A 134910-nucleotide genomic window follows, 5' to 3' on the forward strand; every position below is an offset into this window, starting at 1 on the left:
TATATTATATGTAAATACCCCAAAAACATGGTTGAATACTGATATAACTTCCACAGTCCAAACAGTCTAACACAACAACAAAGTCTGTAAGTGAGCAGATTATGATGTGGCTCTGTTTACAGAAATTTGTTCACAATTTGGTGTTAATTATAGCAAATGCACATTTCAATTTATTTGTTCATGAATTGACTTGAATGTAACCGTAACAACCACACCGCACACGTACACTTCACATATAGACTACTATTAGCAGGATGGCAAATTTCTGAAACACACTAATCCATTTATATTCATCCATGTGTAAATTCTGTCTGATTTCATGCACAGTGAAGCCGGCTGTCTGGACTATCCAATGACAGCAGTGTCTGATCCACTTAGGATTTAAGGGTTTACATGTGAGGCTTCCCTTATGCCCGATAATCCCCACATTACAGGTGTCACTTTTTCCTTTAATTTGTCACCCGTGTGTCATTAAATGACTATATTTCACATTTTAGGTTGGTTTGACAACAAGATGATATCAAGATGAAGATATCAGGCCTTAAAATCGTGAGTTTTCCATTTGTATATAGTATAGTAGATGTTATGGAGCAGGTGAGAGCAGGGAGGAAGGGGTAAGTGCAGCCTAGGTAGAGACAATATCTTACATATGGACGTCCAAACAATCAGGAACTTCCCATAGGACGTTGATATATAGAGAAATACACAAAGGGTTTCTTCCAAATGAGTCAGGTAAACTTGTAACAGTGACCACATATAAAAAAACGAATCTTTGAGAGGTTCAATTCAATCTCAACATAATTCAAGTGGAGAAAAACAAAAATGGTTACACTAACATGACATGTTTGTGCTTGTGAGGACTCATCATTTGAAGTGTATCGCAAAATAAGACCGTGTCAGAAATGGGAAGAACCCCATAAATCAGGGTTTCCACCCCCAGTGTCCTTGACTACCAGTGTGCATTAGGTGGGTTTAAGAAATAAAGTGCAGGATAGTTCTAGAAATAATTCTCATGTTCTATACTTTTTTTTTCAAATGTATATGGATCAATCTCATTGTTGAAAATCATTCAACAAAGAAATCAATAAACACTTAACGAGTACATTCCTGTAGCATGAGCAAAACTTAACTGTACCAACACCTGTAATCACGCGTTCGTATGGTGCATTCAGATACAAAGCAAAGCAAACCACAGTCATATTAGGAAAGATCACACGAAACAAACACCAGAAAAGAACTGCATTTATCAGAGATATAAACGTTTCCAGAGCTCCTCTAGCTTTTCCTACATTCATACAGATGATAGAAAACCTGTCTGATTGTGCCTTCTACAACACAGCAATCATAGGTTAGACAGAAGATGAAGGATGTGGGGGTCTGATCCCTGGTTACTGGAACTGGTTTTGAGTACATGGAACAGCTGTACCAGCAGGCCATGGAAGAAGCCTTTCGGTTGGCCTGGCAAACTGTCAGGGGAAAGGAGTTTCCGTCCACACTGTATGTAATGGGGATGCTGACCTCAACAGACGACAGTTGAACTAACACATCAAAGAATATCCTCAATCCCATTGACATGGCTTCTTGTAGTATAAGAGGACTGGGAGTAAGGTCACTGAGGTAGTTTGTCAAGGCTCAGGCTCTGTTGTGGTGCTGTCATAGCTGACACACCTCTGCAACATTGTGTTGCAGTCAGAGACAGCGCCTCTGGACTGGGAGACTGGGGTGGTGGTGATTGGGGGCGATCGTGGCTCAAGAGTTCGGCGTTCGTCTTGTAATCGGAAGGTTGCCGGTTCGAGCCCCGGCTCCGACAGTCTCGGTCGTTGTGTCCTTGGGCAAGACACTTCACCCGTTGCCTACTGGTGGTGGTCAGAGGGCCCGGTGGCGCCAGTGTCCGGCAGCCTCGCCTCTGTCAGTGCGCCCCAGGGTGGCTGTGGCTACAATGTAGCTGCCATCACCAGTGTGTGAATGGGTGGATGACAGGTTGTGTAAAGCGCTTTGGGGTCCTTAGGACCAAGTAAAGCGCTATACAAATACAGATCATTTACCATTCCCCTCTTCAAGGACTGGGTCCACAAACTGTGGCCCAACTTTAGGATGCTCATGCTTCTCAGCCTCAGCCTGGGTACTTCGTCTGCCTGTTAGTGGAACTTTAGATTCACGAGGTGGTTTTCATCCTGATCATGGATCAGCTCTTTATTTCCTCAAGGATGTTTGAGGATGCATGGGAGTTCCCAAACAGTCTACATGAGTTCTGGGGACTTGAAGAAGTGTGTTCTGTTGGAGGTGCTTTGGGACTATATGGTATCAGGCCCATTGCTGTGGCCTAACCAGTACAACCATTACCAGAGCCCAGTTCACATTGTTGGCAATAAGTCAGACTCGTTCTTTGTGACTGTTGAACAAAGGGACTGCTGTCGTTTGTCACGATTTCGTCCATAATTTCCACGGACGAAATTTCTACGTGCAGCCAAGAGGAGGTCTGGTGTGGTGGTCACAGGATGTTGAGATTCTCCAACTCACACCGGAGTGGTTCACAACCACGTGTGATGAAACTGGGATAAGAAATGGTGTTTCAAAATTCAAGACCGTGGTCCTCAGACTGAAAAGGGCTCTCTGGGTTGGGAACGAGTTACTACCCCTGGTAGAGCAGTTACAGATCTTGGGGTCTTGTTCATGATTTAGGGGGGAGTGGATCGACAGGCTCGAGAAGCATCTACAGTGATGCAGATGCTGTACTGGTCTGTCATGGTAAGGGTAAAGCTGAGTGTAAAAGCAAAGCTGTTAAATTATTAAGTCACAAGCTCTGTGACCTCATGTCCGTAAGAATGAGGTCACAGATACAACATAGAAAGGGAGCCTAGGCTCAGCCTTGGAGGTTGAGTGAGGAAAAAGCAGGAACAGAGCCACTGCTCCTCCACACTAAAAAGAATCAATTGAGATGATTAAGGCATCTGACCAGGATGCTCAAGATGTTCAGTGCATGTCCCATTGGAAGGAGGCCCTGGGAAGATCCACGACACTCTGGAGAAATTACATTTCTTGGAAACACCTTGGTGTCTCACCCTAACCGGTCGCAGCAGATGGCCCTGCCCCTCCCTGAGCCTGATTCTGCTGGAGGTTTCTTCCTGTTAAAAGGGAGTTTTTCCTTCCCACTGTTGCCAAAGCGCTTGCTCATAGGGGGTCATATGATTGTTGGGGATTAGTATAAAGTGCACTGACTTGAATCTTGTTGTGATTTGAGGATGTATGAATAAAATTGAACTGGTCTGGGCAGAGATGGGCAGAAAATGGATGGATCAGACCTTTTTTACATAACAGACTCTACATGGATACCCTACTACTGGAGCACCTACACAGTAAACCTACAGGAGCCATGGAAACACATGCCACAGTTTTTGTGCTTACATTAATGTACTGAGTAAGCAAATCAGTGACTTTACACTTTTACACACTGTATGCCTTAGCACTGTAACGGCACATTAGTGGCTGACCTGCTCTGGCTGCTAAAAGCTTCCACTTAATAATAATAATAATAATAATAATAACACTCCTTAAAATTGATTATAAAATACATGTAGGAAGGAGGGAAGAAATTGCACTAGCCGACTCGCTGCAGCAGTAGCATCCTATTACAGTGCCATGCAAAAATTCAGTGCCTCCTTATAATGACCCATTCTTTCATAAATGGTTGTAAAGACAGACTGCATGGCTCGGTGCTTTATTTCATACACCCCTGGAAATGGGGCTGAAAACACCTGAATTCTAAGATTAGGAGATGTGGCCAAATTCTTGGTCCACATAACTGTAGATTCAGTCTGAATAATCTGTATGAAACGAATAGAATCACTGAGTGCCATGAAAGTGCAAACCACAGACTCCTGAAGAGGACACAAACCACAGACTCCTGAAGAGGACACAAACCACAGACTCCTGGCTAACTTGTAAATTCCTCTTGAAAACAGATGTCTTGGTTCTCAGTGTCTAATGAAGCCATGCTGGTGCATTAAAGTACCAATACTAAGCCAGCACGGCAGAATCTGACGTCCTGGGACGAGAACACGTTGGTTTTACAGTGTATCTGATTGCAGATTTCTAAAACCCAGCCTCCAGTGATTCATATTTACTTAAAACAAGCTAAGCGCTCTTAACTGCATTAGTGTAAACAAAGAACTCATATGATAATATGACTTAAAATATAACTCGGTGATCCCCTCCCCTGACACAACGTCACAAAGTCAAAATGAAAGGACAAAAACAGATGTCGGCCTACGTTTCTCCAGCTTTGTTTGTTGTGGTGTGTAGATGTATAAGGCTGGTCCAGTCACTGGATGTTTCTGGCCGTTCACAGTGTCCTGCTACGTGACTGTCCCTGGTCAGATGGTCAGAGGTAGAAGCCGGTGGCTGGTGTGTCCGGAAGTGTAGGCAACGACTCAGGGCTGGGTACCTGGATAGTAGGAGGCACAGATCCATTCCTGTTAGGCAGGGCACAACCTCCTGGGTAAGTGCTGTTTAGCACGCAGCCATTTTCCATCTGCAAAGGACATAAAATATCATTAACATTAAACAGGATTGCCATTTGGCTCATAGTGGGTGTTTGTATAAGACAAAGATTATTATTCATCATCTTAAAATAATCTTAAAAGCAGAAACACAAACAAATAAATAAGGCAAAAGTCCCTACAACCTTCTTCTTTAATTCAATTCAATTTTATTGAGCAAGCACTTTGGCAACAGTGGGAAGGAAAAACTTCCTCATAACAGGAAGAAACCTCCAACAGAACCAGGCTCAGGGAGGGGCTGTGGCCCTCCCTGAGCCATTGCAGTCCGTTCCTACTGTCTCATCTGTCACACTACATTCACGTTTCTACTCTGTGGCTTTCTTGAGAGCTTGAAAAAGAAGGCAACTGCACTTATTTTATGTTTGTGAAGACATTTCAGCTCTCATCTGATGGACTTCTTCAGATATAAAAACAAATGGTGGAGAGTCCCAGCTGTCGAATTCCTAGTGGTAGTCCCCTCTTTGGAGGTGGACCCTCTTTGGAGGTGGCCCCGAGAGGAGGTGGCCCTTATGGGAGGTGGCCCCGAGAGGAGGTGGCCCCGAAAGGAGGTGGCCCTGAGAGGAGGTGGCCCCGAGAGGAGGTGGCCCTTATGGGAGGTGGCCCTGAGAGGAGGTGGCCCCGAGAGCAGGTGGCCCTTATGGGAGGTGGCCCTTATGGGAGGTGGCCCCGAGAGCAGGTGGCCCTGAGAGGAGGTGGCCCTTATGGGAGGTGGCCCTGAGAGGAGGTGGCCCTGAGAGGAGGTGGCCCTTATGGGAGGTGGCCCCGAGAGCAGGTGGCCCTGAGAGGAGGTGGCCCTTATGGGAGGTGGCCCTGAGAGGAGGTGGCCCCGAGAGCAGGTGGCCCCGAGAGGAAGTGGCCCTGAGAGGAGGTGGCCCTGAGAGGAGGTGGCCCTGAGAGCAGGTGGCCCTGAGAGGAGGTGGCCCCGAGAGGAGGTGGCCCTTATGGGAGGTGGCCCCGAGAGCAGGTGGCCCTGAGAGCAGGTGGCCCTGAGAGCAGGTGGCCCTGAGAGCAGGTGGCCCTGAGAGCAGGTGGCCCTGAGAGGAGGTGGCCCCGAGAGCAGGTGGCCCTGAGAGCAGGTGGCCCTGAGAGCAGGTGGCCCTGAGAGGAGGTGGCCCCGAGAGCAGGTGGCCCTGAGAGCAGGTGGCCCTGAGAGCAGGTGGCCCTGAGAGGAGGTGGCCCCGAGAGGAGGTGGCCCTTATGGGAGGTGGCCCTGAGAGCAGGTGGCCCTGAGAGGAGGTGGCCCTGAGAGCAGGTGGCCCTTATGGGAGGTGGCCCTGAGAGGAGGTGGCCCCGAGAGGAGGTGGCCCCGAGGGGAGGTGGCCCTGAGAGCAGGTGGCCCTGAGAGGAGGTGGCCCTTATGGGAGGTGGCCCTGAGAGGAGGTGGCCCCGAGAGGAGGTGGCCCCGAGGGGAGGTGGCCCTGAGGGGAGGTGGCCCTGAGAGGAGGTGGCCCTTATGGGAGGTGGCCCCGAGAGGAGGTGGCCCTGAGGGGAGGTGGCCCTGAGGGGAGGTGGCCCTTATGGGAGGTGGCCCTGAGAGGAGGTGGCCCCGAGGGGAGGTGGCCCTTATGGGAGGTGGCCCTGAGAGGAGGTGGCCCCGAGAGCAGGTGGCCCCGAGAGGAAGTGGCCCTGAGAGGAGGTGGCCCTGAGAGGAGGTGGCCCTGAGAGCAGGTGGCCCTGAGAGGAGGTGGCCCCGAGAGGAGGTGGCCCTTATGGGAGGTGGCCCCGAGAGCAGGTGGCCCTGAGAGCAGGTGGCCCTGAGAGCAGGTGGCCCTGAGAGCAGGTGGCCCTGAGAGCAGGTGGCCCCGAGAGCAGGTGGCCCTGAGAGCAGGTGGCCCTGAGAGCAGGTGGCCCTGAGAGGAGGTGGCCCCGAGAGCAGGTGGCCCTGAGAGCAGGTGGCCCTGAGAGCAGGTGGCCCTGAGAGGAGGTGGCCCCGAGAGGAGGTGGCCCTTATGGGAGGTGGCCCTGAGAGCAGGTGGCCCTGAGAGGAGGTGGCCCTGAGAGCAGGTGGCCCTTATGGGAGGTGGCCCTGAGAGGAGGTGGCCCCGAGAGGAGGTGGCCCCGAGGGGAGGTGGCCCTGAGAGCAGGTGGCCCTGAGAGGAGGTGGCCCTTATGGGAGGTGGCCCTGAGAGGAGGTGGCCCCGAGAGGAGGTGGCCCCGAGGGGAGGTGGCCCTGAGGGGAGGTGGCCCTGAGAGGAGGTGGCCCTTATGGGAGGTGGCCCCGAGAGGAGGTGGCCCTGAGGGGAGGTGGCCCTGAGGGGAGGTGGCCCTTATGGGAGGTGGCCCTGAGAGGAGGTGGCCCCGAGGGGAGGTGGCCCTTATGGGAGGTGGCCCTGAGAGGAGGTGGCCCCGAGGGGAGGTGGCCCTTATGGGAGGTGGCCCTGAGAGGAGGTGGCCCCGAGAGGAGGTGGCCCCGAGAGGAGGTGGCCCTTATGGGAGGTGGCCCTGAGAGGAGGTGGCCCTGAGGGGAGGTGGCCCTTATGGGAGGTGGCCCTGAGAGGAGGTGGCCCTGAGAGGAGGTGGGCCTTATGGGAGGTGGCCCTGAGAGGAGGTGGCCCTGAGGGGAGGTGGCCCTGAGAGGAGGTGGCCCTGAGGGGAGGTGGCCCTGAGAGGAGGTGGCCCCGAGAGGAGGTGGCCCTGAGAGGAGGTGGTCCTGATAGTGGCTGACCCAACATTGATCATGTGAGCCAAGGCGCCTGGACGTGATCTTTAGAGTATTTGATGGTCGTGCCTGGTTGCTCACAGTGAATGGAGATGGAGTCCCTCTACATAAGAGTCAGTACATTTACCATTTACTCTACTCCCCTCTAAACCATCTGTGTCCTCAGTCCATATTGTGGACCCTGGCATCCTAGAAAGAGGGCCCATTGTTCTTTAATGGCATCTGCACAGACGTGTACATCTATGCTGCTGAGGTGGCTCTTCTATAATGTGCCAAGTTTCCGTGGAGCAGCTGTTTGGTTTCTCCTATGCAGAGGTCCATGCGCTGCTCCCAGCACTGCACAGCATACACTATGCTGCTTAGGCTGTGTTTGAGTTTTGTGCTTGGGATGAACTACTCCATCCAAAGTTCCTCTGCCTTTTTGTTCCTGTCTTTTTCAACACCTTGGCTCATGTGATGACACACCTGATCAACAACCCTCAGAACCACCGTCACAACCTCAGTAAATACCTCAGATAAATAACTGGGACTCTCCACCAGCTGTTTTTATAACTGAAGAAGCTTCTTGGATGAGACCTGAAATGTCTCGGTAGTTTTCCTTTTCTTCCTCGTCTTTTTGTCATTGCCGCTGTTTCCAAACATAGGTCATAGCAGGTCTTACTACCATCTTGTAAACCTACCCTAGCTTCTCCTAAGACTGTATATTGTCTCAGTCTCCTCTTTGTCAGAGTGTTAGTCCACGTCCCGTTTCTCGCTCCTCGTGAGTGGAAAGTTTGCATTTGTTTTTAGTTTTGTATTTTGCTTTATGCTGGTACGTATCCGCTCAGTAAAGCGCTGCCTTTAGATAAACCTCCTCCTGCCTCTGTGTCCTCGTCACACACACTATGACAGTCAGGGCTACTCGTCTCAAGCCAAAACTATCATGTGTGACTTATTTTAACATATTTGATTTATTTTAAATATTTTTTCATCTTACATTGAGTAAACTGCAATGACATTTCAATCCTTGCACATTTATGAACGACAATAAAAAGTCTGCTTGTGATTTTCTTCATTCACCAGTTGCTTAAAATACTCGTTCCCTTTTCCCCACTCAGCCATTTCTATGCTGTAGACAAAAACACTGCCACCTATCCTTTCACATTGCTTGTTCACTTTTGCACCATAGCTACCCAACACCACCTCAGTGGTTTTCACCCACATGTGCAGTGACGCTTGCTTCAGTCACTCCTGTCTCTCATTCTCCCCTACCATCCCGAGGCTGTCTCAACTACTTCCTGAATTCTGAGTGACATTTTTTACTATAATATGAAATTCCATCCATCCATCAGCTTCCACTTATCCTTTTCAGGGGCGCTGGAGCCTATCCCAGCTGTCATAGGGCGAGAGGCGGGGTCCACCCTGGACAGGTCGCCAGTCTGTTGCAGGGCCAACACACAGAGACAGACAACCACTCGCACTCACGTTCACTCCTGCATTCACACCTATGGGCAACTTAGATTGATCAATTAACCCTTTAAGACCTACCATAGAACCAAGTCCGCCAGAGCTTATATTATATGTTTACATGCTGTGGAGCCATTTTTGGGAGCATTTCAAGTTGCTATACATCAATACAACCATTACAGCCTACATTTTAATAATATGTCTGCATTAAGTGCATAGTAATTACTAAAATTGCAAAAAAGTGCAATAAACTACAAAAAAATTGAAAATTGTTTTTGTTTTTTAACATATATTTCTAGTTAGAGAAATTTAAGAGGCTTATCCCTCAAAACTGTAAATACAAAAAAGTTGCACAAAATAGTTTCCCACCACAGGAAATTTATTTTGAGTGTCTTCATAGTTTTATTTTTGAAATACACCAATTTTTATATACTGCAGGAAAAACGAAAATAAATATTATAGTGCAAATTTGCAAAAAAGCAGCATATGCATCAAAATAAACTATTTCCAGCAGTGCAATATGAGTCCTAAGCATCCCAGAAACCACACAGAAAGTCAGAAAGTCAAACATAACTTTTAAAAACACCAGTATAGGCTCATGAGGCCCTGATGGTAAAAAACTACATTTCCGCGAAAAGGACGTCACTTCCGGTTTCGGGCAGGTCATGGCGGACATGCGATAGTTCACGCTGACGTGTAATCCAATGTAGGAAGTGTTACAAACAGCTGATCGGATCAGCAAAGCGTGTTTCTGGAATATTATGTTTGTGTTGCTGCAAGTGCTTTTTATGCAGTTTTTGCAAAGCTATATGTGGAAGGAAACTGTGACCGAGGACAAGCTGATGGCATAAGATGTAAGTACAACTCCTCCGGTTTCATATGCAAAAACAATTATTCCGCTAGCTCACGTGGTTGCACAAACTGGTCCACAAACTGCATGTCTTTGGACGGTGGGAGGAAGCCGGAGTACCCGCAGGGAACCCACGCAAACACGGGGAGAACATGCAAACTCCACACAGAAGGACCCCGGCCTGATGGTGGAGTTGTACTCAGGACCTTCTTGCTGTGCAGCAACAGTGCTAACCACTGTTAGGTTTATATTGTTGATTGTCATTTATGCTTAGCAATATTTACTCATATATAGAGTTTTATAATTGATTGCATAATGACAGGAGGTCTGATCCTTAGCAGTCTGCGAGGCTCGCGGAGCACTCTGGCATAAACACACACACACATCTTAAAGTCGTGAGAGTGGTCGTATCTTCTCTTACTGATTTATACTACAGGAGGACGCCTACTCTTATCTGTTTGAGACCAGACAGACCCATCGACCACCGTTCCTTCTCTTTTAATCAAATTACTGAGTAACTGATGCACCTTCATGTCTAAATACATAGAATACAGATAAAAGATGATTTCCTAAATAACAGATTTAAATGCAAAAGCTACTAAAAAGTTAAAACCTGGGACACAGTCTGTTTGCCCGGCTCAGGAAGGAACCTCCGAGCTGTGCAGGTAGTAATGATTTCAATGACAATGTGCCACTCATCAGCAACCTCACCTTGCTGTGACTGGGGTCATCGAGGATCTCAGAGGTCACCAAGCCAAAGTGGTCGAGCTGGCAGCAGGGCTTACCCACTCTTAGAATCTGCTCCAGGGAGCTAGTGCAGGGAGGGCCCTGCGACAGACTGGAGATGACCTCGAACAAGGGGCCCGGGATCTGCTCTGGGTGGCTTTTGTGGTTCATTCCACAAAAAGATGCAACTGTGCTCTCAGCGCCCCGCTGCTCTGCACTTCTCTCAAGCAAACCACCTCCACTGACTGTGTAATCCACACTGTCCATAGTGGGCTTGTTATAATCACTGCAAGACTCCAGGGAGGTGTTTGTAAGAGCGTTTTGGCTGTTGTCAATGCAGAAACTGCTGCCCAGGCTTTCGCTGAAGCTGTAGTCCTGCCACGGCATCTTTTCTGCTGAATGCTCCGGGCTCGACGGTCCGTCAAGGTTTGCTGCCGTCTGTTTGGCGTGGCACTGTAGTGAGAGCTGCTTCTGGGTCCTTGGTTGCTGCTCCTGCTGAAGGTAGTGTTGGTGAAGCTTGCTATTCAAGTCTGAGGCCTTGTCATCGAAAGCAGTCTGCTGTGTGGTCAGTTGCTCCAACTCGATCTCTGCTGGGACTAGAATGTCTTGGGCTGTCCATTGTCCATTGGCAATAGACTGGTTTTGCCCCAGCAGCTCTCCATTTACTATCCTGTGGGGGAAATGGTCGCTCTGCTGGCCCCAGTTAGGTGGTACTTTAGTGGTTCGCATGTTGAGATGCTGTTGCATCTGCTGGGATAGCTGGACAATGGGAGTGCGCTCCATTATTGGAGGCTTGGAGGGACAAAACTGCATTTGCACACTTGTATCAAGATTATTTTCTGATGACACTGGTGTGGAGGTTGCTGCGGTAGTGCTAGGAGGTCCTCCATGTGCGGTGGAATCAGTCCTTCCTTCTATCGAGTCGTAGATGTAAGAGAGAATCTCATCATTTGTCAGCAGATCATCCAAAGTGGGCACGTGCTCAGGGTCCATCTCAACTCTGATCATACGCTCATCCAGCAGCAGCAACTCCAGGTCCTCAGCACTCAGGCCCAGCCCTTCCAGAGCTCCGAACAGCTCGCTGTTTGAGTAACTCCTCTCTTCTGCATCCACCCCTTGGCCCTCCAAAGACAGCGAGTCCAAAGTAGCCAGCAGCGGGTCAAAGCTGGTACCTGGTTCTGTGATACCTGGACCTACGACACTATTAGCAGGTTCATCCCAGCTTCTGTGCAGGTTGGAGGGTTCGCTTTCAGAGAAACTAACATGCTCTGCAAAGAAGCTGCTGTGAAATGACAGCTTGGGCTCCACAGCTGGCTGGCAAACATACACCGACTCATCCTGACTCATGAGAGCCCCAAGAAGGGAGCCCGGGTCCAGACCATCCGTCAGCAGCTTATCAGTCCGATTCTTCTTTGACTTGCTAAAGTTTTTTACACTGCTGCCGTCTCTAAAGCCTGCGATGGGATGATTGGACTGATAGAGCAGGGCTTCTCCTGTAGCATACGTAAAGGGTAGATGCATCGAGCGCTTACGCAAATGTTCTCCTCCTTCTTCATCCCTATAAACACAGAAGACATCGTTGTCAGGACGTATGGCACTGAAGGGAAGGAGGATGGATGTCTTAATGGTTTGATTCAGTGTATTACTCGAGATAAATGACCTAAGGTACTTACAAAAGAGGCCTCTGGGTGGCGATGATGTAATCTGGTTTCCCATTCTTATACACCAGCCGGGCATTGGCCTGGACCCACTTCCACTGGTTTTCCTTAGTCAGCAGTCTGAACACAGTCAGGCCACTCTCTCCAGTCTTCATCACTTTAAACATTGAACACAAACAACTGTTACTCAGCGATAACCTCTGTCCACTATGACAGTCTAAATCTACATAACACTTTGAAGTTTTGCACACTAGCATTAATTAATGCCATTAACCCTTTAAGACCTACCATAGAACCAAGTCTGCCAGAGCTTATATTATATGTTTACATGCTGTGGAGCCATTTTTGGGAGCATTTCAAGTTGCTATACATCAATACAACCATTACAGCCTACATTTTAATAATATGTCTGCATTAAGTGCATAGTAATTACATAAATTGCAAAAAAGTGCAATAAACTACAAAAAAATTGAAAATCGTTTTTGTGTTTTTTAACATATATTTCTAGTTAGAGAAATTTAAGAGGCTTATCCCTCAAAACTGTAAATACAAAAAAGTTGCACAAAATAGTTTCCCACCACAGGAAATTTATTTTGAGTGTCTTCATAGTTTTATTTTTGAAATACACCAATTTTTATATACTGCAGGGAAAACAAAAATAAATATTATGATGCAAATTTGCAAAAAAGCAGCATATGCATCAAAATAAACTATTTCCAGCAGTGCAATATGAGTCCTAAGCATCCCAGAAACCACACAGAAAGTCATAAAGTCAAACATAACTTTTAAAAACACCAGTATAGGCTCATGAGGCCCTGATGGTAAAAAACTACATTTCCGCGAAAATGACGTCACTTCCGGTTTCGGGCAGGTCATGGCGGACATGCAAAAGTTCGTGCTGACGTGTAATCCAACGTAGGAAGTGTTACAAACAGCTGATCGGATCAGCAAAGCGTGTTTCTGGAATATTATGTTTTTGTTGCTGCAAGTGCTTTTTATGCAGTTTTTGCAAAGTTATATGTGGAAGGAAACTGTGACCGAGGACAAGCTGATGGCATAAGATGTAAGAATAACTCCTCCAGTTTCATATGCAAAAAAAATTATTGCGCTAGCTTACGTGGTTGCAGAGCTACAAGGATTTAAAAATAGTTACGCGAAACAGAGCGTGCTGCTCCGACCGGTTTTAAAGGGTTAAAGGTATTTATTTTAAATGTTTCCATCGAAAGTTGTCACAAACTATCCACAGCATCTGTCCTGCCAGGCTGGACAGGGTGGCAGTGGACTGACAGTGGACTCATTTCACCTTTACTAGTGGGTTATGGTCAAAGACCGTTAATCATGGTCAGGCTTCGTCACTTCTGTCCACTGAAATGCACGTGGTGGTGCTGCTCTCATCTCTGATGCTTTGCCCTGTCCTCTCTTCAGGCAGCTCTGCAGCTTTGCTCAATCTGTTTACTAATCCCACAGGATTACTTACAAAAGCTGTCTGAACTCTTTGACCAGACCAAACGTCCTGAGCGCAGGATTTCCTACATGTACTCAGGTTGTTCATTAGCAAAAACCTTTTGGGTGTGAATGTTGAGCCACCTGCTTTGCTTTAGTGTTTTTCACAGCCTGCTGAGTCAAGAGCTGTGTTTCAATCAAGTCTAAAATCCTGGACTCTTAAACGCACCTTAGAACACACATGCATCAACACTACATATGAGCGGGAGGAGGGAGGTTTGGAGTCTTCTCACACCCCCATTCTCTACTGCCTGCTGGAGCAGGGGGGGGGGGGATGGGGCTAGGAGGAGGAGTTGGCCGTCCGACTGGGGTCTGGAGTGTAGGGCCTCCCTGCTGCTGCGGAGTCGGGGCGGTCTGCTTCTCTCCACCCAGGGAAAAGGGTAACACCACCTGGGTCTGGATGCAGTTTCCCCCTCCAGGGACAAGGGTACCTAGACCCGGTTCTTAGAGTACGCTTGGGGAGTGTGATTGTGTGTACAGCGTCTCTCTATGTCTGTCTCCACGTTGGGTGAGTGTGGAGTTGCATATGAGAGCATGAGGGTGGGAATGGATGTTTGTATCTGTGTGTGTCTGTTTGTATCTGTGTCTATATGTCAGGTTGGGTATCAGACGCCACCTCTCTGGGGACATCTCAGGCCCTCTAAGGTATGGAGGCCTATCTCCCCCCACCACTCCCCCTGCCAGTGGCAGACGCCCTCAGACATCGGTGCGTTGGTGGTTCTTTGTGTCCGGGGGTGGGCGTCCAGGTACACACCGGCTCACTCCTTGGTGGCTGCTTGTCGGGGCCTGGAGCCTGGGGCTCGCTCGGGCCACTTCGGGGGTGGGGTGCCCTCGGCCTCTCGGCCTGGGGCTCGGTCACTCTGGCACAGCTGGCTGCCGGCGGAGCTCACGGGCACGTCTGTTGGTCTTCCTTGGTCTCTTGTGTTCTGAGGGCCTCTGGATGTCTGGAGTTTTGATCTCCTCCATACCTGCTTCATGCCCTGGAGGACGGGGCTGTGGCCCCCCCACACCCTCTAACAGATCATTACATGAAGGAACCTTTTAAAAACAAGCGCGTCCATGCTCACAGGTGTACACTCGGGTGCTCACACACACAAACTACACCCTTTTTGGCTCCTACCTCAAAGCACACTGTGCTGTCGATCTTACGTGCTGCACAATAATGTTTAATATTTAGTATTTTCTGTTATATTCACATAGATCATCGTGATGTTGTTGTTTATTATATTGCTCTTTTTTTTGCTTGTTTTCTCTTTTTTCTTTCTCAACAGGTGATCCAGGTGATTGATGGATGTATATTTGTCTGTTTGTTTTGTTGGTTTTTGTTTTTCTGCCCTTTATCACCGTCCCTCTTCCCCGCTGTTTTTCTTTCCCTCTTTCTTTTCCCCAGTCACGTCTGTCCCGTGTTTAGCAAGTGAAAATAAAATAAAATAAAATAAAATAAAATAAAATAAAATAAAAGGTGAATCTAATAGACCAATACGTCAAGGCTGGGATGGTCAATTTGGTAAAGTAAATCTGTTGGGCATCTTTCCTCGCCTTTAGACAATAATTCTGATGCAAAAGAGCCAAACAAATAAAATAAATAAATATAATAAATAAAACAAATAAAATAAATAAAATAAAATAAAAAATCCTGGACTCTACCCTGTTCTCTATATAGTTTAACAATGACATAACTTCACTTCTCTGTACAAACTCAATAATCCTACCAACATTAATGACACTCTAGCTTCTGTTACTAATTGGATCTCTCTAACTTTGCTCCAGCCCAACCTTGCCTGAGATCTGTGAGATTAGCTTTTCTGCTAAGGAGATCATTCCCAGCATTGGGCTGCCGTAATGAATTCTGGGATTGCTTTTCACCAGCACGTTAAATTTGAGTCATTCAGTCTTTTACTTTAATTCATAAATATTGCAAACTATATTAAAAGTCATTGTCCTTCTAGTGCACAACATTTTCATAATTGGTCTAGTTCAACTCTTCACGTTTATTACTCAGTGCTTCCAAAGTAACTGGCAGGGACCAGACTGCTAATAAGAACGATTCATGTTGTTCTTGAGCTGCTTCTCTAGACTCCAGGTCGACTCAGAAACCACTTAAAAATGAGAGGTTTCATTTGAATTGTAAATATAGCATCACATGGCTGCTCTGTGTGTGCATCACAGCTGCTGAGAGCTTTTTTAGCTGCTGGCTTTTATGATTTCCTTCTAGAGAGAACAAAGCTACACAACACGTGTGCAGCTTGGCTTTGCAAGTTACTGGTAGGGTTGCTATATTTCACAGTTTAGTACATTATTCATTTAGTGACATCTGATAATATTTTAGAATTTAGTTAAAAATTAAGTTATTTATTTATTTTTTAGCATTTATTATTTTATGACAGTGCAGTGGAGCAGACAGCGGAGGAGGGGTAGAGGGGAAAACATGCAGTATATGGATCGCCTGCTCAGCCCACTGTGGTGTGCTGCTGACCTGATCCTAGAATAATTTTATGAAGTCAGACTTTGGATCTGTATTCAAGCAGATCATCGATGCCCGGCTGCGAGAAATTGTCACAGTAACGCCCAACCAGTGTGGCTTCATCAAAGGATGCGGCACAATAGAAGCACCGGGAGAAGACCAAGACCATCCATATGGCCTTCCTCAACCTGGAAAAGGCTTTTGACCGAGTCCCTCATGACCTGATCTGGCACGCTCTGTGATCACACGGGGTCCCCGAGGCCTACGTCGACTGGATCAAGCTCGTGTACAGAAACATGACCAGCACAGTCAGAAGCCCAGTGGGAACATCGCCACCTTTCAGCATCACCGTGGGCGTGCACCAAGGCTCCGCGCTGTCCCCGCTTCTCTTCATCCTCTGCATGGACACCGTGACCGCTGACCTCCAAGCACCCCGCCCTGGGACACTCCTCTATGCTGACGATGTCTTCCTCGCAGATGAATCCCGAATGGAGCCGCAACGGCAAACGCAGCAATGGAAGACACGCCTGAGTGAGTACGGGCTGAGGTTGAACACCAAGAAGACTAAGTACTTAGAAGCCGACCCCCAAACCGACGGCACCATCAGCATCGATGGAGAAGACCTGGCAAAAGTATCTCACTTCAGGTACCTCAGATCGATGATCAGCAATGACGGCAACATCCTGCCAGACGTGCGAGCCAGGATTAATGCGGCCTGGATGAAGTGGTGCCAAGTCACTGGTGTCCTGTGCGACCGACGAATGTCCGACCGCCTCAAGTCAAAGATCTACAAGAGCATAGTGCGCCCTGTGGCCCTTTATGGATCATCATATTTGATGGTGCCTGGGCCTGAAACTATGGGACCATGTCATGAACACCAACTTCTGAAAACAGCTTGACATCGTGCCGATCATGGAGAAGATGCAAGGAGCGCGACTGCGATGGTATGTGCACATGGTCAGAAGTGACAAAAACCTGGTGGCAAGAACAGCACTGCGACTCCGCCCCCAGGGCCGGCAACCAAGGGGCAGACCAATAAGGCGATGGATAGACCGAATCAAAGACGACGTGAAGAGGATCACACCAACAAATCAGAAGAACGCCTCGCAGAGGATGGAAATGAGGGCTTTTCAGGCACTGCACAGGGCACAAGTGGTCAGCCCCATCTTTGAATGAACTAGACTGTTTTGGTCGACAGGTTTTTGGTTACTTACTTCGGACATGGTTCTCTGCACAGTACAACATATCTGCGGCGTGGATGAACTGATAGCCAGAGCCCCTCACCCGCAGCTCAGCCTCCGTGTACCCCAGCACGATCTTCCCCCTGTACAAAAAACGACCAGAATTACCTCGGGCAGCTGTTTACAGTTCATTCCACATGTCACTGTAAAGAAAGCAAAAACAGAAAACTACAGTATTATATTTTAGTCACCCTGTGAAACTTCTACCAGTGTGATGTTGTTTTAGTTTTCTCCATTTTTCTAAAGAATAAAACACCTCCCACCCATCTGACACACCCACGGATCTCATGAAGGAGGATACAAATGGTCAAAACACGTACAACACAACTTAACTTAAGCACAACCCGTCTGTGGTCTGTCAGCTAGATTTCTTTGTCTCACTTTGAAACGCCAAAATCGTTCAACAGAAAATGAGCGATGTCACCTGAAATCTAACATCCAATGAAAATGCTCCACTTTAGCATGTGGCTAACACAAATCTCAAACCTCCTAACACAAACAAACAAACAAACCTCCTAAAACAAACAAACAAACAAACCTCCTAACACAAACAAACAAACAAACCTCCTAAAACAAACAAACAAACCTCCTAACACAAACACACAAACAAACAAACCTCCTAAAACAAACAAACAAACCTCCTAACACAAACAAACAAACCTCCTAAAACAAACAAACAAACAAACCTCCTAAAACAAACAAACAAACAAACAAACAAACAAACAAACAAACAAACAAACCTCCTAACACAAACAAACAAACAAACAAACCTCCTAAAACAAACAAACAAACAAACCTCCTAAAACAAACAAACAAACAAACAAACCTCCTAAAACAAACAAAACAAACAAACCTCCTAAAACAAACAAACAAACAAACCTCCTAAAACAAACAAACAAACAAACAAACAAACCTCCTAAAACAAACAAACAAACAAAAAAACCTCCTAACACAAACAAACAAACAAACAAACCTCCTAAAACAAACAAACAAACCTCCTAAAACAAACAAACAAACAAACAAACCTCCTAAAACAAACAAACAAACAAAAAAACCTCCTAACACAAACAAACAAACAAACAAACCTCCTAAAACAAACAAACAAACCTCCTAAAACAAACAAACAAACCTCCTAAAACAAACCTCCTAACACAAACAAACAAACAAACAAACCTCCTAAAACAAACAAACAAACAAACAAACAAACAAACCTCCTAAAACAAACAAACAAACAAACAAACAAACAAACAAACAAACAAACAAACAAACCTCCTAACACAAACAAACAAACAAACAAACAAACAAACAAACAAACCTCCTAACACAAACAAACAAACAAACCTCCTAACACAAACAAACAAACAAACCTCCTAACACAAACAAACAAACCTCCTAACACAAACAAACAAACCTCCTAACACAAACAAACAAACAAACAAACAAACCTCCTAACACAAACAAACAAACAAACAAACAACAGACGTGAGGCGTCTCAGTCGAATACAAAGCACTGAAATGTATTTTTACTTTGCGTCACAGGCCATGGGGGTGAAGTCCAGCTTGTGTTTGGTTCTAAAGATCATGTTCTTGGTTCTGATCTCTAGAATGGACGGAGGCTGAAGAGGAGTCGCAATAGCGAAAAATGCAAGCAGCGGCGCAGCTTTCCCTCCATTTTCTTGCCACTGGTTCTGCCCGTGCAAGAACTTGAGCCTTCCCTGGATATTCAAAGCCTGGAAGCAAAAGAACCAGTTATCCTTCTGGTAATGTATGTGACTTTGTATTTGTATTAGTAGATGTACTATTTTTATAACCTGTGAGTACTACCAGTAACTGTAAAGATCTTTGAGGGAAAACCTCAGTGAAGGTGGGAGCTAGCGGGCATGGGAACATGGAAACAGGTAGCAGACGACTCTGATAAAAGTTTGGATCCTTTTCTGGAAAAATGAAGCTCAGAAAACTGATCACCTATCAGTTTGAATATTAGTGATCCAGACTGTGAGTAGAAAGTGCTTTGAGGGTTCAGTTAGCGCTGAAAAGTACCTGTTCATGTCTTTAACCCACCAGGTTTATAAGAATACACAGATCCTACGATAGCTGTCTACGTGCAGAGAACGGGGGCGTCAAGTCCAGCGTGTTGAGCGTGTTGATGCGTTAGCTCTGGTAAAAACAGAAAATGTCACGTACCAGGAAACCAGAAGAGTTGTCCAAGAGGCAGCGAAAGCGACACACAAAGCTCCTCTCCAGGAAGGACGAGTTCTCCGGGGGCAGTTGCTCCGGGTTGTAGCAGACCACAGATGAGCTACTGTCAAATTCCATCTCTATAAAAACCACAAAGAAAACTGTGGGCAGAGCCATACTTCCATGTGTCGGTGTGTTTGTAATGCAGTGATTCTTAAGGTCTGAATGGGCATTAGATATGGATTTTCAACCGGGTCCCTTGGGCAAAGAGATTTTTAAAATGACAGTAGGTACTCTGGATGATGAGATACTCAAGGTGTTGGCAACTTTGTACTGGAGAACGTCCGCTCATCTTCTCAGAAACCTCCCTAAGATACCTGTTCATTCAACAGGTTCATTTAAATCTTCCTCCAGCTTTGCTTTTTCCTGCCTCAACTTTTTGAGGCATCAAATTCAACATGAGTTGTTATAATGTAGCAAACTGTCCTGGTTTAAAGATTTGACATTTTCAGAAATGTGTTCCTGAGATTTGCAAATGATTTAAAGAAGAGAGCAAACGGTTTCTCCGTCCGTCGGTTGTGTCAGGGCCACAGGTCTTAAACAGAGTGCTAACACATAACACATAAGCATTTTAAAACCCAAACACACTTCACCTCATAGGCCACAGTGAAGATCACAGGGTCATGTGATCTGAGGCTGTTCTCACAGCTTAAACCATCTGATACTGACATCCAGATGTTCATGGTTGTGTTCATGTGGACAGCAGTGGAAGGTCAAAAACAAGACTTTCATATTTGAGTCTTTAAGAAGTTCACCAATAATATTCAGTTAGATGATGGCAAAGATAATTGTAACAGACACAATGCTGTTGAAATAACTCTCACAGCTGCAAAGGTAAGTTAAAACTTTACCAAGCAAACTGGGAAAGGCCTTTGAGGGCAGAGGGCTCTGTAGTAAAGGAGTGTGTGTGCTGAACTGTCATACAGGAATAACAACACGTGTGGGGCGAGATCACCTTTGGGGGATGTTGGATCAGGAGGATTCAAAGCCCAGTCCAGGTTTCTTCTGAGCTCCTGCTGGTCCTCCGTGTGGACCAGTTCATACACACTCTGGTGCATGACATCAGTCTGAGAGAGAAAACGAGACCTTTTTAAGCTTTTTTCAAACGTAACCTGATTATAATTCTTTATTTATTGACGTGCAACAGTGTTGGTGTGTAAAGACTGCAGGTTGTGTGAGTTTGACTAAGTGATCTGAATGTGAATCTATGCTGCTGCTGTTGTAAACATCTGTTGTGCCTCGTCATAGTAGTTACATGGAGACTAGCATCTTCACTGAGTAACACACTTAATGCTAACAGTAAACTAAAAGCACACATTAGGTGATGGAATGGTTTTAACTTTAGTCTAAGAGAAGTTAAAGTATAAAACAAACTTACTTACACTCTGTGTGCGGTCGACACAGCACTTCTTTTATTTTTTGCAAATATTTTTATTGAAAAAGGAAAACAACACAGTACTTGCAGTTACCGAAATACAATTGACCTTTCTTCATTTTCCCCTCAACACAACAGTAGCAGAAGTACATTTAGACAGGCAATACCTTTAGACTAGTAAAATAAGAAATAAAGGGTTGCCCCAAGAACAGTTGACATAATACCAAAATATCCAGTCCAGAAAGCTTCCAGCTCAGGACACAGAAAAAACATGTGGCTAAGGTGACAAGGAGAGCCGTGGCATTTATCACATTTTTTTTCCACTTCTGGATACAATTCAGAAAGTCTAGACTGTGTATGACCTTAAATTGAATAAGTCCAAGACGAGCGCAGGAGGTGGAAGATCGTACCCTCGCTATAGCCTGTTCCCAAGACTCCTCATGTATTTGAATTCCTAGTTCTCCTTCCCATGTACACTTGAGTGGTTACTAAAAGACGGGATAGTATCATAGAGTTTCGAAACGGTTCCTCTGTGATGAGGAATAAATGATAACGTAGTTTCCCACTGCTATTCTGGAGGTAAAGAGGGGAAATTTGGGAAAAACCTGGCAACAAAATGTCGAATTTGAAAATAGCGAAACAAATGGGTGATAGGGAGATTATAACGAGAAGACAAGTTGGCAAAACTATCGAAAACACCATCCACATATAAATGTTTGAACTGTTTTATACTCTTGTCACACCACACTGGGAATGTCGAGTCCAAGAGTGAAGGGGGAAACAAATGGCTGTCGCTTAGAGGAGCCGAGGAAGACGGCATTACAAAATTAAAGTGCCGTCTAAACTGAAACCAGATCTTGAGTGTGTTAAGAACCACCTGATTATCAGTGTACAGAGAGGGTTTTATGGGTAAAGAGCAAAGGTGGTAAAGAAGAGCCCTTACATGATGATAGCTCAAATTTACACCACGAAGAACCAGAAGATTTTAGCCAGTAGCAAAGTTTATGGATGTGAGCGCCCAGTAGTGAGCTAGAAAATGAGGTAATGCAAGTCCTCCACTAAATCTGCATGTCTGCAGTGAAGTTTTAGAAACCCTGGGCGGCTTCCCTCCCCAAATGAAAGAACCAATAATCTTGTCCAGTGAAACAAAAAAATGTTTTGGCAAAAATAAGGGAATCGACTGAAATAAAAATTTTGGTAAGATGTTCATTTTAACATTAATCTTACTGATTAAAGAAAGGGGGAGATTACCCGGTCTTTGAATATCAGATCGTTGATATAAGAGGAAACAAATTAGCTGATTTAAGGCCAGATAGAGAGCGAGTCACGTTAATCCCAAAGTACTTAAACCCAGATGGACTGAGACGAAAGGGTAGATCGGACTGTTGAAGTTGACGTGCTGCCGTATTAACAGGAAAACACTCACTTTTCCCTAAATTTAATTTATAACCTGAAAACGAGCTGAAGTTCTCCAGAATACTTAAAATAGCAGGGATGGAGCATGCAGGGTCAGTCATATATAATAACAAGTCATCTGCATACAATGATACTTTATGTGCAATTCCATTACGGATGATTCCCCTGAATACAGAAGATCTCAATGTAATGGACAGAGGCTCGATGGCAATGGCAAAGAGTAAGGGTGACAAAGGGCAACCTTGACGACAACCACGACCCAGCGCAAAATAATCAGAGTAAACATCATCAGTATGAACACTGGCTTTAGGGGACGAATAAAGAAGCCGAATCCAGGAAATAAATTTATTGCCAAAACCAAATTTCTCTAAAACTGCAAACAAGTACTCCCACTCCACCCTATAGAAAGCCTTTTCAGCATGTAAAGAAATCACGAGTTCAGGACGTTCAGACAGATGCTTTGAGTAAATAACATTAAAGAGTGTACGGGTATTAAAAAACAATTGCCGTTCCTTTATGAAGCCATTCTGCTCTTCAGATATAATTCGAGGAAGCACATCCTCAAGGCGAGATGCAATTACTTTAGCCAATACCTTTGCATCGGCATTAAGCAGAGATAATGGCCTGCAGGAACCACAGGAGGTTGGGTCCTTGTCATTTTTGAGAAGGAGCGCTATGGTTGCTTGTGTGAAAGTAGGTGGTAATGAACCCGTTTCCAAGGATTCGTTAAACACAGACAAAAGCAATGGAGCCAATTTACCAATAAATGTTTTATAAAATTCAATTGGAAACCCATCCGGGGCTTTATTAGACTGCATAACTGTGATAGCTTTTAATACTTCTTCAACAGATAATGGGGAGTCCAATCGCCCCGCATCATTAGCACCAATAACAGGGTTTGAAAGATTATGAAGACATTCATTTGTTTTAGCTTTATCCGTGGGAAATTCAGACTTGTACAACAAAGAGTAAAATGTTTTAAAGGTAGAATTAATTTCCAAGGGATCTGTAGTGATATTGTCATAAGAGTTTTTAATACTGGGTATCACACGTGAGGAGGCCTGACGTCGTAGCTGATGTGCCAACAAGCGACTAGCCTTGTCACCATATTCGTAATATGAGCCACGACTGCGTAGTAATAAGTGCTCAGCCTCTTTGGTTGACATAAGATCAAATTCTGCTTGCAAATCAAGGCGCTGCTTCAGTAATTCTGGAGAAGGGTTCAGTGTATAACTTAGATCTTTAAGCCTGGCATTAATCTTTTTATTAGCATGGACAGAGTAAGAAATAATTTGACCTCTCAGGTAGCATTTAAGAGTCTCCCATAGCAGAGAATATGAAACTGAATCATCCTGATTGAAGGACAAGTACTCCTCAAGAGAGCTTGAAATAAATTCAGAGTTAAACCTCCAAAGTGGAGGACTACGTTTATGGGTAGAAAGCTGAACATCCAATAGCAGAGGAGAATGGTCAGATAGTTGGAAGAATTAACACACGAATTAAGAGTTCTGTCGATGAAAAAATAATCAATCCTGGAATAAGACTGATGGACCTGGGACAAAAATGAAAGTTTCTCCATGGATCAACAAGATCATTCTGTTTCATAAAATCTGAGAATGTTTTAGACAGATGATGGAGTCAAATTACGAGGACTAGATCAATCCAAGGTTGGATCAAAAACACAATTCAGGTCTCCACCGAGGATCAGCAAATGAGTGTTCAGAAAGGGGATGTTACTCAGCAATCTATTAGCGAATTCAGCACCATCAAAATTCAGGGCACATACATTTACCAACAAAACCTTTTTCTGCATTAGGGTACCAGCAACAATGATGTATCTACCGTTCCTATCAGCGATATATTATTAATGAAAACGGCCACTCCTCTAGCCTTCGAATTAAAATTTGGGTGAAAGACCTGACCCACCCAAGGGCAATATAATCTATAATGATCCTTAATGCGAAGATTAGTCTCCTGTAAAAATGCTATGTCAGAATTTAGACGTTTCAAGTGAGTAAAAACCTCTCTGAACAGGGCTACCCATACCTCTGATATTCCAACTAATGAAGCTAAGAGGCATGCCTGACCCAGCAATGCTGGGGTCTATATTGCCATGAACCATTCATAAAAAGGGAGAAGAAAAAAAACAAACCAAAATGCCAGTGGCCATGAAGCCCCCCCAACCCTGAACACAAATACACCCCCAAGTCTCCACAGAACAGAACAAAGGAGACAGCAGTGAACCCCAAAGTAGCAAAAATGATTCACCAAAGTGACTGGACTAACTGGAGCTCGAATAAAAATAAAAGCGAGAGAGAAAACCCTCTCGCCAACTTCTCTACTGTGTAACAATAAACATGTTTGTTTTGTTTTGAGAAAAAAAAAAACAAGCAAAAAAACCCGAACAAACAAAAAAGATCTCACAGTGCAAAATATGATTTCCTCAGATGGAGAACTTTCCAACAAAACACAGAAAGTGCATAAAAGAAATTAAACAAAAACAACCAAAAAAACAAAAAACAAAAAAACACAAAAAAACAACAAACAACAAAAAAAACAAAAAAAAACAAAAAACAAAAAACAAAAACAACAAAAAAACAAAAAACAAAAACAAAAAACAACGCAGTCCTGTGGAAATCAAAGCAGCGAGCTTGGAGAAGATTGTGCTGGACTGATCCGAAGTTCAAGAGTATATCAGATGATTCAGTTTCAATAAATAACAATGAAAATAAGAGGAACCAGCACACCAACAGTACAATAACGAGCACAACCTAAGACAACAATGCACAGGTGGCGTTAAACCTAACGAGAGCGTGAACCCTCAGCAGCATTACAGCATCAAACTGAGGCTCACCCAGAGATCAAAGTTCTGACATCATCACTGGCCTCCTCTGCTGAAACAAAGTCCTTCTCGACACCCTTATATGTGATGCGGAGTCGCGCTGGATGAAGCAGGCCATACCGAACACCTTCAATGCCACGGAGTTGCTGCCTGACCGAGCCCCTGCCACCCTGGCGGTGTAGTCAGGGAAGACTGGTCCGGTCTCCAACTTTAATCTGTCGGCGTTCTCTAGCACGTCGTAAAACATCATCACAGTCAGTGTGGTAATGAAACCTGCGTACAATGGCTCGTGGACGGTCGCCGGGCTTAGGTGCGGGCTGGAGGGTCCTCTGCGAACGATCCAAAAGCTCCTTCCCCAGATCAAATGCTTCTTTTAGCAAGGAGGCTACGGCATCTCAGCTATATCATCAGAGCAGACAGGAAGTGCGTGCTCCATCTCCTCGACCGTACCTTTTAGCTCGGACATGGTAGCGTCATTGGCAGCTTTATCGATCGCCAGCTGCGTCTTCACTGCCTGCAGGTCGAACTTAATGGTAGACAAAGCATCACCCAGAGTGTCCTGAAGTTCCCTTTTAAAGATGTCGGCGATATCTTTCCTCAGCAAAGCAGCAACTCGACCTCGAGAGCTTCAATATCAGGATTAGCTTGGTACGAGGGGGAGACAACGGCTGACTCGAGGGTGTGGTCGCGGTTTGCAAACTAGGCCTCAGTTGTGTTTGAATAGTACTGCGGGTTTTAACATTTTTCGCTGCCATTTTACGCCGGCCCGAGTAAAACTTCTCAACAAAACAATCCACAAACCGGGAGCTCCCAGACTCGCGTCCTACTCCATCAAAGCTCAACGGGAAGTCCCACAGCACTTCTTTTAAACAGAGTTCCTTCTTTTCTATAATATAGATCCCTGATTATACGCCACAGATGCATTTTTATTACATTTTATTGTCACAGAAGTTCTACTATTAGATACAATAATGGTGCAAGCTCCACCCGTACATAGTGCTTCAAAGCTCTGTGCGAGCGGTGGTGCAGAGACGTGCTGTGCACTGCAGGACGCTGTTGTGGCCGCTGGTTTCTACTAAAGGCCAAGCTATAAATAGGTCTTTCTGCAGCTGTCTGAGCCTGTGACCCTAGCATGCAGGGACTATACTAACGGATCGACGCAGACCCCCGTGTTGCTCCCGCCAGTTGTTGCACGCAAGCAATGCATTTATCAGCTGATGAAGCAGAGCCTCTAACACCTGTAAAATTACTACTTTTGTATTTCAATACAATATAAAATATCGAACCCAGGACCTACTTAATGCCACCACGTCACACTGACAGAACCTGTCACCTCCCTAAATGCTGAGCTACTCTGGCTTCTGGTTCTCAGTAGTGAGGAATAACAATTAATGGATGTAATTAGAGTGAAAAACAGACGGATACCTGATGGAAGCCCAGATAGTCCTGAATGGTGTGAGAGGAGTAGAAGATGGTCCCACTGGCAGTGATAACCAGGATGAATCCATTGAGAGCCTGTTAAAGCAGATGCACAGACACGGTTCATCACTTTCATCCGTGTGCTGAGGCTGCAGGATCTGACTGTCATCAGCCAACAGAATCATAATGATGTGGCTTTAATCAGAGGATATACATCGATGAACAACAGGTACAACAATATGTTCTTTTCCCTTTTCGTTCATTTCCATCTAACAGCATTTTTGTCAGATGGTGGGAGGTGGAATAAACGTGGATCTGAGGTTGTGGTTTGGGCCCCCCCAAACCACAACCTTCAGTGTCCTGATGATGTGTCCTAGATACTGCTTTTCTACTCGAGCAGTACTTTATACAACATGCCTCATTCTCCCACTCACACAAGAACTTTTTCTACCACAGTCGTTCAGATTTAACGTTCATGTTCGCCTCTCTGCATCAGTACTGTGATGTTCAGTCACACACACACACTCCTGGAGGAGTGACTGTTGCGTGTCCTCTCTGATAGCACAGCGCTGATGCACTCCCATGATCTGCTTCCTTCAGGGAGCATGAACAGCCAGTGAAACTGGGCGACACAAACAGTTCAGTGTCTGAACTCTTTCTGAATCATCCAAAATCAAACCAGTCAGCACCTCATGGTATCATTAACCTCCGAGCTGTTTACTTCAGGCATCATCTTGGTTTCCAGACTAAAAGCAGTCAGCCTGTGTCCTGTGTTGTCTGAGCTGTTGTGTGAACCTTCACTGTGTTCATTATTAACATTACCTAAAAGGAAAAGTAGCACAATTACTAAATTCTGCCATATTTCCTCCATTCTCTCAGTTTGAATAATTGATTGGCTCCTCTATAATTCACAACCATCTGATGTGAAGAACAGCAAAGGACGAGGCTTCATACAAGAACTCCTTTTATGAAGCCTCTTCCTGTGGAGACAAACCATCACTGTTCATCTCCTCGCTTATTCTGAGGATCAGGAGCATGAGGAGCAGCCGCCTCCTGACTCATCTACAAACCTTTCATTTCTCGCTTTGAACAGTTTGGGGAAACGTACAGTTATCATGTGAAAGAAGTCTAAACATGTTGGAGAAAGGAGCCTTTTTCCTCAGCTCTCCTGGAATGCCAGTGTGATGCATATTGGAAGGAAGTGGACCGGAAAATCAAAGACTGCAGCCGATCCCGAAAAGCTCCTCGGTCACACGCGCAGCACAGACGGCACAAAGCTGTTATTTTTCTGTTAGAAGTCAAATTGGATTTTTGATCAATCATTTCTACCTGAAATTCCAGAAAATATCCCGTAACAGCATTTCTATCAGATTATCCTATCACACTCTCCAGGTCACCTAATTTGTGTTTGATTAGAGCTGAAGTCTGATATTTACAGTACATTTGTACAAACTGGTCCATAAAGAGGATGAACCAAACCAGTAACCTGGTGGATGTGAGTCCTGGGAACGCTCCAGTCTACCCTACAGGCATTTACAGCGCGTTCTCACTCTCGAGGCGTTCCTGAGGAGCGAGTTCTTATGCTGCGCGCTGGGTTATGGATGAAATCCAAATATAAATACTGACTTGATGAAGACTTGAGCAGTAATGTCGTTGAAGTAGCTCCAACAGACACGGAGCCTCCTGCTGTTCGTGGCTATGAGAGTGACACTAACGCTGCTTTCACACATGACCTGCCGTGTTGAACCTTTTCTACTAATTCCAGTGACAAAAGTGCAAATTAAGGCTCCTTTACTGCAGTTGAGCAGCTCAGGTGATGTTTAATTGCACCGGTGTGAACCGATGTGAGGATAGCAGTGAATCCTCCCTCACACACTTTGATTTTGTCATAAAGAGGTCATTTTTTTACGCATGTCTGCCACACAAACATTCATCGGGTGAAGGCCTCCAGCTCGCACTGGAACGGTTCGCAGCCGAGTGTGAAGCAGCGGGAATGAGGATCAGCACCTCCAAATCTGAGGCCATGTTTCTCAGCCGGAAAAGGGTGGAGTGCCCACTCCGGGTCGGGGATGAGTTCCTGCCCCAAGTGGAGGAGTTCAAGTATCTCGGGGTCTTGTTTGCGAGTGATGGGAGAAGGGAGCCGGAGATCGACAGACGGATTAGGGCTGCAGCAATGCAGACGCTGCACCGGTCCGTCGTGGTGAAGAGGGAGCTGAGTGTAAAAGCGAAGCTCTCAATTTACCGGTCGATCTACATCCCTACCCTCACCTATGGCCACGAGCTGTGGGTAGTGACCGAAAGAACGAGATCGCGGATACAAGCGGCAGAAATGAGCTTCCTCCGAAGGGTGGCTGGCCTCTCCCTTAGAGATAGGGTGAGAAGTTCGGCCATCCGGGAGGGGCTCAGAGTAGAGCCGCTGCTGCTCCACATCGAAAGGAGCCAGCTGAGGTGGTTCGGGCATCTGACAAGGATACCTCCTGGGCGCCTCCTGGGTGAGGTGTTCCGGGCATGTCCCACCAGGAGGAGGCCCCGGGGAAGACCCAGGACACGCTGGAGAGATTATATCTCTCTGCTGGCCTGGGAACGCCTTGGTGTTCCCCCGGATAAGCTGGAGGAGGTGGCTGGGGAGAGGGAGGTCTGGGCCTCTTTGCTTAGGCTGCTGCCCCCGCGACCCGGCCCCGGATAAAGCGGATGAAGATGGATGATGGATGGTTTTAAAAATTCAGATATTTTTAAGTATAAAGAAGCTAAATCGTATTATTCATGCACAGATGGAGTCAAACACATTTGAACAACACTGAGACTTTTGTCAGACGTGGAACTACAGCAGCAGAACCTTTGGTTAGAAGAGCGACGCAGCAGTTTTAATGCAGTCACGTGAACAGAGTAAAATGTCAAAGTCTCATCACTGAGTCCCCGAGTCTGCATGATGCTCCCAGCTGGGAATCCCTGGAACTGAATCCTAACAGCAAACTAACACTAAACACAACATGTTTGACTAATTAATAAATTATAACTATAGACAAAGGCGTCACAGTTTTGTTGTACATGGTCAGTGATGATAAAGGGCTGCTCTGTTGTAGTCATGGTGCTTTTGGTGGTTCATAACTGACCTGCAGCAGAAGCTCACCCTCGGGGATCTTGGTATTTGTTCCTCCTGTTTTACTGTGACCATCCTTCGCTCCATTTCGATTGTTAAGGGACACTGCAGAGAGAAACACACATGCTTCAGTCTTGTGATGTTTGCACAGCACTGCTGTTATTTTCTCTACATTAAAAGCAGGAAACACACTAAAAAAAGCACTTCATGCTGTTTCTATGCAATAAGCAGTTTCCTCAGGTTCAGAGCTTTTGAGCTAAAATAGACTGTTTTTACTTTAAAACAGAAGAAAGACAAAAGATCCTTCTCATCATTGTGCAGGTGAAGCCAAAGGCAACACGTCACATCCCAACACGTTCTCATCCCAACACGTTCACATCCCAACACGTCACATCCCAACACGTTCTCATCCCAACACGTTCTCATCCCAACACGTCACATCCAAACACGTCACATCCCAACACGTTCTCATCCCAACACGTTCACATCCCAACACGTTCACATCCCAACACGTCACATCCCAACACGTCACATCCCAACACGTTCTCATCCCAACACGTTCACATCCCAACACGTCACATCCCAACACGTTCTCATCCCAACACGTCTCATCCCAACACGTTCTCATCCCAACACGTCACATCCCAACACGTCCTCATCCCAACACGTCACATCCCAACACGTTCACATCCCAACACGTCACATCCCAACACGTTCTCATCCCAACACGTTCACATCCCAACACGTCACATCCCAACACGTCCTCATCCCAACACGTTCACATCCCAACACGTCACATCCCAACACGTCCTCATCCCAACACGTTCACATCCCAACACGTCACATCCCAACACGTTCACATCCCAACACGTCACATCCCAACACGTTCTCATCCCAACACGTTCTCATCCCAACACGTTCTCATCCCAACACGTTCTCATCCCAACACGTTCACATCCCAACACGTCCTCATCCCAACACGTTCACATCCCAACACGTCCTCATCCCAACACGTCACATCCCAACACGTTCACATCCCAACACGTCACATCCCAACACGTCACATCCCAACACGTTCTCATCCCAACACGTCACATCCCAACACGTTCTCATCCCAACACGTTCTCATCCCAACACGTTCACATCCCAACACGTCCTCATCCCAACACGTTCTCATCCCAACACGTTCACATCCCAACACGTCCTCATCCCAACACGTTCACATCCCAACACGTCCTCATCCCAACACGTCACATCCCAACACGTTCACATCCCAACACGTCACATCCCAACACGTCACATCCCAACACGTTCTCATCCCAACACGTCACATCCCAACACGTTCTCATCCCAACACGTCACATCCCAACACGTTCTCATCCCAACACGTCTCATCCCAACACGTTCTCATCCCAACACGTTCTCATCCCAACACGTCACATCCCAACACGTCACATCCCAACACGTTCTCATCCCAACACGTCACATCCCAACACGTCACATCCCAACACGTTCTCATCCCAACACGTTCTCATCCCAACACGTCACATCCCAACACGTTCTCATCCCAACACGTCTCATCCCAACACGTCTCATCCCAACACGTCCTCATCCCAACACGTTCTCATCCCAACACGTTCTCATCCCAACACGTCACATCCCAACACGTTCTCATCCCAACACGTCACATCCCAACACGTTCTCATCCCAACACGTTCTCATCCCAACACGTCACATCCCAACACGTCACATCCCAACACGTCACATCCCAACACGTTCTCATCCCAACACGTTCTCATCCCAACAGGTCACATCCCAACACGTCACATCCCAACACGTCACATCCCAACACGTCCTCATCCCAACACGTCACATCCCAACACGTCACATCCCAACACGTCACATCCCAACACGTCCTCATCCCAACACGTCACATCCCAACACGTCACATCCCAACACGTCCTCATCCCAACACGTCCACATCCCAACACGTCACATCCCAACACGTCACATCCCAACACGTTCACATCCCAACACGTCACATCCCAACACGTCACATCCCAACACGTCACATCCCAACACGTCACATCCCAACACGTTCTCATCCCAACACGTTCTCATCCCAACACGTCACATCCCAACACGTTCTCATCCCAACACGTCACATCCCAACACGTCTCATCCCAACACGTTCACATCCCAACACGTCACATCCCAACACGTCACATCCCAACACGTTCTCATCCCAACACGTTCACATCCCAACACGTCACATCCCAACACGTCACATCCCAACACGTCACATCCCAACACGTCACATCCCAACACGTTCACATCCCAACACGTCACATCCCAACACGTTCTCATCCCAACACGTTCTCATCCCAACACGTCACATCCCAACACGTCACATCCCAACACGTCACATCCCAACACGTTCTCATCCCAACACGTTCTCATCCCAACACGTCACATCCCAACACGTCTCATCCCAACACGTTCACATCCCAACACGTCACATCCCAACACGTTCTCATCCCAACACGTCACATCCCAACACGTTCTCATCCCAACACGTTCTCATCCCAACACGTTCACATCCCAACACGTCACATCCCAACACGTTCTCATCCCAACACGTCACATCCCAACACGTTCTCATCCCAACACGTCACATCCCAACACGTTCTCATCCCAACACGTTCTCATCCCAACACGTTCTCATCCCAACACGTCACATCCCAACACGTCACATCCCGACGCTGTGAGAAATCGTCCGTTAGGCACTCGGAGGCACGAGAGCCATTTGGAATGAATCTAAACATGTAAATGTGTTTTATGTTCTGATCATGAAACTCTGGAAAACACTATTTCCTACGGTTGAGGTTAAGGTGAGGGCTGGAGTTCATGCTGGAGCGTGTTACCGCCACAAGCTGAATTCTGAGAATCCAAAGCACATCATCAGGACACTGAAGGGTACCTTTCGTGTTAATATGAGACACACACGACAAATCATCAGTATTACGCTGGGAATGAGAATGCTAAGCTTCATCATATTTTCTTTGGCTTAGGAAGAAGTTGGTGTGGAAGAATATTTGCCGATGCTTCGTCCCCTGCTTTGTGTTTTTTTGCGTTTGTCCATTATGCCAGCAGCGTCTAAGCATCCTTTTTTTCTTTTTTCATACCACACCCCCTCCCTGCAATGGCTCTGCGCGCCCCCTAGGGGGTGTGCCCCCCACTTTGGGAACCCCTGGCTTAGTGGGAAGTTGAAGGTTGTCAGGACAACTACAGCTTTTCACCACCTTTCTCTCTTTTCTTATGAACCTACAATATATTTATTAGAAACATACATTTGATCAAGTCCACCACTTTATAAACCTCACCTGTTTTCAAATAAGCAATTTATCTACAACCTTTCACTCCCATTAACCTGCCGCTGTGACCAGTTTTCACCCTACAGATGCAGCTACACTCGACTCCTTCACAGACGCCCTTCTTCAGAGCACACCTGGTTACCTGACGCTTCAATTTGGCTACTTGAACGTGGGAAGCTGTGGGAACATCACCAGGACTTGCTGCTTGAAGTTCACATGAAATAACTTTGGAGCGTTAAACTTTGATGTACTTTATTTCACAAAGAAATTATTAATGTGGGAGTGTTTTGGATAGAAAGGAGCACTGTATGAGCACTGCTGCTGCTAAACTACTGTGGTGGAAGCAGTGTGCTTGATCCCATCAGTGGGCCCCATGTCAGCACTGGCCAAATGTATCTGGCCCAGTAACTGATAGATTAAACCTGACAAACAAGCACTGACCCTGAAAATCAGGCACTCCCTCATACTTGGCGCTCTCTCTGCCGGCTCTGCAGGCAGTTTTTATTGTAATGTGTTGGTGTACAAAACGCAGACGGGAAGCTGCAAACGAAAGGTTCGTGAGCGTTTGCACATATGACAGCGCCTTGAGCTGGTCTCACTCTTCTTAAACTCTACATTTTCTTTTTTAATTAATTAAAAAAAGACTCAAACCAAAATAAAAATAGAAACAGGAGGAACAAGGAATGAGTCTGTCAGAGTCTACCCAAGACAAAGAAAACACATTTGAGTTTAATAATTTTCTAATCCAGTTATTAAAATTAGATGAAGTGCACATTACATACAGGAGGTGCAACTATGTGGATGTGCTGTGGTTGTACATTCTACTGTGTGAGCGCCCTGGTTGTGGAAAACTAATGTGAAACGTCTTGATGACTTACTGCTGTAAGAAACGGATACAAAAATGACTCTGAGGTTGGATACACATTTGTAACAGTTTCAGTGCCGACAGTGACAGCAGACAAGCTCGCAGCTGAACCGTAGATGGCCCTTTATGAAGAATTTCAAGAGGTCAGTATAGCTGACCCCTTCTAACAACGCTGACCCCTCACCCAGCTGGTGTGCGTGTTAGCATTAGCTGATAAACTGATGGAAGACGAGAAGCTGGAGAAATACCAACGGCTCAGGGAAGAGCTCGAGAAAATGTGGGGGTGAAGGTGACGGTGGTCGCAGTGGTAATGCAACATCTGGACATAACCCGCAGCTGTTTGACGCCCCTGCACCTCCTGAAGCTCCATTGTTCCACTGAATTAAAAAGCCCCCCAGACCATTATGGTGCCCCTCCACTGTGGTGGGATCTGCTTGTCATTCCAGTGATGTTGGAAACCATCAGGACCATCAAGGTTACATTTATTCTCATCAGAGAATAAAACTTTCTTCTGCCTTTCAATTTCTCATGTTTGGCGCTCTCCTGCAAAGTTCAAACGGTCATATCTGTGTCGTTCAAGGAGACGCGGCCTTTGAAGACGCTTTTTGTTTTTGAAGCCCTTCAGTCTCAGATGCCTCCTGATGGTTATGGGGCTGCAGTTGGCACCGGTAATGGCCTTAATTTGGGTCGAGGTTGTCCAGTGTCTCGACAGACAGCCGATTGGATCCTCTGGCTCAGTGCCGGTGAAATATTTGGTCTTGCCCAAGGATATTTGGCATGCAGACTGGGGGAGTCAGGAATCGAACCACCTACCACCAGGTAACAGTGGTTCCAGTGGTAATCAGAGCACTAGATGCGGTGACTCCCAAGCTAGGCGAGTGGCTCCAGCAGATCCCGGGAACAACATCGGAGATCTCTGTCCAGAAAAGCCCAGTCCTAGCAACAGCTAAGATACTGCAGGACCCTCAAGCTCCCAGGCCTCTGGTAGAGGACCCGAGCTTGAAGGATAAACCGCCCACAGGGGCGAGGGGGGAATTATTTTTTTATATAATAAATAAAAATCTACACAGTTGAAATTGATTGAATGAACTCCCAGCCGTCACTACATGACGCCTGCTGAAAGGCCCTGTCACAGCTTTTACACAAGCTAATCCATAAACATCAGACAGGTTTCCACTGGACTTGTTTACATGACCCACTAACCGGCCACAGCTCAGCAGTTTGGCTGCTGACAAAAACCAGTAAAAACTCTTCTCTATTCCTGCTTCGCTTCACTGGCTTCTCGTGAAATTTTTACCTGATTTAAATGTTTTCATGAATCACACATAAAGCCCAAATCCTTCTTACATCGCTCATGTTCTGAGCTTCCAGCTTCTCTAGTTATCCTGACGACTCCACTGCTTCACTTCAAATCCACCTTTTTGAGTTTGCAGCACCAAACCTTTGAAACGACATCCCTGCAGCTGTCGTTCAGCTATAATTGACAATAACACGCACTTTATAAAGTGCTACACAAATAAGTTTATAAGTTATCATAACAATAAAGTTCCCATGAGTTTGACATTTTAAACAATGCACAATTTTCTGCTCTGATATTAATCTGTAAGGTCAGTTAACCTTCATAAATGAGCATTAATACAATAATTACAATACAGTAATTACAATACAACCACACCTCTGTGCTTCTCTGTGCAAACAACCAAACCATCCTTTGCTTTGCATCGACAGCCGTCCTGGCATTAGCGGGGCTGGGGGATGGGCTTAAGCCAAGTAGGAGAAGGAGAGAGGATGAGGCTGGCAGAGGGAGGAAGAGCTGTCATTAAGGGCCGGCCCACTGCTGATCCCACAGCTCTACCTTTCATCTGTGGTCAGAGAGATGACCTACAGGAAGGAGGGGGAAGCAGTGCGCAGTGAAACAGGCATCATGACCTGTCACAAGACTTTGGGAATGGTCACACAGCTTACATAACAAATCCCGGAGCAGCAGTTCTGGGCTACGAACTGCAGATATTTGCAGCTGTGTGTGTTTTTCTCCTCACAGTTCATTTTAATACAATATCAGAGGAATCCACAGGAAGACCCTGAATGTCTTTGGCCTTATCATCACGACAAGTTTCATGTTTTGCTCTCTTTATGAACATTATTCATATTTGTTCATTTACAAATATAATCCACTAAAATTAAATAGCGTGTTCCCAGAGCCGCAGCTTATCTGACCAACAAATACCCAGCTATGGATACAATAACAGGATTATTAATGTTAATAATGACAATAATCATGTCTGTGGTTCACTACAGGTCCAAACATGGATGAGATGACTCAGCAACACTGGAGTGAAATCAGGTTGGCTTCCTGTCTTTAAAAAACTGCTTTCCAGGACACTGGGTCAGCTAAAGGGGACAGGAAGAGGAAGAAGGACAGAGCGCCCGGCTGCAGGCACAGACGTTTCTAAGAAACCCAGAGGCGTCTTTATTGGCTCAGTTCTGTCATCTACAATCTTATCAAGCTTTTGTTTGTTGTAAACACAGCAGCAGTTGCCTCCAAGGGGATATCTTCACTATGGTAGCACAGCTGATCTAACAATGTATCCAAAAAACAAAACGATAAATGAATAAAACAGCTGCTGTGGTCACACTTACTGTGCTGTACTATATGTAGAGCAGGGCTAAATGTGTGCTCTAGCCATTTGAGGATATTAGTTGTAGAATTTACATTCAATTCAATTTTATTTATATAGCGCCAAATCACAACAAAAGTCGCCTCAAGGCGCTTCATAGATACAGAGAAAAACCCAACAATCATATGACCCCCTATGAGCAGCACTTTGGTGACAGTGGGAAGGAAAAACTCCCTTTTAACAGGAAGAAACCTCCAGCAGAACCAGGCTCAGGGAGGGGCGGGGCCATCTGCTGTGATTGGTTGGGGAGAGAGAAGGAAGACAGGATAAAAGACATGACATCATTTTCCACATCCTGGAATTAGCTTGGAGCTCGACTAACAGTGACTCCTGGCATACATGTGATTTATTTGAAAGTGTTTGAAGCTTGTGAAACGTTTATGCTTCTTCTTTTCTATATCACAGAAACCTAAAAAATCAAAATAAAAAGTGAACTTTTTTGAAAAACTTCCAGTCACGTTTTTGACTGTAACACTAAAAGGCATGTCACGCATTTTAGTAAAGCTGACATCCGTCATGAACAACCCACATCACCCACTGCATGAGTCTGTGAGTGGGCTGAGCAGCTCCTTTAGTCAGAGACTGAAACACGCTCGCTGCAGGAAGGAGGTCCTCAATCATGATGTCATGACTCACTGGACACTGTGAACATCCACGGTCACCACTTCATGCATAATGCTTCCATGTGTACGGACATGTGCAGGTATATATGTATACAGTGTTGGGAAGGTTACTTTTAAAATGTATTCCATTACAGATTACATGCCCCAAAATGTATTCTGTAACGTATTCCGTTACGTTACTCAATGAGAGTAACGTATTCTGAATACTTTGGATTACTTAATATATTATCATGCTGTTTACAACTACATGAATGTACTATTGCTGTGATTTATTACTGTTACTGAAGGTCCGCGGCTCCGAACCGTAGTAAAGGGACCTCTGGCTAATACGGTGGGTTCTGTGTCGGCTCGTAGCTGAAAACTAGCTTTACTTTGTTGTCTGGGTCAACTTTGCTAGCAGAGACAGAGAGAGGCGTTGAAAGGCTGCTCCAACTGAACTTATTGTTTCAGAGGAAAACACGAACACGGTGTACAGTCGAGTCTTAATAGCTTACTTACAGCTGGGCTCGTCAGGCACTCTTCTTGGCTGCAGTGGTTATTATTATATTTACATGCTTCCAGCTCCCGTTTCTGCTCGATGACAGCTCGTACTTTTCCTTTTTCTCCCTCCCTCGCTCACAGACACATAACGGGTATGGCAGTCCATTCTCCCTGCAGCACGGACTACACTGCCCATGATGCTACATTCTTTAGAGCTATACCTGTAGCATTCTGCCTGTTAGCTTAGCACAACAACAACAACAGGCGCTCTCTCACCCAGGAAACACGCAGAGAGAGAGAGCGTCACCCTGTAACCATGGCAACCATAACGCTGCCGCCTGGAACAACAGAACGTAGCTGTCAAACAAAACCCAAACAGTCCTGACCCGCCACAATATGAAACAGGGAAGTACCGCCGTGTAATCCATTTATTTCAACAAAGTAACTGTATTCTAAATACCACCTTTTTAAACGGTAACTGTAACGGAATACAGTTACTCATATTTTGTACTTTAAATACGTAACGGCGGTACATGTATTCCGTTACTCCCCAACACTGGATATAGTGTGTTATCTTACTTTTTTTCATTGGTTGTACTTTTTGGATTTCCTTCCTCTGTACCTGAGCTGAGGTGACGCAAAAATTTCCCTGTCGTGGGATCAATAAAGTCTTATTTCATCTTATCACTTCGTCTACGCTGCACGTCATCTGTGGCAGGACTGCTAGAAACACGTGATCTGAACTTTTTCAAACATTAGCTCAGACTAACGGCTGAACCTGCAGCTCAGGTGGTCGAGCAGGTCGTCTGCTGACTCAGCATCTCTAACAGTGCTTGGATCCAAAGCCAGACAGCAGCTGTGAATGTGTATGGGGGCGGGGGGATCCACGTGTTTGCAGCGTTAACTCACCTCTCCTCAGACTGAATGAGCCCATTGTAGCTGCTGACAATAACAAAGATGGCAGCTGGCTCGGATAATGCCGTCAGCCAGATTAAACGGGCTCTGTCGGAGCTTTGTTCAGCTCCTGTGATGCATTCAATGCCCGCTCTCAGGAGATTTTTAAAGACACCTTATTGATGTTAAAAAAAAAATACTTAATGAAGTCATCGCTCTCTTAGTGTTTAAGAGTTCCTCTTAACATCCAAGCAGAGTGCTGAAGCAGTGGCAGCATTCCCAGAGTGCTGCTAGCTCCATGCTGTCCAGGTCATCCAGCCTCGGAAGCTTCTGACAAGTGAATTGTAATTATAATACAGCAAATTACAGCTGACTGCAGAGGCAGCCTGGAGCACTGGAGCTGCTTCCTTTATGTAAGAGCCCTGAGCTTGTTAATTACTTAGAGACTGTCCAGGAAGTAGGCTAATGCAGTTAGACAGGAGGTTTTGTCTATAGGCTACACTTTGACCTAATGCTACGGCAATCCACGATCAATAATTCACTGTGACAGCTTGAGATACCAAATGCTTCTGTATGTTACTAAATGTAGCTCCTGAACATAATTAAGGAAATATGTAAGAAAAGCACTTTGCTTTCTTTTCCTAGCGTGCAGCCACGTGGCAAAACTAAGCAAAGCATTTGTGCAAACATTTTAAACATCTCTAATCTGTAACCTGTGTGTCTCTACCAAACAGCCATTTCAGAACGACGCTGCCTTAAACAAACACTGCTCTGCCTCCATTTCATAAATTCTTCAAACTCCAGGGTTTCTCTCAATTATTCATGTTTTGGGAGCCACTGCATTGCAGCATTCGCCTCGAAAGATCGCCACCTAAAATAACAACGTCTTCATTCTGAACGCCATGCAACACATACCAAACACAGTTCTTAATCCCCATATATGTGAAGTCACACAGACACGGGTCTCAATGAAATATTGAGAGCCTGTCGCTGTGATGAAGTCATCAGAAGAAGGCAGTGGGTTCTTGTCCATGTGGTGCTCTGAGATGATCTGCGAGCTGTTGGGCAACACCAAAAGAGTAGCTTGACTGTTGTGACACAATCATCGTGGCTGAAAATAACGGAGGACATTTAAAAACAGCTGCTGCTTTCTGTTCACAGTAACAACACGTAAAAACAAATTCCAGTTTGTTTCTATCTGGTCTTTAAGTCTGACGTCATTAGCCGTTTTCAGGTCCAAACTCCGCTTCAGGTCCCAAAGTCAAACGAACACGGCGACATCACTGAGAGTCACAAACTGTCTAAATTCTTTCATCGGTAATAAAATGATCAGCGTTGCTGCTTTACCAGGTGTAACAATGAAGTTTAACATCCAGGCATCCATGAAAATAGGATTTATTACATAAGATGAAGTTAGCAGGAAGTTAGCTCGCTAGCTTCCACCTAAACATGATATAGCATGTTCTGACTGAGAGATTTCTGTAAATACTCAAACGTACAGCTCTGCTATCACTTCCAACATAAATGAAGACAGGAAACTAAACAGCAGTGACGTTTGTAGGGTTACTGAAGTTGGGCTAGCTGGTATATAATGATGTGCTACGTGATTGCTAGCGACACAGCTATGTTAGCATAGCATTAGCACAGTGAAGGTGGAGGATGAACGCTAACACTTTTCCCCTCGATAAAAGTTAATGTGAGGGTTCCTGATGGTTAGAGACAAATGCAATCGCATGGCAGGATGCTGTAAACGGACCAAACTTCAGCCAGGAGAACAACTGAGATAATCCATCCACAATACGAGGTTAGTCATTCATATACTGCTGCATGCAGTGTTGCCAACTTAGCGACTTTGTCGCTATATTTAGCGACTTTTTTTTTCTAAAAAGCGACTAGCGACAAATCTGGTGACTTTTTCTGGTGTTATCGGAGACTTATTTATGACGACTTTTTGACGTGAAAGAGCGTATCGCTCTTACTCTCACCAAGCAGCGGTGCTGCCGTGGGCACCTCACCCGTGCCAAAGCGCTCACGGGCGGAGGATAGTCCTCCCCCAGCTGCAGGAGATGTTCACACCTATGCGTCCAAACTGCAAATGAATCGCGCATGAGCAAAGCCGCTGCTCTCACACTGACTGTAACGCAGTCAGATCTTATTGTACTCTTATGCTGTTTTGTGGATCACAAGGTTTAAAACTACTTATAAACACACACACACAAAGTAACTCCACCAGAGTGCCTATTTCGGGTCACTTTTGCCGGTCCAGGCCTGGATAAAGGAGCAGGGTTGGAATTGTGACATTAAAAAACAATAATTGCTGAAAGAAATTTAATTTGTAGTTCTAAATAAACTCTAACTGCATTTAGGACGTTTTTTACTCACTTTATCTCTCTTCCACGATGTTATTTCTTTCTCCAACAGCGTAGGTTACAATTACATTAGCATGACCAATTATGCAAATTAGGCGATGACGTCATTTAGCAACTTCTAGCGACTTTTAGGACAACCAATAGCGATTTTCCTTACTGAGGAGTTGGCAACACTGGCTGCATGGGCTGTAGTTACATCGTAAGGGTTTAAAAACTGAGCTTTAAAATGAACAGCGGTAATTAATAAACACAGAGTCGTTTGGACTCAGAAGCAGAGTTCATATGTCATCAACAACTTGATTGGTTCACAGGGAAGCAGTGGTTAAGACAGCAAGAGGGTCCTGGTTCAAACTCCAGTCGTGGTTTGTAGTACCAAAAAGACACGAGTACAGATAGAAACAGCAGTCTTCTCTCAACTCTACTCTGAGTAAAAGACCCTTCCAAGAGGATATTACTGTTCTAACTAATATTTATTCTCCCTCCTCTTTACAATTTCAATAATATTCTACACTATCCGTTTCCACAGAAGTTGGCCTTATTTCCTTGGTGTTGTGGTGATGTAGTGAAGTGGCACAAGGTCCAAGGACCCAATCAGAACCAGCTCCAGAGATTTTCACCAAAACAAACAAACAAACAAACAAAGTGCAAAGCTGTTCTGCAAACCTTTCACCATCAGTTGCTGAGTAAAGGATACATACTATGGTTCTGTGTTTAATCAAGCACAGGATTAATACTATATCCATCTGTGAATGGATGAACATCTCACGGCCCATCTGTGCAGAGCTGAACATTGTTGTTATTTAGTCTGTGTGTCTTTTCACGGCTGTTTTTACACAGCACCTGTCGTCCACCAGGTGTGGAGCCAGTTTTACCTTAATGCCTTATGAGAACTAGTCCATGAATGTTTCATAGCTTTACACAGCAGCAGCTGGACTCGTTTTCATGGGAAGAAATCCACAGAGGAGAGAATGAAATTCTACCCATCAGTTTCTTGCAGTAGTCTCTCCCACAGCCACCAGCTTCAGTGGTTTTAGGGCCCAGACAGTTTCTGGTAATAGCATCAGGGAACCTCTTTTTACACTGGAAGTTGATATCCAAAGGTCCAAATATAAGACAAGTGTTCAATCACTGCGCTGAGCTACGCTAACCGTTTAGGAATCATAAGTTTTATAGAGAAACACCAAAAACCTTTCAGGTAACTTTACCAGAGAAGAAACTCTTGGCTCGTAGGTAGCTGACACTCAGGCGGAGGATGGACAGTTTATCCAGACTGGCGGTGACCTCTTCAGGAAACGGCAGCAGACTGGCCAGCCGCTCCAGCTCCCCGTTTAGCCTGTCTCTATGTCGTTTAGATGGATTGGACTTGGATCCCTCAGTTGGTGGTTGCTTCACCCTGATTAGAAAGCAAACAAGAACCATTGGTATTGCTGTAGGTAGATTAGATCTGGTCCTTCATGTATGCAGCCTGTCTTCTGTATTATTTTTACGTGTAGACTCGCTGCGTATCAAAGACAGACGTTGCTCTGGGTCTCAAAAGTGTGGTCAAGTAAAGAAGTCCCTTAAAAATCGACTTTCATTCCAATAACCAGCAGAGAGCGACGACGCCAACAAGACCTTGGGAAACTCTTTCTGACAGCTGATGTAAAATGTGCTTAATACAGATAATAAAGACATAAAAACCCTGCATATGTTTACAGTGCAGTAAGACAGTTTATTGTCTCAATTCAATTCAATTTTATTTATATAGCGCCAAATCACAACAAAAGTCGCCTCAAGGCGCTTCATAGATACAGAGAAAAACCCAACAATCATATGACCCCCTATGAGCAGCACTTTGGCGACAGTGGGAAGGAAAAACTCCCTTTTAACAGGAAGAAACCTCCAGCAGAACCAGGCTCAGGGAGGGGCGGCCATCTGCTGTGATTGGTTGGGGTGAGAGAAGGAAGACAGGATAAAGACATGCTGTGGAAGAGAGACAGAGGTTAATAACAGATATGATTCAATACAGAGAGGTCTGTTAACACATAGTGAGTGAGAAAGGTGACTGGAAAGGAAAAACTCAATGCATCATGGGAATCCCCCGGCAGCCTACATCTATTGCAGCATAACTAAGGGAGGATTCAGGGTCACCTGGTCCAGCCCTAACTATATGCTTTAGCAAAAAGGAAAGTTTTAAGCCTAATCTTGAAAGTAGAGATAGTGTCTGTCTCCTGAATCCAAACTGGAAGCTGGTTCCACAGAAGAGGGGCCTGAAAACTGAAGGCTCTGCCTCCCATTCTACTTTTAAATACTCTAGGAACAACAAGTAGGCCTGCAGAGCGAGAGCGAAGTGCTCTAATAGGGTGATATGGTACTACAAGGTCATTAAGATAAGATGGGGCCTGATTATTTAAGACCTTGTATGTGAGGAGCAGGATTTTGAATTCAATTCTGGATTTAACAGGAAGCCAAAACAGGAGAAATCTGCTCTCTCTTTCTAGTCCCTGTCAGGACTCTTGCTGCAGCATTTTGGATTAACTGAAGGCTTTTCAGTGAGTTTTTAGGACATCCTGATAATAATGAGCCTATTAGTTTAGCCTCAGCCTAAACTAAGCAAAGTGACGATGGGTGAAATAAGTGGTGGCAGCCTGAGACCCACTTTTCTCTGCTTCCAAACCTGTGACAGACGTGACCTTGAAGCCGTCACCTTCAAAATGACAAGTGACGTGTTTTTGGTGTGTTGGAGCTTTACTGACGACAGCATGCAAATAATATTGTAGCGGAAAGATAAAGTAGGGTGTGATTGAAGGTAGGTCTATGGTTTTCCAGCCTGCACAGTAACACCGGCATTTGTTGTGTGAAGTAATCCTTTAACAACACCCATCTTAATCTATCGGGCTGTGACTGAAACCAACGAGCTTTCAGTTCAATCAGATTTGAATCGTTTCTTACAAGAGACGTGTTTGTTTGCGGCTGTAACTGGTGGTTTCAGGCTTCAGTAGAATCTGGATGATGAACCAGATGCAAAGAAAGAAAGTCGTACTAATAAAGTAAAGAGTACTTCATCCTGCATGCCTCCTTTCTATACTGTACTGTTCTATACTGAGTATACGTGACTTTATTGTTCTAATGTTAAAAAATCCAGTAACTGATAATGTGGATGGTCTACATATATTTTATAGTTTGCATTAAAAGAGCAGCCGATCACATGCTCTGAACGTCAGTGCTGGGCGGGCCTCCCTGTCGGCCTACATTTAAAACAAATCAAAGCTGAAGTTTCACATTTTCTTGGTTGTTTCCACACTAGCATGGCAACAACGTGAGTATAATACAACTACAACGACCTCTCCTAACATCACAACACATGCATGGATGGAGATCTGTTCATCCTGCACATCAGAGACAGCAGCTTGTCTTTTCCCTCTCCCCGTCTCCGTTCAGTGCTGCACCACGTTGTTATTTTCACTCAAATTCACTTTGATTTGATCTTTTCTGAGTCGCTTGAGTCAGATAAACATCCAGCGTTGCTCAGTCGGGAAATGTGTTTGCGTGGAATCGTCACGCGTCATGTTCTCAGAGTTAAACAAGCTCATCTCAGTAGTGACAGTACGTGTCAGCAAGAGGAGAATTATAGGCTGTGTTTAGGAGCTTTACTGACACTGAGGCCATTTTCAGGAATGATGCTGCAGCACTGATCCGCTTCTGAACTTGAGTTCTGTCACATTCATGGGAGTCAAAGTCATTTCAGTTCTTAGGCCTGACCAGCAAAACCACAGTAACCTAGAAGTAGGGATGCACCGATACCGATACTGGTATCGGGTATCGGGGCCGATACTGTAAAATGTGTGTGTACTCATACTCGTAAAAGTTAACCGATACCATGAACCGATACTAACTTATTTCATTAGTCAGAGGGTGGCTTGTCATTTTTGTTGTAGTTTTTTAGATTGGCCACTAGGGGGACATCCCGCGCTAAACAGGCACAGGGTTAGACGAGTGAGACTGGTGGCTCCAGATAAAAAAGAGAAACTGGAGGCTGCTGTAGCTACACAGCAAAAACTGTAGTGTTGAATCAACTCCCACAGAGTTGATTTTAACATTTTTTCAGGGTTTATATAGCTCCACACTCTACAGAGTTGAATTAACATTTTCAAAATAGTTATTTAACACTTTGTCAGAGTTCCTTCTTTAACTCTTAAAACTGGGTTAAATTAACACTGAGCAAATTATTATTAACACCATGTCTGAGTTAATTTTAACTCACCAAACTGGGTTAAATTAACACTACACAGATTGAAAAATAACACTACTTTGACTCTTTACTCTTTTATTAAGGTAGTTTTAATCCCTAAAAGAACTATTTATGTAATAGATTAACATAACCTTTTAACGACAACAATTACAATTATGAGAATAATTTCAAGAAAACTGTACAAACATTTATTATCATGCTTCTTTTTCCCAGAAAGTGAATCAAAACATAATAAATGAGGATATAGGCTAAACAAAATGTCAGCAGTGTGGAACAGCCAACTTTAACTCAGGTTTTGGAAAAGCGATAAAAAATGTCAAGAGAAAATCCACGGGCAGTTAAAATAACAGAGGCTCGACTCATTTTATCGCTCTGGATGACCAGCCAATGCCGGCCGTGGAAAACAGAGGATTGCACCGTCTTCTCAGCATACTCGAGCTGCGATATGAAATTGGACACTCTGCAATAATTTAAAAGTTTATTTTATTCCAAACAGAAGTGTTTATTTATTATTCTGAAAGCTCGAGACAGTGCCAATAGTTCAGTGATATTTTGTAAAATTACAATGTGGAGACTCTGCAATAATTTAACAGAAGTGCTTATTTTTCACTTGAAATTTTTTTTGTGGTCATTTTTATTAAAATTTTATTTTTTATCGGCAGAGAATAAAATAAAACCTGTCTTCCAATTCATTGTATTTGTGTGTGTGTGTTTGTGGTAGAAGTATCGGTTTTTGTACTCTGTATCAGCAAGTACTCAGATCCAAGTATCGGTTTGAAAAAATTGGTATCGTTGCATCCCTACCTAGAAGTGCGCAGTGTTTTCATCATTTGCTTCTGCAAAGAGGAGTGGGCCACAGTTCCTCCACAGACAGTGAAGCAGTCACACTTATCACAAACACTTCGTTCATTTTCCACACAGGCCCGGTTGGTTCGCTACTTTCCCTTAATTCATGAAATCATCACCTAACAGTTGCATTTTGTATTAACTGGATTCTGCAGTCAGATAAACATTCAGCCTGTTTAACCCTGACAACAAGTCTGGTTTGTCTAATATTAACATTTATTCGATAAACACGCTAAAAGCTGAGAAATCGGTAAGGGGGGGAATGGTTTTATAGCAGCGCGTTAGATGTAACGATTTTAGATCTGACTTCTTCTTTTTGAATAATTCTCCCGCAGCTTTTCCCAGAGTCACATCCGAGCAGAACAAAGGCCTGCGGAGGCTGCAGATCATCTCGGTGCCGTTTCCCACAGTTTAGCAGAGGCCGAGCGTTTAAAGCTGTGACCGTGACGCCGCTGACTGCTCGGAATTTATTTTAAAAGATTTATTTTTTACTGAAAAAGGTTCGAGAGTGTTTGAGTCGCGTTAATGCGATTAAAAAAAGATTAGGGCCTCTCACCAAAGGCCTTGTTACAAAAAGATTTGAAATGAAATGAAGCGGAGTTTTACTAAAGCAACAACAACATATAAAAACGAAGATATCCTAAATGTCCCCGCGAAAGGAAACGAAAGGGGAAAAACGGCCCAGCTGGTTGTTTGAAGGGCGTTTGACAGAAAATAGCCGAGCAGTCGTCCCGAAAGCCTCGAGGCCTGGAAAACGTTGGGACAATAAAAATAATTCATGTACAATAATTCACACGAGTGCTGCGTTATTATTAACAGACAGAAATCATGTTAAAGGAGGCCGCAGCTGCAGGCCTGCGATAATCCGCACTGAACATCCAGCGACCTGATTCTGCATCGTCAGCAAACACCGATTTGTTTCGATGCATTTCGGATCTTCTTAATTACGAAACACAATAAATGTGACGTGGATAGAATAGACGGAGGGAAACCTTCAAACTTACACTCGCTGGACGGGTTTTCTCCTCTTGCGTCCTGCGTACATGGCTGTGACTCTTACAGAAGCCTCTGGAGATCCGTCTCTGCGCTACATGTACAAAAACTCTGCTTTTATCCTCCGCGTCAACAGGAAAAGCAGGATCGTCAAATTAAAATATGCGATAAAGAATCCGAGCTGCCATAAACGAGAACATTCAGCTGCGCAAACATCAACTTGTTATGAGCGAGAAAGCAACGCGGAGGTTTGCTCCTGCGGAAAAGCAGTGCGCACTCTGCTCCACTTTCCAACTGCAGCTCAAAGACGCGCTCCCAGTATTCCCATTTACTCAGCAGTGTCCTCCAATTAGGCTGGACAGCAGTTACGAGATGGACAGCGGGTGCGCGCATTCCACTGGCGGGTACGCCCCATGCAAATTTCTAACGGATGCGCGCTTCACGGGATTCGCCTTATATGCAGTTTGGGCAGCGGGGATGCGTGTGGGAAACGTGCGCGTGGACATAGGAGAGTCTCCTGGAAACACTAGCGAGGCGAGTTCACGCAAGCGCGTTCCCGAGCGAGTCCCGGCGTCCAATCAGCGCACAAAGCAGCGGAGGGTTATGCGGAGGCTGAATGTGGGACAGGGGTCAGACTCATGTACGCCGGGGAGTTTATGCGGACGTTGATAACATCTGTGACGGGACAGAGACACAATATTACCACAAAGAGATGGAAAGACTACAGAGAGCGGAAAGGATTCAAATAATATAATATTAAAACAATCACAGAGTGTTGGCAGACAATCAAATAATGACATCACTTATGAAAGAAATAATTAATATACCTTAATGCTCGTTAATAGTTAATAGCTCGCTAATTGTTTAAGTTGTTACGTTGAGTAATTTGAAAATAATAATTTTATTATTCTGTTTTCCATGATTTCATCCTTTTGCTTGTTAACCTGCTGGTGCAGCTCAGGATGTGACGCCATCACCGTTATAGAGAGCTTGACAATTATATACTGTGCAAAACAACATACGAAATCAAAATCGAGGGGAAGAACATTATCACTTATTTTGAAACTAAAGAAAAAATATGTGCCTTTGTCAATCTTTATATCTTATTAGGGAAATTCCATATACATAAATGCAAATTTCAAAACTCAACCCCTTCATTTAATTTGTTTTTGATTGAAATTGAATATTACTTAAACTCTCTTAAATTAACTTCCAATAAAAAAGGTTTATCATTGATTGAAATTTATTCAGAAATATTTAACGAATGAGCTGAAGTCTGTCTCTTTTTTCCTCTCCTTTATTTATTTATCCTTCTTATTTCTTTGTGCTGTATATTGTTACTTTTATTTGCTCTCTATGTTTACTGTACAAACTGAACTGGAATGACTGACTGTTCACTATAATTTCAAATAAAGTTAGAAGAAAAAAATAAAGATTTATCACTAACGTCCAATCAAATCCTCTCATTCTCAAGTGTTTTATTATAGAATATATAGTTACATAATTACAACGTGAAGAATTAAAATCTCTCTGACTTTACTTTGCAAATGTTTTTAAGACACTGTTAATAATAATTAAATGAAAAATGCTTTGATCTGTTTCCAAGCAAAATGTAATTTTAAATAAATTCAAGTCAAATTCTGATGAAATTTGATTAAAAGTATTTCATTGAGCTAATCCACAAAGATATATTGTTTTACCTTAAAGCTGTGGTCAGTTACTAATAACTCTGTGATGAACAGTTTTTTCTCTCAGGGCCGCAGTAGGATTGTATCTCCTCACAAACTGAGCCCTCAGACGGAGGCTGTGTCCCAATTCAGGGACCGCACGCTTCAAGTATGTATTTTGAGTGCGATTACGTCACCGCCACGTGATGACGGCTGTGCCAATTCAAAATGTACTTCAAAATGCGTACTCCAAATGTGCCGTCGATTTCCCCAAATATCAAGCGTGGGCTGTCTCCCAATTCAGGGTCTGCAGCCTTAAAGTACGCAGCCTCAACAATCGTCAAGAGCCGCGTACTTAAAGACCGCTAAGGCCGGAAGTGCGAGGCTTGTGAAATGGGACGGTGTAGCCGTCATCGCACTGCCCAGGTTGCCTAGCAACCATGATACTAACAGCTGGAAACGTTTCATACAGCTTTGTTTGACAGAAATGAAGGAGAAAATCTTTTGTTCATTTGTTTGTTTGTTTCTACATGAGCTTTGATCATTCTCTGATTAAGCTCAGCTATTGAACGGCGTATATTTTAAAGTAAAGGCTTTAAAACCAAGTTAGTACAAACGTCACTAATGTCACATGACTTTGCCAACATGTGGCCAACAGTAATGTTTTAATGTTCTTCATTATTAAACATTTGCACATAAATAAGTGACATAATATTCAATACTTAGTTTACTAAGTTACTCTTCGGCGCCCCTCATTCGCCGTTTTTTTTCGGCAAAATTATCCACACCACCGCCGCGCTATGCATTCTGGGATATGTTGGGCCACGAAGTCTACACCGCCACGTCCTTAAAATTCAGGGAAATGAAGGACGCATTTGAGGGCCGCATTTCGAGCAGCCTTTGAATTGGGACAGCCTTCGTCGCGTCGCTGTGACGTAATCGGCCTTAAAATGCGGCCTTTAAGGCTGCAGACCCTGGATTGGGATACAGCCGTGGTCTGGTGCACGCTTCATGGTCCCATATATCCCACAATTCATAGCGTGGCAGTGGGTGTGGATAATTTTGCAGCAAAATATGGCAGAAGGGAGTGGCCGAAGAGTGAACTGTCAAAAGTAAGTACTGAATGTCACTTATTCATGTGCGAATGTTTAATAATGAAGAACATTAAAACATTACCGTTGGCCACATGTCGGCAAAGTTATGTGACATTAGTGACGTTTGTACTTTCAGCGTTAACTTGGTTTTAAAGCCTCTAATTCTAAATATATATTATAGTCAACCTTAATCTTACAGAGAATGTGATGATTTATGGATAATTAAAGTCAGTCATATATCCACAAACACAACAAGCTGAAAGTCCGTGAATGCTGCTCGGTTTGCAGTCCTGAATATCACGGCACAAGCAGGATTCACTGCACTGTTAATGTTAGCTCTGTTATATTGCTGCCTCTGTTCGGTGGTGTCGAGCCAAACGGACTTTAACGTGTGTTTGAACGAGCTGACGGTTCACTCGTTAAGCTGAAAGAAAGATGCTTTAATCACAGCAGTCACTCATGTGTCCACTGTACCATCTTGTTTGTGTCCAGTATGAAGCGTTGGACAGCACCAGGCCCCAACATGGTTCACACCTACTGGCTGAAGAAGCTGACTGCACTCCACGAGTGTCTGGCAGCACAAATGAACCAGCTGCTAGTTGACGAGAGACAGCCGGAATGGCTAACCGAAGGTCGGACGGTCCTGATCCCCAAGGACCCCAAGAAGAGACCGGTCCCCTCCAACTACCGACCAAAGGAGGGATATTAGGCCCCTTATGTGAAACAGAGTGATTTGTGGCCCCAATAAAATGATTTGTGACCCTAGGAAGTAATAAAGGAAGTAACAAAAATATGATATTCATAAAAAATATGATATTAATAAAATTATGATCTTAATAAAATTATGATATTCATAAAAATATGATATTAATAAAATTATGATATTCATAAAAATTATGATATTAATAAAATTATGATATTAATAAAAATGCGATATTCATAAAAACAATTTTGATATTCATAAAATTATGATATTCATCAAAAAATATGATATTCATCCAAAATATGCTAGTTCATAGCTCATTGCTTTCCCCCCCCAAAAAAATAACTAATTGTTTATTTTAAAAAGTTTTTATATCTAATAGCATTATTTTATTTTTAAGCCATTAAAAAAAGTTTTTACTTTTTATGTGTGTATACACACACACACACACACACACACACACACACACACATATATATATGTGTGTGTGTGTGTTTATATAAACCCTAACCCTATATATATATGTGTGTGTACCATAATAATCTGACAATACTATAATATTGGCCATATTATATTTACATTACCACAGTGAGATGATTTTAGTCTCATGAACAACATCAGCTAATTGTTATTTACTAACTAATCTTAAATAACTGTTCAGTACAGAAATGAAGCCCAACAATCATGTTTTACAGTCCTGTGGTCTCAGCCTCAGATACTCAACTAATCAAAGTGTCATAATAAAAACAAACGGACAAAAAAACATTTTTTTCTCCTTCATTTCTGTCACACAAAGCTGTATGTAACGTTTCTCGCGGTTAGAATCATGGTTGCTAGGCAACCTGAACAGCGCGACGACGGCTAGACCGTCCCATTTCACAAGCCTCTCACTTCCGCACTTCTCGTACTTATAGTACGCACCGTACGCAGTGCGCGTACTTCAAGACCCTGACTTGACCCTGACTTGACCCAGACCCTGAATTGGGACACAGCTGGAGTTTCATGTAAACGACACACCTGGGCCGTCTTAACGACACACCTGGGCCATGGTAAACTGCAGTGCTTTTGAGTTTTCATTAAAAGCAAATTTTGATCATATTCATGAAATTTTAATTTGCTATCATTCACACATACATTCTTCATTCTGGACCAACCTTCTTACAGGTGGCAAGGCTCTGCCCCGAACACGTTTCACTTGTTAAAATTGACAGTGGTTACAGCGCCACCTAGTGGGAACAGGAAATGTCACGTTTTACACTTTGGAATACAGTTTCAAGGCACTTCCCCCCAGCAACCTCAGACTTATCCAGGAAAGCTTTGAGGATTTGGTCTGAGGTTAGATTGAAAACTGTGAGTGTTTCACAAACGGCGCGACCACAGCAGCATGGTGAATGTTGATTGTTTACAATGAAGTATAAAACTGCTATAACTAAAATAAATCTAGTCCAGTATCTACCAAACTTCACAGACACGATGAAAGTCCTGCCCTGAACAGATTGATGTACCCATTATCAGCAATAGTTAGAGCGCCACCCAGTGGGAGCAGGTGGTGCAGTTGGTCATGGAATATTGCAAACTGGCTCCACAGCACAAAGTACAACATTTCAAACAAGCAGCTCCTGCACGATGTTTCATCTGTGACTGAAATTTGGTAGCCTAATGTGTTATCTTAAGGTCTCTTGGAGTCATAACCTAAACCTAACAGGAAGTCAGCCACTTGAAGTTTAGACTGTCATTTTGGCAACATTTTCCACCATTTTCAGGCCTCGTACTTGAATGAACTCCTCCCAGGGATTTCATCAGATCAACAAGCTGTTCGGTGAGAGGAATCCTTGGTAGGACCTTCTGTTGTCAAGCATTTGAGTTTTAGTGAAACAGCGTGGTCGTGGCGTCACGCTGAGTTCCCATCATTCACCGTGCAGCATGTTCACAGCAGATATATCGAACAATTAATTGGTAAGTTATTGGACAATGACACATTTTGTTGTGTAGCCTCGGTGGATGTGACGGAAGTGGAAACTTTCAGCTTTAATTCAAGGGATGTTCATCGGTTATGGACTTTAGGCAAAGGATAGATCCAAATGTCAAAAACAATACTCTTATTTAAAATGCTCTGAAAAGAAATCTGTGTCAAAATAAAACTGAAACAGATAAAGATATATTTTTGTTTAAACCCTTGAAATAAAAGTGAGTAAAGTCTGCAGTTCAATCATTTCAACAGGTCTGTTCATAAGTAACCGTTCCTTTTGAGCAGGGGCTCGTCTGTAGCAGCACTGTAGACGTTTGTAAGCACTTGTCCTTCATGCTTTGTAGAGCTTTGGGTACTTGGGGTGTTCAGAGACAAGAAACACAGTGCATTTGTTTGGACACTTGGTATTCCTGGAACAGACACCATCATAGCTGTAAATGGGTTCTTCATGCTCTGAGACCAGCACAAGAGAGCAGGAGACTCTTTTTGTACAGTGGATCAAGAAGCTATCACACGGGCTGGCATTTAATATGTATTCTGATTAGGGATGGGTACCGGTATCCGGTGCCATGATGGCACCGGTTCTGACATAAACGGTAGTAACCAGACCGAAAAGCAGCGCACATTTCGGTGCTTTATTTTTCCTGAGCTGTGATACACTTTAGATTCCAGCCAATCATTTTACGTTTCCGAGGAGAGTAGGCGGGTCCAGGTACGTACGTTCTTTTAGAGCAGAGCTACAGATTAAAAACGCCCAAGGCGAAGCGGTCAAAGTCTGGCTGTACTTCACAGCAAAAGATGCAAACTCAGCAGCTGCAACAAGTGCTTTAAGCTGATACTGTGATACTGTCAAAGGAGGTAACACCTCAAATCTGATGAAACACCTGGCGACGCATAGCGTTTTTTTAAAAGCGGAGAAATGCGCCGTATTTGATAGCTTGCTGCGAGACCTCACACCGAGCACATCTACTGCGGGTGTGGTGCCTGTTATCGACCCGGAGTTAGCAACATCCCCCAAAAACCCGAAGAGGAGAGTCCTGGCCCCTAGCCCTGCCAGTGTAGCAGAAATGATGAGGATGATGATGCAGCAGCAGCCGTTCTTCTCTGCGTGAGTAGCTTAATGTTGTTCGTGTGTAATTTACGTTGAGTAGGCTAACCACGTTATTACATTAATGCATGTAAGGTGAACTAGCAAACACCATCATAGCTACATGCGGCTGTCTTCTTGTGTGATGGCAGATACTCCCTTCACCCTGGACAAAAAGGCTAAAATGACCAAAGAAAAAGTGGAAAACAGTTAAACATGAGAGGTTTTTGGACAAAGTTTGTGTTTTTTCCATTGATTAAGCTGCTTCCAGCCAAGAGTGATACCATATATGCCCCATAGCTGCAGAAAAGGCTAACATTGTTATCTTTTTACAAAAAAAACAGCTGAACATGAGAGGTTTTTGGACAAAGTTTGTGTTCTCCATTCTTTAAGCACCGGCACCGTTTCAAAAGTACCGGTTTGGCACCGGTATCGGATAAAACCTAAACGATACCCATCCCTAATTCTGATGTTACTGAACTCTCCCCCACTTTCAGTAATGAAGCAAATTTATAACCAGCTCTGCTACAGCTCAAAAGTGAGAGAAAGGTGGGAGACGATACTGGTGTGTGGGGATACTACGTCCCTGTACAGTGTTAAGGAGAGGAACGCTTAATGACAGGTTATGGTGGATTTTGCAAAAAGGATTGAAATGGCTGTGGTGAACATGGACTTTAAGAAGAGGGAACAATGCCTGAGGAATAAAGAAGTGCAGAGGTACAGGTATCAAGAACGAGGGTGACGCACAGAGCAGTTGTAAATACAGGGGGATGAAGATGACAACAATGGGAAAGACTTGCTTAAGACGTGACAGTGAGCAGCAGTATGGCTTCATGCTGAGAGAAAAGCAAGTGTACCAACAGAGATGTGGAGAAGGTCTGAAGGAGTTACGCTGTCTCTTTGTGGAGAAAGGATGTGATGGTGGCAGGAGGGGAACTGTGGTCCTGCACGACTGCAAGGTACATGAGGCTGGTGCAGGAACTATATATAGGAGGACAGTGAGCCAGTGGTGAGGTGTGCAGCAGGCGTGACAGAGGTGGGATCGTATCAAGCGCCTTCTTGTTTGCTATGGATACACACATGGTCTGTTAGATGAGGTCAGGCAGGAGTGTCCATGGACTCTGATGTTTGCAGACGACGTTGTGATCTGAAGTAAGAGTAGGGAGCAGGTAGAAGAAGGTCTGGAGAGGTGGAGGTATGCACTGGAGAAAGAAGAAATCAAAGACAGGTAGGAAGGTGTACACACAAGGAGCAGAGACAGTGGAAGTAGACCTGAGGTCCACCATCCAAAGCAACAGTGTGCAAAAGAGGTGACGATGCATGGTGGAGCAGGTGAAGATGAGCAACAGGGGCGACAGAGGAAAAGCAGCAGTGAAAGGGAAGCTTTACGATACAGTAGAGACTCTCTGAAGATGATGGCACTGACGAACAGGACTGGAGCTATGCACGTCCTCATGTAACTGCACTGTTAATGAACTTTAACATTTAACATGCCGCTCCACGCCTGGGTTTCTGAAAACTGAACAGTCTTAGCTGGTGAACTGGCTGGAACAGGTGACAGTACTTTTTCTCAGTCCTGTCCTGTCTTTGGAAACGTTTCACTGGGATTCCTTTAAAATGTTTTTGTCCATCCATCCATCCAGTCACAAGTACATCAGAGCAGTGAACATAAAGGCAACGAGCAGCTTTTTGGAGTCGTGGACATGAATCACAGTGTTAATCCAACTATGGATGCGGTGACTTATCAACATGTTCATAGTTGTTTGAAAGATCAGACAAGAAACCCCTCAAACGTCTCCATCGAGTGGATGGAGGTTAATGGGACATCACCCAAACTTAAATTCTCCTCATTTCTAACACCAAGTGTACTTTTACTGCCAAGAGCCATCAGTTTGTTTAATAAAGGACTAAAAGATTTTATCTGCAAGTTTAAAGTTTAAATGTTGGCTTTGTTTTCATGCAGTTTGCTCTCCTGATTTCGGGGCCACACGCTCGAGGACAGAAAGAATCTCTCTCAGGGCCTGCGGGCTCGTCAACTCTATTCCGATTAATTAGTAAGTAAGAAAATAACAGCAGTAAACATTTTACTGTTAAGTAATCTCACCCCAACCAATCACAGCAGATGGCCCCGCCCCTCCCTGAGCCTGGTTCTGCTGGAGGTTTCTTCCTGTTAAAAGGGAGTTTTTCCTTCCCACTGTCGCCAAAGTGCTGCTCATAGGGGGTCATATGATTGTTGGGCTTTTCTCTGTATCTATGAAGCGCCTTGAGGCAACTTTTGTTGTGATTTGGCGCTATATAAATAAAATTGAATTGAATTGAATTGAAGTATCATTTTATGGGTTGGAAACAAATGTATCTGGTAGACACTGGTGCTTCAACACCCAGTTAACTAACTAACCAGTTTCGTCTTCGTTTATTTTACATATAGTGTTACATTAAACGTGCCCAAAATCTGTCCATGAGCCGAGACGTCAGGCTTAAGACGACTCTGTGATTGCACAGAACCCCAACATGCTGACTAGCTGATCCCAGGCACACAGCTGTGGGTGTGAAAACACAAAAACTCAACCCACTCGCTGTTCAAGCCTCTGATACGTGGCTTAAAGGACAATGAGATAAAACATGTAAATAAGCTGAACACAATGTTCGTAGTTGCACACATATTTATGGACATTAGACAAAAGGTAATTATCTGTTAAACTTGCATTACATATAGTATGACAAAATGAAAGTAGATAATATTGATTGTTTTTACAAAGAAGGCACGAGCACAAAACTCCAGCACGACTGTGGCTCCGGGTTTTTCATAGTGGCTTCAGTCCAGCGTCACAGGCCTCTCGTGGGCTCGAGGTCTCCACAGTCAGTGCGTCACGCTGGGAGTGAATGTTTTCATCACGGCTCATTCGACACAACACGGGACGCAGGAAAGAGAAAGGCCCTACTACACAGACTTTTAGTAACATCGTATGCTTTTCATATTTAAACACTGCATCGAAACTCACTTCCAAATATAAACGTGACAGATTCCCGCAGCAGGAATAAGAAGAAGCTGCCTTGTTCATGCTGTTGCTGCTCAGGTGAACGGAGATGTTTCATGTAGTGTGAAGATATTACAGATGCTGATGAACAGAATCAAATCAAAGAAGGAACAAAGTCGACGAAACAGTAAACATCTCCACGTTTCACCTGGCACATTTTCATTTTAGTTTCCCTGGTTTGCATTGAACAAACGCTTAAAGATCAACCGTGATACTGCATCTCCTGCAGACACGGCTTCCCTTAAACCACTGAAGAACTTGGACAACAACCAGGAAGATTTATTTGATTTGACTTGCTTTCTACAACAAGGCAAAAAATAAAAATAGATGAGAGATGATTTCAGCTGCCTGTTCAGAGAGAAGGCACAGAGAATCTGTAGTTATACTGGATATGGCTCAGTTTTAATGTGTTTATTGTCCATGCTACATCACAGTAATGGAAAGGGGAGCAAAGCTGCTGCATGTCCAGCTGGACGCGTCTCATAAAGCATGTATGACACATCCTTTGAACCAGGTCAGAAGTCCATCTATTAATGAGGTGTGAGTCTAAGAAATACCTAAAACTATCTTTAAAACTTTTAAGTTGTTCACTACCTCCAGGTGTGCAACTCCCACAGGTTTGTAACACTTTGCAGTGATACATGCTTCTACTTGAACGTTCGTACAGTTACAGCGACTCTGATATCACTGGTTCTCATTACCGTCTTTTACCAAATCCACACAGTGCATGGCCCCACCCCCATACGACCACGCCTACATCGACTCTGGTCCAGCAATGCTTGTTTTTTACGTTTTGGCAACGACTTCATGAAGTAATGTTTGTTTCTACAGCTCCGTCTGCGTACTGGAACAAACTCTCCATCATTTACGCTGCACACAGAAACACACATGCATGACATAACATGTGCTGAACATGTGCAGACCTTTAGTTAAACAAACACAACTAGCATCACGTTTATGCACTCAAGTCAAGCCCTTTAAGGGTTTTATTTAAAGTATCCAGATTACATCTTGGAAGGTACTGCTCGCTGACGTTTACGCTGTTTTATAATAAATCTGAAATTCATCCCGACTTTACTTAAACATCATGGCTCTAAATAACATCTTTGGCTGTTTGTGTTCTACCTCGAGCTCCACCATAAATGCACTTGTGGCTACTTCATTGTTATCATAGTGTATCTTCACTAAAGCAACGGCTTTTAAAGACGACAGAGGACAAAGCGTATCTGATACAGAGGGATATAAAACACAGTAATAAGTGTACGTGTGTGGATGTGTGGATAAGCACTGATACAGGCAGAGATATGCTGGGGTTTGTCCTTCTCCAGCAACTGTAGCACCAGCAGCAGCGTGTCTCCATCCCATCAGGTGTGCGGCTGCATCAGAGAAAGTGTGAAGGAAGCGGGGCTCATATCGTTCTGCTGAACAGAGACAACACGATGCTCAACCGTTACACCGACACAGACATTCACAGCAGAGTCAGACCTTTAACACCAATAACTACATTCTCTTGTTATATTTCTTTATCGCTGCACATATGAGCAGAAAAACACAAATTTTTTGGATAAAATAAAAATATAATGATCGCAAATAGAGCAGACACCCAAGGCCTCACTTAGGAAACAGATACATGTGATAATTTCTTCAGATGCAGAATATAGAATCATTAAAATGACTAAACATGTTGTTTCTGTCTGACATTACGAAGAGGAAGTCGGTCCAGTTAAAAACAGGAAGTAAGAACACAACAAGAGTCATGACTCTTGCTAGTTCACTCTTCTCTCAGAGCGAGCGCATCGAGGGAGATGCAGACGGATCATCTGCTCACAATTTAATTATAGGAAAGGTTTGCAGCTGGATTTTAAAATCAGGAGTATCAGAGGGCTCAGATCGCCACCTCAGCATGTTTACGTGGGGTTTGTGTGTCCCAGGGCTTATGTTGTCGGGTTGCTTTTGCCCCCTGGGAGGGTCTCCCAAGGCAAAATGGTGAGGATGAGTGTCTTTAGCCTATGGGACTCAGCCTGAAAAGGCTACATGCCCACCTGTAGACCCACAGCCTGCAGGAGGCACAGTGTCGGGCGACAACCAGCGGCAGAAGCCCTAGGTGACCAATCCCCACTATCGAGACTGGCGACTGGGACTTGGAACCAGTTTGGTGGTGAAGGAGCCTGAGCTGGTGTGTGGGTTTGAGAGGTCCTAGCTAGTTACAGCAGGGTTTACCTCAACGCACGGCTTCACTCTGAAATCAGCCTCCTGAAAAGGGGCTGGACTCCAGTCTGGGGTTGCCCTCGATGAGAGGGGTCAGGTCCCGGAGCGAGGACCTGACCCCTCTCATCGAGTAGGGTTTCTCTGGTATCTCTGGGTTCACGAGTGAGGGAAGAGAGGACAGAACTAAGGCCGAATGTAGTTAATTTTACTGGAGCGAGACAAAATATGAACCAATAATCCAGAAAAACTGATTGATTGCATTGATCTGCATGTCACTGAGTGAAATAAGTCTTTGGCACCCCACACATTGGTTGTGTGCTCAAGTGGCTCACAGACTACAATCAATCAGTCAACCAATCTCATCTTACAGATGCTCCCAATCTTAACTTATGTGCATAGACACCTGTCCACAGAATCAGCTTCTTCCATCCCAACCTCTCCACTACCATGGGCAGGATAGACCCTCCGGACTGGGCTACAAGACCATCAGCGAAACGCTTGGTGAGAAGGTGACAGTGTGATTATTAAATCAGGTCCCCTCGGTCTGGAGCTCAATGCAAAGTCATTTCCCGTGCAATGACTTGCACTGAGCAGAGTAATGAGATGAGGACGATCATGGAAACCGTGGTGGATCAGCATTAATCCACACTGCAACAGCTTGTTAAACTGTTATGTGAAGGCAGCTGGGACCACAGTTACCGTTGGTAACACAAACTACGCCATCTGAAATCTCACTGCCAATTATGCAGTTCCTCCAAAAAAGCCTCCGACATTCATACATTTGACATTTCGATGACGGGACTCAGGGCCACCTACTAATGCAAGCTGGGGGTGACTGTTCAGTTCTGAGTGCTTACCTGTATGTGCTTGTTGCTTTCTAGGTAGTGCTGAATGCTGTGTGAGTGCTCTGAGGAAGGCACAATGGGAGGAACAATTAGAGACCTGAGGTTCTGCTGGTTGATGGCTGATGCGCCCACTGCAGGCTCGCTGTGGTTCCACTGGGAGTAGCAGGAACCTTGAGGAGGACTCTGATCCAAAGACGTGCCAGGCACCTTGAGGCTTGAAGGCTCAGGGATGGACAGGATGTCTGGGTTGGAAGAAAACATGCAGCTGCTGGGTGCAGCTGCCTGGTAACCTGCCAGCCCTCCCTGCTGTGTGCCATTCAGTCTGGTGCCATTCGGGAAAAAACTGGCACGGGTTTGGTTTTGTGAATTTTGGCTCTGCAGTGCTGGCATGGTCTTGTGTCCATTTTGCATCATGCTAGCATGAAGCAGGTTTTGCTGCTGGCTCTGTGGCCACTGCTGACGAGGAAGGTTGTGCTTGTCAAATGGAAGACTTTCCTGCAGGCGAGGTGAGGAAAACTGAAAGGGAATATTAGGTGCATTGGAGGAAGTAAAGTCTTGGCAAGGAATCAGTGGTGGCACACTGTCCATAACAGTGGGTGGTGAACTGTTTGGTTGGGGAACAGAGCTCTGTATGTGACGACTTCCTGCCATTACAGGTGCCTGCAAACTGTTTTGGTGTAGCAGGAGATGGTTGGACTGCTGGACTTGACCAGAACTGTCCTGACAGAAGCCCATATGTGCGACAGACGCTTGGTCATGGGACTGAAAAGGAGCTAAAGAATTACCAGCTGAGATGTCAGGGACAGTGAGATCAGGCAGCTCAATAGATGGGCTGAAGATGTCATGGAGCTGGAGCTGCTGAAGAGAAGGCAGGCTGGGGTCGGGCTGGGGACCCCGGTGAGACAGCATCTGGGCGCTTTGCCCTGATGTCACTGCTACACTGACCGCATCCTGTTGGTGAACGTAGGGGCCTTTCACCGGAGAGTAAGTGCAATCAGGGCTGGGTGTCTGTAATAACTGTGGCTCGCAGAGATCAGAGGCTGAGACGTGGGCAGCCTGAGTGAAGGGCTCCTGCTGATGGTTGCTGATGGCGGCGAGGCAGCTGGGAGGGACGGCGTCCAGACAATCCTCGGCTTTCTCCTTGAACAAAATGCTGTCGATGTAGTCAAATACATCGCTGGCGACAATGCTGTCCAGATCAGAACTGACCTTACTCTGCGAATCCTCCTGTCCTAATCTCTTCAGAGCATTTTCCCACTCTAAGAGCTCGGCGTTATCCACCTCCAGTGTTTGCAGCGCTGAATAAAAATCCCCACTCTGCGCCATTTTTTCAAAGCTGCCGATCACGGCCATGACGGACTGCTTGGCCTCCTCTTTCACCACAACAGGCTCACTTGTTGTGACCGTTGCCTCGTTCCCCTGCCACGCATCACTGACAACGCTGACCAGGGCCCTGCTGTCCATGAACACTTGATCCACAGGCAGTGGGGTCTCCACAGGCTGGGTGTAAAGACTTTCATCCTGACTCAAGAAGCAGTCCAGCAAAGAGCCGGGCACCACGTCCTTCTTCATGTCGTTGTTGCTGAACATTTTATTGGACTGATGTTGCAGGATGTCCATGGTGGGGCCGGTGTTATAGAGGGTGGCCTCTCCTTTGGTGAAGCTGAAGGGAAGCTTCAGGCTCCTTTGGCGCAGATACTCCTCACCCTCAGCGTTACTGGAACAACCGGACACAACACAGTCCATTACCAGACAACCTCTTATTCCTACAGTGTCACGTGACTCTCTGATTTCATCCTTTAATCAACCAGTCGAGGGGACACTTACCTTATAGCTTTCTGATATGCAATGATAAATTCAGGTCTCCCTCCTTTGTAGATGATCTTGGCGTTGGACTTCACCCACACCCAGCTGCCCGGTTTGCTGAGGAGCCTGAACACAGTCAGCCCAGACTCTCCTGTTTTAAGCACTGACACACGGGAAAGGGTTCATAGTGAGAGAGGAGAAGGTGTGCTTGTATTCATGCTATATGAAATCCTATATTAGGCAAGTATCGTGGCCCCTAGAGACAAAGCACGTACAAACTCCAAAACACTTGCAAACTCCAAAACACTTGCAAACTCTAAAACACTTGCAAACTCTAAAACACTTGCAAAATCCAAAACACTTGCAAAATCCAAAACACTTGCAAACTCTAAAACACTTGCAAACTCCAAAACACTTGCAAACTCTAAAACACTTGCAAAATCCAAAACACATGCAAACTCTAAAACACTTGCAAAATCCAAAACACATGCAAACTCTAAAACACTTGCAAAATCCAAAACACTTGCGAACTCTAAAACACTTGCAAAATCCAAAACACATGCAAACTCTAAAACACTTGCAAAATCCAAAACACTTGCAAACTCCAAAACACATGCAAACCCCAAAACACTTGCAAACTCCAAAACACATGCAAACTCTAAAACACTTGCAAACTCTAAAACACTTGCAAAATCCAAAACACTTGCAAACTCCAAAACACTTGCAAAATCCAAAACACTTGCAAACTCTAAAACACTTGCAAACTCCAAAACACTTGCAAAATCCAAAACACTTGCAAACTCCAAAACACTTGCAAACTCCAAAACACTTGCAAAATCCAAAGCACGTACAAACTCCAAAACACTTGCAAACTCCAAAACACTTGCAAACTCTAAAACACTTGCAAACTCTAAAACACTTGCAAAATCCAAAACACTTGCAAAATCCAAAACACTTGCAAACTCTAAAACACTTGCAAACTCCAAAACACTTGCAAACTCTAAAACACTTGCAAAATCCAAAACACATGCAAACTCTAAAACACTTGCAAAATCCAAAACACATGCAAACTCTAAAACACTTGCAAAATCCAAAACACTTGCGAACTCTAAAACACTTGCAAAATCCAAAACACATGCAAACTCTAAAACACTTGCAAACTCTAAAACACTTGCAAAATCCAAAACACATGCAAACTCTAAAACACTTGCAAAATCCAAAACACTTGCGAACTCTAAAACACTTGCAAAATCCAAAACACATGCAAACTCCAAAACACTTGCAAACTCTAAAACACTTGCAAAATCCAAAACACATGCAAACTCTAAAACACTTGCAAAATCCAAAACACATGCAAACTCTAAAACACTTGCAAAATCCAAAACACTTGCGAACTCTAAAACACTTGCAAAATCCAAAACACTTGCAAACTCTAAAACACTTGCAAAATCCAAAACACATGCAAACTCTAAAACACTTGCAAAATCCAAAACACTTGCAAACTCTAAAACACTTGCAAAATCCAAAACACATGCAAACTCTAAAACACTTGCAAAATCCAAAACACTTGCAAACCCCAAAACACATGCAAACCCCAAAACACATGCAAACCCCAAAACACATGCAAACCCCAAAACACATGCAAACCCTAAAACACATGCAAACTCCAAAACACTTGCACACTCTAAAACACTTGCAAACTCCACAACACATGCAAACCTCAAAACACTTGCAAACTCCAAAACACTTGCAAACTCCAAAACACTTGCAAAATCCAAAACGCATGTTTTTGCAAGTGCTTTGGAGTTTGTACGTGTTTTGGATTTTGCAAGTGTTTTGGAGTTTGCAAGTGTTTTGGAGTTTGTACGTGCTTTGTCTCTAGGGGCCACCGTAGGCAAGAATTGGAAACCAAACAACAGCAGCTGGTCTCCCGCGTTCACGTTAAAAGAATGTTGTCCTGTCACAAAAATATAAAATTCATAATAAACACGTTTTTAAAACACTGTAACATTTAAAAATTAGTCTTTTTTAGGTTTTTGTACTCATAAATATACCGTAATTGTCGGGGTATAAGCCGCTACTTTTTGCACAAGCTTTGAACCCTGCGGCTTTTAGTCAGGTGCGGCTTTTCTATGGATTGTCCATGATTTTTGTGATATCGTAAGACGATTTGTTTTGTTTGTTCCGCTGTTGTACGGCACTACGTTGCCTGGCGGAAGGGCATGTGATCAGACACACAGTATCGGGGTTCAAGAGTGGTATGTTGGTCACATGTCCATCCGCCAGGCAACATAGTGCCGTACAAGTAGCGCGAAAAACAAACTTCAAAGTAGCGCTACGCGTTCAGCGGGAGGCGTGGATGACGAGCGGCGATAAACTTGCGAAAAGCAAGTTATGCTCAACTCCACCAGTGGATTCTGACAGCGTGGAAAAGTGTGAAAACATCCATGATCACCAACGGATTTCGAAGGGCTGGACTGCTGCATGATGGAGAGGAGGACACCGCCACGGCCCTTCAGAGGGTGTTCGACTCTGACACTGACAACGAGGATTTGTTTGGTTTTGAAAGTGACAACGAAGGAGAGAAGCGGAGAGTGGATGACCTGTTCGTATCCGACACTGCAGAAGAGGACTTTGGTGGTTTTAGTGCGCAGGAAGAAGAGAAAGATGGTGAATGACTGACTTTTCTTCTTGTTAAAGCCGTGTCACTGCACCTGAGCCTAAAAGGTAGTCCGAATCTATTTTTCTGGTGTGCTGTAGGTTATTGTTATGTACGACATTTGTTACTCATTTATGAAGCACAGTACATGTTTCGTACTTGTAATTACCGCTACTTGTACATATACCTAAAAAGTCATGCAAATATGTACCCATGACTTGTTTTTCAAAATATTAATAAAAGTGATCTGTCTCCAAACAGCCATCTCTTTCCTGACAATTCCCTTTGTGCATATTCTCTTACATATGATAAGTCAACATTGAAACACCTGCGGCTTTTAGTCAGGTGCGGCTAATGTATGTACAAAACAGGATTTTCCCCTGATTTTAGCTTGTGCGGCTAATATTCAGGTGCCTTTGTAGTCCGGGAAATAATGTACATTGATTCATGTGTGTAGATGTTTTATGTCTGTGCCCAGAGAAGGCCACAATCAAACCTAACCCATGTAACTGTTTAACATGTGTAGATGTCATTTTTCATCGTCTTTCGTCCTCCCACCACTGCTCTCTCCTCCCTCCTCTCGTCCTCTGAACTGAAGTCCGAGCTCTGTCACCCAAACGCGTATAAACATCCGGATTTATTCCAGATGTTGTCACAATCACTTCGTTGTAATCGCCCGTCCCAGCACAGCTGACGATGCTCCAACTAAACGACCACACCAGGTTATAAAGTTTGTGTTCGGCTCAAGTCACAATCACAAAGTTTGACTATGTTCTTGCAAATGAGAGTTCATTCACTAAATATTTACGCCCAACAACGTCAGACACACGTCAAAGACAGTTTCAGACTAAGACGAGCAGCTTCACGGTCTAATGCACGATCAGTCTGCAGTAGCTGCGTTGCAGTCGATACGATGGTATCAATGGTCTTAAATTTGAAGGCTGACTTTGAATTGCTAACATACTGCGGATGTGGTTGTCGGCACAGTGCATCATGTCAGCTGCGTGGATAAACTGGTATCCGGAGCCTTTCATGCACAGCTCAATCTCGGAATAGCCCAGCACGATCTTCCCCCTGCAAACAATAAATGGTGGAGTTAAAATTCAGTTAGCAGTAAAGCTGACTCCACCGTGACGGAGGATGGTGTTCTGAGATTTTAAGTACTTTAAAAGCAAATATATGAAGAATATAAAAAACACAGCAGCCCAGATAATTTGCTGTACCTGCTATCGATCCCTGTGGGGGTGAAGTCCAGCTTGTGCTTGGTTTGAAACAGGAGCATTTTAGCTCTGATCTCCACGATGGACGGAGGCTGCACGGGCATGGCGATGGCGAACAGGGCCAGCTGAGGTCTGCGACATGCCCCGTTGTCCCTCAGCAGACTCTGGCCGTGGACGTACTTCAGTCGCCCCTGGAACTTCAGAGCCTGGTTAACACAAGGAAATGAGATGTATTTTTCTTTTTTTTCCTGAGCTGACCTTTAACCTTCAACCTTTAAACTAACCAGAAAGCCCGAGGAATTGTCCAGCAGGCAGCGGAAGCGACACACGAAGCTGCGCTCCAGGAAGGAAGAGTTCTCCGGCGGGAGGTGCTCCGGATTGTGCATGACTGTGTTACCACAACTCTGCAAGACTGAGAAGGCAGATGAAGCTGTTACTGCACGACAGAAGAGTCTGATGTGAAGCTCTGATCTGTGCCATGACAGGAGAGTGTTTGGATTTAACAGGAAGTCAGTGCAGGAGAAATCTGCTCTCTTTCTAGTCCCTGTCAGGACTCCTGCTGCAGCATTTTGGATTCACTGAAGGCTTTTAGGGGAGTTTTTACTTCCTGATAATAATGAATTACAGTAGAAGAAGTAATAAATGCATGAATTAGCTTGGATGTTTCTAATTTTAGTGATATTGTGCTAGCAGATACACCTGTGGTATCTGTTTGAAACTTGCACGCTGCCTGGTTCCTCAGTTATTGCATTCACTAACTTGGGTGCCACACCATCCACACCAGCCGTGGGAGACGACAACAGTGACGCCTGATTGGCCTTTTACGACGGAGAGGTAAAAAGGTTATCTGATAGGATGTTTGGAGCAAAGATGTTGATGCATGTACACGTTTGCTTGAAAAGCGCTCACCGTCCTCGTCGGCTGCAGCAGGAGGGTTCAGAGCAAAGTGCAGCTGCTCTCTGAACGTGCTGCGATCATCGGTGTGGATGAGATCAAACACACTCTGATGCACCACGTCTGACTGTTGGCAGAGGAGCACAGCATCAGTCAGTCAGTTTAAATTTGGCTTATAAAACATGTGAACGAGGCATAAACACAATGATGTCACCATCTGTGCAGGGTAGGACTGTAAGTCACATGTTTGGATTTATAAATGCTCAAAAGAGATTCAAAAATATTATTTTCATATGATTATTACTGATGAACTGATGAACTCTAATATGAAGCATTTCTTTGAACTCAATATGCTGTTCTCTTGGCTCGGCCTCCTTCAGCACTGCAGTTCCGGCTGCTTCCTTTAGGGGTCGCCACAGCCTCGTCTACCTCCCTGTCCTCAACATTCAGCATTCCCTGCTTGGTGCAGCCACTATTCCTGCTTTGCACACCTGAAGCATCTCAGCCTTGACCTGAACTCTCCTCCTGTCCATCCCAGTCCCTGTAAACCTTGTAAATCATCCCTTTCACTGTTGCTGCTGCCCTTCAGTGTGCCTGTAATCTTCACCTCTCTTCTGTTGTTTTGGGTGGTGGACCCTCAATTACTAGACTCCTCCACCGTTACTACCACTGCTCCTTTAATCAAACACAACATTTAAAGTAGGAGGAGTTTGTGCAACTTCTGCATTTTAAAGTGCAAGTTCACACTCAGACCAGCTTATCCAAACACCAAAGTCATAAAATGTGTGTGTGTGTGTGTGTGTGTGTGTGTGTGCAGTGACTCACCTGGTGGAAGCCCAGGTAGTCCTTGATTGTGGTGGAGGCGTAGAACACTAACCCAGCTGACGTGACCACCATGACGAACCCGTTCAGAGCCTGAACAGACAACACAGTCACTGATGACACAAACATCCTACACAAGTTCAGAACATTCACTGTGTTTTTCAGCTAAATCTCTCAGCACATCGTACACACACTGTCACGCTGTGCAGCAGTATCTTTGTGTGAGGCTGGAATATTGGCTCAAATTGTGGTCATAAATATTTTGTACAGTTTTGTACGTAAATCAGAATTTGTATGTGTAAAAAGATTTGTGTGTAGCCAAAAAATACGTGTGAAACTCTGCACTCAAGTTTCAAGTTACAAGTACGAATTTTGACCTGTTTTTTCTTCCTTTCATCTGATTGGCCAATGTCATGTCAATCACAAATTTAACTATCCAATCAGAGAACAGATGGGTTTGGCTGTCGGAGGGTTGCTTTATGGAGCTTCAGGTCCTTGAAGGGAATAAAAGCCCTTTTACATGCCAGCCCAGCGTTTTCCTTCATCACCACGAAGGAAAATTTTTGAGTGATTTTTGTGTCACAGGTTTGCATGTTAATACAGGGACCTCCAGAGCCTTTTCAACAGCGCTGCGGACCTCGGTGGGGGCAGTGTTGTGGAAATGACACAGTGTTCACTACTGGGGATAGTTACAAAGCTTTCTTCGTTATGAATTAGCATACATGGTTTTATTGAACATTTGAAGAACCAGCAAAAAAACCAAACTCTTGTAGAGGACATAAAGTCAGAGATAGAAACAACAAGGAGCAGGTGCAGCTAGTACAGGTAGAGCTGCTGCAAAAACCCACAGAGCTCAGCAGCCAGCGCAACAAATTCTGGATCCTTGGCTTTTAGTTAGCAGTTAGCATTAGCAGCACATGCTGCCTCTGATGTGAAAGGACCTTTATGCTGCGCACTGTGACTCACAGCAATGGTCCCGGGTCAGCCCTGACTTTGTGTTAAACTAATCCTAAAGTAATAATGGTATTTCTAACTACTGATATACTAAAACTTTATCCTTTCAACAGCTGCTGAAAGTTAGGGGACCTAGCTGCTATCAGATATTTATATAGAGATCCTCCAGCTTCAAACTGTATCACCCTTCAAGGACCTGCAGTTCAAAAAAGCTCCCCTCCAACAGCCAAACCCATCTGTTCTCTGATTGGTTGTTACATTTGTGATTGACATGACATTGGCCAATCAGATGAAAGGAAGAAAAATAGGGTCAAAATTCGTACTTATAACTTGAAACTTGAGTGCAGAGTTTCACACGTATTCTTTGGCCACACACAAATCTTTTTACACACACAAATCTTTTTTACAAGTACAATTTGAGCCACACTGGAAGAGTCTCGTGTTGTGGGTTTTGTTTTGAATGCATCACAGAGCACAACGTTGTGTCGTTTCAACCGCTACAGTTTGCTCTACAAGATCTGCTGAAGTCGTGTTTGGGCCTTTTCAATAAGCTGACATGAATGTTAGCCTGCTGTTATTCCACGTTACCTGGATTATATCAATATTCACACTACACAAAGATTAGCAGCATCACAGTGATGTGTTTTACATGTCGTCACACTGATTTGTGTTTGTGTGTGGACTGAAGTCTACGTTTGTGAGTTCTCAGAGGTTCACAGGACTTTATGCTTGTGGATCATACTGTAACATCTGGATGCTTTTGGAGAAACTTTCTCTCCACGTCTTCTGTAAAAGACAAAGTGCTAATAAACACTGGTTTCTATCAGGAAGCACAAAGTTTTGGCACGTTCACCTGTCATAACGTCCTCATGACTGGACAGACGTGGATTAGCTCCACACAAAACACAACTATGACACAAACAAGCAGAGGCTGAGTGTGTGTTTGTGCACCTGCCAGCGGCTCACTGATCACTCAGGACCAACACTGTTACTGTGCTCGTCTGTCAGCGTCATGACTACATAGCTGTTTATCTGAATCACACTCACATGCTGCTCTGTAACAGCACACAGGGTCGTCTAAAAAATTCACCTTCGTTTGTGATAAAGTTATCAAAGCAGTTTTGTTGATTCTATGTGTGCACTGAAATGAAAATGATTCTAGCTTCAAAATTAAATGAAAAAACAAAAAACTGCTTAAGGTTTAAAGTTGGCATTACGTAGTAGGGCTGCCACGATTAGTCGACTATCAAAATCGTCGATGACTAATTTAATAGTCGATGCCTCGTTTGAAGCTTTGTAAGATCCCAAAAGACGCAGGAATAAGTAGTAGGATTTAAGAGTGTAATAACGGACTGAAACAGAAGATGGCAGCACTGCATGTACAAGGATGCCAGCTGCCGTTAAACCCCGAAGAAGAAGAAGCTGTGTCCCAGAATTCATAGTGCAGCCCAGCTCAGTTTCCAACAATGGCGGCAGCTAGTTAGTTTTAATATTACTCTTATTATTCTTTCTGGGTCACAAAATAAACGTTTAACATATTTTCAGGTGAGAATGTAGCTGTGTAAACCTCAAATATCTGCTCAGTTTATCAAGACACCACATATTTTCAAAAGCGCTCCGACGTTTTCGGAGACGTTACCCACTAGCTCGATAGCTAGCCGGGGGCTAGGCTCACTAGAGCCGTGAGAACACCACAAACCCACCTCTGTCTTTCGCTACTCAGGTTAAACATGATATATAAGTCACTTAGATAACTTAAAAATGTTATTGTTTGTTTTTTAGTATTTTATTTGTTCCTGAGTAAATCGGTTTGGCTGAGATTAAAGTTATAGTTTTTACACAGCTGAATAAACGTCAAGCAGACAGCTGATCATCAGAAGTGTGAGATGCTGGAGAATTTACTCCGGTGTCCTGTTATATTTTAGATAGCAAGGAGTTTATTCAACTTCACCGAAACAATCTGAAAATTTCATTAAAATTTAATAAACTATCATCTTGTCTTTATTTTTAGTTAGCACATACCTTAAACACTTAAAGCTGTAAGCTAATGATAGTTATATAAGAGCAGATGCTGCTGGTGCAATAAGCTGTACGTTTTACGTCCAATGGATGATGATCTGATTAGTCGACTATCAAAATAATTGTTTGTGGCAGCCCTATTACGTAGTAAAACTGGCATGCAGAGGGACGTTTATAATAAAAGCTCCTGAGTCTTACCTGGAGCAGCAGGTCGCCCTCAGAGAAGGCTGTAGCGTCCATGTTGTTGCGTCCGTTCAGCCCAGGAAACATCACGCTGCTTTTGCTGTTCTTCATGGTGGCTGCATCACAAAACATCAGCAAAGAGGGAAACAGGAATCAGCTGACCATCAACAGCATGACCAGTGACTTAATGCATTCATTTGAGCTGCTGTAAAAACCACGGCAGCAGCAGAGCTAGTTTGGACGACCACTTCCAGGTAGAGAAACTTGGCGATGTGTCTGTTATGTTTTTTTGACATTAGGAGCGTGTGCGAGGCGCGTGCATCGCAAACAGATAAACCAAAGTGAATGTGAACATGTATCATGTTCACATTCAGAGAAGTTCTCTTAATGTTCAATGAAATTTAAACATGTGCAGCTCCAGTAGCTGATTGTGATCCAAGCTTTAAGCTATATCATGCAAATAACGTATGCAATTAAAAGTTTAAGTTGATCCCACTCTGCATCATGAAACTAGACTCTTATACTACATTAACAGGTTAATGGTGACCTGTGGAGCCTGTCCTGGGTGTCACATCCTGCTTTTGCAGCAGAAAAGCCAGATTTTTGGCTTTAGTAGAGGTCCAGTTGCTGGTTTCTCTGCCAGAAAACTGGTTTTCCCATCACTGGAAAGCTGATCTGGCACATTTATGCATCTGCCTGGGGGGACTTTTAGCAGGCAACAGCTACACTAATGCTTCCCTTTATGTGGACAGCCACTGCAGGACTGGCCTCTCTCACTCTGGTCCAGTCCTGCTGCACAGATCTTTTGATGAGAGAAGCTTGACCCTTGAGCGCCGCCCCGTCGCCTGACGTGGACTCACGTAGCACACACACAAACACTCTGACCTGCACAGCCTGACTTTTACACAAAGCTCAACCTTACATATAATGAAAGCCACACACACAACCGCTGCTAGCAGCAAATGTGAGTTTCACATGTGAAGCCATCAGACAGACAATCGTGCTAACTGCATTAGAAATAAACAGACATAATTCATTTGTGCTTCTTCAGCCAAACATATACACAAACAGCACACTGTTGTCCAAATGTGGACCAGCCACCACATTCCTCCATCACTCTTTCCCTCCTAATTCAGCGTTTGCGTGAGTCAGTAGGCCTCTTTGTGGCGTCTGTTTGTTTTCATTCGAGCTGTGTGAACTCTGCGGCGGGTTCTCGTTTTTCCATCGCTAACAGCTCAACAGCTCGTGGCGCTGTGGAGCGTCCAGCTCTGTGAGGCTGTGCAACAAGCATGTCTATAGATGCTTGACCACATCGTAGGAAACACTTCTGAGGGCTTGCAGGGGGCAGTGCAAGAAGAGAAACACAGATTAACATTAGCATGCATGCACAGTCTGCACATGCACAGCCACCTTGAGACTGTGCAGATATCTAACAGTAGACGTGCCCTGCAGTCGTGAGCAGTCTACGGTTTCTCAGCCTTCCTCTGAGCCCCGGCACAAAGGCAGCTGCAGGGCAGTGACAGGAGCTCTTCACGCTGTCGGTGCTGGACAGGTAACCTCAGCTTGCTCATTATACTTCAGCACTGGCCCTGGGCCATCGGGCTTTTGCTTAGACTGAACCCTGTGACCTGTGCCGCGAGTGCACGTTTGAAATGTACAGTATATCTTTGCATTGTGAGATGTAAAACCAAACGAAACGAGTTCTCTCTGTGGCGTCAGCTCCGGTTAGAAACAACAAATCCGTCCTGCAGCTTCCCAAATAACACTGACTGTTATGTCTGTGACTCAGCCTTACTGTGAAAACCAAGACTGAGCGAATGATAAACCATTTTATGGCTCTTCTTGTTTTCGCAGGCTACAGCGTAACGTGACACCATGTTTCAACATTAAACTGCAGCTTCCTGTTTAACAAAACAGACTGGCTAAGGTCCACTGTACCTCTGATCCATGTCTGCCATTCAGGGATGTGTTAGCTGAATCTTCAGTCACAGAACACCTACATCAGTGAGCAGTGACAGCAAAGAAAAGGCACTAAAATAAGCCAATCAGACTAAATAAACAACTGAATTGGATTCTCGAGCATGTAACGTGTACTTGAGAGTAACAGCAGGAAGTGGAGGCACAGCGAGGCTACGGGGAGAAAAGGGAAATGCAGTCACAGTTGGAGGTCTGCCAAACTCAGAGTAGTAGTATAAAGCATGCCAGCAGTGCATATGGGAATATTATCTAGATTTGAAAACATTTAGTTCCAGTAGATCCTGTACAGAGATCTCTGCTCTCACGCAGATGTGCAGGAAAGGGCGGAGCTCGCTGCAAGGACGCCAATTAGCTGGATCACTTGGTCCAAAGGTTCATCCTCCCATCACGCCTTTACCTCCCTGATTTTAGGGGGAACACCTGGCCTCTATTGCTCAGTATCAGACTTCAGTGTGAAGCTTTGGATGGAAACAGGTTTGCTGATCGCACTCACAGTTTACAGTAAATACCATCACGCCGCCATGAAGTTATGTGATCATTACAGACCTGATAAAGTGCAAACAGTAAAAATGTAAGAATTGGAGAGCTTTGAATCTTCAATCAGCTGTTTGGGTTTATTAAAAATGTTTCACCCCAGCCAGGTGTTTGTGCTGACGGGTGTGTAACGCTTTCTTTAATACCTCAAAGCACACAGAGAGAAAACAACCCTGAACATCTATAAACGACTTACTCCAAATGACACAAATCAAACCCAACACCAGACTTAACAAGAGCGATACAGTGAAACAACAACAGCTCAGGATAGCCGGTGTAAGAATCTGGGGCCTCAGCCCTGGCTGTGACGCTCCTTCTGCCACTTTGCACGGGTTTTAAGAGCTGAGGGGTTCACTTTCTTGGGGTAACTTTGCTAGGACGTCCACTCGTGGGAGAAACTGTCTCCAGAGTAGGGCTGGGCGATATGGCCTAAAATTCATATCGCGATATAATTTGAAGCACATGTGGTAACGATATATATCACGATATATTCTTTTCTTCTGTATAACGTGTTTTCCACACTATAAGGACTTAAAATCCTTTAATTTTCTAAAAAATCAAGAGTGTGCCTTATGTATGAATTCTGGTTGTGCTTACTGACCTCGAACTGATTTTGGCAGAAATCTGTTAAAAATGTTTTGATGGATTGTCAGAGCATTACGGCTGCCGTAGTGAGGAGCTTCGCGGAGGAATCTGGGTCCAAAACTCCGTCAGATTCAGGTCCCAAAGTCAAACACACACTGAGAGTTAAAAACGGTCTAAATTCTTTCATCTTTAATTAAATCATCAGCGTTGCTGCTTTACCAGGTGTAACAATTAAGTTTAACATCCATGAAAACAGAAGTTATTAAATTTAACGGAGTTAGAAGTTAACAGGAAGTTAGCTCGCTAGCTTCCACCTAAACATTTCATACCATGTTCTGACAGAGATTTCTGAAACTAATTAAAACGTACAGCTCTGCTACCACTTCCAACATAAATGAAGACAGAAACTAAACAGCAGTGATGTTTGCAGCGTTACTGAAGTTGGGCTAGCTGGTATATAATGTTGTGCTACGTGATTGCTAGCGACACAGCTATGTTAGCATAACATTAGCACAGTGAAGCTGGAGGATGAATGCTAACTTTTTTTCCGCTGTTTCTCCAATGTTACGGAAGTGGAACGGTCTAAATTCTTTCATCTTTAATTAAATCATCAGCGTTGCTGCTTTATCAGGTGTAACAATTAAGTTTAACATCCAGGCATCCATGAAAACAGAATTTATTAAATTTAACGGAGTTTGAAGTTAACAGGAAGTTAGCTCGCTAGTTTACACCTAAACATTTTCTGAGAGATTTTTGAAACTAATTAAAACGTACAGCTCTGCTATCACTTCCAACATAAATGAAGACAGAAACTAAACAGCAGTGACATTTGTAGGGTTACTGAAGTTGGGCTAGCTGGTATATAATGTTGTGCTACATGATTGCTAGCGACACAGCTATGTTAGCATAACATTAGCACAGTGAACCTGGAGGATGAACGTCAACGTTTTTTCCACTCGATAAAAGTTAACGTGAGGGATTCTGGTGGTTATGGACAAATGCAATCGCATAGCAGGATGCTATACACGGGCCAAACTTCAGTCAGGAGAACAACTGAGATTATTCATCCACAATACGAGGTTAGTTATTAATATACTGCAACAACATGGGAACAGAGCAGCTGCGAGAGAATTCAACATTAATGAATCAATGTTACGGAAGTGGAGGAAGCGCAGTTTTTGGCTTTCCCCATATTTCAAAAGTGCTTCATCTCTTTGCTATGACTGTCGCCATAATTTGCAGATGATAATGGTTGTAGCCGCTGCGATGCTTTCGACCAAAACAGGCGCAGCTTGATGACATCATCAACATGCGCTATCGCGATAGAGCGATATAGTCAAAATCTCTATTGTTGGCCAAATTTATATCGTTTCTATTGCCCACCCCTACTCCAGAGTTCAGAAAACATAACACAACAGGACATTATGTTGACTGTGCCAAGTGTTTCCACCTCATTAAGTGCAATGAATCAACAGTTTGAGGCGACACAGCCACAGCATTTCTAAATGTAGCAAATCAGATTGAAGCTGCTGGAAGATAAATGCTTCAAGTATGGACACATGCAGATCTCTAAAAGCTAACTGACGTTTACATTCTTGGCAGATTTGAATCACAGTCCTTAAATAAATGTAATAACACATGTTCTATGTTTCTGATGTCCATCCAAACTCTGAGTGGGGCAACAGCTGATGCTGGGTCAGGACGTAAATAAGCAAGTGTCCTCACAGAAAGCCTTGGTGAGCTCAGGCTGACCAGCAGAGACTGTTGTGTGTATGAAGAGAGATGCTGCGGTCTGAAGAAGCTGAGGACAAACCTTCAGAGAATGGAAAGGATGGAAACTGCTCTGCCAGTTGTTGCTTAGAGGATCACGATGCACTGACATGCAATCAAAACGCCAGCTGGCTGTCACTACACCAACACTGGTCTCATGTGATGAGACACAGCTGAACGAAGCACAGCCACAGACTTCATCCTAATGAGCCCACCAGGACTGAGACCAGACCGGTCTCCTCAAAACTGATTCTCTCGTCGTTCCTGAAGTTACAGTTACGTGTCACGTGTACAGGTGTGTGTTTACATGCTTAAGACATCACAAATACCAGATGACATCACATTAAAGTGCACCACCTCAACTATGATTGCTAACAGGCCTGGATGTTTTCCATCAACTTGGAAACTCTGCATTTTTCTCGGTTTTCTACCAGCATCACACAAATATGTCAGCGGCAGCGAGCCACAAGCCTTCCAAAACATCCAGCTCTGCTTCACGAAGTCACGCTATGAGGCCGGGGGCCCAGCTTGTTCAATCACCAAGCAGCCTGATCATGTTTCATGATCATGTCATGGAAACTGCCTGTTTCTTTTTCCTCTAGGCCCTTTTCTTTGAGCCAAAGTGTTTTACTTTGGTTTTACAGGATCCGTAGCTTAAATCCTCGGCACTTTTCTATTACAAGAGTAGCTGCAGCTAAAGCAGGATATTCTGTATTTGACTGAAACACATTAAAGTCTTGTTTGGAGATATAACTGTTGACTTGAATAAATGCTGCGACGCTCGACGGTCTAATCTGATGTTTCCCCGACAAACATCTTTCTTGGCTACAACGTGAACAGCAGCATTTTAACGCAGCAGCATGGAGCAGTGACCTCATGCTGTAGATCTGAGACCAGAACGAAACACAAGCCCACCCTCAGAGGGGCTCGAGCCAGTGTGCTCTTTATGCTGGTCCTGAACAAAAATCAACGGGAGGCTTCGAGTCACACTGATTTATTTGTACGGTAAAATCTGAAGTCCTCAAACTCTCGATGGTCTTCCTTTTAGTGCTTAGCTAACTGTGAATGCACTGGGAAAGTGTCTCACCTGTAGACAGAAAGGTGGAAGAGGAATGCCAGCGCTCATGTGATGACATGTAATATCCATTCACACTGCAAGCACGCACACTTTTCACACACTGTCTATTTAAAGTTGCACAGCTGATAACTGATAAAATCCGTCTTTGGAATCCACTTTGTGCATTTTTACCTCTACTTCTCTACGACTCCTAAACCAAGAGACGCGACACCTGCAGATAAGACACTTCATGTCTACTGTTAGAGACAGAAACTTACTCAGCAGTCTGTCAGGAAACAGCTCGGCTAAAACGTCTGTTGTACTTAAAGACAGCGATCCTCTGCAGCTGTGTACGACTCACATGTCATTGACTTTCTTCTGACTCATCAGCTTTTCAAAGCCCGCACGTTTAATTAAGTTGCAGCGACTCTTAAAAAGCATTTGAGGAATATTTGAGGCTGTCGTGGGTGTTGCTCGGAGGCGAGGTGGGGTCAGGTTAGCGGCAGTGAGGATGTGCCGTTTCCTAAAACTGGATTCCTGCATGCTTCTCATTCCTGCCTGTAGTTCAGTCACTTCCTGCTGGCTTCACTGCGCCCTTTACCTTTACCTTTACTCCCACCTTAGTCTACATTACCTCATTCATACAAGTGTTTGCTTGTATTCATTATCAGTATTTTGGACTTTTGTGTCATTATTACGGTTGAATTAAAAACTCTGATTTACCTCTCATATATACCTTTCACTGCGTCCACTGTTTCACGCCTACCGAGTCCTACACGTTGGACTGACAGGGCTCTAGTGACACAGTGCACCTACATCTCTTTTATTTCCAATTATAAACCACCGTCCTACTACAAGTTGCCCTGACTCAAAGCTTGGGCAGACTGCAGGGAGCTGCAGCTGCCAAACGGAGGCAGTGTCCAAAGTATGTGGTCGAACCGGTCTGTGGGCTGCTCTTCCTCGTGCTGTTGTTGGTCTCTGAGAGACGCAGAGAACAACGAAATCATATCATGCAAAGAACAGAAGGGAAACTGAGTGTTAAAGACGATGTAAAGTGTGCACTGCAGCTGCATTTCATGCTGCACTCTATCTTTGATGCCTGTTGCATTTCTCCCGATGATGCTAAACTTCTTCTGGGTTCAGGTCGGCTTGTCAACCAACCAGCGTCTGCTCAGTGCAAGGTCGAGGTCTGCGCTGTTGGGTTTGTGTGGTTTCTCAACCACAGTATTACTCGCACGATCTGATATCCTCGTGTTGGTGTTGTTCCCAGATCATCATACTAAAGGTTGTTCCAGGATCAACATTGCAAGTGACCAATCAGAATGTTGTGATGTCATACTTTTGCGACTTCAGGAAAAACCGGCGTAAAACAAAAAACTGTACTTAAGCTGCGAGAAACCGCCTTTGTCCGCCGATCAACGGACCCTAACCCTTTAATAAATGCTAAGCAGAATTGATATTGTCCTTGCAACATTGGAATTTCATAAATGCACGAATGGGTTGGTGCGCAAAAGAATAACGTCACAATAATGTGATTGGTCACTTGCAATGTTGAACCTGGAACAACATTTTCATGATGATCTGGGAACAACACCAACACGACGATATCAGATCATCCGTATTACTCAACACAAGAGTCGGTAAGAGCAGACATATTATCGTTTACTCCGTGGTACAAAGAGCAGGCTGTCATGTGTTTGTGGCTATTATAAGGCAGCGAACGTGGAGGTCAGGGTGGGCTTATCATCGTTTCATTTCACCACGCAGCACTGACATTTCAACAAATCTTTGGATATGCACTTGTGGCTGGTCTTTACCTTTGAAGAAGCTCTTAACCCTCAGATATCCCACGCTGAGACGGAGGACTGACAGCTTGTCCAGGCGAGAGCGCACCTCCTCAGGAAACGGCAGCAGGTCCATCAGCCTGTCAAGCTCCCCGTTCAGCCGATCCCGGTGGCGCTTTGACGGGTTGGATTTAACCACCGCATTGCCCTCACTCACCTTCTTTCTGAGGAATTACAAGAAAATATCCGGTTAGTGGTTTCAGGGCAAAATATGAACAGTGAATGAGCCTGGATGCACCGAGTCAGCATCAGAGCTGCATGTGTTACTAAACCAATAACTGTGATGCTAACATGACACCAGAGGAACATCTATTGTTCTAAACACCAGAACAAAGCAGACTGGATGTTCTTTCCCAAGGAAACAATCGTCAGCTCAGGATAAATACTACAGACAGCAGTTTACAAAACACACATTTCCACAAGTCATTCGATCAGGAGGAAAACCAGTCTTAACCACGACAGCCGCGGACATCTGTTCGACCACCCATGCTCAAATGCAAAGGGGAAACTCACGAGGCTCACTGGAGATACATGTCATTGCTCACAAATCACAAACACATGCTGAACTGGGAGGAAGACCAAGTGTGAGTGAAAGTGAGCGATCAGCACTGTTATCATTCCTTCAGCGAACACCTGCAAACTCACCGCACGAGGAGAAATAGCACCAAATGTTTAGAAAACAACCACCTGCTCAAGTCTACAGCAGCTCACTCGTGCCAGGATCACCAGATGGAGCACAAAGAGAAGTCTCAGGAATGTTAAGACAGTAAAAAACATGAAACCAGAATTGTGACAGATGCTGTTTCAGGTTTCAGCAGCGTAAGCCCAACCTGGCCTACGAAAAGTGGAAATGATCAAAGACCCTACTCTTATATTTCGTCTTCTTCTACAACACTTTAAGCTTTTAACATCCAGAATTAAGACTTTAGATCGTTATATATGTTCACTATTTAAAAACAGCTGTATAATCTCTACATACATGTTTATATCAGAAAATAAATAACGCCTGAATGTCCAGTAATAAAACTGAAACTGTCAGCTTGACAGAAACAATCATTTGATTTATGTTGTGACTATTGAAGTATGTACATGTACAAATGATCAGGATGACTTCTTCCATGTTCTCCCTCCTACTTCTGTGCTGAACAATAACCTGGGATTTAACTAACCAATGTATTTTAGAGATTGTTCTAAATGGTCTTTCTGTCATGGTCCTGGGCCATGTTGGCCCAGTATTCTTGGTTTTCGTGTATTTTGTTCTTTTTTATGCCGTGGTTCCTAGGTTCTGTTAAGATGTTCCTTATTTGATTACCCTCTGTGTATCTGTGAGCCCTCGTTTCCCCTCGTGTTTTATTCCATGTTTACCCGTTATGTCTGTGCTCTCTCCTTGGCTGCATCCCAATTCAGGGTCTGCAGCCTCAACGATCCTCAAGGGCCGCGTACTCAAAGACCGCTAAGGCCGGAAGTGCGAGGCTTGTGAAATGGGACGGTCTAGCCTCCGTTGCGCTGCCCAGGTTGCCTAGCAACCATGATACTAACAGCTGGAAACGTTTCATACAGCTTTGTTTGACAGAAATGAAGGAGAAAATCTTTTGTTCATGTGTTTGTTTCTACATGAGCTTTGATCATTCTCTGATTAAGCTCAGCTATTGAACGGCGTATATTTTAAAGTAAAGGCTTTAAAACCAAGTTAGTACAAACGTCACTAATGTCACATGACTTTGCCGACATGTGACCAACAGGAATGTTTTAATGTTCTTCGTTATTAAACATTTGCACATGAATAAGTGACATAATATTCAGTTCTTACTTAAAGTTTACTCTTCGGGCGCCCCAATTATCCACACCCACCGCCGCGCTATGCATTCTGGGATATGTTGGGCCACAAAGTCTACACCGCCACATCCTTAAAATTCAGGGAAATGAAGGACGCATTTGAGGGCTGCATTTCGAGCAGCCTTCGAATTGGGACAGCCTTCGTCGCGTCGCTGTGACGTAATCGGCTTTAAATGCGGCCTTTAAGGCTGCAGACCTTGAATTGGGATACAGCCCTCCTGTCTGAACCTCTGTGTACTTCCTGTTTTATTTTGACAGTCTCCCAACAGTCACAGTGTTGCGTTTACTCCTGCCCTGTCTTGTTATGATTATCAGTGTCACCTGTGTTCCCCGTGTGCTCCCACTTCCCTCGTTAACCCTCTGTGTATTTATGTCTGCGTCTCCCTCAGTTCTGTGTCACGTTCTCCCTCATTCATGGCCGTGTGTTTCTCCGTGTAACATGTTATAGTTTCCGGTTTAATTTGTATGGTTTTTCTGTCCAGCGATAAAGCTGTGAATTTTGAGTTAATTCCTGCCTCCGTGAGTTTGCGATTGGGTCCTCATCCAGCCTGCACACAGCCCCAACCATGACACTTTCTTGTGATAAATCATATATTTCAGACATGGATTCATTCTTATAATTGACACCAGCGTAGTGCCAACTGACCCCCAGCAACTCTAGCCATGAACCATGAGTCTGTCTGAAAACCTTAAACTGAGCAGGATTCACTATTAATAGTAAAAAATGGTAAATGGTCTGTATTTATATAGCGCTTTTCTAGTCCCTAAGGACCCCAAAGTGCTTTACACATCCAGTCATTCACACACTGGTGATGGCAGCTACATTGTAACCACAGCCGCCCTGGGGTGCACTGACAGAGGCGAGGCTGCCGGACACTGGCGCCACCGGGCCCTCTGACCACCACCAGTAGGCAGTAGGTGAAGTGTCTTGCCCAAGGACACAACAACCGAGACTGTTGGAGCCGGGGCTCGAACCGGCAACCTTCCGATTATAAGGCAAACTCCCAACTCTTGAGCCACGATCGCCCATTAATGAGTAAAAAAATCATGTGTGTGAATGTGTGGATGACTGTAGTGTAAAGCGCTACACAAATGCAGGCCATTTACCATTTTACAAAACTTCCACGATAACATTACGACAGGTTAAACTAGGGTTTGCCTTAAGCTGCATCCACACTGGAAGCTATTCACTCATGGCAACAGACTCATGGCGAGTCACATTTCAGGCTCTGGTTGCCCAGTTTGCTACCAGGTCATGTCTCAATCAGTGGTATTCATTACTCTCATTACTCGTCACTTTTTTCAGCTTCCCGTCCACGTCCTGACGCCGGAAGTTATTCACTTGGAGTTGTGCTGTCTACCAACCGAGGTTATCTCTTCTGCTGAGTCAACAGTTTCTACATCTCCTCCAGGAAATGGTAAACGTGCTGATTCTTTCTACCCTCCCGGAGCATTCAAAGCACTCTATACATTCATACAAGCACCATTTCTATCTAACGGTCACACTCGGCATTGGAGAGCAGCTTGGGGTTAGTATCTGACCCAAGGATATTTGACTGGATTAGCCAGGGATTTAACCATCAACCTTCCGATTAGCAGATGACCTGCTCTAGCAGCCCTCCCAGTGTATCTTTGCACTGTGGTAGTCATGCGTCCTCCTTTTCTTATTCTTTTCTGTGCTTTATGGTGGATGGCGCCACCAAAAAGGACCAGGATGGAGCGCCAACCAGATAATTACTGTTGCTTTACATTTTTATAATATGTATATTATCGACATATTATTTGTAATTAATTTTGCAGTTACCGTCATTATCCAGTCGTTAAGTCTGACGTCACTAGCTGTGTCTGGGCCTAAACTCCGCTGCAGGTCCATATATCAAACGATCACTATGGCATTACTGAGAGTTGAAAAACTGTCTAAAGTCTTTCATCTTTAATAAAATGATCAGCGTTCTGCTCTACCAGGTGTAACAATTGAGTTTAACATCCATGAAAACAGAATTTATTTAACGGAGTTAGAAGTTAGCAGGAAGTTAGCTCGCTAGCTTCTATCTAAATACAATATAGCATGTCCTGACTGCGGGGTTTTGGAAACAAATTCAAACGTACAGCTCTGCTATCACTTCCAACATCAATGAAGACAGAAAACTAAACAGCAGTGACGTTTGTAGGGTTACTGAAGTTTGGCTAGCTGGTATATAATGATGTGCTACGTGACCGCTAGCGACACAGCTATGTTAGCATAATATAAACAAGCTAACTTTTTTTCCTCTCGATAAAAGTTAACGTGAGTGTTCTCGGTGGTCAGGAACAAATGTAATCACATGGCAGGATGCTGTAAAAGGACCAAACTTCAGCCAGGAGAACAACTGAGATAATCCATCCACAATACGAGGTTAGTCATTCATATACTGCTGCATGGGCTGGGCTCTAGCTACATCCTAAGGTTTTAAAAACTGAGCTTAAATAAATGATTAGCGGTAATAAAAGCCGAGGGAGGTCAACGGGGATCACTGACTGTTTTAGGAGCTTTTTGAGATGAGAAAATACAAAACATTAAACATGTTAACAACACAAAAGCCGTATTAAACGCAGACTACTTTAGGCCCGGAAGTAGGATTCGTCACGTCATCACTTAACGACCGGATATTGTGACACCTCAACATGAAAGAGTTCAATTCATATGAACAGACTCATCAGGGAACAGCTGCGTCTCTACAGCCGGAGGCTTTTCTTCAAATCTTTTCTTATGAAGTGGAACCAATCAGTAAACTGTGTTAGTCTAATCACATTAAACCACTTGGTTTACCAGTAACATCCACTTCAACTACTACTGTAGCATATTTAGAGTTTGTGGCTGTCTCTTTCTCTCTTTACCAAAACTCTGATTAATGGCAGGTTATTAAATTTCCTCCTGCAGCACTAACTCGACTTACCCGAGCTGTACCTTCCCACAAATGGCGCAAGCCTGACTTCACTCTCAAGAAATGCTAGCACAGACAAAAGGCAGCGTTCAGAAGCATTTTTTCCACTTTGCTTTGCCATGGATCACAGGGTTGAAGACATCTGGAGACTCGCTGTATAAAAGGAAGATGTTTTAGCATATCTGTTAGGATTCCTCATCTCAACAGGACAAAGCAGGGATATGAACCCAGAGTCCTCGTCTCAGCTGTAAGGCAGCGCTGATGCACATCTGTCTGCTCTGAACAGGCAGAGCGTCTGCCAGATGCAGAAGGATGACTCAGTGGTGCTAAAGTATGAAACACATGCTTTCTAAACACATGCTGACAAACACAGGTGGCAAAACTGGAAGCAGAAGAGTTTCCTCGACAGAGGAAAAAGAATACTTGAATGAGTGACAGTGACAATACTGGAGTCAGGACCACGAGAGCTGAAAGAACATGGTTATTCCCATCTGCGCCTGTGCGTTGTGACCCGTCTATATCCACTGGATCACAGGAGATCCCCAGCACAGAAAAGCTCAAACATTAGTGACAACAAGATGTAACATTAAGTCAGAAACAGCATGAAAGGATGAGCTGTGGTAGAGGCGGGTTGCAAAATGGCTTGCAGATGCACAACCATTGTGCTTGAAACAGCTTGAGTAGCATGTCCTGCATGAAATAACCATTTAGGTACGTTGGAGGGCAGGAAGAGGAAACCTCTTCAGTAATAATTTCATCTTCAGCATTAATCAATGTTTAAGTCATAATCAGTGGGAACGCTGTGGTTTTGGTGGTGGAAGGAACAGGAGGAGTTTTTGAAGATTAATTATGTGTCACTTCAAATAGTTTTGCTCCCTGATTGCAAAGTTTTAGGAGAACATTTTAAAAGCCTTTTATAGAAATGTGACATTAACGTACTGAATGTTGGTAGGGACTTGGATGAAAAGTTTCCTCAGGTCAGACTGTGCAGGAGCTTTAAAAGGCTCCAGGCTGGGACTGCTTTCCCAGTTTGAGCCCTCGTCTTTCACTCTGGGAGTAAAGCGCAGAGGCAGGCAGCTGCTCTGAAGGCCTACGGGACGGAGAAATGACTCTGCAGGTTATATTTGATGCACTCCACATTTATTGTGTCTTGTTTATGTACAAGTGAAAGTCGAAACAAAGGCCACAGAACAAAGGGTAATGTCCTGCCACACCTCTTATCAGCATGTCTGTGTGTTTTTCACAATCCCTTTAGATTACGAGTCAAAAGAAATATTTGCACTGCAAGTATATTATCCCCATTAACAAGGACACAACTGCTCACTGCAGTGAATGCATGCTGATGCTATGAAGCGCACAGCTTTAATCCACTTAGTCTGTGTTGAGTACACATTCACACACAGAGAGCAGCAGGTAAGGAGCCCTACACACTACCATGGGAACCAGACACGTCTCAGTGGTCGTGTTTCACCTGCTCTGTTCAAACACACAGAGCCAATCACAGAGCTTTACTTAATATGGCCCAACTTTGATTGGTACTAGCAGCATTTGTAATCTAGTCAAGAGCTCCACCTTTTTGGACCAATCTGATAAGGGACACCTGTAAGCTGTGGATATAAATGTACGTTTCTTAGTGTTGATATTTTTAGTCTGTAAAGGCTCATTTTGTTTGATAGATGTGATAAAAAAAAATGAATTCAGTTCTGTTTTCAGACGTTTTACAGGTTTTGATCACCCCGAGCGCCCTGAGCCACTTTACAGCCTGAGCCAGCCTCACGTATCTCCTTATCGCCGTGCCCTCCCCAAGCACACCTGACATCTTTACTAACACAAGTGACCAGCGTGAAAAAGTGAAAGGACACACACACAGAAGAATGTCCAATCATCAGTTTGTGACCTGAACCTCAAGTGCGTTCGGTAGGGATGGGTATCGTTTAGGTTTTATCCGATACCGGTGCCAAACCGGTACTTTTAAACGGTGCTTAAACGGTGCTTAAAGAATGGAGAACACAAAATTGGTCCAAAAACCTCTCATGTTCAGCTGTTTTTTTGTAAAAAGATAACAATGTTAGCCTTTTCTGCAGCTATGGGGCATATATGGTATCACTCTTGGCTGGAAGCAGCTTAAACAATGGAAAAAACACAAACTTTGTCCAAAAACCTCTCATGTTTAACTGTTTTCCACTTTTTCTTTGGTCATTTTAGCCTTTTTGTCCAGGGTGAAGGGAGTATCTGCCATCAAACAAGAAGACAGCCGCATGTAGCTATGACGGTGTTTGCTAGTTCACCTTACATGCATTAATGTAATAACGTGGTTAGCCTACTCAACGTAAATTACACACGAACAACATTAAGCTACTCACGCAGAGAAGAACGGCTGCTGCTGCATCATCATCCTCATCATTTCTGCTACACTGGCAGGGCTAGGGGCCAGGACTCTCCTCTTCGGGTTTTTGGGGGATGTTGCTAACTCCGGGTCGATAACAGGCACCACACCCGCAGTAGATGTGCTCGGTGTGAGGTCTCGCAGCAAGCTATCAAATACGGCACATTTCTCTGCTTTTAAAAAAACGCTATGCGTCGCCAGGTGTTTCATCAGATTTGAGGTGTTACCTCCTTTGACAGCATCACAGTATCAGCTTAAAGCACTTGTTGCAGCTGCTGAGTTTGCATCTTTTGCTGTGAAGTACAGCCAGACTTTGACCGCTTCGCCTTGGACATTTTTAATCTGTAGCTCTGCTCTAAAAGAACGTACGTACCTGGACCCGCCTACTATCCTCGGAAACATAAAATGATTGGCTAGAATCTAAAGTGTATCACAGCTCAGGAAAAAAAAGCACCGAAATGTGCGCTGCTTTTCAGTCTGGTTACTACCGTTTATGTCAGAACCGGTGCCATCATGGCACCAGATACCGGTACCCATCCCTAGCGTTCGGTTTATGCAGCAGGACAATGAAACACACCAAAAAGAAGCTCCACAGGTAGAGCAGGTCATCTGCTAACTGGAAGGTTACTGGCTCAGTCCCTGGCTACTCCAGTCTGCATGCCAGCGTATCCTTGGCCAAGATGTTGAATCCCAAGTTTCTCTGTGATGCATCTGTTGGTGTGTGAATGTGTTTGCACAGAAAAATGTGCTTGGAGGTTTTAAAGTGGCCAATCAAAGTCTGGACCCAACTCTGACTGAGATGCTCAAACATGACCATCCATGCTTGGAAATCCTCTGTGTGGCTTCCTCTTCCACTCCGCTGTGAAAGGCTCATTAAAGCCTGACTACAGTTCACACAACCAGGTGTCAGGTTTAGGGAGCAACTACTTTCACATGTGGCCAGGTAGGTAATGATTCCTTTTTTTCTATAATAAATGTATAATATTAATATTTATTAGATGAAACGACATCTAAGTGTGACAAACAAAACAAAAGAAATCAGGAAGCGTGTGAACAATGTTGCGTTCCAACAGAATAAACTTGGAAAATGCAGAATATTTAAAATAATAGACAATGGCAAAGGAGACTGGCGACATACATGGTAAGAATATGGATAATAAAGCAGATTGTGGATGGACAGATCTGCCGTGGAATCTCCCTGTGCACTGACCACAGCTTTTTACAGTCAGGCTCAATGGCTCCTTTGTGCAGCTGAGCACAGCTGGCCGTGCAGGAAACCTCAGTCCTCACTGCACAGCCCACACTTTCAGAAACACAGACGTCTACACACAGGCCGACTCTTTATTTTGGGATTTACACCGGGAACAGCCCATGCACAATATACCAGATCGGTATAATCAGACGCATCAGACCCACAGTGTTCACTCTCAGCATCTGTGTTTCACAGTTTATGAAGCTGTTTGCACAGGAGTCCCAGAGCTGCAGAGAGAAGATTTTACTATAGTCTGAATACATTAGGAAGGGTTGGCATTGCAGTTTTTTGAAAAGCATCTTATTTGAATACAACTACAGCTGCTCAACATAACTGCAGTTCTATGAATATTTGTGCAGCCCTCTAATTTTCCTCTTGGTTACAGGCACACTCCCAAAACAGTTATAACCAGGAGGTTACGTACAAACACATAAAATGTCACTTTCAGTAGCATTTGTTCAATTCAATGTCTTTTTCTACAAATGTCTGCTATTTATGTAAAATGATGTTTCATGCATCTTTATTACTGTAGCTTAGAGCAACACAGTTATCACTATTTAAGTAACTGGCTTTTGTTAGTAAGAAGAAATAAATCCACTTTTATTGCAGAAATGTTTTACTGTTTGTGTATTCCAACATATTTATCCTTCTGATGTATTAAGATAATTCAGCCCAACCGTGTTACAGTGAAATTAACAGGATTCTAACTCTAAAAGCAGTAGGGGTGGGGGAAAAATGGATACTGTGTAGCATGGTGATATTTTGTTTCTAATAATGTATGGATACAGGGACAGCAGAAATCGATACTTTGTTACAAAAAGGTTTTTGTGCTCTGACTTCAGAGCATGTTGATCCTTTTTCTGAGCAAGAATCCTGACATTCCTTCACTGTCCAAATGTCTTTAACTTGTTTTTGGCAGCAATAAACATGACAGTTTACTTATTTTAATTTAAGACATGTTTTATTTTAATTAAGTTTAAAACTTTTTTATTTAATGTAAAATTATATTTTGTTTTAATTTACTTTCAAATTCTTCAGTTGCTGAAGGGGCTGCATAGTTTTCATAAACTGCATAGTTCAGAATAGCTATAATTGTACCAGATGGTTGATTCAGTTAAGTTGGACTAGACTGTAATACAAACCGTTCAGTTTGTCAGCAATAAAACTGAAATGAGAGAAAGACTGAGTGTGAGACTTTGATATTAGAGAAAATGAATATTGATAAAGTTTACCTTTATGTACAGAATCTGAATATCGCAAAATATTTTTAAAAATTGCAATAATATCGTATCGTGGGATGTGTGGTGATTCCCACCTCTAAAAGCAGTAAGTGTCACCAACGTCTCCCTCACTAATACAGCTAGAGTAAAAGTCATAAACAAGGCTAGTTTATGACTCTAGTATTACCACCTCATTATTAGACTAAACCTGAGTTGGCCCATGTCTGAAAACATGTCGGTTAATGTATCGATGGGTCAACCAGCTGCTATTGTGCACGTTTTAAATTTGCATGTAAGTCTTGGAAGTTGGTATTTAGGAAATTTGACTATATAGGTCACGCTAGTGTAACAATCTGCTGTATAATAAGGTTCACCATAACCATAACCTAACTGTAACCCTGACACTAAAACCACATTTTGAGCCTCAAAAAGGCTTCAAACTTGTGTGTCCTCACAAGTGACTGTTGGTTCTCACAAGTATAGTAGAATGCAGATTTGGGTCCTCACAAAGATAGCTAGACAGGAACACACACACACACAGGGCCTATCACAGCACAATAACCTGCAGGCAGAAACTTGCTTTAACACACAGACGCAGATTTTCATCAGTGCTAAACATCAAGAGCTTACACTAAAAGATTGTCTCGCGTTATTAATGTAATGTGTAACGCACAGAAAGTCACAATAAACAAAAGTAATTGAAAGTAAGAAAACTCCCAATGAAACGATCAGAGGCGGTGGCCTACGCTTCACACATCTGGTTAACAAAAACAGAAGTAATGTCAAAGTCATTTAAGTACCCGCGTGTTCGTGTAACTGCGCATTAAAAGCTAGAAATAAACAATAGTGTGGAAAAGAGCGAGAAAGGCGCACACGGCGCGAGGCCGTATCACATTACAATAACATCAGAGGCTCGCGCTCCTCTTCCTCCACCCCCGCCCTCCCCGCAGCATCGCGTGAGAGCAGCAGCCGACTCTCAAACTTGATTGTGATTAATGCGCGAGGGCAAGATATCCATGCCAGATCCAGCATGGAGGCGCATTCTTAAGGTGGTCCTAAAGGAGGACTCACAGAAACACGCCACATTTCAGCAAACACAACAAGTATACGGCTTTATAATTACACACAGCTGACTCGGCGATAACGGGAGAACACAGTCCACCTTAATTGGTTTAATCTGTCATTTCCACCACTGGTTGATTTCACAACTTGACAGCGAAGTAAGCGAGAGTGCACTTATCAAAGCAAAGCGGTGTTTAACTTCAGTCACCTTACTCGCACAGAGATTTAAAGTGAACTACAAGTTAGTTCCTGCTTACGGCTTTTTGTCCTACCGTCACGCTAACACGTATGGTCATAATGCTGTTATTAACAGCGGTAACTCTGCTATTATTATAAGGTAAACAGTAAAAACAGTAACTTACTGTTTGAGGGCGGGCTTCTTCCTTTTCTTGTTCGCATAGGTCCCCGGGTTTCTCAGCATGGTGTCACGTAATCTCACAGCCTTTACGTTAGAGTAACTTCTCTTCAGCTCGTTCACTCCTCCACTCCGGGGCTTTCATCCATCCGACGGTCCTTTATTTAGCCTGTTGATCCTAATCCCAGGTTACAGACCTGCCGGGGTCCTCGGAGGGCTGCTGCCGCCTTGACAGCTCCCGTTGGCGGTCACTGTTGCTGACCTTGGTCGGCAGCGCAGTGAGGGTTCACTGGGTAGTGCTGGTAGGTTTACTGAGAGGGGAGCAAATGGAAAACTGTTTGGCACAGACGTCCTGTACCGATGTCCAACCCCTCTCCTTTGGATAAACAACGCCGCCTTATCATTATTATTATTACTCAGAGTCACTCGAGTTTTCGTTCTCGCCCTTACACGGGGCGTTTTCAGGAAACGTGTGTACAGGCTGTCGAGGCAGCTTTTTAAGGTGGAATGGACTCGTTGTGGATGTCGAGAACGTTTGCTTTTGTAACATCCACCATGTTTGCGTCTTTTTGAGAAAAAAAAAGTTATTTATTTGAGGTATCTGACCAAAGCGGGTCGTGACGTCATGGCCATGGTGGCAGCATGAGAGCAGTCAATCTGTCCTGGGGTCTGTGTCCCCCTATCGCTCTCTCCCTCACTCACACACACACACACACACACACACACACACAGAGGTGTGTATATTTCGTGTACGCCAGCATGGGCAGCTGCAGTGTTTGGACCTTGAATCTTTGTATTTATGTATTGTGCAAGTCTGAGTAACCATTCCTGGTTTTCACTCTAAGAACTCGGGCAGCACATATCACTTTGATTTTATTAAAATTGAACTTTCTACCTATGTTCATGAGAAAACATTGTCTATTTAATTACTTTTACATTATTTCTGTGACTGCAACCGGTGAATGGACCGTCTGTCAGTGTCATTTTTCAAATGCAAATTTCTGTTTGTTCCAGGTTATCACAGAGTTTTTATGCAGAGTTCAAATCCAACCATAGGGCCTGAAAAATGACACAACAACAGCTGCACTTCCTCTGGGCACAACGTGAGTCAGTCCAGATAAACTACGATTGTTTAAATTCCCAACTTTTAAGCATTAAAAAGCATTGTTAATGACTAGACTGGTACATAAAACCTTGACCAGTTTCTATTTTCATAACCACTGTATAGGGAGTTAATCCACTGGCAGACTGATGTGTACTGGGCTTCATCGTCACTCACTGGAACCACCATACTGAGCCCTAATCACTACGTTTGTGCTGCTGGTGCCTTTAGAGCATTTTAATTAAAATGATTTTACCCAGTTTTTAAAGCTACAGTCTTTTTCCGAAGGGGATTCAATTCATTTTTCACCTCAAAATTCTACACACAATACTCTATAATGACAAAGTTAAAAATGTGCTTGAAATCTTGCATATTTATTCTAAAAATATAACCTGAACTCTGGGCAGGTCCCAGACTTTGGAATAGTCTCCCCTTAAATATTAGATCTGCACAAACACTTGAGCAATTTAAATCATTACTAAAGACACATTTCTATGCCCTGGCTTTTAACACACTACAACCCAAGCATTTTGGTCTTATTTGAATTAGTTTAGTTATTGTTTTAATTCTTTTACTGTCCTATTATTGTTTTTTTACTGTTATTATTGTATTACATTGTTGCTTTTTAATGCCATTTTTATATTGTTAAGCACTTTGTGCAGCATCGGCTGTTTAAAATGTGCTATATAAATAAATTTGACCTTGACCTTAAGTATTCACAGCATTTGCATATTTTGTTTGAGTATCTTTGCCAGCAATTATAGCCTCACCTTCTTTCAGTGTGATGCTAAAAGCTTTTCACACCTATGTTAGGGCAGTTTGTCCCATTGTTTTTTTGCACAACTTCTCATCTGGTCAGCACACAGACTTTTTTACATATCTCAAGAGGTGTTCGGCTGGCCATTCAAGCAGATACACAGAGTGGCCCTGAAGCTGTCCTTTGTTATCTTAGCTGTGTGCTTAGGATCATAGTCCTGTTGGAAGAACCTTTGCTTCAGTCTGAGGTACAAAGTGCTCTGGAGCAGGTTATTATCAAGGGTGTCTCTGTACATCTGAACGTTACTGAACTGTGCAAATGTGGAACAAGTGAAGTTATGTGCAAACTTTCCAGATGTATGGTTTTCTAGGTACCATTCAAGATGTTTGTGCATCTGTTTAGTTGAGTTGAAGTCTAGTATTTTATTAGTTTGTTCATGTTAATTTCAGATATTGAACAATTATGTAGGCTTTCTTCCATTTGCACAATATCTCTCAAGTTAGAAATATCCTGTGTCAGAGAGACACTGAAAAACCAGTTCACGCATTTATTACTTCTAGGCTGGACTATATGTTATTATCAGGAAAACTCCAGTTTATTGAAAACATGGCAGAAAGCGTACTGACGAGGACTAGAAAGAGAGAGCATATTTATTCTATGCTGGCTATTATGTGGTAGCATCCAGTCTCTCGTCCAAATATGGTCACTTCTGGCTCCAAAAACTAACATGACTGCAGCTAAAATGACAATAGAGGCGTGGGTAACTTGCACATTTGTGAAGGCGCCATTAATGCTGAAAGGCACATACAGGTGTTGGAGCAACATATGCTGCCATCCAAACAACAACTTTTTCAGGGACGTCCCTGCTTATTTCAGCAGGACAATGCAAAGCCACAGTCTGCATGTGTTACAACAGCGTGGCTTTGAAGTAAAAGAGTGACCTGCCTGCAGTCCAGACCCGTCTCCCACTGAATATGTGTGGCACAATATCAAGTGCAAAATATGACAAAGGAGACCCAGGACTGTTGAGCAACTGAAGTATCAAGCAAGAATGGGAAAAATTGATGCTTCAACAATTGTAGCGTCCTCAGTTCCCAAACACTTACTGGGTGTTGTTAACAGGAAAGGTGATAAAACACAGTGGTCAGCAGGCCCCGGTCCCAGCTTTTTTGGAACGTGTTGCAGGCATTAAATTCAAAATGAGTGAAGATTTGCAGAACAACAATAAAGTTTATCAGTTTGACATATGTTTACATACAGTGGGGCAAAAAAGTATTTAGTCAGCCACCGATTGTGCAAGTTCCCCCACTTAAAATGATGACAGAGGTCAGTAATTTGCACCAGAGGTACACTTCAACTGTGAGAGACAGAATGTGAAAAAAAAATCCATGAATTCACATGGTAGGATTTGTAAAGAATTTATTCGTAAATCAGGGTGGAAAATAAGTATTTGGTCACCTCAAACAAGGAAAATCCCTGGCTCTCACAGACCTGTAACGTCTTCTGTAAGAAGCTTTTCTGTCCCCCACTCGTTACCTGTATGAATGGCACCTGTTTGACCTCATCATCTGTATAAAAGACACCTGTCCACAGCCTCAACCAGTCAGACTCCAAACTCCGCCATGGCCAAGACCAAAGAGCTTTCGAAGGACACCAGGAAAAGAATTGTAGACCTGCACCAGACTGGGAAGAGTGAATCTACAATAGGCAAGCAGCTTGGTGTGAAAAAATCAACTGTGGGAGCAATCATCAGAAAATGGAAGACATACAAGACCACTGATAATCTCCCTCGATCTGGGGCTCCACGCAAGATCTCATCCCGTGGGGTCAAAATGATCATGAGAACGGTGAGCAAAGATCCCAGAACCACACGGGGGGACCTGGTGAATGACCTGCAGAGAGCTGGGACCAAAGTAACAAAGGTCACCATCAGTAACACACTACAACGGCAGGGAATCAAATCCTGCAGTGCCAGACGTGTTCCGCTGCTGAAGCCAGTGCATGTCCAGGCCCGTCTGAAGTTTGCCAGAGAGCACATGGATGATACAGCAGAGGATTGGGAGAATGTCATGTGGTCAGATGAAACCAAAGTAGAACTTTTTGGTATAAACTCAACTCGTCGTGTTTGGAGGAAGAAGAATACTGAGTTGCATCCCAAGAACACCATACCTACTGTGAAGCATGGGGGTGGAAACATCATGCTATGGGGTTGTTTTTCTGCCAAGGGGACAGGACGACTGATCCGTGTTAAGGACAGAATGAATGGGGCCAAGTATCGTGAGATTTTGAGCCAAAACCTCCTTCCATCAGTGAGAACTTTGAAGATGAAACGAGGCTGGGTCTTCCAACATGACAATGATCCAAAACACACCGCCCGGGAAACAAAGGAGTGGCTCCGTAAGAAGCATTTGAAAGTCCTGGAGTGGCCTAGCCAGTCTCCAGACCTCAACCCCATAGAAAATCTGTGGCGGGAGTTGAAAGTCCGTGTTGCTCGGCGACAGCCCCAAAACATCACTGCTCTTGAGAAGATCTGCATGGAGGAATGGGCCAAAATACCAGCTACTGTGTGTGCAAACCTGGTAAAGACCTATAGTAAACGTTTGACCTCTGTTATTGCCAACAAAGGTTATGTTACAAAGTATTGAGTTGTATTTTTGTTATTGACCAAATACTTATTTTCCACCCTGATTTACGAATAAATTCTTTACAAATCCTACCATGTGAATTCATGGATTTTTTTTCACATTCTGTCTCTCACAGTTGAAGTGTACCTCTGGTGCAAATTACTGACCTCTGTCATCATTTTAAGTGGGGGAACTTGCACAATCGGTGGCTGACTAAATACTTTTTTGCCCCACTGTATTTGTTAAAGTAAAGTAGGCAGAGAAAATACTCATGTACAGTCAGAGATGGGCAGTAATGTGTTACTGTAATCCGATTACTTTTTTCAAGTAACAAGTAAAGTAAGGGATTACTATTGCAAAAACGGTAATTAGATTACCGTTACTTTCCTGTAGGAACGCTGCATTACTGCGTTACTAAAACCGTGATTTTTTTGCGAGAATGTCTCATGACAGTGACGTAAGCGAGTGCGACGTTCGTGACAACAGCTGTGTGCAGATCAACAATGGATCATATATCGAGTGCAGAGAGAGTATGAGCGTGCAGCGTTTAAAGCGTGGAAGTACTGACCTTACTTTGAGTTTGATTCCATAAAAAGTGACAAAAACATTAGTGTCCGTTGTGCGTGGGAAGAAAACTTCTTTTTACAGCGAAGAAAACCCCTAAACTTCCAAACAAGCACCGAGTAGCTACGACGTAATGGGAAACTCACAGAGAAACTCGCGGATTCTTCCACTGACCGCTGCACACCTGCACCAGGGTAAACCTCCGCCTACCCCACTCCTGCTTTACAGGTGAAAATAGAGCAACAGGACCGCTAGTCTTTGACTTTATTTATTTTCTGCTGTGTTTTACTTGCATCTATTTGAAAGACTGAGTGTAAACACACAAAATATTTTATTTTATGTGCTGGAATGTGCAGAAAATAGGTTTAAATATTAAACAAATTTCTTCCAGTCAGAGAATGTTGCAGATAATTAAATGTTTGCTTGATGCATAAAGTTAAAAGATTAAAACTAATAAAACAAGTTTTAAAAAGAGACTTTTCCATTTGATTACATTTTGTATGATGATTATGTAGAAAAAGTAGAATTGGGCTGAAAGATCTATCACTTTATCACCTATTCAGGTTGTAAATCGTGTTTTTAAAAAGTAACTAAGTAACTAAGTAATTAATTACTTTTGAAAATAAGTAATCAGTAAAGTAACAGGATTACTTTTTTGGGGAAGTAATCAGTAATTAGTTACTGATTACTTTTTTCAAGTAACTTGACCAACACTGCATCTAATTGTGACCAAGTGTCTAGCTGTTGATCTTAGGTGACGTTGAAGAATATGGAAGTAGTCCTCGTCATTATCCACACACTTTGTTTGATGTACACGTGTCACTGGCAGCAAAGCAGCCCCAGAGCAGAGCTGCCATGCTTCATACTGTTTTATTCTCACATGCACTCCTCCAAACATGCTTCCTTTCTCTGACCAAAGAGCTCGATCACTCCAGCTCTTTCTGCACGAAGCTTTTTCTAAGTCAGTGATCTTTATTGAACATTTACACACATTCACACCACGATGGATGCATCAGAGAGCAACTTGGAATCAGTATTTTTGCCCAGAGTTATTCGACATGCAGACTGGGAGCAGCCAGCAATCCACCGACCTTCCAGTTAGTAGATGAGCTGCTGCACCTCCTGCTACCAGCAGCCCTGAGCTTCAGTCCTGGAACCTTTCCATTTCAGAAAACAAAAACACAAGTTCATGGCAGGACTGGACTGGCAATCTGGCATACTGGGCCCAGTGGGCTGAAACATTTGTGGGCTTGATGGGTTACTGCGCACCAGCTCTGTGAGCACTGGCAGCATCCCATTTGTTGGTTTTCATTAGTTACACTAGATTACCTGATCATCTCAACACATCCCCTACCTTCCCCATGTGCCCATGTACCTCGTGTAGAACAGAAGTGGGTAAATCTGATGGACAACAAAGGAGAAAAGGTGGAACTGACAAACTAAGAGAGAAAAAGAAACAGGTGGAGCAAAATGTATCAAATTAACTGCACAGTCAGCAGCAGCACCATCACTCTCTGCTTGCCCACTATATCTGGTTGGTTAGCCATCACCAGTTTGTCTGTAACTGGAAGTCCCACAGTCACTCTCCGCCACCCTAGGGGGCGTCTCCCATTTTGACTTTGGGACTTCCAGGCTGTACTCAGCACAGATGTTCCTGTACACTCTGCCAGCCACTTAGTTATGGCATTAGCCATTCTGGTGTGTCATGTCCATTAGCAGCTAGCTTATGTGTGCTGCTAGTCACTCATTCAATTCAATTCAATTTTATTTATATAGCGCCAAATCACAACAACAGTCGCCTCAAGGCGCTTCATAGATACAGAGAAAAACCCAACAATCATATGACCCCCTATGAGCAGCACTTTGGTGACAGTGGGAAGGAAAAACTCCCTTTTAACAGGAAGAAACCTCCAGCAGAACCAGGCTCAGGGAGGGGCGGGGCCATCTGCTGTGATTGGTTGGGGTGAGAGAAGGAAGACATACTCATGGAGTGCAGTTAGCTTCTTTAGCCAGAATATGGTGATTATGTCAGGGCCGGGTGCTGTCCAGCAATCTGAAAGTTTCCATTTCACCTCATGCAGACAGTTTAAGGACAATCAGCAGGTAGAGATGGGTTTATGTAAGAGGAGAAGCAGGAGTTAATGAAGCCACAGTGGATATAACCCACAGGAAAAGAGAAAAAAGTGAAGCATGGTTCAGATATTCAGGTGTGGAGGTGTCTGCTTCCCTGGAGCTGTGCAAGAATTCATAGTGCAGCAGGATAATGAGCCCCAAAGCTTTAAAGAACTACGTGAAGACTACAGAGTCAGACAGTCCTGACTTTCATAAAATGCTCCATTAAAACAAATAAAACACAGAGAGTGTGGAGAAGGTTTCTCTGCATAAAGAAGGGAAAAAGAAGACCACAAAAGGCAGGCTGCTGTTTTGGTCGCCATGCATTTAAGTTTTTGAATGATATCCATTGAAGGCAACAGCCCTCCCTGCTGCCGCTGGCACTGCAAGACCAAGCTGCAGATGCCAAACCCCTCAGCCGTGAGAGCTGAATGTGGAGTACTGTTGTTTTACTGTCGACTAATTAGCCTGTTTCCTGTGTGTGTGTGTTACTGCAACTGTGCATGTTTGTAGCTCTCTTTCATGTCTCCTAACATTAACACAGATACCCATTTGTAATATTCTGATAATAACATTAAGTAATAAATAAATCTGTTCATTACAACAATCAGAAATCATAAGTGAGCGAGGTACTCTTTGTGAGTCATGCTGAAGACGACACAGTTCAGCTTTATTTACACAGCAACAGCTGCCTTTATACTGGAAGGTAGAGCCCACAACATGGTTTGCATGTGATAAATAACACAGAACTATTATTTCATTTACAGTGAAAAGTCCTTCTGCAACCAATTTCCTCCCCTCAGTCCTGGTAAAACCGACGATTCTCTAATGTCAAACACCTCGGTATCATTCATGACTAACAATGAATTCTCCATAGCTCTTCTCCAGTTAGTGCAGTACAACTAGCCTGTGGTCACATATTGCACCTATTCTTGGTTCACAGGCTCCCAGTGAAATTCTGAATGCACTTTAAAACTCTGCTATGAACACACGAAGCTCTACGTGGACAGACTCCTGCTTATATAGCAGCGCTTCTAACGCCTCATCAGCAGTGTTGGGAAGGTTACTTTTAAAATGTATTCCATTACAGATTACAGATTACATGCCCCAAAATGTATTCTGTAACGTATTCCGTTACGTTACTCAATGAGAGTAACGTATTCTGAATACTTTGGATTACTTAATATATTATCATGCTGTTTACAACTACATGAATGTACTATTGCTGTGATTTATTACTGTTACTGAAGGTCCGCGGCTCCGAACCGTAGTAAAGGGACCTCTGGCTAATACGGTGGGTTCTGTGTCGGCTCGTAGCTGAAAACTAGCTTTACTTTGTTGTCTGGGTCAACTTTGCTAGCAGAGACAGAGAGAGGCGTTGAAAGGCTGCTCCAACAGAACTTATTGTTTCAGAGGAAAACACGAACACGGTGTACAGTCGAGTCTTAATAGCTTACTTACAGCTGGGCTCGTCAGGCTCTCTTCTTGGCTGCAGTGGTTATTATTATATTTACATGCTTCCAGCTCCCGTTTCTGCTCGATGACAGCTCGTACTTTTCCTTTTTCTCCCTCCCTCGCTCACAGACACATAACGGGTATGGCAGTCCATTCTCCCTGCAGCACGGACTACACTGCCTATGATGCTACATTCTTTAGAGCTATACCTGTAGCATTCTGCCTGTTAGCTTAGCACAACAACAACAGGCCTCTCTCACCCAGGAAACACGCAGAGAGAGAGCGTCGCCCTGTAACCATGGCAACCGTAACGCTGCCTGGAACAACAGAACGTAGCTGTCAAACAAAACCCAAACAGTCCTGACCCGCCACAATATGAAACAGGGAAGTACCGCCGTGTAATCCATTTATTTCAACAAAGTAACTGTATTCTAAATACCACCTTTTTAAACGGTAACTGTAACGGAATACAGTTACTCATATTTTGTATTTTAAATACGTAACGGCGGTACATGTACTCCGTTACTCCCCAACACTGCTCATCACTGCAGCGGGCCTTTCTAATCATTTAAACAGGGTCTAACTGTCCTTCGCTCTGAGGTTGTGGAGTAGCTCTCCTCAGTCAGTCAGACTCTGTTATTTGTTCTAAACACTCCTTTTTATAGGTTAGCTGAGAAACACAAATAACCACATTCATGACACGTTTCCTGTTACACTCTTGATGTCTGCTACATGCATAGTTGGCAGTGTGTTGTCTCATAGCTGACACAGAGACGTCTGCACAGAGCGTCGGGGTCACTGCTGACACACTGCTCCTTAGTAAGATCTGCTGTCACATCCAATATAAAATCAGCAGGATGGCAACGACTATAACTCAGCTTAGACTGAGTAACATGAACATGTTATGATCAGAGTCCATGTTTCTATCTTCTCTTTCTGATATCACACCTGTTGAGCTGACTGTGGGACGTTACTTAGTTACATCGTGTTGTAGTTCACATGCAGCAGAGCTCTGTAACATGTGAGAAGCATTCAGAGCTGATAGTAACAGCAGAGTTATGGGAGTACTTGTGTCTGCTGGTGGGAAACTGAACTGCTTTGACTGAATGGCCCATGAAACATGCGGCGTGTGATTGTCAGCCATGTTTACATTAGTGGTTTCCATGCCGACAGAGGAAACAGGCTGTGAGTCACGCTCATGTGCTGACAGACTGCTGTTATATAAAGTCTCGAGAATTCAGGTGCAGTTGTAATGAGTTTGTAGCTGTAAGTGCAGCAGAGGATCAGACTATAAACAGATGACGTGTGAGTGCGTTACTGCTGAAACATGCCGTTGGAAGAGAATACATGATTTCTGATGATGTGCATCACTTTCAGCGCTGTTAAAGTAACAACCTGCTCGTGACAGGCTAATCATCAGCATCTCCACCACACCGGATCAACTACACCTGCCTTATTAGTGAGTCACTGATGTCAGGCAGATATGTCAGAGCCACATTATATAAATTCCAATTCAGTCCTGAGAAAATTCCTAACACAAAAAACAAACAGGTGACAACTGAAAGGAAGACTAAACAAAGTCAAACCCTGACAGGGAGGAGACGAGAGCACGCCGCTGTGCTGCCTTTGGTCTGCACTCACGGAGGAGCGATGATCCTTACTGCAGGCTGCCTTTGTGGTCCTCAGCAGTGTTGGTCAAGTTACTTGAAAAAAGTAATCAGTAACTAATTACTGATTACTTCCCCCCAAAAAGTAATCCCGTTACTTTACTGATTACTTATTTTCAAAAGTAATTAATTACTTAGTTACTTAGTTACTTTTTAAAAACACGATTTACAACCTGAATAGGTGATAAAGTGATAGATCTTTCAGCCCAATTCTACTTTTTCTGCATAATCATCATACAAAATGTAATCAAATGGAAAAGTCTCTTTTTAAAACTTGTTTTATTAGTTTTAATCTTTTAACTTTATGCATCAAGCAAACATTTAATTATCTGCAACATTCTCTGACTGGAAGAAATTAGTTTAACATTTAAACCTATTTTCTGCACATTCCAGCACATAAAATAAAATATTTTGTGTGTTTACACTCAGTCTTTCAAATAGATGCAAGTAAAACACAGCAGAAAATAAATAAAGTCAAAGACTAGCGGTCCTGTTGCTCTATTTTCACCTGTAAAGCAGGAGTGGGGTAGGCGGAGGGTTACCCTGGTGCAGGTGTGCAGCGGTCAGTGGAAGAATCCGCGAGTTTCTCTGTGAGTTTCCCATTACGTCGTAGCTACTCGGTGCTTGTTTGGAAGTTTAGGGTTTTTCTTCGCTGTAAAAAGAAGTTTTCTTCCCACGCACAACGGACACTAATGTTTTTGTCACTTTTTATGGAATCAAACTCAAAGTAAGGTCAGTACTTCCACGCTTTAAACGCTGCACGCTCATACTCTCTCTGCACTCGATATATGATCCATTGTTGATCTGCACACAGCTGTTGTCACGAACGTCGCACTCGCTTACGTCACTGTCATGAGACATTCTCGCAAAAAAATCACGGTTTTAGTAACGCAGTAACGCAGCGTTCCTACGGGAAAGTAACGGTAATCTAATTACCGTTTTTGCAATAGTAATCCCTTACTTTACTCGTTACTTGAAAAAAGTAATCGGATTACAGTAACGCATTACTGCCCGTCTCTGGTGTGGCATTTGTGTTTTGCTTGGTTCTGTTTATGCTGCTCTCTCAGCTCAGTCACTGTTGACGTTTCCCATCCCTACTGAGACGTTAGTTATAGAAACTTTATATTTGTGTTTTTTATTGTAAAAAAGAAAACACAAACAAGTAAAACAGATACAATGTTTCATTAGCAACAGTAACAGCATATAGGTTCCACATAAAAGTGTGATATGACTAACACTATCAACAACGCTTACGTTAATGACCAAACCAGAGCTGCTCACGTTTATTTGGTCTGGTACCTTTACTCAGATTTTATGGAAAGATATCAAAAGTTTCATCTCTAACAGCATCTTATCAAAATTTGTACGTTTTTACCAAAACGTGTTATTTGGTTATACTGACTTTAGTGAGAAAGACTCATTGATCTGATTTTAATCAAACACCACATCCATAAAAGTTTTCCACTTTCAGGAGAGAAACACAACTTTATGTGACTACAATTTATTCATCTCCCAACATGAAAGCATTAAAAACCATGAAAATTTCATCATGGGCAGAAACCCCCTTCCCCCCTGACTTTGCCCCTATATGTTACACACTTCACTGTCTATCCTTTTTTTGCTGCCTAGCCTGACCTGTCTCCCCAATGTAAGTTTATATATTGTATGTATTGTCTGTATGGGCGACTGGGTCTGTCATCTCAGCTGCAGGCAACTGACAAATAAAGCTTATCCTTATTTATCATTCTCTTTATTTAATTTTTCTCTGTATCTGTCGCCTCTCTCTGTCCTATTTGTTTAATTATACTGTTCCACTGTATTATAATTTACGACGAGTTCTTCGTGTATTATATTTGCTGTTAAAGTTTCTGTTGAAATAAAGTTGGAGGGGAAAAAAACGGTACGTCATCCACGCGACGTATAATGCGCGCGACGGGGCAAAGTACCCAGAGGCCTCGCGCGTGTGACGTATAATTCAGTCGCCGGGCTGCGAAGACTTTCGGGTCAGCTCGGAGGGTTTGTGCCGCAGGTTATCATGGCCCTGAGGACAGTTCGGCTGCTTGTCCCGACGAGAGCAGCTGCTTTCAGAGTAGTGACCGCGGCGCAGAAGGTAAGGACCCGCGGTGTGCCGGGTTTCTGTCCGGCTAGCCTCCACTCTGATTCACAAGGGCAAGCTAGCTTAGCTAGCTTAGCTTAGCCGCCACCATCACCGCCCTTCAGTCACAGGCTTGGTCTTAATGTTGACAGCTTAAACTTTAACAACATCGCTCTTCCAGCTCTAACACAAGCTGAACAGTTTTAAACGGAATGACTGTTAAAATAGCAGCTCGTCTAAATAAACGAGTGCGTATTAGCTGATGTTATGGATGCTAATATGTTGTTTTGTTCCTGCCAGTTTTTGAGGCTTTGGTGCAGATGTTTCAGCTCCGGTTATAAACATGTCATTGTCTCTGGTTATTGATAATCTTGTAGTGCAGGGATGGATACGTTAGTATTTAAGTGCGTTCATTTGCAGATAGAATATAAAACACATCCGTCACTTTGAACTCAGCACATGCAGACAGGAAGTGGATGCTGCTGCACCACAGGAGATTAAGCTGTGTAAAGATGGCTTACGTGTTCGCTGTGCTTATATCAGTTGAATAAATACATTGTGTTTATGTAAAAGTTTGTGATGGCTGTAAAGAATTAAAGATGACTCATCTGGGTTTTAGAAATGCACCTGCCAGCGCTGACTAACTAAATGCAATATAACAGGAAAAATATACATTTACTGAATGATTAATCCTGTAATTGTTATTAATAAGATAATAAATGACAGCATTTATTTGCACTTGTCCTTTCTGCTGTGACAGCCTTTAATGGTCACTGATTTCTCGCCGTTTTCACCGTGAGTGCAGATACATCACATGTTGAGCGCTGTGACCACAGACAAGTGAGATGATGACAACATGTTGTGTTAATGCAAGTTGAGTTAAAAACGTCCCAGCAGCTGTTAGCACAAACAGCAGTAATGTTGTTGTTTTCTGCTCCTGCTATCAGCAGATGGTCTCCTGACACCTGGTGGAATAAACACAGAACAACATTGAACTGATCAACTCATTGATCGCACGTTACTATACCTCATCCAGTTTTTAGAGTCAGGTTTGCGCTACAGTCGTGTGAACATTGAGGGCCGGGGTTATGTCAGGGTAACGCAAAGTTATTTAAGGGCTAGTTTTATTGCAATGGGCAAGTTTACTGACTGACGCGCAGAAGAAATAGTTCTTTATGGAGCCTAGATGGTGTGAATGACAAGACCAAAGACTGTACCAAAAATATATTGAATAAATGGGGGAAAGGAGAAGTGGAACAAAATAATTAATGCAACACACAACATAAACAAATGCCCACAATTAATTAATAAATTAATTGCATGTGTTAGTTACTGCAAAATTAGATGCATGTTTGGTTATATCAGGGTCCTTTAAAATGCTTTAATTAAAAATATAATATTGACATATTAAAGCATTTTTGTACACGTTGTATTCTTTCATGTTGTGTAGACACTTACTGACTCACACAAACCGATGTGTAGAATAATGGTTATGGCTAAAACGATGAGTTTAATGGCTGGATGGATGGTTGTGATCACAGTAACAAACTCAGTAGTTGTTGAATGCAGCGTGAGCCACAAACCCATCTTGTCATTTAGAGGTTTATTCATTGATTGTTGATGATCCAGGCCAGCGTTCATACAAGCTCGGTGAGAAGCCTGCGATATGGCTGGTGGGCCTACGCTCTGGGGGAGAGGACCATGCCACGGTTAAAGCAGTACAGCAAAATCATCTCTGTGGATGGCAACCTGGCCTCGGGGAAAGGAGCGCTGGCCCAGAAACTGGCCGACAAACTGGGTAATTATCTAATCACGGGGATTGTTTCCCACCACAGCGATACGCAGCTGCAGACTGAGTGGGTGCTTGGAGCTCATGCTGCAGACTTGTTTGTGCACAGGGATGCTGTACATGCCTGAGCCTGACACTTTCTACCTGGACAAGATGACCGGGGAGAAGGAGCCGCTGCCCGTCGACTTTAATGGGATGTGCAGCCTGGAGAAGTTCTACACAGACCCCAAAGCTGCAGATGGAAACAGCTACAGGCTGCAGCTGTGGATGTACAACATGAGGCTGCTCCAGTACTCCGATGCCATCGAGCACCTGCTCACCACAGGTATCTCTGACTCAGTGTGGTCGATGCGTCCGTACGGCAGCGATCTTCATCCTGGGCTTTTGTTTTTTAGGTCAGGGAGTCGTCCTGGAGCGCTCACCCTTCAGTGACGTGGTCTTCCTGGAGGCCATGTTCAAACAGGGCTACATTAGGAAGGAGTGTAAGTGCTTCTGCATCACTAACAGCGGGGGGGGGGGGCGAGTATTACAACACATACAGATAATCTGCAGCATCTCCCCACTTTTCACCTGATGCTGATGATGTGTGCGACTGTGGCTTTGCAGGTGTGCAGCACTACAACGAGATTAAAGACATTAGCATCTGTGAGTTCCTGCCTCCACACCTCGTCATCTACGTGGACCTGCCAGCTGAGGAGGTGCAGAAGAAGCTGAAGCAGAGCGCCAAGGTAGAAGCGCATGTTCTGTTAACCCTTTAAAGCCGGTCAGAGCTGCACGCTCTGTTTTGCGTAACTATTTTTAAATCCCGGTAGCTCTGCAACCACGTGAGCTAGCGCAATAATTCTTTTTGCATATAAAACCGGAGGAGTTGTACTTACATCTTATGCCATCAGCTTGTCCTCGGTCACAGTTTCCTTCCACATATAGTTTTGCAAAAACTGCATAAAAAGCACTTGCAGCAACAAAAACATAATATTCCAGAAACACGCTTTGCCGATCCGATCAGCTGTTCATAACACTTCCTATACTGGAATAGACGTCAGTGCGAACTATCGCATGTCCGCCATGACCTGCCCGAAACCAGAAGTGACGTCATTTTTGCGGAAAATGTAGTTTTTTACCATCAGGGCCTCATGAGCCTATACTGGTGTTTTTAAAAGTTATGTTTGACTTTATGACTTTCTGTGTGGTTTCTGGGATGCTTAGGACTCATATTGCACTGCTGGAAATAGTTTATTTTGATGCATATGCTGCTTTTTTGCAAATTTGCATTATAATATTTATTTTCATTTTTCCTGCAGTGTATAAAAATTGGTGTATTTCAAAAATAAAACTATAAAGACACTCAACATAAATTTCCTGTGGTGGGAAACTATTTTGTGCAACTTTTTTGTATTTACAGTTTTGAGGGATAAGCCTCTTAAATTTCTCTAACTAGAAATATATGTTAAAAAACAAAAACGATTTTAAATTTTTTTGTAGTTTATTGCACTTTTTTGCAATTTATGTAATTACTATGCACTTAATGCAGACATATCATTAAAATCTGGGCTATAATGGTTGTATTGATGTATAGCAACTTGAAATGCTCCCAAAAATGGCTCCACAGCATGTAAACATATAATATAAGCTCTGGTGGACTTGGTTCTATGGTAGGTCTTAAAGGGTTAAACCACGTCTCGCCTCAGTGTTTCATTAGAACAGCAGAAAATAAAAAGAAAACCTCCTCATAGTATTGATCATATGTTATGTTTTAAATGTGTTTGTTCTCAGTCCTACCTTCAAACTGTGCCTCTGCCATATCTGAAGAGCATCGAGGATGGCTACAAGAAGACTTTTCTCCCCAAAATCAGGTCAGATTGTTACAGATGCTGTTAGATATCTGACCAGTCTTTATATAAGGATGGACAATGGCTTCAAGGTTAACTGCATACTGCCGAGTGTTTCTTTGACAGGCGTAGTCTTCTGACTAAAACATCATTTAGACACTAAATTCTGTCGTGTTGGTTGAACAATTACCTTAAAAGCACTTTTCCTTTCAGTGAGACGTCAGAGCTGCTGGCTTATGATGCGACCCAGGCTCAAGATGTTGAAAGGGTAAGATTAAACTGCAGATCTTCACCTGCAAACAAACACAGTGGCTGACGCCTCGCACGCTGTCCACAGGTGGCAGAAGATATCGAATATTTGAAGTTTGAAAAGGGGCCGTGGGCGGAGCAGGATGACGTCAGCTACCACCACATGAGGATGCTGTGAGTTTTAGGATGTATCTTACACACCGTTTCGACGGGAATGCAAACGTGAGCTTTCTACCCTTTTCTGCATTTCACAGTGTGGAAGATAAACAGAGGGTGGCAACCCTGACACACATACCCAGGTTCCTGCCAGAGATAACCATCGGAGCACACGACTACGATCAAAAATACTACGCCTATAAGTCGGTATGTACGCATGTCACGTTAGCTGCGTGGAACCGCACTGAGCTGGAGCTTTGACATCTGTAGAGAGATCACTGAGATCAGAGTCATCAAAGATCAGTAGATGCAGCCGTGGCCTCAGTGTGAGTCCCCTACGTCTCCTCGTTCTCCATCCGTCCGACAGCATCTTTAGTCTCCGTGTGCTGGGCGGCGTCTGACCTGACCTCGTTGTCGAGCACTTTATCACAGCTTGTGTAACCACATCGAGGCTGCTGTATAAATCCTCCTCGTTCATACCGAACTCGCTAAGCTCTCAGTGCGGCGCTGTCGACACGATGCAGCTCATTTCCTTCTGCTGACTTATCGACCCGCTCGTAGTTACTCGATGGCAAATGCCAGATGTGGAATATTCTACGAGGTTGTTTGTATCATCGGTCTTGTGGGGAAACGTTTGGGTCTGACCTTTTCTCTTTATTGACTGGTGACGTATTCGCCTCCCACTGCTGCAGGAATCGGGCTAACGCTGCAGCGCGCTGTAGCCTGACATTTTGTTGTGAGCTCAGATCTTAGAGCAGAGAATGAGGAGGGGGACACATACTGGAATAATCTCCGGTTTACAAACGAAGCCTCGGAAGGGCATTTGGATCCTGGCTGAATATGACGTTAAATGCACTCCTCTTTGTTCTTGTAGATCCCTGGGAAGAAGTACGCCCGTGGATATAACGCTGATGTTGGAGATAAATACATCTGGCTGAAGTGAACTTTCCACTCTCATCATCGAATCAGCCCACTGAACTCACTGTCTTCTAATGTACATCCCAAAATATGTATTAAAATAGATTCTGACTGAGTGTCCTGTCTCTGAAGGTGTTTGCTTCAATATTTCCTCCTCTGTGTTTTACCCAGCAGCTCTTTATATTCATGCTGCTGTTCAGTGGCGTGAGCAGCAGGAGGCGCTTGTGAGCCCTCAATAAACAACAGTTAATGGAGTGTAGGTACTGAATTATTCACTGGCACAGGCTAACATTAAAGAAACAGTTTCAGCGTCCAGACTGAGGAGGACGGCGTTCCTGCCTCTGAGTCTGGGGCGATGGCAAGTGAGCAGAAAACTGAACAATGAAACTGTTTTCATTACAAAATGATGAAGAAACTGTATTTTTGAGACTATTTCCTTTTTTAAAAATTCAAAAACTGTTCATCAAAACAAACATAAAACATACCTCCCACAAAATGAGCCGTCTCAGGCTGCTTCCCCTCTCCAGTGACCTCTCCAGTGACCTCTCCCACGCCCCCAGTACATGTACTGGGTTTGCTTTACTGTGTAAATGTTGCAGTCTTAGTCAAAGGTGGTTTAATGTCTATAATCCAGCACCTTTAAGAATAGTTTTCTTAATTTGATAAAGTCAAAAAGCTCCTGGGTAAATTGTAACAATACAATCTGTTACAGATTTAAGAAAGAAATGTTACAATATGTATACATTACTCAAATATCAAGGATTGACAAGAATTACAGAGTAAAAGAGAGTAATCTCAGTCTCTCACTGAGCGTGCTCCTGTGACTGCCAGCACGCCATGGAGTGGGTGGGAGGTGTTATCCTACATGGTCTTTATCTTGCACAACATCCGCCTCTCAGACACCACCTGAGGGAGAGTTAAGTTGTTCTGCTTGCGTGGCAGGATCTCTCCATCATCAGAGTTTCATTGCTGACGTGCTCAATGAGTTATTGAAGGTTTCTGCCATCACACATGCTGTCGAGGTGGTTAGTAACAGGCCAACTTGTCCAGCACGCTGACTGTAGCCTGCACCGCAACAACGTGACGTTCTCCAAACTCGTCTGGCGCCCCCTGGTGTCTGGCTGCAGTATAGTCCCCCTGACATGAAAGCTGATGGGATCTGGTCGAACTAATAACCTCATATTTTCTTATCAAGTTGATTTGAGTTGAAGGAAACATCTTCACATATGTCGTATGGATTTTAATTACTATCTTAAAATTGAGGCGTATACAGTCCTTGGTCAACACGCTATCTCCATCAGCTCGACAGGCTGAACACTTACTGGTGTCTATTTTTAGATTTCACTAGACGAACACTGCTTGGCTTTGTTCCCTTAATGTCTTAATGCTAAAAAACTCAATTGTTGTTTACGTCTATTTTTTAACATAAAGTCTACATTTGGTTTTTGTCTCTACAGTAATGCATTTTTAAAACTCGACCAAATGGGGTTAAAAAAGTTTTCCTTAGACTAAAAGTCTGCAGATGAAATGTGTCGTCTCAAACCCATCTATCAAAAACATGATGACTTAGTGTTTACGTACCATAAGAAGCTTTTGAGCTTGGCTGATTGAAGGGAAGCAGAGCTCCAACAGGACAAAGAATACACAGTTCCTACAAGGAGGAAATCAAACGGTGTGTAAACGAAGTTGGTTGTTCCCAGTAAGCTGTGTATGAAATTGTCAGTAAGCACAAACAAAATGTGGAGGTTGTAAAGAGAAAACATCTAAGCGGGAGATGTCAGAGAGCCAGGACAGAATACTGAACGCAGATTGTCTTGACAATAAAATTTACAGCAAACTGCAGGAGCTGCTGGAAGCAGCTTGATGGAGAGTCACTGGTTTCATGACTCAAATAACTGAGCCCAGTTCAATTCAATTTTATTTATATAGCGCCAAATCACAACAAAAGTCGCCTCAAGGCGCTTCATAGATACAGAGAAAAACCCAACAATCATATGACCCCCTATGAGCAGCACTTTGGCGACAGTGGGAAGGAAAAACTCCCTTTTAACAGGAAGAAACCTCCGACAGAACCAGGCTCAGGGAGGGGCGGGGCCATCTGCTGTGATTGGTTGGGGTGTATAAAAACATATACTACCTTATCTTACTGCTGTGTAATGGATGATTCCATACTCTACTTTTTTTCTACTCTCTCATCAGTTAAAAATGGTTTAAATCAATTTATTTAATTTAAAGTAAATTGTAAATATAGCTCATAAAAGCTCAGTGCCGTCGAGCCAACAGACGGGCACAAAAACAGTTTGTTACCATTTCTTTAGCTCATCTACAACAAACGTTTGACGGGCATAAAACATATTTTTGCACAAACACAGAACGCTGTTTGCCAAAAACAAAAATCTCTCATGATGTGCAGTGTTTCCTTAACACTTTTGAGGAAACACAACTACAGTGGAACCCCGACTTACGAGATGAATCCGTTCCCGAGGGTCTTTCGTAAGTCGAAGCACCCATCCCGCCTTTTGAGTGAGGCGATGCTGAATGATAGGCTAATTGCTAACTAGAACAACGTCGTTCAAGTGGAACAGCGAAGTACGGAAGCCAAGGGGTTGTCACATGATTCGGAAGGCATTGTGGGCTCAGCCAATCAGAGCCAGCGGATTTCGTTACTCGGGCATTTTGCCGTAACACAGGCAGAAATATTACCATTCAGCGCCTTCGTAACTTGAATCTTTCGTTAAACGGGGTATTCATAAGTCGGGGTTCCACTGTATCTGCAATAGATACGCGTCAGGACCTGAAAGTCCTGAGAAATCTGGCCTTTCTGATGAGGCTTTGGCCATCGAAGCCTCATCAGTTCAATTCAGTTTTATTTATATAGCGCCAAATCACAACAACAGTCGCCTCAAGGCGCTTCATAGATACAGAGAAACCAACAATCATATGACCCCCTATGAGCAGCACTTTGGTGACAGTGGGAAGGAAAAACTCCCTTTTAACAGGAAGAAACCTCCAGCAGAACCAGGCTCAGGGAGGGGCGGGGCCATCTGCTGTGATTGGTTGGGGTGAGAGAAGGAAGACAGGAAGAGACATGCTGTGGAAGAGAGACAGAGATTAATAACAGATATGATTCAGCAGAGGTCTGTTAACATAGTGCGTGAAGAAGAAACTGCAGATGTGTTTTAAAAATGTGCTCTGACCACAAACACTGACACTGCAGTAAAAACTGGGTAACAAACCCCAAAATACACAAACAACAACACTATCAGCTCAGTTTCAGGCTGCTGTGATCATCAAGTACAGATGTTTTATTATCGTATAATAAAAACAAAACAAAATATATGTTTCTATAAATCACTTGACTGGTTTCCCTTTTCCCAGTATGCACTGTAACTGCACTGTAAGCATGACTGTCACTTCCCACATACCAATCCAAAGATGGCCTCCATGTTTGTTTTTTTCACCAGACTCAAGACTACCCAACTGTAATAGGATACTTTAGTTACACAAAGTAAAGACACACCTGCTGCACAGTCCTGTATTTACAGCTACAAACGCGTTTCCATTTATTAAAATGTAAACTGTCCAGCAGGACTAGGCCACAGGAGCAGGAAACAGCTTGTGAATGTCTTCCCTGCTTCATTAGTTATTCCATTTGTAATTGGTGGAGCATAGAATTACCCGTATCTCAAAAGCTAACAGCCCCGTGGTGAAATGCATCACATAGTCAACTGGCCCCGTGTGGCTGATTACGAGGCTTCTAAAGCTGTTAAATGGCTCGCACGGCTAGAACCACAGCGCCACTCCTCAGTCGCTCCGCTGATTAAATCTATCAGCAGCAGATGTAGTTTTGTAACAAGCTCCCTGCAGTAATACTGCAGTTTTTCTGTCTAACTACTCGAGATGTTTGGCTCAGCCAAAAGCCAGATTATGTATAGTTTAGATAAATAACAATGGAGTTAAAACATTCATTTAGAACATCATTTAAGAAGGTTTTTATTTTGGATTATTTGATTCTATGAGCTAACTTTGAATAGCAGTGGTGCAGTTCATCCCAAGCCACTCTCACTTCTAGTTCCTGTGTATACAATGTGGATTTTATCCTATGGATGGATCTCCTCCAGCTTTATGTGCGCCAACACAGGACAAAGGAAGAGCAGGAAGAAATGAGACATTTAAATAAAAGGTTGCTGATATACCAGGTGGCAGAAAAGGGTTGGGAAGCCAACGAAACACAGGTGAAGGCCGGATTTGAAGAAAGAGATGCAACAAGCAGAAGCATTAGCGGTACAACAGCAGCCAAAGGCACCAGCTGGGCTGCCTCCAAGCCAGCCTGTCAGGCATCGACAGCAAACATCACGGCGAGGAACACGACCCAGAAAGGAGCCTCCAGCCTTAAGGAACATGTACACTAACTGTAATGCAAGAGAGTCTCCAAGAGGACAAAGAGACACCCAGCACTGGATGGGACGACCTAGAGTGGGACCACAGCAGGAACCAAACAAACAAACTCATGTTGCAGCTCTTGCTGGATTATTTTAGTTGGCTGTTTCTGAAGAAGATGGTGATGTAAATGCTGTCCTGTGTCAGGAAAAGGAGGGAGGATGACAAACACTGATGAGCTACACAGAGACCGGAAAACACACACGTCTCACACATCACCTGTGGGACAGAAAGGATCGACAGCAAAGACCAAGACGGTGCCAGGAAATGAGACGGAAACACTGGAATGTAAATGTAAGCTGCCGGAGCTTCATGTGACTCATGCCGAGGAGCCAAGGATGAAAAGGAATCTGTCCAAGAGGCTCGAGATACTGAAGAAATAATAAAATAAATGAGTAAACATTGCAGGGCTCAATTTTGATTGTCTGTGTAAAACCCAAGAGCTTATTTTTAAAGCCTGGATAATAGAAACTGTGAAAAACACGAGAATTCAAGTGATAGACTTTAATGATAACAAACGCAAAACAAAAAACCAACAACAATGTTTAATCTTTTATTATTCTAAGAAGAGTCAAAATAAACCCAAAAGCAGTTTGAACAGGACGTTGGAGGCTCCAGAGCAGGACACTGAAGTACTATCCCTCTCATTGAACATTCATTAAGTTGTGCAGTATTAAGTTAGGAAGAGCAGAAATCTTATTTTTATTTTGTTTCCTTCGGGTTTGTTTTCTTTTTGAAACCAAAGATCTGTGATTTTATTTCAAAGACTAATAAATGACTTGAATTTGTGTATTTTGATGAAAGCCGAATGATTAGCTCTGATCTTCTTATGCTTCTGCCTCAATTGTTCATAACTCTGGTTTTGGCACATTATAGTAACATGACTGCCAGTCTGTTACTGAACATTACGAGAAAACTCGATGTTTAAAGAGTCTAAGCCATGGCTATTCAACTAAGACGTTAGTTGGGCAAGATTTCAAACCGAGGAATTTATCTGGGCCAGATATTTTTTTGCAGCCAGTAAGCAGCAGATCATGATCAATTTCAAACCCACACAACTGTGTTGAAAAACAAGTAATTTTTTTATTCCTTTTCCCCTGTAAATCTGCTGACCTCACAAATGCACACCAAAAGGTCCATTTAAAAAAAGGGAGCTATAACTAAACTATTTTGAAATAATAATAATAATAACAAAAAAACATTTTGATAATTCCCTTTCAAATTAAAATAAATATTTCGCTGACCACTCACTTTTCCTGCCATGGATGGAGCCCCTCCGTCACAAGTATACAGACACGCTTCATATCATCGTGATCTCCTGCTATAGACATTACATCAGTTTTCTTCAGGTCATCTAACAGCATTTCAAACTCGTCTGACGCCAGAACTTCAACTCTACGAATATTTGAACTGTCCTACAGGGGCACGTTTTTAATAGCAGATGTCACACTTACTTATCACCGCATCCACCACGGCCAGCATGCAGTATTTCACTGTTTCAGAATCTGTGAAAGCCCTTTTGTTCTTCGCCAAGAAGCAAACACGAAGGGAAGATGCTGCAGCTCTCTTGGGCTGTACAGGACTCACCATGGCAGTACAACTCCGGTTGTAAGATTATTAAACTCGCAGTTAAACTGTACTTTTGCAGCCCTCTCCACTCTGGAAAGTCTGTGTAGAAAGTCTGGTGTTTGTCATTGTGGTGCCTGCGTAGGTACCGCAACACACTCACTGCAAATTAAACACATTGGTTTGGCATTTGGGTTTGGCGGTAAAATGAATAAGTATTTGTCAGTCCAGGCAGGGTTAAACCGACGGTTTTCATTGTCAAATTTACGCGTTTGGACTGAGAAAGACGTGCTGTTGTCACATCATATATTATGATGATTGTTTAATATGTTTACATCACGGTGCATTGTGGATTAAATATTGCTAGGCTACAAGGAGTGTTGCATTCACAGTCTACACTACGCTGTAGGAATTTTTAATTTCTTTAAATTTATTAATTAATTTTTTGCGTTTTCTCTGTGTTTCTGCCAGGACCACAGGCAGGGCCACTCGCAGGTTGCTTCTGGGCCACCATTTGAATAGGCTTGGTCTAAACGTTTACGCTGTATGGCTACGCTAACTGTTCTGTTCTCAGTGGCGTCCAATGGGACCACACCACCTGTCTGTACGCCACAGGAGGGGAATTGCACGTCTAATTCACATAATGCCACAGGGGTAGGTGAGGTGCAGCCTGCATGGTCATAAAATAATAAAGATTATATATACACATTTTGCACATGTATATACACATATACACATATATAGGTTTTGGTTCTTCAGACAAAAACTAAGATAAGAACACCAGTAAAAAGGTACGAAACTGAAACCACTGGGTCAACGACTCAGGTACTCTAACAGTAAAAGAGTGTGAAGAAGTTCCTTTTTTCCATATCAGCAACACAACCCCATCTCAGGGACACAGCCTCCAAAAAGGACACCTGTCAGGAGTCAAAGGGTTGGCGCAAATACATTTACAAGACAAGCCTGCTGAGGAAATTCAAGGCATGGATCTACTGTGTCCACTGCTGCTGCTCGAGTCGCCATCGCCATCATCACAGAACTGATAAGGAGAATCAGACGACATCTAAGGGGATGGCTGGGCCGACTGAGCAGCTGGAGTAAGGTTTTAGTCCAGGCTGTCTGTGATGCTCTTCATAATCAGGTTCTGCAGTGATGGGGTTTGGCTCAAGCACCATCATGATCTCTTTGGTAAAATAGAGGGACCCTTGAGACCACCACAAAGACCCCTTAGACCCGACATGATCACAGTGTCAGAGGCAACAGGAACATTGTCATGCTGGAGCTCACCGCAGCTGGAAAAAGCCGAGGAGGCTTTTGAGGTAGTGCAAAGAATTAGATGGTGACTGCCACAGGCACGACTGGAAGGCAAGCTTCATGCCTGTGGAGGTTGGTGCAAAGTCGCTCTGCAGGGACTCTGCTGCAGTCGGCATCGCGGCCAAAAGGAAAAGAATGACCAAGAAAAGCTGGCTCTGCATAAAGGGAGCAGATCCATAGGAACGTGCAACCTCAGCTGGGTCACCTGAGCAACAGTGTCTACACTCAGAGATGAAATTATTTTCATTTGAAAATACGATTTTGTAAAGATTTAGTTACATTTGATTGATGCCAAAGAAAACAATAAAGCTAAATTAATTTTCTATATGAAAAGTTGTTATCAGTCCGTCGCTCTCAGAGATGCAGAATAATAAGCCAGGCCACTGATTACATTAACTGAAAAAGCTGGGAAGAAAACAGAAAATGCTCTTAGGGCGCTCCAAGAGTTAAGAAAGTAAGAAACGAGCTCTTGGCTGACCTGACTGTGAGCAGACAGACAAGGTCAGCTGCTTGCCGGAGGCTGAAAAGAGGTTGTCTCCTTGCATGCCCGGTGCCAGAGCATCAGGCTACTGAGACAAAAACAGTGTGAATAATTGACAGCACAGCAGCCTGGAGCAGTCACACTGAACTAATGGAGGGTGGAAAACATGAACTCTAGGGAAGGGAAGCAGGCACAGAATCCTGTCTGCTATAATGCAGCACTGAGGTCTAATCAGTAGTGACATTAAGGAGTAAAAAACAAGGTTTTTTTTACATTGAAGCAACTCCGCAGACACTAAACTGGAGGCAGAAATGTGAAGATGTTGGTGGAGAACAACCTACAAACAAAGTAAACAAATGAAACGTGACGCGCTGCTGCAACATCGAGTGTTCGTGCACATGTTCCCTTTACAAGTTACTCAGACGCAGAACCCAAAGGACACCAAACAGAGCAACTCCCAGGCTGGACGACTGTAATTCATTATTATCAGGAAGTCCTAAAAACTCCCTGAAAAGCCTTCAGTTAATCCAAAATGCTGCAGCAAGAGTCCTGACAGGGACTAGAAAGAGAGCAGTAATCAGGCTCCATCTCATCTTAAGACTAGAGCCTACCACCCCGACAGAGCACTTCACTCACCCTGCAGGTGTGTTTGTGATTCCTGGTGTTTCAAAGTAAAATACGAGGCAGAGCTTTGAGCTTTCAGCGTCTCTTCTATGGGACCAGCTCTCAGCTCTGGATTCAGGAGACAGACACTATCTCCAGGCTGAAAACTAGGGATGGCCGATACTGTAAAATGTGTGTGTACTCATACTCGCAAAAGTTAACCGATACCAACTTATTTCATTAATCAGAGGGTGGCTTGTCATTTCTGTTGTAGTTTTTTAGATTGGCCACTAGGGGGCCAATTATTATTTTATTTATTATTTATTTTATAATTTTTTATATTTTATTATTTATTTAATAATAATTATTTTGTTTGTTTGTTTACAATATGGACACTCTGCAATAATTTAAAAGTTTAATTTATTCGCAAACCTAATTTGTATTTATTTTATTCCAAACAGAAGTGTTTATTTATTATTCTGAAAGCTCGAGACAGTGCCAATAGTTCAGTGATATTTTGTAAAATTACAATGTGGACACTCTGCAATAATTTAACAGAAGTGCTTATTTTTCACTTGAAATTTTTTTGTGGTCATTTTTATTAAGATTTTATTTTTATCGGCAGAGAATAAAATAAAACCTGTCTTCCAAGTACTCAGATCCAAGTATCGGTTTGAAAAAATTGGTATCGTTGCATCCCTACTGAAAACACCTTTCTGAGAAAACTTACAGGTCAGAGTGGATCAGCTGACCCTGAACCCCCCCTTTATTACAGTGTCACAGGTGTAGGCTGCTCATACCTGCCCATGATGAGCACCACGCTCCCCACCTTTACCTCCACCCTGGCCGGCCCTCTTATTGTTCCTCTTATTGTACGTTCTTTGCAATGTAAAGTGAACTGTTGTGATTTTGCACAGAATAAATGACTGAACATCAAAAAAAAGAAACTTTATGGAAAGCAGCTATTCATAAAGCCTAAAACTACATATTTATGAGAACGACGAAATGTTGTATTGCAGGTGCACCGTGCACTTTGCACCATTAACTGATTCCTCTAATGCATCTGCATGCAGAGGTCCAGCTCTGGCTTTCCTGTGCACGGTTTTCATCCCTGCTGTTTCACTTGATGTTTGGGTCATGTTTGAGCGAGATAAGCAGGGTTACTCTCCCCAGCAACACTTTAGAGTTCTTCCTCGCGGATCCAGAGGCATCGCCATGAGATATGTAATCCTTCCAGCGTCCACCCCTAGGAGCGTCTTCTCCTAGCTCCACATGCCTGGAAAACCTCCAAAGGAATGCTCTCAGAAGGCAGCCTAATCTGATACCCAAACCTCTCCAGCTCCCGTCTATACGAAGGAGCAGAGGCTCAACTCAGAGCTCCCTGTTAGAGCTCCGAAGCTCGAGAGAAAACACCAAATGTTTCATTTCAGTTAAATCAGAATAGTTTGAGGGAACTTCAAAATGAGCAAGGCATGGACAGAGAGCGATATCAGTCTCGATGCTTTGAAAAAGTGTTTCCAGAGTCCTGTTAATGTTTGGCTAACTTGGCTTTGTGCAGCACCGCAGATCGTATTAAGTCAACGATGAGGAAGACTGGATTTGACCTCATAATTTGACGTCGTCTGACCAGCAGTACCGAGGTGTGCAGCTCACCCTCCCACTGTCTGATCTGAGTGAGCAGAGAGACTGGTGCATGTCAGCCCTGCTGAGTTTCCTGCTTTCTCTGAAATGTTTGATTACTCGATGTGCAAACGAGGAAATGTGCAGCAAACTTTATATTTAAAAGACAAACTCTCAGAATCACCAAAGGTGTCAGAAACAATTCTCACGATCGTTTCTTTTTCACTGCAAAAGGTAAAAGCAGAGTCCAAAGTAAGAAACAGTGATTATTACCTAATAGAACAAGATTATATAATTTACCATGTTAACTAAACTGTGCCTGTATATTCAGTGCTCACTCAAACCATTGGCTTTGACATACAGCTTTGAGCTACTGATGTTCGATTCGTGAACGAATCGTTCAATACTCGAGAATCACTTTACTGACTCGTGAATCATGATTCACAAGCCCAACTGACTCACTGACTCATCCCTGTTGCTGTTAGCAGCAATGTATCTAGCTTATAATTAAAAATGTTGGGGGGGGGGGGGGGGGGGGGACAACAACCAGTTTCTTAACAAAAACATTTCTGCTCTGAACTGGAAGAAAAAACCCTGAGTAGAAGCTCACATCAAGAAAATAGCTCCTCGGTTCACAGTAGCATCGCTCTGCTAACATGCTAACAGCTAACATGCTAACAGCACATTTAAGCTATTCACCCCCTCCCTCCTGGCTCACAGCTTCTTCTTCTTGGTTGGCAACCAATGTTAAGGTGCATTACTGCCCCCTGGCTCACAGCTCAGTGGACATTTAGATGAGAAAATATATATTTGACACATTTAAGGAAAATACTAATAAAATACAAATAAACAAAATAAATGTTTATTAAGCAATTTTGATAGGAAATTGCTTAATTTTAGAAATGTTTTTGCTCTTTTTTGCTCTATAAAATAGTTGTTTTCTTTTAGAATCACTCATATTAGCAGTAGGATTTACATGAAAAGAGAACCAAATTAAGTTTGAGTGAAAATGTAAATTTTTTTGCACTCTCTGGTTGACTGACTCAGTGAATCAAATGACTCAAAAAACTCGATTCACTTTGGTGAGTGACTCATTAAAACTCGATTCAGTAAAAAGAATCAAATTTACCATCACTACTTTGAGCTGAAACTGGCAGGGGGACATATCGAAGCTACCTGTGAGCAGCACTATTTCACTGTTGTTCTTATATTTTTGGATATTTGCTGCCAAACAGTGAAACATCAAATTTGGCAACAATCGCGCAGTTTAAGGAATGATTTGTTTAAAAAGAACCAAACTCCCAGCAGCACATCAGTGAATCCTTTGGTTCATGTTTGCTGTAATTCCATCAAATCATCTGAAAACACAGTTTTTATTTAACCTCTGAAAGAATCGTTATGTTGACCCAAACCTTCAGATGAAATGGTATAAATAAGATACCTATGTCATCTTTTTAGGTAAAGGTTTTTTGGAGACACAGGGTATTTTGATAATTGATTTCGTAGCCTGAAAGAAAATGATCTATAAAGATATTTTGGCAACAGTAACGTCAGGATGTCTTGGATGAAATAGCAGCTAGCAGGTTCCCCATCCTGTACTCTAAAAACTATGCTAATTTTTTAGCTAAAGCGCTAACTGTTGCTTTGTTGATCTCACCATAGTTTTTCCACGTTCTCCGTAGAACCGAGTGTGAGGATCATTTTCTGTTGGTGCAGTTTTGAATTGGCATTGATCACCTTTTACTGAGTACACAGTGCCTGTTTGGGGTTTTTGCAGAGTCGGTCACATTAAGAAGAGTCTGAGATCAATCTTCCTGTGATTTACTTTAGTGACTCGGCTGTTTCTGAGGAATTCCCCTTTGGGTCTGATATTCCAGCTGAATATCATTGTGGATGTTGTGTTATACACGGACGTGTATTTATGTCTGAAATAGATGATAAAAGTGTAATCAATGAAGCATAAACACACACACGCACATGTGCACGCACACTCGCTTTCATATCTGAGGTCATGTTATTATCTTGTTGACATAATGATTTCTGTAGCTGCTCACCATCAGAAATGCCCGACCCCGACCCAACCCGACCCGACCCCGACCTGACCCTGACCCCGAACCTAACTCTGACACTAGAGGAGGGGACATTCTGTCCCCATATGGGCTGTTGGTCCCCACCAGTATAGTAGCACGCCAATTTTTGGTCCTTACAAAGACATCTAAAGATGGTACACACACACACACACACACACACAACTGAAAGTATACACTTTCAGGGCGATCGTGGCTCAAGAGTTGGGAGTTCGTCTTGTAATCGGAAGGTTGCCGGTTCGAGCACCAGCTTGGTCAGTCTCGGTCGTTGTGTTCTTGGGCAAGACACTTCACCCGTTGGTGGTGGTCAGAGGGCCCGGTGGCGCCAGTGTCCGGCAGCCTCGCCTCTGTCAGTGTGCCCCAGGGTGGCTGTGGTTACAATGTAGCTGCCATCACCAGTGTGTGAACGTGTGGATGACTGGTTGTGTAAAGCGCTTTGAGGTCCTTAGGGACTAGTAAAGCACTTTACAAATACAGACCATTTACCATAATATACTTTCTGCCCTCTTGACGGGACCGTTTAGCCTTCCATTATTTTAACATGCAAACCTCCCTTTCGTCTTTGGTTCAGTCATGAGTCACACAGGTGTTTCCTAGACTCGTCCTTCTTAGTGGCAAACTTGATGAATGATGTAGTTTCTGTAGTATCTTCACCTAACTTAGGAAGTCTCTCATGTTTGCTTAAACATAATAACAAAAATGTAATTTAAACTTAGAAAGATAGAGGTACATTATTAGAAGTGTAGCATTAGACACCCGACTACATCCCAAACCAGCTTTTCAATGTGCTTTTGGTTTAAGCATCTTCACAGAGATCTCCCTTTCTGATTGTGAAGTGCTGCTGCTGTCAAAGCAGTGACTGTTACCACTGAGTGTGACGCAGAGACGGGCAAACGTTACTCCAGCATTATGAAGATTCGCCTTGATATCTTTGAATGGCAGCTTGACCAACCTTGCACCCATATCAGATAAAGATATCTGTGTCCTCTGCCTATGACCCAGACAAACACGCATCCTTTTCCTGAATGTGGTGGAGTCTTATGAAGATGGATGCTGAGGCTGTTTTTGAATAAGCTGCAGAGCAGGTGTAATGAGTGCTCTGTGCAGCTTTTTTCCTGATTCAATTCAGTCGCCTCGAGGCATTTTATATCGTTAACGTTTGATTGTAACAGTTAATGCAGCACCAACAGCACCAAGAAAGGACAGCATCCAAAGATGTCGTGGGGTATGTTTTCAGTTCTGCTGCCAAACTCTCTGGATGATCCCAGGTTTGCACGCTGAATATAGATTTGTTGTTATATTTTCAAGAATAGCCCATTTGGAGTGATGCTGATCACTGATCCACCTCACCAGGAGGACATCGGGATCGCATTCAACCCGGCAGCGTACGTTTTTGTGAATGGCTGTACTGTCACGGCTAGCAGGGCGAGGCGTGTGGAATTTAACCCTTTAAGACCTACCATACAACCAAGTCTGCCAGAGCTTATATTATATGTTTACATGCTGTGGAGCCATTTTTGGGAGCATTTCAAGTTGCTATACATCAATACAACCATTACAGCCCAGATTTTAGTAATATGTCTGCATTAAGTGCATAGTAATTAGATAAATTGCAAAAAAGTGCAATAAACTACAAAAAAATTTAAAATCGTTTTTGTTTTTTTAACATATATTTCTAGTTAGAGAAATTTAAGAAGCTTATCCCTCAAAACTGTAAATACAAAAAAGTTGCACAAAATAGTTTCCCACCACAGGAAATTTATTTTGAGTGTCTTCATAGTTTTATTTTTGAAATACACCAATTTTTATACACTGCAGGAAAAACGAAAATAAATATTATAATGCAAATTTGCAAAAAAGCAGCATATGCATCAAAATAAACTATTTCCAGCAGTGCAATATGAGTCCTAAGCATCCCAGAAACCACACAGAAAGTCATAAAGTCAAACATAACTTTTAAAAACACCAGTATAGGCTCATGAGGCCTTGATGGTAAAAAACTACATTTCCGTGAAAATGACGTCACTTCCTGTTTCGGGCAGGTCATGGCGGACATGCGATAGTTCGCACTGATGGACGTAGGAAGTGTTACAAACAGCTGATCGGATCGGCAAAGCGTGTTTCTGGAATATTATGTTTTTGTTCCTGCAAGTGCTTTTTATGCAGTTTTTGCAAAGTTATATGTGGAAGGAAACTGTGACCGAGGACAAGCTGATGGCATAAGATGTAAGTACAACTCCTCCGGTTTCATATGCAAAAAAAATTATTGCGCTAGCTCACGTGGTTGCAGAGCTACCTTAAATACACACAGGCCAATCAGGGAATGGGAGACAGGAAGGAGACAGCTGGGATTGATTGGACATAACAAGACAAGGGGAAGCGAAACTAGAAACACTGACAAGAGACACAGATCTTCAAAATAAAACAGGAAACACAACGTCAATAACTCTAAACACGCAAACTTAACACAGAACATAGGAACATGAAACGTGGGACAAACAACCCAACACAGAAAACCACAGAATATTAATACATTTAAAGACTGTGGACCATGTAAGGAGAGCAGCAGGGAGGATAGCAGACATACAGGTACCTGGGTTTGCCACATGGCAACAAGAACCATGGCAGAGACGCACAGAGGTCAGCCACCAAACACCACCACAACTGTAATATCTGATCACTCTGTCAGTCATCAGGAAACCAGCTGAGACAAAAGCTAGACTCTCATGTCAAAACACAAAGCTCCTCATAATCACAGAGGTCTCCTCCCACTATGAGCAACAGAGAGACAGGATGATTAGTGAGTGTCCTCTGTAGCTCTGGAGCACTCGGATACATCAGGACGGCAGCCTCCTGAGGAGAGCTGCTCCAACAGCGCCTCGGGCACATTAGCCAGTGAGCAAGCAGTTATACAGCCACCACTTTGTTTCTAGGAACCAAGACGGCAACAGTGAAACACATGACATCATAGTAGCTACATCCATGTTTCACGCTGGCTCTGCACTCCTGCGTTCAGTGTGCTGCAGCATTAATGTCAGAAAAGCAAGAAAAGCAGCGTTTGACCTTTGAGCTTCATTTGATTCCTGCATCACCACAAGAACAGCCACACGTTCATGCAGCCCAGTTCATGTTTGCGTGCACCGCTTGGATTGTGACGATTGTGAAATCTCTCCATGACTTTAAAAGCTATTAAAAAAAGCTCTCCAGCTGATTAATAAACTGGTTAAAGGTGCATAAAAACCATTACTCCCACTGAGTAGCAGCAGCAGCAGCCATGGCCTCTGATTGGTAGGTCCCGACTTTCATCCCAGCCCCTTCCTATCTGTCTGCAGATGACCACCGTATGGGATGAAGGCCATCTTTGGACAAATTCAATAGAATAACTTTATCTAACCTGTTGCTGTGTAAAGATATGACAGAGCACCACCGTGTAATAGAGCTTTCTAAAATATGCTTAAAACTATGAAAGAGCGTGTTTTATCATCATCTAACTACAACTAAAGAGTAGTTTGTGCATAAACCGAATCAAACAGTGATTAAAAGCTGAGGTAGAAATGAGACTTAGGCTACGTTCACACTGCAGGCGAAAGCGCATTAAATATGATTTTTCTGACCCTCTGCGACCCATATCCATCATGGTGTGACAGTGTGAACGGCACAAATCCGATATTTTCAAATCCGATCTGGGATACAACTTTCGTATGTGGTGCTGACTCCGATACATATCTGATGTTTCAGAAAGCTGCTGTTTGATGGTCACGTCGCATTAAATCTTTTACGTCACTGACACAAGACAGACGCCAATTATCAGCTCCGGAGAAGACATCGCGAACGCTTCCTGACCATCCGGTGAAACTGTTGGGAACAACGTTGGAGAAACGTGAACATTTTATTTGTTCTGTATAATCTGCAGATTCTGACAGAAACTATCCTTTGAAGCAGCGCTCCTCTGAAACAGCAATAAGGATCATTATTAGGTTATTTACATTATTATGTAAATAACAAAATAACTTAAAGCAAAAATTGGGAAACGTGAAGTCTGAAGTCTTTATATTAACGACCATCAGTCAAATACTGTTGCTCTGGGTCTAAACAGAGCGCGTTGTGTGTGACGTCTTTATTTGCCGCTTTGAGCGTTCACACTAGAGCGCGTTTGCTGTCACATTTTATTTGTAGTGTGAACGAGCAGACAAAAAGATCGGATTTGATCAAAAAATCGGAATTAAGCATCAAGACCTGCAGAGTGAACGTAGCCTTAGACTTCTGGGATGAAGTTAGGTGGACTAACAGGTTCAGACACAGTCTCCCATTCATCATGGATCTGCTTCTTTTGGCTCCCTAGGCCACAGCAGCAGATTTCACCCTGTACCTGATGTCCTCCCCTCTCTGTGGGTCTCCTCTCCTCCTGCCTCGCAGTCCCATTTGCCCAATGATTTCACCATCCCTCCTCTGAACATGTGCAGAGAACAGTCCTCCTGTTCCTTCTCTCACCCCAACCAATCACAGCAGATGGCCCCGCCCCTCCCTGAGCCTGGTTCTGCTGGAGGTTTCTTCCTGTTCAAAGGGAGTTTTTCCTTCCCACTGTCACCAAAGTGCTGCTCATAGGGGGTCATATGATTGTTGGGTTTTTCTCTGTATCTATGAAGCGCCTTGAGGCGACTTTTGTTGTGATTTGGCGCTATATAAATAAAACTGAATTGAATTGAATTGAATTGAATTGAATTGAATCCTGCCTGCCCTCATCTATCAGCCCGCCTGTCACGCATGCAAACAGTAAGGGGCTCAGAGCCGATCCCATTGAACATGAATCAAAAGGAGAATTTAGGAGATTTAGCCTCCTGTTATTATTCATTGGTCCAAGTTTGCACCATGAAGCTGATTTGTGGGTTTTGGGAGCAAACAGCGACTGCAGGGACTTTGCCACACGTGAGGGATTTGGGACCTGACATCCCGCTGTAACACTAAAAGCCGACTTTCATCTAAAACTCACAGCCTGCAGGATTAAAACTAATTTAATGCCGTACAGCAGGCTGGTATTGGACATGTTGCTCCAGAAAGCAAATGTTGTTCTATAGAAATGTCTTGGGAAGCCTTGCAGTGAGTCAGTGCAGGAGCTGAGGGGAGATTACTGCTGCTGGGATTTATTTCTTGGCTCGGTTGGTTGTAGCTGCTCTGTGTGCTGGTGGCGTTCGAGATGTAATCAGCGAGGCCGTTCGTCATTCATTAAGCCCTCCTACAAACCTGCCTAATCGAACGATTTCTTCATCATTATATCTGCGTGTCTGTGTATATGCAACACATGACATCCAGTGATGGTGTGCACACACCAGATGGCAGTGTTGCTATCTGGATGTGAGCTGCAGGCATCCTCAGCACGGCTACAAAGATGTGCTCCTGGATGCTTCAGCTCGTAAGCTTGTTTTTCTGCTCTTATTATTTGATTTGAGGAGGAGCTGTTGGCTGGAGGATGACTTCCCCTGCTGTGAGGCAGCACACAAATAAAGAGTAAGTGGAGAGATTGAAAGAAATGTTTTTGAAGGGCTCAAAATATGAAAATAAACATTTTATTAAGTGTTGTAGAAGACGCTGTAGATACAGTGGCTGCAGGTACAGGACTGTTCCTCCATTACTGACCCAGTTAATGATTCAAACTGAATGCTGAGCAGCGCTCGGTGATATATATGATTATATAAGGACTTTACTTTTTTACCTTTCTAATGTATAATAAAATCTATTGTCTACTAAATAAATGACGCAGTCCATCTCTTAGCTCTGTGACGCTGTACTGCACGTACTGTGTGGTGAGCTCATTTATTCTGTGTGATCAAACAGTTGTGCGACTGTCGTATGCGCGCAACAGGTGCCATGATTACATTGTGAGTCCACACGTGGGCTTCATGAGTTTTCGCGATACCCCGCTGCCTTTGTGATTAGATGTGTGATTGTCATTAGACTGACATGTGGAGCAGATGCAACACGCTGCTGTTTGCAGCAGTTTGTGGAGGCTACAGGCTGAGGATGAGTGGGGTAGGATGAAGGCTGGATCTGCATCTACAGCCCAGAGACCGCGATGCTGTCCTCACAGTGCAGCATCACAGGATAGTGTCAGCCTGGTGTCTTCTGCAGTCTCCTCAACTATCTGAACATCTGAAAAGACTGAAGTATCATTTGCCAGTATGATGAACTGACGGGTGCTCGATCATGATGCATCTCACACCTGGAAGACCTTTCTGCAGTTCTTCATGTCCACCCCGCGTGTACTTCAGCCATGCCAGCTCAGTTTTGTCTCTCTGAAATGCAATCAGCAGAACTGACGATTAAAGAATAATGCCAAAAACTGTGGTTCATCCAAGGGGCTCTGAAGGAGACCTCTGTGTTAAAATGCCAAACTAGCAGCGTTAAAAAGCTTCCTCTTGCCTGTCCCACCTGCATGAGGCAGGGACACCTCGGAGAGGCTGCCAGGCTGTGGTGAGGCTAACGCACAGAGACAACCATTCACACTCATATGTGCACCTGTGTGTAGGTGTTACCCCGACCAGAGAGAACACACACACATGCTGCGTGTTAGACTGTCATGCAGCTGCTTTTCTTAGATTTATAATGTTCAGATTATTTATGAATTATTAAACATTTCTTGAATCTCTCACAGGGTGAGGCGCTTAATTTAGTGTGTGTGTGTGTGTGTGTGTGTGTGTTTGTGTGTGTGTGCGTGCGTTTGTGTGTGTGTGTGTGTTTGTGTGTGCGTTTGTGTGCGTTTGTGTGTGTGTGTGTGTACCATTTCTGATCTCTGTCAGGAACTTAGACTAAATTTGACTCTCAGTGAATGACGTCTTCCTTCGAGTCTCCAACACGTTTCTTCTTTAGAGGATTTTGTTTCACCAAACAAAGACTTGAAGCAGAGGAGCAGATGAAGACTGACCTGCAGCCCTCATCAGCTGGACGAGGCTGATAAAGTTATGTATAAATAATGTTTCATTTTGCTTCCTCACTTTAAATATAAACAAATCTCTTATCACAGCCCACAGTGCAACTCACCGTATCCATGACAACAAGTCACATTTGCATGTGACATTTTCTGAAATGATTTGTTGCAAACATTAAAAGTGCTTGAATGTGGGCCGACCGTAAGCCTCCCGAGCTGGTCGGTGCACAGTAAGCAGGACGGATGCTTCATAAACAGCCTCCACTTTACTCTGCTCGCTCTATTTCTGACACACCAGCGTAGTGAAGGCACCCCCGCTTCACACTCCACGCAGTCATCACAGAAGACACAGTTAATTTTAAATGTTCACACCTCAGCTGACACAGTGTGTGTGAATGTAACAAGACGAGCCATCTGTTCGGCTGGAACTAACAACGAGCTGTGTTTCCAGGATGCTACGGTGTGACACGAGGGCAGAGCTCTCTGTCATATCCTCCGACAACTCATATAATAGGCTTATTGACAAGCTGTCACCTCTTGTACTTTATGTGTTGCTTGGGTTCAAGTGGGATATTTGAGTGAAAAGCGCCTCCAGTATTCACAGGCGTGTCCACTGTGCACTTTATTGGTGCACAATTGATCCGACTGGTTATTTTCGCCTCATATGGTTCCCTAAACTATTTCGTTCCCGTGGAACAGATGAGTCTAAAGATTTGTGTGGGCTTGGTTTGATAAAGCAGCTACTAGATAAGACAGATCAGGAAGTCTGATGAGTCAAAGCTGCACAGCAAACACGTCACTTTGCACTTCGATTTGAATAAGAGTGCTGCAAAGTTTTAATCAGTCTGTTTAATGAAATCAATGTTTCCCCCCGTGGGCCGCTGCTGCCAACTCCACAGTAAAACATTCAGACCGTGAATTAATAACAGTTTTTTCTGGGTCTGTCACTGTTTCTGGCTGCGTGCCTGCTGCTGTGTAACAGTGGACTTCAGGAACAGGAACGGCGTGTTCGAGAGGCTCTGCAGGACGTACAGTATGTAGGAAGAATCTGCAAACCATCGTCCTCCTCTGCACAGTTTCCAGTAGAACTCATCGACGTGTCGACTGGCTGTTTTCAGAGGGCTCAAATAAGACTTCCTGCTCTTTGTCTGCGCTGAGAAGATGTGATTGCACTGATTGCACAGCATATCCGACACTCCAGGACTCTTCTTGGAATCGTTTGACAATTAATTTGCCTGATAAATCTTGTAGTAGAATGAAAAATGCTCTGTGCTGTTCTGCAGCTGATACAAATGTTTGTGCTGAAATCTTTGTCTTTATAAAGCCAGCGCATGACACCAGTATCAGTGATCACTGTGCCTCTGTTTTTGTGTTTCTTCTTCATTCGGCATTCCTTCTCATGGAATACTTCGGCAGCGGTATTCCATGGGAGTTACACGTGACTGACATGAATGAGTGCCCTCGGTGTCAGCTCAAAGAACAAAGCAGTGCAAAGAGGAAGTGAGTCGCCTGATTGACAGGGTGTAGCCGAGCCCTCTGTGGGGCTGCTGGAGTTATCTCGTTGGACCTACTGCCCTTTCTCTGTGGAGAAGTTTGGGAATTCGACTACACAGAACGTGCTTCATCAAGTTTTAGCTGCAGGATAAAAAGAACTGTTGGTGGACTCATCCTCACCACCAGTGTTGGGACTAACGCGTTATTAAGTAACGCATTACAGTAACTATGTTATTATTGTGGTAACGAGCACGGTAACTAGTTATTATGCCAAAATCAGGAACGCGTTAGTCGTTGCTGGGATTTAGATAGGGTCGTTATTCCTTACTTCGTGTGTTGCATTTGACTTACCTCGGAAATCGGAACACGAACCTGGGAATAATGTCACACTCGAGTAAACGGCGTTCTGGTTAGCCTCGTTGGAGAAGTCTGGATTCCAATATGGCGACGCCCTCGAAAACGCTTGTTTTGCTAGCCCTCTACAAAAACAAATTACTACTAAACACATATGCAGCTCATCTGCAGTCTGCCTTCCTACTGAGAAGGCAGAATTTCCGAGTCCCGAGTACAAAGGAAAGCACCACGACTGCAGTTTCCGTGTTGGACGTAAAAAGCGCACGTGACACTGTGACGTAAGCTACAATCATGGCGGCAGTCGAAGATGGTCCAGGCATGGGTTTTCTCTCCTGGGAATATTCACATTATTTCTCCTTTCTGGTAAAAGGTATGGTAAAAGACAGGAATATTGTCGTCAACTGTACTCTCTGTGGAGGTTCTAAAACTCTTTCGACATCAAAGACTAGCAATTCTAATCTGATGAAAGATCTTCAGAAACAGCATGCATCTACCAACTTAGTTGAAAAAGAACCTGAAGGCAACGTCGGTGACTCTAGCTCCGTTGACGCTATTCCAGCAAAACAACGAAAGCTTGATTTCGGACAGCCTGCTGCACAGTCCATCACGCAGCCCCAGCTACACAGGCTGATGGCCAGGTATGTTGTGGAAGACATGAAACCCATCTCAACGGTTGAGTCCCATGCTTTCAGACAACTGATTAGTCATATACCTGTGCGAGGGAGAGCTGGGAAGGCACCATGCAGAAAGACATTTTCCAGTTTCCTAGACCAAGAATATGCCAACATGGAGTCAGAGCTCAAAAATACACTTGACATGGTAGAATACATCTCCACAACAGCAGACATTTGGACTGTGCATAATAAAAGTTTTCTTGGTGTGACCGCGCATTGGATAAATGCACAAAACATGAAACGTGAGAAAGCAGCGCTGGCATGCAGGCGATTTATGGGTCGACATACGTATGACAGTATTGCATCTGAGCTGGACAACATTAACTCATCTCATGGCCTATCGTTTAAAATCACATCAACTGTAACGGATAATGGCTCCAATTTTGTCAAGGCTTTTAAAGTGTACCAGCCACCACCTGAGTCAGATGACTCTGAATATGAGGAGGATGAGGTGATTTTTGTTTCGATTGGGGATGCACTACAGAATGGTGCTGATGATGCTGATGATGCAATTTCTTTACCGCCACATCAGAGATGTGCATCACACACAATGAATCTTATCTCTTGCACTGATGTGGAGAAGTGGCTATTGTCTGAAGCTGCAACAAAAACCATCTACAGAAGTGCCACCACAAAATGTGCAGGGCTGTGGAACAAGGCCAGTCGTTCCACAGTGGCTGCTGAGATTGTGGAAGACATTATTGCAAAGAAACTACTAGTACCTTGCACAACAAGGTGGAACTCGTTCTATTATGCTCTGGAGAGAATTTCAAAGATACCTTTGGTGGAGCTGAACACAATCTCATCCACATTACAGTTGAAATGTTTCAATGAGAGGGAGCATCAGTGTATCAGAGAGTACTGTGCAGTCATGAAACCACTTACTGTGGCACTGGACATTCTTCAAGGAGAAGACCATTGTTTTTATGGCACACTCCTACCCACACTGGAATCGCTGCTGACCAAGACTCTGGCTATAAAAAATGGTCTGCAAATTCTTGTTGGGCTACCAGATACAGTTGTCCAGGTAAGAGATGATATTTTTATTTGTGTTTATCTTTAATGAAATGTATTACTCAATTGCTTTTTATATTGTGCTGTGCTGTTGTGTCACATGCAAATGAATGCTGTTACAGTTACAGATACTTAACCTCAATAAATAAATAAAATAAATACAACGTAGTAAAATACACACTATTTACAAATTAAAATACATTCTAAATAAAACTACAGCATGCTGTTAATGTTTAATTAATTTAATGTTGAAACAATGCATACTTTCTCATGCAAAAATGTTTTTTGCACTTTTACTGTGTCGTTATTACAGGCAGTCAAAACAAGGTTTGCATATGTCCTTGGAAGTGAAGATGCTTTGCTGGCTGCTGTGACACTACCAAAATTTAAGCTTCGTTGGCTACATGACCAGTCGCGGAAGGACCTCGCAAAGGCACGTCTGCTGGTAGAGTGTCGAAAACTTCTCCCTGAGCAAGATCAGCTACAACCAGGTACCAGCGCCACCAACACAACACAGCACCCGGGTTCTAGCAAAGAGGATGAGTTCTTCTCCTTTGAAGAGAATGAGGACATATATGCCACTGCTGAAGGTGAGGTAGCCGAGTACCTCAAATCAGGAGCAACAGGGTTAGACTCTCTGAATCATTTCCCGATGATGAAGAAACTCTCTCTTAAACTTAATGCAGCTACTCCTTCAAGCGCCCCAGTTGAAAGGCAGCCTGGGAAACCTGATTCTCACTCCAAAGAGGAACAAGTTGTCTGATCATAAGTTTGAGAAGCTTCTCCTCTTGAGGTACAATTGTTGGTTTGATGGAACCAAAGTTGAGTAGTGCTCATATGATGATGATGTGTTGCCTTCAGTGGTGCTCTACGAGGTAAAGTAGGGTTATTTCTAAGTGAAACTTGGGCTTCTGAAGCACTTAAAATACCATTATATTTTATTTATCTACATGGCCTGTATGGAGGCAATATTATTTTGGTTTGACTGTTTATGAAGCTGAAAATACTTATTATTTATTTTATTTCTGTTTGTGGGGCTGAACATACTTGTAATTAATTTTATTTCTCTTCTCTTTCTCTGAAAATACTTTTATTACTGAACATGAGGTCTCCCGTTGGTGCAATTCAGCAGTTAAGTTTACAAAGTTAAGTTCAGTTAACTTTACAAAGAATGGACAAACCTCACTGTGTTTATGTTTAATCATTTTTTTGCACTACATGTTTTTGCACTTTGATACCTACAGGTCCTAAATTGTCTGAGGTACAGTTTAATGTTGGCACTGCTAAAGGCATACTTTCTGTCCATTTAAATGGCAAAAATAAATATCTTTCAAAAGTTTCAACACACTGTATGTTGTGTTTTGTGATCCACTGCTTCTTCCTAGTAATACTACGTACAATGATTAGATTTATAACACTGCTGTAACAACCCCAGAATGATGTGTTTGCATTTGTAGAGGGTTGAAACAATAGAAATAGATTAAAACACACAGATAAAAAAGTGACACATAAAACAAACTTTGTTAATTTCTAATTTAGTTTCATTCATTTCATCATTAACTTGCACTCGCACTACTACACTGCCATTTTCACCATTTTAGGTTCAGGCCATTAGGTGGCACAGTGTACTTGTGGCAGGATAGTGCTAACCTGTAAGCAAGCTAGAAGACTGGCATCCTTGCTGGGTATCCAGTTAGGGAAGCAACACATTAATAAGAGAATTCTGGGTAAAACCAAAGTTACTTTCCCTAGTAACTAGTTACTTTGAAAGTAACGAGTAACTTGAAGTAACTGAGTTACTTTTGATAGGAGTAACTAGTAATGTAACTAAGTTACTAATTTAAAGTAACTTACCCAACACTGCTCACCACAGATTCAACCCAAAGTTTAACAGTGTGGTGAAGGGGAGAAGTGGGGCTGACGGCAGGAACCAACCAGGAGCTGATGTGAATACACCTGAGGGAGGAGCATCTTTTAAAACTCAGTAAAATATATATATACATGTACGTTTCCAGAGAGTTCCTGTCACTGATTGAACCCCTAAAAACAACAGCTGTGGTCGTCAGTAGGGGTGCAACGATACACAAAATTCACGGTTCGGTTTGATATTTATTCGATACAAAAAAAATGTTCATGCTTTTTTAATTTGTCATTTATTAAAATTATAAATATATATTTTAACTCAAAAGTACAGTTTTTAAATTTAATGTTGCTGAAACAACAAAGTAATAAAAAATAAATAAATCTGATGGAGAAATCACTCATCTTTGGAAAAGAGAGTTTATTACAGAGAAATGTCTCTTTCCAAAATAAAAGCTCTACTATACGCTTCTTCTGGGCTATATTCTCAGCAGCATATTAAACATATCAGGTCCCCATAAGGAGAATCATGTGCTAACGGCTGTCTAAATGACTCGGGTAAAGTTTGTAGCATGCGTGCTTGTTGTTTTTGTCTGCTTCCACTTGTCTTTGCACGAGGATGATGTCGGAGTAAATGTGCAGTCATATTCGTTGTGTTCCCACTAGTGCTGTCAGCGTTAATCTGAAATGACGTTAACGCCACAACACGGCAAATCTCCGTTAACGAGTTACCGCGGATAGCCCCGTGTGTGGGGCTGGACGGCCAACGCGCGTTAACGAGCTAACTGCGCTAACGAGCTAACTGCGCTAACGCAGTAGTTCCCACCCATGTAATTGAGCATTGCTGGCACATCCAACATACTGTTTTACTTTTGTCCATGACGCGCTTACCTTCAGGGTCATACGTCACATGAAGACCAAAATAGTTCCAAACGCCAGATCTGAATGAGGGTGGGGGAGGTTCAATTTGCCATGTTGGAACGAGTTTAGCTTCTGTCTTGCTAGCTTGCACTGCGCTCAGTGGATCTGCGCTCGACAGTGCAACCTAGGCGGAGTAGTCGAACACAGATCCACTGAGCTCTCAACACAGACAGCATCGTCAGAAGAAAAGTTGATAAAATAAATAAAAAATTTTGTATTGTTCGATACATATGCGTACTGAACCGAAAGCACTGTATCAAACGGTTCAATATCGATACGAGTATCGTTGCACCCCTAGTCGTCAGTGTTACACATTCACGTTTTCTCTCTGTTCAAATAATTCCTTCATGCCTTGAGAAAGCTCAAGACTTTTGCTTCCTAATAACCACACATCTATAAATATGCAGCTTCTTACAGCTCACTCTGACTCCAGTTAAACACCAAGTAGTGTCATAGATGTTATGTCTCACTCTTCTGTGTTAGAGACACAGTGGGAATAGATAACGTGAACATTTGACAGGATACGTTTGCAATTCAATTTCAAGGAAAACAAGAAGAGAAGGCAAACGTCAGGGTAAACACTGCTGTCAGAGCGATGGACACAGCTGGTGTCAGTGACTGTGGCAGGAGCTCTGTGGACAGGAGAAGCTCACCTTCAAGGAGTTTGCAGAACCTTTCCATCATCAGAGGTGGCAAAGGTACAGACACTCGTCACTTTAGTAGAAATACTTTTATATACAAGCTTAAACCTCAATCAGGAAAAAACCCTCCCATTGTACACAGAGCAGAATGTAAGCTTGACATTTCCAGGTTATCAAACCCCACTGAGCATCCTCCCCTTTAATTCTGAGCTATCTTCTTCCTCTCCGCTCCTTCTTTCTTATCTTTCTCTGAGTGAAGTTAGCTCGTTCTTTCAAATACAGCAGCTGGACCTGTAGCTAGCAGACACACTGAGGGACAAAGTTTACAGTTTGTGTGTTTGCTGAGCTGATAGAAATGTTGCATTTGAAATTACCTGCCTTTATGCTCGTGCCTCCTCAGTAGGGACAGCTGCTGAAACACTGTGACCACAGCCTCTGGTCATCTGCAGTTGTTCCGGTGTTATGCCAAAAATAATAACTCCCTGCAGTTTAATTAGCATCAGGTCATTTTCATTTTGTTTTGAGTTAATCAAATGAATTCTTTTATGGTCAGAACAAATTAGCAGTGTAACTTCTAATGAAACTATTTTCTTTTGCCATACTTGCAGATGACTTTGTGTGTCAGCATGAGGATTCTGCACGATTCGACAATATATAATATATATAATTATAATGTTGCCACTAAAAAGTAGTCTAACATTTCCCCATATACTGTGGCTCCCATTCATTTACAGTAAAGACCTTTAAAGGACATTTTGTTCACATCTTTGTCCATTTACAGAGTTTCCAGTGTTGGGGAGTAACGGAATACATGTAGCGCCGTTACGTATTTAAAACACAAAATATGAGTAACTGTATTCCGTTACAGTTACCGTTTAAAAAGGTGGTATTTAGAATACAGTTACTTTGTTGAAATAAATGGATTACACGGCGGTACTTCCCTGTTTCATATTGTGGCGGGTCAGGACTGTTTGGGTTTTGTTTGACAGCTACGTTCTGTTGTTCCAGGCGGCAGCGTTACGGTTGCCATGGTTACAGGGTGCCGCTCTCTCTCTGCATGTTTCCTGGGTGAGAGAGCGCCTGTTGTTGTTGTGCTAAGCTAATAAGCAGAATGCTACAGGTATAGCTCTAAAGAATGTAGCATCATGGGCAGTGTAGTCCGTGCTGCAGGGAGAATGGACTGCCATACCCGTTATGTGTCTGTGAGCGAGGGAGGGAGAAAAAGGAAAAGTACGAGCTGTCATCGAGCAGAAACGGGAGCTGGAAGCATGTAAATATAATAATAACCACTGCAGCCAAGAAGAGAGCCTGACGAGCCCAGCTGTAAGTAAGCTGTTAAGACTCGACTGTACACCGTGTTCGTGTTTTCCTCTGAAACAATAAGTTCTGTTGGAGCAGCCTTTCAACGCCTCTCTCTGTCTCTGCTAGCAAAGTTGACCCAGACAACAAAGTAAAGCTAGTTTTCAGCTACGAGCCGACACAGAACCCACCGTATTAGCCAGAGGTCCCTTTACTACGGTTCGGAGCCGCGGACCTTCAGTAACAGTAATAAATCACAGCAATAGTACATTCATGTAGTTGTAAACAGCATGATAATATATTAAGTAATCCAAAGTATTCAGAATACGTTACTCTCATTGAGTAACGTAACAGAATACGTTACAGAATACATTTTGGGGCATGTAATCTGTAATCTGTAATGGAATACATTTTAAAAGTAACCTTCCCAACACTGAGAGTTTCTAGTTTCATTCTTATGAATATTCTGAAGGTTTTTACCAAACATCATCTATAATCTGCTGTATAGAAAGTTTATTAATAAAATGCTGGTTGTTAACAGTATTGTGTCATAATCAGTGTTGGTCAAGTTACTTGAAAAACGTAATCAGTAACTAATTACCGATTACTTCCCCCAAAAAGTAATCCCGTTACTTTACTGATTACTTATTTTCAAAAGTAATTAATTACTTAGTTACTTAGTTACTTTTTAAAAACACGATTTACAACCTGAATAGGTGATAAAGTGATAGATCTTTCAGCCCAATTCTACTTTTTCTGCATAATCATCATACAAAATGTAATCAAATGGAAAAGTCTCTTTTTAAAACTTGTTTTATTAGTTTTAATCTTTTAACTTTATGAAAAATTTAATTATCTGCAACATTCTCTGACTGGAAGAAATTAGTTTAACATTTAAACCTATTTTCTGCACATTCCAGCACATAAAATAAAATATTTTTTGTGTTTACACTCACTCTTTCAAATAGATGCAAGTAAAACACAGCAGAAAATAAATAAAGTCAAAGACTAGCGGTCCTGTTGCTCTATTTTCACCTGTAAAGCAGGAGTGGGGTAGGCGGAGGTTTACCCTGGTGCAGGTGTGCAGCGGTCAGTGGAAGAATCCGCGAGTTTCTCTGTGAGTTTCCCATTACGTCGTAGCTACTCGGTGCTTGTTTGGAAGTTTAGGGGTTTTTTGCTGTAAAAAGAAGTTTTCTTTTTTAGTAACGCAGTAACGCAGCGTTCCTACGGGAAAGTAACGGTAATCTAATTACAGTTTTTGCAATAGTAATCCCTTACTTTACTCGTTACTTGAAAAAAGTACAAGTAACGCGTTACTGCCCATCTCTGGTCATAATAAATGTGTTTACAGAGTGAGGACAATTATATCCAGAGTCCCATGTGTGAAACCCTTTGAGCCTAATGTGTTGACACTTGGCTTAATTCAATGCTTAGATTTCGATTCTGTATTTAAACTGCGGCACATTTCGATGGAAAATATCTAA

General features: G+C 43.6%; 3 protein-coding genes, 1 long non-coding RNA gene and 1 pseudogene across 5 annotated transcripts; 3 read left to right on the plus strand and 2 right to left on the minus strand.

The window, feature by feature from the left end:
• Positions 1-3418: 3418 nt before the first annotated feature.
• On the minus strand, positions 3419-47216 carry LOC102792528 (aryl hydrocarbon receptor-like). The gene is made up of 11 exons (XM_087830231.1): positions 46861-47216; positions 41985-42172; positions 29510-29601; positions 26403-26492; positions 20300-20411; positions 19291-19424; positions 18634-18836; positions 17080-17189; positions 11914-12055; positions 10226-11798; positions 3419-4531 (listed from the first exon to the last, which is right to left on the minus strand). Exons 1-11 carry the CDS (start codon positions 46899-46901, stop codon positions 4382-4384), a joined length of 2835 nt encoding a protein of 944 aa, XP_087686357.1. The 5' UTR covers positions 46902-47216; the 3' UTR covers positions 3419-4381.
• Positions 47217-56018: 8802 nt separating this feature from the next.
• On the minus strand, positions 56019-89296 carry LOC102792225 (aryl hydrocarbon receptor-like). 2 transcript variants are annotated; one of them, XM_087830116.1, is made up of 11 exons: positions 88827-89296; positions 77758-77948; positions 70033-70133; positions 66865-66954; positions 66055-66166; positions 65430-65557; positions 65149-65351; positions 64890-64999; positions 61288-61429; positions 59473-61177; positions 56019-57825 (listed from the first exon to the last, which is right to left on the minus strand). In XM_087830116.1, the coding sequence occupies exons 1-11, from the start codon at positions 88883-88885 to the stop codon at positions 57772-57774; spliced, it is 2895 nt and encodes a 964-aa protein (XP_087686242.1). In that variant the 5' UTR covers positions 88886-89296; the 3' UTR covers positions 56019-57771. The 2 variants fall into 2 exon arrangements, with proteins under 2 accessions (XP_087686242.1, XP_087686241.1); XM_087830115.1 differs by having other exon boundaries at positions 56019-57828.
• LOC148098347 (uncharacterized) lies at positions 85487-90437 on the plus strand. The gene is made up of 3 exons (XR_015716609.1): positions 85487-85873; positions 89834-89922; positions 90048-90437. It is a non-coding gene; the product is annotated as an uncharacterized LOC148098347 (long non-coding RNA).
• Positions 90438-101047: 10610 nt separating this feature from the next.
• On the plus strand, positions 101048-106252 carry ndufa10 (NADH:ubiquinone oxidoreductase subunit A10). The gene is made up of 10 exons (XM_087829985.1): positions 101048-101210; positions 102825-102993; positions 103094-103309; positions 103380-103466; positions 103591-103712; positions 104758-104837; positions 105027-105081; positions 105151-105236; positions 105317-105425; positions 106093-106252. Exons 1-10 carry the CDS (start codon positions 101136-101138, stop codon positions 106159-106161), a joined length of 1068 nt encoding a protein of 355 aa, XP_087686111.1. The 5' UTR covers positions 101048-101135; the 3' UTR covers positions 106162-106252.
• A 21404-nt stretch (positions 106253-127656) lies between these two features.
• LOC148098348 (uncharacterized) lies at positions 127657-129535 on the plus strand (annotated as a pseudogene).
• Positions 129536-134910: the final 5375 nt, after the last annotated feature.

The sequence above is a fragment of the Neolamprologus brichardi genome, chromosome 16, assembly GCF_056152115.1.
Source record: "Neolamprologus brichardi isolate AB-2024 chromosome 16, ASM5615211v1, whole genome shotgun sequence".
In the NCBI taxonomy this organism is placed as follows: domain Eukaryota; kingdom Metazoa; phylum Chordata; class Actinopteri; order Cichliformes; family Cichlidae; genus Neolamprologus; species Neolamprologus brichardi.

Coding starts and splice junctions, on each gene's coding strand:
- LOC102792528 (XM_087830231.1), bottom strand. CDS start 46,901: ATGTACGCAGGACGCAAGAGGAGAAAACCCGTCCAGCGAGT. Junction 20,412..26,402: donor ACTATCTGGGCTTCCATCAG/GTATCCGTCTGT, acceptor TTTCTCTCTCAG/ACTGATGTCATGCACCAGAG. Junction 19,425..20,299: donor TGATCCAACATCCCCCAAAG/GTGATCTCGCCC, acceptor TGGTTTTTATAG/AGATGGAATTTGACAGTAGC.
- LOC102792225 (XM_087830115.1), bottom strand. CDS start 88,885: ATGCTGAGAAACCCGGGGACCTATGCGAACAAGAAAAGGAAGAAGCCC. Junction 66,955..70,032: donor AGGGCGACCTGCTGCTCCAG/GTAAGACTCAGG, acceptor TTGTCTGTTCAG/GCTCTGAACGGGTTCGTCAT. Junction 57,829..59,472: donor AAAGCAACAAGCACATACAG/GTAAGCACTCAG, acceptor GTCTCTGTTCAG/CAGAACGATATGAGCCCCGC.
- ndufa10 (XM_087829985.1), top strand. CDS start 101,136: ATGGCCCTGAGGACAGTTCGGCTGCTTGTCCCGACGAGAGCAGCTGCT. Junction 103,467..103,590: donor GGGCTACATTAGGAAGGAGT/GTAAGTGCTTCT, acceptor GTGGCTTTGCAG/GTGTGCAGCACTACAACGAG. Junction 103,713..104,757: donor AGCTGAAGCAGAGCGCCAAG/GTAGAAGCGCAT, acceptor GTTTGTTCTCAG/TCCTACCTTCAAACTGTGCC.